Here is a 144,179-nt window from a genome sequence, read left to right as displayed (position 1 = left end):
CCTCTCCAACGTCACACCAAGGTTTTTGACATAAGACTTAAAACTAAGTGATTTGGATTCTAAATAGGCACAGAGTTTCTGTCTTCTTTCTTCTAAAGCATTTTTTCCATCTTGTCTTTATTCAGCTGCAAGAAGTTTTGTTGCATCCAGGGGCCTCATGTACTAAGAAGTGCGTGGATTTCCTACCAAGAAAGTGCGGATACGAAAATCTTGAAAGTCACTTACGGACAAAAAAATCCGGATGTATCAAAAAGTGCGTAACCAGGTTTTGCCACGCAATCTTGCGCACATGCACGAGCACACGCGGACCCAAGTCTCCGTCTTGCCTATTCCCTTAAATATTCTACATGAATATTCTAATTAGTATGAACAGACCCATTTGTGTGCATTCATTGGTTGAAAGAATGGGAAAGGGAATGTGGGAATGGGAACGCGGGAAATACATTTCATGATGCGAGGTGAAGGCGCTGTTTTGAAGGTAGCCAATTTAAAAAGAAAAATACTGTGCAGTAGCCTAATAAAAATACTTTGGCGTGTATAAAATCTGGCATTGGTAATACTTAATGTGAGGACTGCAGAAAAAAATCTGTCATGTTATAGCCTAGCCTACTGCAGTACAATGCAGGTTTTCCCCCACATGATATTTACAATTACATCAAATCACATTGCAAGGGCAGTCGCCAACGCCAAGGCTGCCGAGAAATAAACGTTTATGTCGGGTATAAATATGAAAGATGACACATGCACACATACGCCTCATGTATGAATATCCTGCAACCAATACTCAGAAATTCACCTGTTAATTGATGGACTGATTTTACAGTAGCCTTCATTAAAAGAAAAAGACAAGCACTGCGGTGCAAATGTGAGAAGGCAAATCGCAGATGTCGTAGTCCAGAACATATTCAATGTTTACTAGCTGCCAAATACTTGAAATAGGACTAATACTGCTGATGGGCATCTAATTTCGTTGTAAATCCAGGACAGTTTCATGAGTCCGTTTCATTTTAACCAGCTGCCACTGTGTCTCAACAATAGGCCTAAGGTTGAAGTGGCTTTCTTCTTCTTTTTGTTAAATCACGCGCCTCAACATTCAAATCTATGTTTAACTGACTGCATTTTTGCAATATTTCCGACAGCGTACAGCTTAGTGTGCTACTCAATTTGGTGCACTAAAGCCCCTTTGCTTTTTGTGCATTGTACTATCTGATCTAGTAGGCTTATCGACATACTGCATGTGAGTGGCCATGAATTCATACTCAAGGTAAAGTTTAATGTTGTATTTCACTTGGGGTTATCATTTTGTGGGATGTTGGGGCATTACTGTCGCCCCCAAGACATTTGTGCCCTCGCCGCACATGGCAAGGAATTTGGCATACAGTATGTGGGTGTCGGCTTCCAAGCCTCTCCTACAGCCTAGGGGTGTAAATAATATTCGTTTTGAATCGATGCATCGATCCTACAGCCCACGATTCAATTAATCAATTCCTCCACAAGAGAATCAATTAATTGTTATGAATCAATTTGTGTAATTATTGCACTCATTTTGTGAGGCATTTTATTATGGTCGTAATAGTAATAATAATACTGACCATAATAAAGATGCCCCTCAAATGAATTTTGTTGATTTATTTAACATTTCATACATAAGTCAAGCCTGTAAAAAATAAACCATTGATTTGAATTGAATCGAAATGAATCAAATCGTGGAGCATTCTTAAGTATTGAAAATAGTATCGCCATGAAGGGTGTGATTTACACCCCTAGTAACAGCCCAGTCACAAACAAGCCCGCCAAGAATTTGCCAATTCTGACAAAAATGAAGGCTAATGGGCCCCTATACTCTGGAGTCATGAGCCCAAGATTAATCTTTTTAGAACATATGGCATTAAAACTGTATGGTATTGGATATGAAGAATAGAAAGAATAATGCATGGTGGCTAAAATCAAACAGGGTAGGTAGGAATACAGGTCTTATGTGGGGCTGCATGGGTGCTGCTGGTGTATAAGATCTGTTTTCATTGATTGAATCATGAATACATACTGGACAAAATATCTGAGACACCTGGTTGGGTCATCTATAGAAATTCCGTGACCGTGGAGAGGAAAGGTTCGTTTCTCACTGGATGTGTCATCTATAAAGGTTTCGTTAAATAAAAAAATGAGCCGGGGTGCCCCTCACAAAAATGTGGGGAATTTTTAGTAGAGCCTTATATCAAAAATGGCTGCTTTTTAATGGTTTTGCCCACAGTGCTGAATAATACATGGTTTCTGAGACTATTTGGGTCAAGACATTCACAAATGATGTAGATGTGTTGATTTGACCTATTTTTGACCTTCAAATTCAAGATGGCTGCCACTTTTGGCTCTTTACATGTCAATTTTTCAAAATCGTCAGAGAGCCTTAATTAATATTAGGCTCAAATGAAAGGTCTGCTCATACTGAGTTCAGTTATGGACAGTACAATTACAAGTAGGCTATGCAGAAGTCATCTGAAAGGTAAAAAAGATCAAGGTTTGTGGTTGATGAGAATTAAACTGCTGATTAGTCGGGTCATGATGTGAGGTTCCGTGACCATCCTCTGGCAAGGATGTTTTGATGATTGATTTGTGTCCCCATTTCCCTCCCAGAAATCCTGGCATTTTTTGCTAGAGAGGCAAATTCAAAATGGCGTCCGTCGCCATCTCTAAGAAACTTTTAATCTGAATGACCTAGAACAGTGGTTCCCAACCTTTTTCTTCAGGGACCCATATTTTTATCATTGTAAGCTTTGTTGACCCAACCACGCGAGCACCCGCACGAGATGATACTCTGTTTCCTGTGAAAACTCATTAGTTATCATTTTATTTCTCAATTTATATAAATATAGAATAAATGTTTCATGTATCATTTACATTTTGTTGCTTCTATGTATTAGTTTAAATGCTTTGTCATTTATTCAACATGGGCTATAAGCTTATATGGTATTAAAATGAAACCATTTAAAATCAAGAGGGCTTCGCGACCCACTGTGCTGCCATGCACAGCAAAAAAGCAGTAACTTGCATTGTTGTTGAAAATGTGTTATTATGACTTTAATGATAATATATATCAAACTCTAATGCTAAATAAAATGATTGTTCTGCAAAAAAGGTGGTAATATAAAGTAACAAAACTGTCACATGTCAATAATCTCCCAAAAACCACTTATACTGGATTGCAGTATCATTTAAAAGTCAACTGACTCCGTTTTGAGCACTGCACAGTTACTGCCTTTTTGCTTTGTAGGGCAGTGTGGATCTTTGGCGACCCATAGCTTGGGTCCCGACCCATAGGTTGGGAACCACTGACCTAGAATCATGTAAGAAGACACTTTTTCATACAAGTCAACCATGAGGATTCCAAATCTCACATCATTTTGATAATACAATTTTGTTTTGACCATGAAATTCAATATGGCTGCCATCTAGAACAGTTGTTTTCAACCTTTTTTGGCCATGACCCCCCAAAACTGGACTGGGGACCCCTCAATTTGTGTAGCTCCATTGAGAATGTTGAGAAAATAGCTGATCTACATGCACACAATACCTCTCATTATGAGGCGTAGTGGGCTTGTAGGTAGGCAATTTTCACAATGTTTGGCTTTTTAAATATTATTTGACAATTTGGCCAATGTTTTAGCATTGTTTGTTAATAGCTTTAGATGCAGTGATGGTAGTTTACTTTGAGAGTCTTTACATTACCCCCCCCCCCCTTAAAAAAGGGTCTCGAAAACCACTGATATAGTGGAAAACTTGACCTCAAGGCAAGAGCTGCTGAAATGGAAAGAAGTTCTCTCAAAGCAGCCATTAACCTGGTTGAAGACAGTCAAACGTGTGAAGCTCTCAGAGCTGCTAGAAGACTGTGTTGTTGAGGAATGTGTGGCCTTATTCAACCCCAATGGCATATAGAGGAAGACGCAGAAGAGCAAGCTCATCCAGAAGATCTCCCTCCAACATATTGTGATTGAAGAACCCTATGTTTCTCTAATTGACATGGCCATGATCTGGAGGATGGCAACTCCATCAGCAGAAGATTGGCAGACACAGGACGCCACACCATACAATTGGTTGGACTATGTCCAAAAGGTGTCTCCAGCATCCTTGCCTGCCAGTGTGGAGTGGCGCACTAGGTATGCCAAGTAGTTGTCAAGAAGGCAGTGTTGGCATAAGTGTCACATTTGGGCGATTGGTGGGGCTGATTGATGTGGGGCGGGAGAGATGCTATTTCTATGCAGGGGATTCGTCACTGGGGAGCTTCCCCCACGGGCCAAGGGGTGACGTCAAAGTGCCGCGACCGTGACAGCTGATCGACCATAACAACAGGAGCAGCAGCAGCAGGAGAACCTCCAGCAGACCTGTCGGCTGGTGATTGTGATGGGCGCGATCATACACCAACTAAAGGAAAGTGGTCAACTCCTTCCTACCCTATCAGTGTGTGTGAGAGTCATGCTCTAGTCCTCCTCCGGTGCAAGTAGCTGTGTTTTGTTCCGAGGTGCCTGGGACGCGGAGCGTGCTGGATGGAGACCGGAACCGGGGTCGGAGCCAGGAGTGCATCGATGAGAGTGATACAACGCAAGCTAAACTACTGATCAAAGGGAAGTACAAGTGTCCTGCCTATTGGTGTGTGTATATGTGCAGTTGATCGGAGGGGCTGCATAGTTCTCAGTGCTGCTGTCTGTATTGCCAAGGATCCCCGCATCGGCCGTGTGGAAGAGGATCGTTCTGGACCGAGGCTGTCGAACCGGATTGCTATTGAGGATTCGTGGGTCGTCTTCCTGCCTGACAACCCGGGTGCCAGAGTGGTATCGGGAATGGTGCGCAGACTGAGACTCAGATAAGTTTTGTTATTTTGTTTTTTTTGGGTCAGCGTGGGAAACCGCCGACCCAACGTGGACTTTCACCGGTGTTGGACAGCAGCGCACCTGTTCGGTGCACAGCGGAGACTTCCTCCCGAACTCCTTAGTGGGGTATGCGTGTCATTGTGAATGACGTCAGTAACTGTGTGAGTAGAATAGTAGCCTAACCTGTGCATGTATTAGTGCTGTGCTTTGTTTGTCGCAACAATATTTCTATGCGCGTGTGCATCGGAGAATCACCCTTGGTGTGCGGTGACCAGTAGCATGTAGTGCGTGCATAAGTGTAGCCTAACTAGTCTTGTGGGTTACTTCCCATGTGTGCTGTGCCATTTGGTAGATTGCTGTGGTGTCCACTTTTGAGTGCATTATGTTATTGTATTTTCATTTTCTTTCTTTTTCCTTTTGGATTGTTGTTTTGCTTCCTTGAGGGCTATGTACTGTGATTGCCATGTCATTGACTATTGTTGACCATTGTGTGCTGTGAACCTTTTTGCTATTAATTGGTTGCTGTGGTTTTCTTACTGACCGACTAATTTGATGTGCCTTGTGGGGGTATTTTGTGGTGTTAATGTGCCACTCCTATGTCGGGTTGTGGGTGGGGCTCTGGGTGTACTACTGTGCGGCTGCTGTCCTGTAAAAAAATAAAACCCTTTAAATAAATTCCTCTTTGTGGTGTTTTGTGTCTTGGAGGGGATTGGATCTGTGTGGTTAAGTGGTCCGCCACGACATAAGCTGTTCGCATCTGAAGGGAGACGGATAAAAGACTCTCTTCATGGTCTTCCACTTGGAAGCACAGGCTTCAGCCATGGTGCTACTCTTCTTGTGTGCATAGATCACCTGTCTCGTGAACGCAACCCGCTCTTCTCAGATGACAATGCCATTGTGGGATGTATTAAAGATGGGCAGGAGGGGGAGTACAGGGGACTGGTGGAGAACTTTGTTAGATGGTGCGGGACCAACCAGTAGCAGTTGAACACCACCAAAACCAAGGAAATGGATGTTGATTTCTGCTGGTCCACCCCACCCCTTGTGCCTGTATCTTTTGAGGGGGAGACAGTGGAAACAGTCTGCACCTACAACCCCTGGCAAAAAGTATGGAATCACCTGACGTGGCAGCCTGATCTCCAAAAATTCCGTGCTCCTGGACACGGATGTTAAGGACACGAAATCCGTGTCCAGGAGCACGGATTTTGCCAAAATTCCGTGCTCCTGGACAAGGAATTGTTTTCCGTGCTCCTGGACACGGAATTGTTTTCCGTGCTCCTGGACATGGAAGTGCTTTCTATAGGCTATTACCACAGCACTGTGTTAACTCTATCATTAGAAAATACATACCAAATGCTAATCCTAAACAAAATAATGCTATAGCAATTTAAGTTGTGCCCTGACCAAAACATTCCCTAACCGTAACCTGTCATTAAAGACATATTTTTGAGAAATACCTTTTCCAGTTGGTTGCTAGGCTATCAAATTCATATAATGAATGAAAGAAAACTAGCTGTGCCCAGACCAAAACAATCCCTAACCCTAACCTGTCAGTAAGAAATGTTTTTTTTGAGAAAAATATTTGAAATGAGAAAAATCCTGAGAAAACACAAGACTGTGGAAACATAGAGCTGTGGGAGCATAGAGAGAGCACTTCTGTGTGCCCATCACGGAAAATAATTCCGTGTCCAGGAGCACGGAATTTTGGCAAAATCCGTGCTCCTGGACACAGATTTTGTGTCCTTAACATCCGTGTCCAGGAGCACAGAATTTTTGGAGATCATGTTGGACGTGGAGGATGTTCATTGAGTCGTTTTATTTTATAAAAAATAGAAGGATGAAAGATGCGACACAAATCTCAAGTCATTTCAAAGTGCAACTGTCTGGCTTTAAGAAGCACCAAAAGAAATCACAAAAAACATTTGTGTTAGTAAGTAATGGTAACTTTTTTAGATCATGCACAGAGAAAAAAATATGGAATCACTCAACTCTGAGGAAAAAAATATGGAATCATGAAAAACAAACAAACAAAAAAGCGCTTTTTTATACCACTTTTGGATTTTAGAACAACTTACAGTCTCTGAGGCATGGCATTTATGAGGAAAAAAACATTCCCTTCATCATTTTTGCTCCATTTTTTCTCTGATTACAGTGCCTGATCATCTTAACGGATTGGAGCCTTGCCATTGACCATTTTTCTCAAATTTACACCACAGATATTGTCTAGGATTTGAGTTCCAGGCTTTTGGTAGGCCATGACACTAACCTTATGTGTTTATCTTTAAAGAATGTATTCACAGGTTATGCCAGTGGACAGGTACCCTGTATATTACCATTTTGAGAAATGATTTAATCATTCTGAAGCATCCTTTCAACTGATTGGATCAGAAAATTGTCAAAATGTCAATATCAACTTGAGTAGTTATTGAAAAGACATTGGCAACCATCTCTAATCACCTAAAGCAAATGGGCTTTACATACAGAAACATTCACGGATATCTGAACTTACACATGCACCCAAATTGGAAAAACAAAAATGCAATGGCCCCAAAAAAAGCATTCAGACAGTTTGACTGGATGGAAGTCTAATTAATTGATTAATTGTGAATCCTCTTTGAACAATTTGATGCTGGAAGTGTTGCCTGGTGCACGTATTACATAGGATTGATGAAAAATGAAAATGAGGATGACTGACTAATGAAAACGTACAAATGTCCACGGTCATTGACAATAGCCTACGGGGCTGTGTGTCAGGTGAAGGCACTGGGGGGAACATGACTGCATTACATTTTCAATAAATGCACAAGTTAACGTTGTTGTTTTGGACACTTTTCTTATCCAATCAATTGAAGAGATGCTTGGAGATGATGAAATCTTTTCTTGGGATGTTAATTTTCTTGGGATGTGTCGTTCATTGAAGAAAAACATATCGTCAGCTTTCAAACAGTTTGGATCTCAACCAAATGAAAATCTGAAGTAGACGTTTAAGAAAATGGTCCATGACAACCTGTAAAGCCAATGTGGTAACTGCAATCAGAGAAAGAGTGAGTAAAATTGATGAAGGGTAGGCCTACTGTTTTTCATCCACTAATGCCATTCCACAGAGGCTGTGGGTTGTTTAGAAACCCAGAGGTGGTGCAAAAAAGTCTTGAAGTGTTCTTTTGTCTGTTTATTTTTCATGATTCCATATTTTTTTCCTCCGAGTTGAGTGATTCCATATTTTTTTCTCTATGCATGCTCTAAAAAATTGACAATTACTTACTAACGAAATTGTTTTTCTTGATTTCTTTTGGTGTTTCTTAAAGCCAGACAGTTCCCCTTTAAAAATGGCTTGAGGTTTGTGTCGTATCATTCATCCTTCTATATTTTATAAATTAAAACAACTCAATGAACATCCTCCACTACAGGTGATTCCATACTTTTTGCCAGGGGTTGTACATATACCTGGGGATACATCTGAAAAGTAAATTAGACTGGTCAGTAAATTCACACGCAGTCTAGAAGAAAGGGCAGAGTAGGCTCTATTTTCTGAGGAAGCTGAGATCATTTATGTCTGCAATGTACTCCTGCAGATTTTCTACCAGTCTGTCATGGCTAGTGTGCTTTCCTATGCTATGGCATGCTGGGGCGGGAGCATTAGGAAGAGAGATGCCGGACGCCTGGGCAAGCTGATGAGGAAAGTGGGATCTGTTGTTGGCACAGAACTGGAGGCTCTCAGTACCACAACTGAGAAAAGGACACTGAGCAGACTGGACTCTGTAGTGGACGATTACCATCACCCCTTGCACTCAGTCTTTGCTAACCAGAGAAGTCTGTTCAGCCACATATTCCATGCCATCTCCTACAAAAGATGCTCCCTGTATGCCCAGGTCTCGCTCATTATCTTCTGTTGAGTATGTTGTATCGCTGGGATCATTGACATTGATTACATGGTGAGAATGAGAATGGCGGGCAAGGATGATGGAGGGCACCTTTTTGACACAGCCCAACCACTTGTATGACGTGCCGTCCTGTGTACGATGGAGTTGCCATCCTCCAGATCATGCCCATGTCAATTAGAGCAACAAGGGGTTCTTTAATAGCAATAGGTTGGACGGAGATCCTCTGGATGAGCTTGCTCCCTCGCATCTTCCTGTATATGCCATTGTGGTTGAATAAGGTGAATAAGGCCACACATTCCTCAACAACATGGTGTTCTTGCAGCTCAGGGAGCTCAAGTTGACCGTCTTGAACCAGGCTCATCACTGCTTAGCACTACTGTCCATTTGAGCAGCTCTTGCTTTGAGTCCCTCAACAAGCTTCTTTATGCAAGAATGCTTGGAAAATGTCAACAGTTCTATGTACTAGATCAGTGGTTCTCAACCTGTGGGTCGAGATCCCCTTTTTGGGGAGTGGGGTGTCAATGTAAGGACTCTGGATTTAAAAGACCATCACTGCATCCAGAATAATCATCAAACAATGCTAAAACATTGGCCAAATTGTCAAATAATAGGCTATAAAAAAAGTCAAACATTGTGACAATAGCCCATCGACAAGCTCACTACGCCTCATAATGTGAGGCATTGTGGGCTTGTAGATCAGATATTTTCTCAATATCTATATATGAGAAATGGAGTAGGCCTAACTTGAATTGGGGGCTACCCAGTCCAAATATGACTGTTTTGGGGGGTCACGGCCTAAAAAGGTTGAAAATGACTGTTCTAGATGGGAGCCATCTTGAATCTCACGATCAAAACAAAGTTGTATTATCAAAATGATGTCAGATTTGGAATCCTTATGGTTGACTTGTATGAAAAAGTGTCTTCATACATGATTGTATGTCATTCAGATCAAAAGTTATTTTTTAGAGATGGTGCTGGATGCCATTTTGAATTTGCCCCTCTAGCAAAAAATGCCGGGATTTTTGGGAGGGACATGGGGGCTAAATCTTTTCTAAAGGGTCAGAGAATGGTCACAGAACCTCACATCATGACCCGACTAATCAGCAGTTTAATTCTCATCAACCACAAACCTTGATCTTTTTTTACCTTTCAGATGACTTCTGCATAGCCTACTTGTAATTTTACTGTCCATAACTGAACTCAGTATGAGCAGACCTTTCATTTGAGCCTAATATTAAGGCTCTCTGACGATTTTGAAAAATTGACATTTAAAGAGCCAAAAGTGGCAGCCATCTTGAATTTGAAGGTCAAAAATGGGTCAAATCAATACATCTACATCATTTGTGAATTCCTTGACCCAAATAGTCTCAGAAACCATGTATTATGCTAGCCTGGTTCACACCAGACGGTGTATGTGTAGCTTCGGCGCCCCCTGGCGGAGCAGAGCTACACACACTACCGTCTGGTACACAGCCATAGAGCACGCTCCGTCTCCAACCAGAAAATAGGCTGAGAATTTATTGCTTCGACACGGCCTCCTCACCAACAAATTCCTTCAAAAACCTTCCTGTTAATCTTTAAAGAGTCAATATAGTCTCTAATCTGTCTTGTGACTCCTCAATGTGAGTTACCGTTGATTTTGAAGCAATACATTCTCAGCCCATTTTCTGGTTGGAGACGGAGCGTGCTCAATGGCTGTGTACCAGACGGTAGTGTGTGTAGCTCTGCGCCGCCAGGGGGCGCCGAAGCTACACACACAACGTCTGGTGTGAACCAGGCTAGTATTATGCAGCACTGTGGGCAAAACCATTAAAAAAAGTAAATTTCCAGCTTGGCTGGCAGCAGCCATTTTGGATATGGGGCTCTACAAAAAATTCCCCACATTTTTGTGAGGGGTAGCCCGGCTCATTTTTTAATTAACCTTCATAGATGACAAATCCAGTGAGAAACGAACCTTTCCTCTCCATGGTCAAGGAACTTCTATAGATGACCCAACTAACCTGTCATTTTAGTGTGGGAAGTTTCATGGCTCAAGTGGACCAGCCTGTTGGCCAATCTTCATTAATTCCACATTGCACCAGTACAAGTGAAGTGTGAAGGTTCAATTAGCAGGGTAAGAGCACAGTTTTGCTCAAAATTTTGCACTGCACACAACATTATGGATGATGTATCAGAGCTCAAAAATGAGAAATTCTTGGTGTGCGTGTAACTGTTGCATCTTTGACCAAGACAGCAAATCTTTGTGATGTATCAAGAGCCACGATATCCAAGGTAATGTCTGCATACCACCAAGAAGGATGAACCACATCCAAGGGGCTTAACTGTGGACGCAAGAGGAAGCTGTCTGAAAGGGATGTTTGAGTGACCGGTCGTTTATGGCTGGTGAGGCACTGACTTTTCCAATATCAGATTTTCAAATATATAATACTACAGCTACAGTATAAAGTACATTTTAGTAAATTTGCCAAATAGGCCTAGCCTACCGATAAGTTTCATATGTCATAGCTTTCTTAACATAAGGTAGGCCAACATATTAAAACATGCTGCATTTCCGTAGAGAAAATGCTATTAGATTTCTCTCTCACACTCACACACACGCACACACAGGATTCAAACAGTGGTCTCACATAAACCACACAGCACCAAGGTGGACAAACAGGAGCATCACGGCGGATGCTCAATGACACACACACACACACACACACACACACACACACACACACACACACACACACACACACACACACACACACACACACACACACACACAAGATTCAAAACATGGTCTCACATAGACGCTGAGCACCACGGCGAACAAACCGGTATGATAGCTTTTGTGATATGCACCGGATTCTCGTGCAAATGTACATCTACTTGTACGAGGCTACGGCAAGCGATGTGGGACAAAGGTGTGGCAGGAAGTGAACATCAACATAAACAGAGATTACACAAGCTTCGATATGGTCACCAAATATTTTGGGACTGTCATTTATGTTATGCCCTACACTTTGGAATTAGATCAGAGTCTTGTTGTTACACAGGTATATTTGATTTACCTCAATGGTACCCTACCCTGTACTCAACTTTAATCGGTCTACCCAGCAGTTACAGGGCACATGAGAATCCGGTGCATATCACAAAAGCTACCACACCGGATAGAATCACGGCGGATTCTCTCTCTCCCCACGGATCTCACAAACACAGGCATGACACACATAGGAAACACTGGTCTTACCTTTACTCGTACATCAGGTCCATGCGCCGCTCTTTCTGGATGAAAACATCCGTGACTGTCATAGCCTAGAAATCCTTGTCTTGTCTTAGCCTCAGAAGCCAGTCCTTCTCAATGCCAACGCCTGTTGCAACATGCAGAATGGCGGCCGCAATCATCAGCGCAACATAATTCCCACAATTCGAAGAGTGTGTACTCTCATCACCACAGCGAAACGCCAACCCCTCCTGAAGCAGGTTGCCTGAATGAGACGTTTTAAGAGCTCACGGTTCTCCTTCACTTTGGCGTTGTGCATGCTAACGTTACTTTAGCCGGTGCTGTTCATCCAAGCCACATCTATTCGAGACGCCCCAAACATCTCCAAAGCAATTTGGCATTGAATATGAGTAGCCGAGGATTTGTGTTTCGTGAGGCTCCTTGGTCAATTGTTAAAGGGACACTGTGTGAGATTTTTAGTTGTTTGTTTCCAGAATTCATGCTGCCCATTCACTAATGTTACCTTTTTCATGAATACTTACCACCAGCATCAAATTCTAAGTATTCATTATGACTGGAAAAATTTCACTTTTCATACATGGTCCGCCATTTTCAATTTCCAGAAATAGCCATTTTTAGCTGCAAAAATGACTGTGCTTGGACCATACTAGAAAATATTTGTTTATTACTTAGTAAACTTTCATGTAAACATCAAATTTGGCAATAGGCAGCCCAGTTTCAATGAGCACCATAGTTGCAGTACCTTTTTTGACCATTTCCTGCACAGTGTCCCTTTAAGTCACAAAATCCCATGCTAATGGTCTTCCACACATTCTCGCCGGTTGCAAACAAGACACAGGGGAAACAAAAAATCTTTTCTGTTGTAGACTACCACTCACTTTGAAATGATCAGGTCGTTCTAATCTTCTGACCGGTCACCTGCAGTAGCAAACCCTTCAGCTCTGTCTGTCCTCCATTCTTTATCACATCTTTTTTCCCTTTGGAAATCCAACTTTGAGAATGCTCTTAGTTTCGTTATGAAATCCACTTCCATGGTAGCAGTCAAAGTGAACAAGCTAGCCAACACTAATGACACCGATTGACTGTATTGTGAACTTCAGATTCGCTATGACGTAACTGGCCAGCAAGACTCTCAACGCCAGAACGAGGCTGCGGCCAGGCTGCTGCTAGCCGCACCACTGTATCTTTCAGTGGGCGTTATGCCAAAGCGTTCAGAGTAAAGAAATAATAATCACACATAGAAAATAGTAAAAAATTATAAGGAAAATGAGGGCACACCATACATACTTCTATTTAGTGTATAAAAACGTTTAATACAATATTACCAGGGTGCATACACAGAACGAGCAAAATGGTGCATGCGTTCAAGCTTGTTAACGAGGCATTGCGCAATCCGGGGTGAGGCAAGCTCGGAGCTGCCCCAAATTCAAACACAGGCATGACACACATAGGAAACACTGGTCTTACCTTTACTCGTACATCAGGTCCATGCGCCGCTCTTTCTGGATGAAAACATTGGATACTGTGGCTCTTGATACATCACAAAGACTTGCTGTCTCGGTCAAAGATGCCACAGTTACACGCGCACCAAGAATTTCTCATTTTTGAGCTCTGAAACGTCACCCATAATGTTGTGTGCATTGCAAAATGTTGTGCAAAACTGTGCTCTTACCCTGCTAATTGAACCTTCACACTTCACTTTACTGGTGCAATGTGCGATTAATGAAGATTGACCAACAGGATGGTCCACTTGAGCCTTGAAACTTCCCACACTAAAATGACAGGTGTCGCAGATATTTTGTCCACCCCCTGTAGATGTATTTCTCTACAAACAGTGAATATGTCATTGTGGTCATTGTGTTCTTTTCCAACTTGACAATGACCCTAAACACACACCTATGGCCAAGGCTGATTTTCTGAAGAGGTGAGAGTGATTCAATGAATAAGTATGACAATGGATCTGAACTCGTTCAAACATAAATGAGCTTTGAAGCAAGGCAAACTGAGCATCAGTCTCACAAAAATGGAAAAATATGTAATTTCTGTGGTAAGCTTCACAGAAGGTGTATTAAACCTGCTCTATGGACATTTTTAGATATAACTTGAGTGTTAATTGAAACATTGTTCAAATTGTTACAAAAGGGGTGTACTCATTAAAGGATAACTTCAGTCAATTTAAACAGTTGTAATGCTCACACTACCCTGGACTTGTTAGTACCTAAGGTTTTTTTTTTTTCTTCTTCAGCCTTTTCCAAGATCCTGGTCATTGTAATGGGGGCAGCGTTTTGTTTACATTTCAAAAAAACATTTTTATTTATTCCCAAAAACATCAAAAAGGTTATACAACATCAGCAGACAACTAGCAAACAGCGGTACCTTTTGGGAATATATTTGGAGAAGGCCTATGTAAAAAAAAGAAAAAAATGTAAACTAACGCTGCCCCCATTAGAATAGCTCATATCTCGGAAAGGGCTGAACCGAAAAATGTGGCAACACCGGGTACTGAAAAGTCAAGGGTAGCGTGAGCAATGTAACAGCATATTGAAATTGACTGAAGTGGTCCTTTAATGGTGTACACTGCATGCCAACCAAGCCTAACAGGCCTGCCTCTTACCACAGTGGAGTTCATCTGTGCAGTCGTCACAGTCGCAGAAAAAGTCACACTTCTGTTCCGGATTCACCTCACATGTTCCCCCTCTTGTAATTTTTGCTGGAAAAGGGTCAAAGGTCAAAGAGGAGACATGACCAAACCAAAGAGAGTAAAGTAGAGTAAGATGATTCAAGCCTGTGTATTTCCTGGATCCATGTGATGTCATGTGAACGCCATGTGAATGTTAAGACGACTTGCAGTTAGGAGACGTGAGGCTTTAGGTTGAGAATAAATCCCTTGGCACTGTAGATGGTGGTAGCGCACATCTTATGCAAACCGTCACTAAATCCCACAGAAAGAGAAGATGGAGGGGACAGCGCCCCCTTAGTTGACCGAACTTGAGCACACTCCTTTGCTTTGGGTGGGCGGAGTTTGAATCATCTTTCCCTACTAAGCGAATTGTTGACCGAACATCTTCTAGTAGAGTAAGATACCCCAAACCACGCCTAACCAATGCAAGGAGTGTGTTCAAGTTTGGTCTTCTACTGTAAGGGAGATTTGTCCCATCCCCCTTCTTCTCTTTCTGTGGCGTTTGGTGACGGCTTGCATAAGAGTCAAGTCAAGTCAAGTCAAGTCAAGTAAGATGTGTGCTACTGCCATCAACCTAAAGTCTCCAAAGGTCTCCTAACCGAAGGTCTCCTAAAGTGGCGTTCACCTGACGTCACATGGATCCAGGAAAAGTACAGGGTTGATTTATCTTACCCTAGAAGATGTTTGACATGACTGACATGATTCAGAGGAAACGACTTGTTTAGAAATGACTTCCCCAGAGGTTGCCAGTTCGACTCCTGACCTAGAAGGTTGGTGGGGGTAGTAATTAACCAGTGCTCTCTTCCATCCTCCTCCCTGGTACCGTCCCACCGCACTGCTCCCTTGAGGCTGCCCCCTTGCACGGATGAGGCATAAATGCAATTTTGTTGTGTGCAGTGTTCACTTGTGTACTGTGGAGTGCTGTGTCACAATGACAATGGAGGTTGGAGTTTCCCAGTTTCCCATAAACGACCACACCATCATCTCTAGTTATGGACCATCTATGGAAGGAGGATCAATCATACAGGGTCCATATCTAGAGATGAGGGTATGTTTGTTTATGGGAAACAGTCAGGAAAACACTGGTTAATTATTCCCCCCACCAACTTGGCGGCTTGGGAGTCGAACCGGCAATCTTTGGGCAACAAGTCTAACACCCTTACCACTTACCCATGACTGCCCAGTTGATGAATGGCATTTTGAGTCATCTCCACCTCCATCCCCCTTCCCGTTTGTTACTTCCTGCTTCTGCCTTTAGGTCAATCGACTTCCATAAGAAATATCTACTCCCGTAAGAAATATTGTTCATGTAAGGTGTTGTTTGAGTTTGCATTTGTGTTTCCTGAAATGTAAGTTGTCTCAGAGCCAACATGGCGGGTCAGGAGTCGAACCGGCAATCTTTGGGCAACAAGTCTAACACCCTTACCACTTACCCATGACTGCCCAGTCAATAGGTGGCGTTGAGTCATGTCCACCTTGTTGTAAGGTGTTTTTTGAGTTTGCATTTGTGTTTCCTGAAATGTAAATGTGTCTCAGAGTTTGCATTTGTGTTTTATGAAATGGTAATTTGCTTCTTTTTTGTAAGCATGTATTCTAAAATGTATTCATTGTTTTATTAATTAAAATTGTTCATGTGTTTTATATAAATTGTGTTATGTCAGATCTTTTTTATATATATATACATTTTTAGGGACTTTTATGCCTTTATTTGATAGGACAGTCTGAGATGGTGACAGGAAGCGGGTGGGACAGAGAGATGGGGTGGGATCGGGAAATGACCCCAGCCGGACTTGAACCGGGGGCATGCAAGCCCAAATGTGGGGGGCTTAGCGCGCTGCGCCACAGCGCCCCCTTTGTCAGATCATTTGAAAAAATGTATTGTGTATTGTAGATATGTGTTGTTTTTTTACATTTGGTAATGTGTGTTATGAAATAGGAATTTATTTTTTTAAGATGTAAGTGTGTAATGAAAATGCAATTTTTTTTTCAAACTTGTTAATGTGCATTATAATATGTAAAAACTGCTTGCACTTCCAGGCTTTCGTAGTTTTGTGCCATTTCAGATAGGCTACATTTTTTTTTGGATGAAACTTTGTTGAGTTGTTGGAGATAACAAAAAGATTACATTTTGGTGGATTTTTTGAAAAATTCTTCACCATTGCGGGATAGGGTGAATTTTGACATTCCAGTTTCTAACTCCACAAAAACAAGGCAGAAAGACTTGAAAAAAATAGGGTATAACAGTGTATCAAACAGCTTCCTTGGCGGAGGTCGGCACTCTCTGATTGGATGGATTTCTAGTTAATCATGTTTCATGTTAATCAAGTTCATCAAAACGTATAAGTTGATTTTTTCTCTAGTTCAATAAAATGTTGTTCTAGTATGTTTCAGATACATAACATAACATATCATTCTGCTCGTCCTTCCGAATAACAGTATAGTGATGAAGTAATAAATAATAACTTAGCATTTAACATTGGTGAGTGACAGTGATGAACCAGTGGTAACCAGTAACAATAAAGTGATAGAGTAATAAATAACAATTTAACCATACAACTGTACGTAGACAAATGCTGAAAATCGGCCCACAGCGATTTATAGTTCCCCAGCCCCAACCCTCTAGCGCCACCAGCAGGCCAAAGTTGCAGGTACATTTCTGATTGTAACTTTTGAACCGTTTTGGTCTGATGTTCAAATACTTGGTATCCCTGGAATCTTTGGGTTGAGACGAATCCAACGCAGCATATGACATCATTTTCCGCTTCCTCTTTCTGCTTCAATAAGCTCCAAGTTTGTTTGATTTTTCGTAAGTCGGTAGGCCCTACACATAATCTTTGGACCAAGCTGAACAAAAGTTATTTGTTGCATTTTGCGCTAACCTTTTCGTTTGGCCGTGACAGCCAATCAAAAACATCCTTAAAGTAGCCAAACAGTCGCTAAACATCGTCTACCTGGTCAGCTCTTTCTGTTGCCGTGGCGACGAAGTGGGTTTGCTGCTTGGCCCCGAATTGCAGCTATATTTATTAGTTAGTAGTAGTAGTAGTAGTAATAATAATAATAATAATAATAATACATTTTATTTTTTGAGCGCCTTTCAAAATACCCAAGGACACTTATTAGTAGTAGTAGTAATAGTATTTACTGTAATCCAAAACTTTAGCAGAGGCCCTGTGTGCAGGCCTAGAGACTATTTATTTATTTGATTGAAATATACACTCAGTCAAGATAACTTAAACTCCTTCCAAACAGGTATTTAGATAGAACAACTAAAGAATATAAGTGGTCAAAGGCAGCATTGGGTAGACTAGAGATCAGGTGAAGGTGCAATCATTTATGTGCAAAGATCTCAGAATAATGGGTATTTATGTTATGCTTAGGCTAAGGCTGTCATTATCTAGTAGGCTCCCAGGCTATGCTTTGCTACTACAAAAATAGTAAATAATTATAAAGTGCCTCTGCTCGCAGAATACAATCTAGGCCTACTTGGTTTTACTCTTAATTGCCTTCCCAAGCTTAAATGAATCTTCAAATCTTCTCCTATAACACACACACACACACACACACACACACACACACACACACACACACACACACACACACACACACACACACACACACACACACAACCTATGGAACTGCTCCATGTGACTGCACCTACCTGCCAGTGTTGTGCATGAACACGCTCCTTTTTTCGTGAACGTTGAACCGAACGCAACACATTTTTTAATAAAGAACTTGAACGTGAATTAGTTCACATTATGTGTCATGAACGACAGACATCACTATAAATTAACGTTGAAATTGAATTTCCATAGAAAGCTGAATGACATCTGTTTTCTCTTTTGAAATGAGAGAAAGTTCTCCCCTTCTGTAGGCTACTCTCGCTGGTGCCGCTTATATCATCAGTCGGAATTTCTTTCGACAAAGTGTGCAATGCATTGCAGGCAACATAGTGTCCGGCTGAGAATAGTTGAACAGGGCCTAATACAGGGCTAGTTATTGCTGCTTACGCACAACGTTACCAGTGATGAATTGCGACGGAGAAAGAGAGGGAGGGATAGGGAAGGCGAGAGACAGACTGACATGACAAGCGCTGCGTTTTTAAAAAAAAATGCTCGTGGAAGTGATGGCACGGAGACAGACACAGATTCTCCTTATGAACATTTAAACCACCTGCGCCGCAAAAAGTAAGGACATTCACAACGTCCTTTTTAAAAATTTGAAACGGCACATTCAGTTAAAACAAACATCCGGTGTGAATGCATGCACGCCCTTGAGGCCGAGGGTCATAAGTGAGGAAAGGGGGAGAAGACCCCTGCCAAGCCCAAACGTAAATGACACTGCAGGTAGATAAAGTGATTATCGACTATTACATTGTGGAAGATGTACAACCAACAAGTGTACATAACATAGGCCTAGCCTACACAGTTTCCTTCAAAATATATAGGCCTATATATTTGTGCATTTGACTTTTGCCTTCATTAGACCTACCTTCATTCAAGAGGTTATATATTATTTATTTGTTTATTTATTGATTTGTTCTTTTTTTTAAATGCTAGTAGATTACATTGCACTAGGCTAGAACTGGTCTACCTTGTCTGTACTGCATGCTGCAAGTTTCATCACCAGGTAAGAAACCCACAATTGCAGTGTCATGAACAAATGTCTAGTCAGTTCCAAAGAATGTATGATTTCTAGCTTGTGGTGTGAAAAAAGTATTTGTTTGAATATCTCACGAAAAAAAGTGAAAATGAACTGAACTTTGAACTAGTTCAGAATTAAAATTGTGAACTTTGAACGTGAACTGTTCACTTTGAGCATTTATGAACTGAACTTGAACTAGTTCAGAAAAGCTGTGAACTGGCACATCACTGCTACCTGCACTCTCAGACCTCCACTACCAAGAACTGCTTGCACTATGTGACTTTGCACCTTCCTGCACTACCTATAAAGCACACTATACTGCTAAAAAGCTGCTACTTGCTGGACTACAATGGACTACGTCAAGTTCAAGAAGTTTATTGCCATGTCGACATATAGTCGATAGGAATTTCAGGAACATCAAATACATACAAATGACAAGCACACAACAGCAAGGTACATACAGTAAATATAAATATGGGTAGACATAACAGTAGACAGAATGGGTCCCAGCAGTCATTGGACAGCAGTTAAATTACAGATAACCCTGAGTGTTAAGGTGCATTAGAGGTAAAGTGCATAGGGAGTGGAAGTTATAGCAGGTTATGATGTCTGATAGTCAGTGGGTATGTGCTGTTCTTAAATATGGATGTGGATGATGTAAAGCGTCTGTATCTTTTACCTCATGGGAGGAGGTTAATAAGGTGATGTGCTGAGTGTCAGGGATCGGCCATGATTTTCCTTGCCTTTCTGATAACCCGTGATGAGAAAATGGAGAGGGAGGGGAGGTTGGCACTTGTGATTTTAGATGCTCTGCGCACAACCCTTTCCAACCTTGTCTTGTCCCGTGTTGTGGTGTTATCATACCAGACAATGATGGAGAATGTAAGGATGCTTTCAATTGCACTGTGTGTAGTACAGCATAGCCTTGACTTATTTTGGCATTTTACTTTTTTTTTTAAATGTTATCGTCTTCTTTTCTTTTACCCCCTATATGTCAATTGCTCAATGTTAAATTGTTATTTATTACTCTATCACTTTATTGCTACTGGTTACCACTGGTTCATCACTGTCACTCACCAATGTTAAATGCTAAGTTATTATTTATTACTTCATCACTATACTGTTATTGACCCATCACTGTTACTTGTCCCGTCTTGCACTTTGATGTCAGTCTGTAAATGTCAGTCCTGTGTATGTCTGTCCTTTCATGTTATAGAGAGAGAACCTTAATTTCAATTTTATTGTATGACCTGTGCATATGAAGAAACTGACAATAAAAGCTGACTTGACTTGACTCAACATTGGGCAGTGTTTACTGTGACATTACAAAAATGGAGATAAGTCTCAAAATGGTAGGGAGAAAGTAGCCACCAAATATCATCCCAAATTACAGGGTACACACTTCAAACACATTACAACTACATTTCTGCTACAGACCAAAACATGTTGAAGTGATCTGTGATGGCTTGCAATCTTGAGTCTAATTACACAACACTGTAGGCTACAAACCTTCATTCAAGGTGTGGAGATTAGTATTTACAATACTGCTGCTAGCATGGAGACATCTGCTGAAAAACAGCTTTGACAGTTAGAAAACACATCAGTAACTCACTCATTTCTCCTCCCAGTATACAAAGTAGAAGCCACGTCCCTCCGGGGAATGCCATTATTTCCAATCTCACCTCGGCTCAGCACCTCAGATTTTTTGGTTGTATGCGTACGGGCCACTCTCATTAGGGCATGGCAGACAGAGTTAACTCTCCTGCTCTCGTCTCTGAATGGGTTCCTTCTGAGCAAGTATCTGCTCTATGATACTGTTTCATTCCTCAGAGATAACAGCTGGACTTTATTCCAACACAGACACAGACACACACACACACGGTCAAGGTTAGGAGTCATAAACCAATGACGTAACAATTTTCGCAACACCCCCTTCTTGTCCACCGCCATTACCAATACCATTAACTGATGCTTTTAGCCAAAGCGAAGCTTACAGTGTATTTGGTTACAGACCCTGGAGAAATGTGGAGTTTAGTGCCTTGCTCAAGGGCACTTCAGCCATGGATGGAGGTATAGGGAGAGGTAAGGATGGGATTCAAACCCGCAACCATCTGATTCTAAGTTCACCTCCCTAACCAGTAAGCCATGGCTGCCCTACACCAGCCAGGGTTTTTTTTTTTTTTTTTAGTAGTAGTAGTTGTGGTGGTGGTGGTAGCACATTTTTAAAGTTTCTCTCCAGATTTAATGCTGCCCATTCACAACTGTTACCTTTTTCATGAATACTTACAAATAGCCTACCAAGTATTAATTCTGACTAGGAAAACTGCACATACAAGAAAAGGTGGATCTTCTCCAGTACCAGTAAATATTAGTTTATAACTCTGTAATATTCATGACAAGCTCAAATCTGACAATAGGCAGAACAGTTTGAATGAGCAGCATATTGGTAATACTGAGGTCACAGTCCTACACAGTGCACCTTTAAGAAAAGAGTTATGCAGTTTTAGATGAAGTTTTGTGGTAAAAACCTTCAGGGGACTTGAAGGTGAGATCTGTTGTAAAGGTGGCTGCCTTCAATATACAGTGGCTTCAAAAAGTCTACGCACTCCTCTTCAAATGTCAGGCTTTTGTGATGTAAAAAAAGAGATAAATACAAATAAATGAACAGCTTTTTCCACCTTCAATCTAAACTATTAACCTGTAAAATGCAATTGTGAAACAAGCATAAAGCTTTAAATGGAAACAATAGAAAATAAATAATTTCAATTTACATGGTTGCATAATATACACATCCTTAAATTAATACTTATTAATACTTAATACACACTTTTGGCTTTCATTACAGCACACAGACTTTTGTGGGTAAGAGACTATCAGCATGGCACACTTTAATATGGCAATATTCGTTCACCCCTTTTTGCAAAAGCCCTCCAAATAAGACAGTTGCGAACATGCATCTCCCAAACACAGTCCTCCTCAGATCACCCAATTGATGTTCAATGGGATAGGTCTAAACTCTTGTCTGGGCTATTCCAAAACCTCAATCGTATTCTGGTGAAGCCATTCTTTTGTAGATTTAGTAATGTGCTTAGAGAAATTGTCATTCTGAAAGATTAGTTCCTCTGCATCTTCAACTTTCGACCAGGGGGCTGAAGATTTTGTGCCATACCACTACCACGGCCCCTGCGGAAATGTTCATAATCCCCTCCTCTCTAATGAAGGCCCCAGTTAGGCCTACATCTGAAGAAAAACATCACAAAAGAACAATGCTGCTACCACCATACTTCACATAAGGTATGGTGTTATTGAGGTGATGTTTTTTACGTCAAACATACCCTTTTGAATTATGACCAACTAGAAATGCACCCAGAGTGTGCAGACCTCCGCCAAGGAAGTTCATTTTGTTTTTAGACACATAAGATATTTGTGTCATGATTTGGTGTAATTTATGCAGGTTTATAGGCTACATTAGTGTGTTCAGAGAATTAAACAGCCTAGTTGGAACCAAATTATATCTGTCTCTTTTACAGTTACAACCACACGGTTAGTCTAGGCCTATTTGTTTGCCTACGAGGATATAGGTGCTTAACTCGAATCTTTGAGGCGTCCGGATTGATTGGATCATTCCGAGGAGGGTACCCGGATTAGAAGGATCACTCGAATCACTTGAGTCACTTAATAAAAAATAATAGGCCTAACAATAATAATAATATATTTTTAAAAACGTTTCTGCCGTTAAGTGGGTATGCACCTCGCCTTTTATGTCCCATTTATCAATTCACTTTGATAAATCAAAGAGTAAGCCAGTTTGATGAACAAAACTGACTTTATGAATCGTAAATTGAAACTCGTGCTGCGATCCGACCCACCTCGATATAGGCATCCTTATGGGCCACTGGTTGGTCTTGGCGATGTTGGCTGAAGCGACATTTCCTTCCCCGCATTCCTCATTGAAAATCACTATTCGCCGTTGTTAATCTGCACGGGCATCATGCTGTCGGGCTGTCTGGTCCATGTCCATCTCGGAAACAGCTGGGGTTAAGTTAAAATGTAGCGAAGGGGGTGTAATGAATTTAACCAGCATTGTGAACTTACAGTCACAAATTTATAGGCCTACATATTTTTTTGGCAACGGTAGGCCTAATTAATTCGACAGCATTGTCAACCTAAACAATCTGCGGGGGTTACCCTCCTGCCCATCTCGCAAAAGCATTTTGAACCATAACACTTAACACTTTCAGGGCAGCGGTAATTTGACAGGATTGTTTGTTAACTTCAACAACAAGGGTGTAGCCTATTGGCTGCCTGTTGGTGAGCAACTTTTTAGGTGAAATGCAATTGAATGTTGGAGCTGGCGGCAGAGGAGAGAGTCCCATGGCGCAGGGAGTCCCTCCCTGTTCCTTAAGATGGGCTTACACTGTGCGAATTTTGCCCCGATTTTGCCCCGATTTGGCACTCGCACGACTTCTTGAGAGTCGGGCCGATTTCTTGCTCAATCGTGAGACTTGCATTGTGCAGTGTACATGGGGTAACGACAAGCGATTTTGCCTCACGATCGTGCAATCGCAAGGTCGCAAGAACATCAAAACTGTTTGAAATTCTGGTCATGGCTTGTGCGTAAATCGCACAATTAAAGCAGTGCTACGACCCGATTTGATACTTCACATGCACAAATGAAAAGGGCCGTGCGATTCGCTGTTGAGTGCGACCTCATCTCCACCTCAGGTGCGCATGTTCCCTCCTCTGCAGACCGGAGAAACATGCCTGTCGCGTCGTACGGTGGAAGCATTTTGCTCGCATCCGACTGTCGGCTCGTGTAGTGTGAGGACGTGAGTCGTGAGTTGTGATCTTTTAAACAGTGAAATTCCATCGTGCAGTGTGAGCAGAAGCTTAAGACCCACAAGTGAAAATATCGCACAGTGTATGCCTGGCTTTACTGAGAATGGCACAGGCACAGTGTGGAATATTCGCCGGTGCTCGGGCAGTAGATTAGGTAGGCCTAATGGCCATGCTGTCGGGCTGTGTGGTCCCTGTCCATCTTGCAAATGTAAGATGTAGCGAAAGGGGTGTGATGAAGTTGACCAGCATTGTGAATTTACAGTTAAAATTCCACATTTTTTTGGCTACGGTAGAAATTCGGCAGCATTGCGAACCTAAACGATCTGCGGGGTCACTGTCCATCTTGCAACAACATTGTGAACTTAAACCCTATATTCCATATTTTTGGCAACGGTAATTAACTCGACAGCATTAGGCGTATCAATAAACTATCTGTGGGCGGTGGTCACTGTCCATCTCGCTGCAGAATTAAGAACTTATACACAATCTCAAATTCCACATTTTTAGCAGTAATTAATTTGACAGGATTGTATGAAATGCCTGCTGATGTGCAACTTTTTAGGTGAGATGCACTTGCAGGCACACCCGAATATTCGCTAGTGCTCAGTGCTCACCGCGGGCCACAGGCACACTGGTGTGGAATATTCGCTGGTGCTCAGTGCTCTCCGCAGGCCACCTCGTGGCAGGCTATGAAATAGCATGCGAACACACAAGGTCCAGGGGACGAACACACACAGCACACAAACCCAGGCGATCACATAACCTCCTTGGCGGAGGTAAAAAGTTAAATCTTAATGGAGTAAATTTTGCAAAAATACTTCTGTAATCACCCAAATGCATGTGGGAAGATGTGTTATGGTCAGGTGAAACTGAGATATGTTTGGCACAAAAACAACACTACATTGCCAAGGTAACACCATGCGTAAAGTGAAGCATGGTGGTGGCAGCAGCATGCTATGTGACTGTTCTTCAGCTGTAACTGGGGCTTAAGTCAGGGAGGCGGGAATTAAGAACAGTTCCACAGGGGGCATTGTAGTGGCACAAAACCTTCTGCCCCCTGTGATGATGCAGATTAACTTTATCATTCAGAACGACAATTACCATAGGCATATGCCAAAAATCAACAAAAAATGGCTTAGAATAAGATTGAGGTTTTGGAAAGACCCAGACAGAGTTCAGACCTGTATGACACGGCACAGCTGTTGGTTGAGCGATCTGAGGAGGACTGGGCAGATGAGATACATTTCGCAATCTGTCAGATTTGGACATCAACTCTGTACCAGCCACTCTCCATCCAAGGGCAGACAGTAGAGCAAGTGGAAGTTTTTTAATGTACCTGGGCACGGAAATGGACACCTCCCTGTCTTTCTCACAGCACGTGGACTCGATGTATAAAAAAGCACAACAACGCCTTCACCTACTCAGGAAACTCAGGACATTTCAAGAAAGCAAGGACATTATCATTCTAGTATACCGTTCCCTCATAGAATCAGTCCTCACCTTCAACATATCCTCCTGGTACAATTTAACTGTCACGCATAGTGAACCAGGCTATACAAATTACTGACTCACCTCAATCCTCCCTATCTGAGCTGTACAGTAGTGCAGTGATCAGGAAAGCTGACCAGATCATAGAGGACCCCTCTCACCCCCTCCATCACTCCTTCCAACTGCTGCCATCGGGTCGACGGTTCAATGTTCCACTGGCGCACAAGAACAGATTCAAGAAATCTTTCATCCCCTCAGCTGTGGCCATACTGAACAAAAGATGAGCTGTCCAGTCTCAGCATGCATGTATTGTCTTGTCTTGTTTTTGCCCTGTTTTGTCAAGTCTTGTCTAATGTCTGTGAGAATCACTGAAGCCACGCTCAAAGACAATTTCCTGTTTCATGTGTAACAGACAATAAAGTTTTATCTAATCTAATCTAATCTAATCTAATTTTGCAAAGATAAGTGGACAAATATTGTCAAATCTATGTTTGCCATGCTGATAGACTCTTACTCAAAAAAGACTGAGTGCTGTAATAGAAGCCAAAGGTGCTGCAACAAGGTATTAGTTTAAGGGTGTGCAAATTTATGCAACCATGTTAATTGAAGTTTTTTATTTTCTATTCTTTCCCTTTAAATCTTTCAGTTTGTTTTTCAATTGCATTGTGCTGGATAATAGTTTAGATTTAAGTGGGAAAAGTTGTGAAATTATTTGTCTTTCTGTCATTTTTAAAAAATGTATAACAAAAACCTGGAATTTGAACAGGGGTGTGTAGACTTTTGGGAGGCACTGTAGGCCTAAAGTGCAGGGGGAAATCCTGGTGTGTAGTGCCAGAGCACATGTTGTCCATTCATAAATTTAAATTGTATGGTCTTGTCTATAAATGGGACAACATGAAATGTGTGTTTCCTCACTAATGATTGAATCTAAAGAGACAAGCAGTAGGCTACTAGTCCATTTGGCCAAAGAGGTTAAAATTATCGTTGCTGTTGGAGCAATACAGTACACTGGAATAGATTGGAGCACGTAGGCTAAGAGCTGCGCAGGGTAATGAAATGAGGCAGAAAATCTTATGTTAGAGTGATGCGTTGTATCAATAAATAATGCAGCACAAAACTTCTTATTATCTAAAGCATTTAAAATGCAATTTGAGACTGTGGTGACGGTGCTTTGACCTTGTCGAAAGTCAGACTGCATTGGATCTAAAATGGAGTTCTCAGTTTAAAAAAGTTTAAGTTGCTCATTTATAAGAGCATTTTTAAGACCTGGGCAAAAACAATTTTAGACCTAGGATGAAAATCTGGCTGTTTTGCAGACTTTCCAATGCCTAAAATGACAGTTTCTGAATTCTAGACTTTTAAAGACTTGTTTAGACCATAGAACATTGGAACAGGGCACCTGACACTCCACATCCAACTTTCCTCATCTTTAGTCCTGGAGGGGCAAGTTGTTGAACACGTTTGAGAAGTTCAAATGCCTTGGAACACAGATTGACCAATGCCTGTCCTTTACCCAACATACAGATGGGGTTTACAAGAATGCACAACAGCGAATGTGTTTCCTGAGGAAACTGAAAACTTTTGATGTCAGTAGAGACATTCTGTCAATATCCTGTCAGTAATATAATAATCATTATCAGTCTCTAGTGGAATTTATAATTACCTTTCGTTTTAACGCCCTGGTTCAGCTTTCCATCGAGTGGATCTAAAGACGAACTGAACAGGATTATCACAGAAACATCTCAAGGAACTGTATATGCAAATAGTGGCTGTGCCTCAAATCACGCACTTGTGCACTTCGGGCACTGTGTTTCAGTGCCTAGGGCGCTCATGCTGAAAATTTCAGTTGAGCCAGTGCACTGAAAGTGCCAGGATGATCCGCTAACAATGGCGGAAAAATGCAGTGCTTGAATGATGGCCACTGCCAACTGAGGAAATGTGGCATTCAGTTCAATAGAAGAGTTTGGTCAATAGTCCCCTAATTCTGTAAGTAATGTTGATGGGACACCAACATTTTCATGCCAACCAAAGTATTGTATGTGTGATTGTTGTCCTTTGGGGTGAAGGAAATGTAAATACAAGCACCAGACGCTGGGCATTGTAAACAGTAGCCAACTGATATTTTGGCGAGCTAATGCCATGCTCAGCCGTCACTTCCAGCTAGGGCACAGTGCATAGTGCTCAAATTTTTCCACGACACTATGCACTAAAGACACAAGTGCGTGATTTGAGACACAGACAGTGAAAAGGAAGACCAACTCCTGGATCCCTCCCACCCACTCCATCCCTGTTTTGAACGCCTTCCTTCAGGCAGAAGATTTAGAGAGCTTCTGGCAAAAAGCCATTTATGGGAAATGCATCATCTCTAATACCAGCCTGATCTCCAAAATTCTGTGCTCCTGGACACGGATGTGAAGGACACGAAATCCGTGTCCAGGAGCACGGATTTCGCCAAAATTCCCACAGCGCTGTGTTAACTCTATCATTAGAAAATACATACCAAATGTTAATCCTAAACAAAATAATGCTATGGTAACTTAAGTTGTGCCCTGACCAAAACATTCCCTAACCTTAACCTGTCATTAAAGACATATTTTTGAGAAATACCTCTTCCAGTTGGTTGATGGGCTATCAAATTCATATAATGAATGAAAGAATACTAGCTGTGCCCAGCAGACCAAAACAATCCCTAACCCTAACCGGTCAGTAAGAAATGTTTTTTTGAGAAGAAATATTTGAAATTAGAAAAATCCTGAGAAAACACAAGACTGTGGAAACATAGAGCTGTGGGAGTATAGAGAGAGCACTTCTGTGTTTCCATCACGGAAAACAATTCCGTGTCAAGGAGCACAGAATTTTGGCAAAATCCGTGCTCCTGGACACAGAGTTTGTGTCCTTAACATCCGTGTCCAGGAGCACAGAATTCTGGAGATCATATTGCAGCCATAATTCAGACAGGGAACCTTTGTTTTTCAAACTCTTCCTCTCTCGCACACACACCCTTCAATCATAGAAAATTGTGCAACATATGAGACAATAAAGCTTTAGAATCTTGAATCTTGAATGTGCAAGTGAAACTTTCACATTTACAAGTTTCAAATTTGCTTTCCTGTTCATGGTGGCAAAGTAGATTTACAAACTATGTGCTTTTGACCATTTTTATTGACACTGGCAAAAGAAGGACAACAATAACATTAATTCAAATGATTTGTTTTAAGACTTTTGTTCAAACCACTTTGCCCTAAATGTATCCAAATTGGCTCACTTACAGTGGTGAATAACATTCCTTAAAATCAGCCTACAGTACAAGTAAGCTTTGTCCAGAGATGACCTTTATCTTCTAAACCTTCAAGAATACATTTCAAAAATAATTTAAACCTGACAAAAGTCTTCCTCCCTTTGGAATCTGTACCAAGTCAAATTTCATAGTTCTTATCCCGTTTTAGTGTCCCAATACTGACCACTAGCCCTTTGAGGAGTAAGGAGTTTTCCCCAGTTCTTCAAGAATTTTACTTGAACATTCTACAACTCCACAAAACTGTGTTAAAAATCCAGCAACGTCCTTATGACATGCTAATGGGAACTTGAAATTGAGCCAAAATTCTTATCATATATATGTGATGGTACTCCTTAAAGAAAAGAATGAAAGTCTTGAGAGTTGAACAGTCATAGTATGTATGACCATCAATAGCCCTCATCTGCCCAGGTCACCTCGTAGTCCGGGTACAGAGCCTTCAGCTTTTCTGTAGAGATGGAGTGCTTCGCTTTGCCAAATCCCTGTTAAAAAATAAAAGAGTAAAGTAGAGCCATTAATGATATAAGCACAACACTGGTACATGACATCAGAATTCAGTAGTTACACCAGTAATTTGACTGTACCAAATGAGGGTTCTTATTTTTATTTTCCTTTTAGCGGACTTCTTAATTCTACCAATAGGCCTAGAACTCTGCTAGAATGGTATGATTAGACAGCCAGTTGATGTGATCACAGTGATGGAGTATATAGAAGTATTATAGAATACAGTTTGTTAAACAAAAGTTGCCACCGAAAAAAGGTCTCTCACACACACACCATTTGTTGTTCGACCTCCTGACCATATTAAGCCAATATTGTGCCCCCTTTATAAAAATATTTGTTACGTTTGTATCTTGTGGTGCCGCCTCACTGGTCAAAAATGGTTGGTACCCTTGGGCACAGTACCACTGGCACTTATGGAAAATCTGGCTCTGCTTTGATTAATAATAATAATAACCATATATGTTTTATTACATTAGTAATATGACATTATTTTGGTATTAGAATATTATTTTATGAGTTATGCCACACATTTGCTGTTGTATTGTTTCAATAAACTTCTGCAATGCTTGGATTTTATTTCCTTTTAGTGGTGCTTCCACGCAGTTCAAGAACCCTTGGGTCTTGAACTCGCCACCTCCTTTGACTTTATTGCACATCTTCAATTCTTATATAAAAAATAAATGTAGTCGGGTCATAATGTGAGGTTCCGTGACCATCGGCAAGAATATTTTGATGATTGATTTGACCTCTATGGACTCTTTAGAAAAGATTTAGCCCCCATGTCCCTCCCAAAAATCCCGGCATTTTTTGCTAGAGAGGCAAATTCAAAATGGCGTCCGGCGCCATCTCTAAGAAATAACTTTTATTCTGAATGACCTACAATCATGCATGAAGACCCTTTCAACCATGAGGATTCCAAATCTGACATTATTTTGATAATACATCTTTGTTTTGACCATGAAATTCAAGATGGCTGCCATCTAGAAAAGTTGTTTTTATCCTTTTTTTTGGCCATGACCCCTCAAAACTCATGGGTTTACTTGTAGGGTGAACTAAGGTAATTTGGGACATCAGCCAAATTGGGACAAATAAGGTTTTGGGTTGTTTTCTTTCTAAATATTAGCAGCCAATCACAAAATGGGATGTAATATTGTTACTGCAACTGTCATGTATAAGGAACAATAATTTTATTTGGTGTTAAGTATCATAAAAGAAATGAGCAAAGGTTTGAAGTGACAGTGGATCCAACACTTGTCAGTTTAGCTAGCTGACATGTCGATTGCGCTATCAGATCATAAGGATATTATGGCTGAATTAGTGATTATATGGTACAAAATATGATTGAAATATATGTTGTTTTACTAAAGGTTTAACTCAATATCAAAACATTTACACATTTGTCTTTACTTTATTAAGGAGACATACTTTTAGTAAGCATAGTGGAGTGAGCTAATTTGGGACAATATTTTAAGCTAAAATGGGACAGTTTTCTCATAGCAAAAGAATGGGCTTCTGTTAGCTGTTAGCATAACATATTAGCACGCCATAGGCCTGTATTGTAATATGCATCCCACATGCTAATGGCCATGGCCACAGTCACACATGCCATACTCCTTCAATATTCTCTTGAAATGGAAATGTTTGCAGGGATGTTATATCATTTTTTAAATAGTTAAGATCCTAGTCTACTGTTAACAAGAGAAAAACGATATTATTCTTCAGTTTGTGCAAAAATAATGATAATCAAACAGACTGTCCCATTTTACATTAAAGGGTGTCCCAAATTGCCATAGCATTTTCTCACAACGAAGTTGGTGTCTCACTGTCTTTAAATGTTAATATATTATAAAATATCATACTTCAAAAACGAATTCCTACATGGAAATGTACCCAAGACCCATATGAAGACATACAATTACTAAATGTTGGTGTATTTTAAACTTAAAGTGGGTTTTTTTTGCGATCTACCAAAAGTGTCCCAATTTACCATAGTTCACCCTATAAAAAGTGTCTTCATGACTTTCCACGGCAAACCTTTTGAGTGTTTATGTGTTTTTTTTTTTTTGCTAGGCTGTGTATAGCCTTTAGGCCTAATTCAATTATAGTGTATTATAATTTCAAACAATCGTCTAGCTCGATTTATCTTACCATTGAGTATCCATACACGTGGATCTTTTTGGCCGCACTATCATGTTTGATCCTGCCTCCTCCCATACACTCGCAGTCCACGCCACCTGCTCGTTCAAGGTCCCCCGATACTTTGTCATAGATGTCCGCTAAGAGAAAACATCGGTGTATCGGCGTGAATCAACTGTATGGACAGGGGGGCACATACCGGTATTACCCAATTCCTACACGTTTGTTTCAACAATGCACTGACCCGTACAACATATTGAGATAAGCCTATGTGAATGCCAGAATTTACAAAGCTGGAAACGCAACATGCTAATCAAATCAATTACTTGTGTGTGCAGAATTGTCAGCTACTGGGAACTCTTTCAAAAAGCTGCAGCAGCTGCCTACATGTGGACTACTTGAATGACATTCCGTACCGTGGTATTCGGCCCAGGCATAGCCTCGAACAATATCTTTACTTATCGAATCGTCGTCTGTACTGTGTACTCGAATGAGCACGTACTTAAACACTCCGTTTGGATCAATATCTGCATCGGGAATATTGGCAAGCTTCGCTGAAGCCATGTTGAGAAACGCAGAAAACCAGAGAAATCAGAGCGAAAACCATATGAAAATAGGCAGCGTGAACATAGCAATTTTCAAACCGGATACAGAAAGACTGTTGGGAAGAGCGACTACTTTTCGGAGGTTTCAAAATAAAAGTTTCCCCGAGATCTAGGCAAAACATTCCACGCTGTCTTCAATTTTATACCCTCCATTTTTACCCTTTTTAATGGCATATAATCATTGGGACGGGGCCTATCAGTAATAGCCCATAATAAGGTGCCCAAGCCCTGATGAATTTGGATGGAGAATTCTTTGATTTAGGCCTATTGATTTATAGTCTAGGCAGGATTTCTAAAAAGGTGCTTATTTAAGGTCCTGAAGGCAAATCATGTTAATTTTCGGCATAGGCCTACAACTGATTTAGGGGTATTCGAGGGTGCTGAATACAAATGCCAAATGCAAAAATGTACCGAAATGCCTCATACGGGCAAAATCCAATATGGCCGCCACCACCATGTTAAAATCATGCAATCCCTTTTCTTTTGGACTAAACAAGGTATAAATTAGAAAAAAAAACCTCATTTTTATGTATTATCAGATTTAAGAGCAGATTGGAAGAAAATACTTATGTCATTGGCTGGCTGCCATTTTAAAAGCAGAGAGCCTCATATTGTCAGCGATTTTTAACAGTTTTACTCATCTTTCAAGATCCACAGAAAATAATGCTCTATGTCTCTGTGAATACAAATACTAAAGAAAACTGCTCTGAACTGTCTACTTTCACCTAAAAAAAAGGAAGTTTGTGTCTACCTTTTCACATTCTTTAGTTATGGGCAGTAGAACATAGGATGATGCCACCAAAAAGCACTGATTTTTGACGGCCAAATAGGCTACTACACTACTCTCTGCCCATATTTTTGCTTTAAGACAAGCATGAAAACGGGTCAGGGGTGAAAAAGGTGAGAAAGGTACGGCGTGGCACGGAGCGGCGCGTGTAGGGTGACCAGACGTCCCGGTTTGACCGGGACAGTCCCGGTTTGGAGTTGTCTGTCCCAGGTCCCGAGCGAACCCTCTCGGGACACAAATATGTCCCGGTTTTGGCCACCCACTACATTGCGCCATGTCTATCAGGGTAAATATATGGAAAAGTTTACATGTTTGCCTGCCACAATTAATGGCAGCCAGCGCTTGTATAGAAAGTCTGAAGGAGTCAGTTGCGATTTGTCATTCCTCCCTCTAAAATTGATTAGAATGCAGGAAATTGCATCTGAAAAATACAAATTTTCCTGGGGGAGGACCCCCAGACCCGCCCGCCAAATATTGTCCTTCAGTCACGCACGAAGTGTCCCGGTTTCAGACTACAAAAATCTGGTCACCCTAGGCGCGTGTGCTGCAGCGGTGCGCGCGAATGTGTGGTGTGCAGTGGCGTTTTTGGGGGATTGTGTTGTATAAGAGTCATTCTAGGGGGGTCTGGGGGCATGGTCTCCCATGAGAGAAAATTTAGCTAAACCCATCTTACACGAATTTTGAGCATACTGTAGCAGCCCAGGGACAGTGGACATAAGAACTGCCAACCACTTTACCTACTTCATGATTGTCATGCTGTCATGTCTGATGAGGGGGACAGATAGATAGATAGATAGATAGATAGATAGATAGATAGATAGATAGATAGATAGATAGATAGATAGATAGATAGATAGATAGATATGTAGTATCCTGAGTAATTTAATATGTAGTACTACCCCCACGCCACAAGAGGGATAACCTACCCATTGTCACCTATAGAATATATATAGACCGGAACATAATGTAACTGATTAGTCATGGATTAGACATTAGACAGACAAGACACATGTTGTATAGTTGTGCTAGTGTGTACAATAAAGAAGCATAAAAGGACATGCTTTGGATGGACATTATGATTTATAATTATTAGTACACGTTATCACATATTGGCGACGAGGATATCTGGAAGAAAATGACAAGCGCTTGACAGAGGATGACGGTGGATTGAACGAGTGGCGAAGGAAAGTCGAAAGGTGCTAACAAAAGGGTGGACACAGGACCGGAGCACGTGAAACGAAGATGAATGTGACGGTAGGGAATCTGTCAGCATTTGACTCGAAGGAGCAGACTTGGGAAGAGTACTGCGAGATTCTGGATCAGTTTTTCGAAGCTATTGGCATTGATGATGGAGATAAGCAAAGAGCTGTCCTCATTAGCGTTGTGGGACCAGCCACATACAAGCTCATACGGAACTTGGTGAGTCCAGATAAGCCCAGCACGAAAACGTATGCCCAGATAGTAACCCTAATGAAAGACCACTTTGATCCCAAGCCAAGCGAGATTGTACAGAGATACAAATTTGACTCTCGTGTCCGTCAGCCTAGTGAAATTGTGAGTGCTTACGTAGCCGAGCTGAGACGACTTGCTCATGATTGTAACTTTGGCACTACACTGCAGCAAATGTTACGAGATCGCCTCGTTTGCGGCATCAAGGATGATCGGATTCAAAGGCGTTTATTGTCCGAACCAGATTTAACGTTCGAGAAGGCATTCGAAATGGCCGTAGCCTCCGAGACCGCCAGTAAAAATGTGCAAGACCTTCACGCCAAAGCACCGTTGGCTTGCAACAGCGTGAAAACGGAGGGAAAGGAGAGAAAGGGTGATTGGAAAAAGAAAGAGTGCTACAGATGCCACGGAAAGCAACACAGTGCTGCCGAGTGTAAATTTAAAGAAGCAAAGTGTCACGCTTGTGGAAAAGTAGGGCACATCGCCAAAGCTTGTCGAAATAAAAATAAAGGGAGCTCGCGCACAGATGAAAAGAAACCAATCAGAGAAGAGCGGCGTGCACGCCCACAGAAAGCACACAAGGTGCGTGAGAGGGAAAAGGATGATAGTTCATCAGAGCAAGAAGAAACATACTTGTTAGCTTGCATTAAAACAGAAACCTCAATCAGGAGAGTTAAGCCATTTGAAGTTAAAATGGAAGTGAACAGGAAGAAAGTAAACTTTGAGATTGACACTGGATGTAATGTGAGTGTAATGAATGAAACAAAATTCAATGAAATGTGGGAAGAGAACAAGCGCCCACAACTGAAAGAAACCAAGCTTACACTGAAATCTTACACTGGAGAGAAAATTAAAGTTGTAGGAGTAGCAGATGTGGAAGTGATCTATGGCCAGCAAGTGAAAACATTGCCCCTAGTGGTAGTGAAGGGTACTGGACCTAGTTTGCTAGGAAGAGCATGGCTGGAAACACTGAAGCTGAAGTGGGATGAAATCAAACGTGTGAGAACAGAGACACAAGGGCTACAGCAAGTACTTTCAAAGCATGAAGATGTTTTTAAAGAAGAGCTAGGCATGTTAAAAGGCATGAAAGCAACAATTCGAGTGTCAGCTGAAGCTAGTCCCAAGTTCTACAGACCCCGCTCAGTTCCGTATGCCATGAGAGCAAAAGTTGAAGAGGAGCTCGTGAGACTGCAGAGAGAGGGCATCATAACACCAGTAAAGTATGCTGAGTGGGCTGCACCCATCGTACCTGTCCTGAAGCCGGATGGCTCTGTCAGGATCTGCGGCGATTATAAATTAACAGTCAACAATGCCTCATCTCTAGAGCAATACCCCATTCCCCGAGTGGAAGATTTGTTTAATACACTAGCAGGAGGGAAACAGTATTCCAAGCTAGATTTAAGTCATGCTTATCAGCAGATTGTGATGGATGAAGAGTCCAAGAAATACTTAACAGTTAACACACATTGTGGCCTGTTCACCTACAATAGGCTTGCCTTTGGAGTGTCATCTGCTCCAGCAATTTTCCAGAGAACCATGGAAAGCTTGCTACAGGGCTTGCCTAGAGTATCGGTGTATTTAGATGACATCCTTTTGACTGGGAAAGATGAAGCTGAGCATCTAAGCACGCTGGACGAGGTACTGAGGAGATTGAAGGAAGCCGGATTGCGACTTCACAGACGCAAGTGTGCATTCCTAAGGAACGAGGTGGAGTACTTAGGTCACATTATCAATGCGGAAGGCCCGCACCCAGTGCAAAGCAAGGTGAGAGCGATTGAAGAGGCTCCACAGCCAACCACAGTGACTGAATTGAAAGCCTACCTTGGTCTACTGAATTACTATAACAAGTTTCTCCCTAACCTAGCCACACGCTTAGCTCCGCTCCACCAGTTACTGAGAAAAGAGTCCCAGTGGACCTGGAACAAAGAGCAGGAGGATGCTTTTCGATTGTCAAAGCAGATGCTGAAATCAGCCAAAGTCCTGAGTCACTACTCAGCAGACAGAGAGTTGGTACTGGCATGCGACGCCTCACCATACGGAGTAGGTGCCGTATTGTCCCACATCATGGAAGATGGCAGTGAGAAACCCCTAGGTTTTATGTCACGCACGCTGACACCAGCCGAGAAGCGATACTCGCAACTGGATAAAGAGGGCTTAGCCATCATGTTCGGAATAAAAAGATTCCACAAATACATCTACGGACGAATGTTCACAATCAGCACTGACCACAAACCGCTGATACTTTTCCATGAGAAGAAGCCAGTTCCTCAAATGTGTTCGCCGAGAGTGCAACGTTGGGCAACCCTGCTACGAGCGTATGAATACAAAATCCTTTACAAACCAGGAAAAGACCATGGAAACGCAGATGGACTGAGCAGGTTGCCTCTGCCACACACAGAGGAAGAGGATGACAACGAACAAGTCCTTATGTTGGATGTGATGGAAGATCCGCCTATCACCACAGCTCAGGTGAAACAGTGGACAGCCAAAGACCAGACACTGTCACAAGTGTTACTCTGGTGCCTGAAAGGATGGCCAAAGGTGGTGGATACAGAATTCAGACCCTACAGTAAGAGAAAGCTAGAACTGAGTGTGAAAGATGGATGTGTTCTATGGGGGTCGAGAGTTGTGATTCCGAAGAAAGGAAGGAAAATCATACTGAAACAACTGCATTCCACACACCCAGGCATGTCCAGGATGAAAGGCTTAGCACGCTCATACGTGTGGTGGCCAGGAATGGATTCTGAAGTTGAGGGGGAAGTTCAGTCCTGCCTCACCTGCGGAGAAAACATGAAGTGTCCTGCAGGGGCGCCGCTTCATCCTTGGGAGTGGCCTGAAACGCCCTGGAGCAGACTGCATATCGATTATGCAGGTCCCTTCCTTGGAAAGATGTTCCTGATCATTGTCGATGCACATTCCAAATGGATTGATGTATACCAAACAAACAGTGCAAAAAGCTGAGACAGTGCTTTAGCATACATGGTCTACCCCAGACTTTAGTATCTGACAACGGAACATGCTTTACAAGCCAAGAGTTTGAGACATTCCTGAAACAGAATGGAATACAGCACAAAACATCCGCACCCTTCCACCCCGCCTCCAACGGTCTCGCGGAAAGAGCTGTTCAGACATTCAAACAGGGAATCAAGAAAATTAAAGGAGATACACTGGAAACAAAAATAGCCAGATTTCTGTTCAACTACAGAATTACACCACAAAGTACAACTGGCTTGTCTCCCGCTGAAATGCTCATGCAGAGAAGACTTTGTTCCACACTTGATCTTCTGCTGCCTGATGTGAAGTCAAAGATTCGTAAGAAACAACTCAAACAAAAAGAACATCATGACGCACACAGCAAGTGGAGAAGTTTCGCATCTGGAGATGATGTATACGTGCGTAACTACAGCCATGGTCCCAAGTGGATACCAGCAGTAGTCGATGAGAACACTGGACCTGTATCCTATACAGTACAGACAGGAGATGGACGCGTGATGAGACGTCACGTCGACCAGATTCGCCAGCGTCACGCATCATCAACTGACATGTCCAGTCCTGAGGAGAGAGGAGAGCCTGACAGCATGCAGTTGCCAGCGCCAGCAGTGGAGTTCGTGCCTGCAGACCCGGTCGTTCCAACTTCAGTAGGAGGGGAAGTGACTGAGCAGCCTGCTGAGTCAGCCCAGGTTCCTCCTCCAGCTGAACATTTGCCAGAGACAGGAGTTAAACAGACACCTGTGCTGCGTAGATCTGCGCGCACCAGACAGGCTCCTGCTCATCTGAGAGACTTTACAAGTTAGAAGTGTAATCCCTCAAGAAAGAGTCAGAATACGCTCTGGGATATACACTGGAAGGCTTGGCAGTCTACCCAACCTTCCTAGTTAGAAAAGAAAAAAAAAGACATTGTAAACAAACATTGCCTTAAGAGTTATTTGAGTTGATTTATCATTTTACTGTAAAAGAAGTAAAGTAACAGAGTTTAGTTATTTTAAGAAATTCTAAGTTGTTATTGAGATTGAGTATATATGTAATTTCACTGTTATAGCCAAAGTAAGGTTAATGTGAAGGTGACATAGTAATAGTGTTATAGTTTAATTTCACTGAAGTGCTTTAAACTTAAGAGGGGAGGGATGTAGTATCCTGAGTAATTTAATATGTAGTACTACCCCCACGCCACAAGAGGGATAACCTACCCATTGTCACCTATAGAATATATATAGACCGGAACATAAGGTAACTGATTAGTCATGGATTAGACATTAGACAGACAAGACACATGTTGTATAGTTGTGCTAGTGTGTACAATAAAGAAGCATAAAAGGACATGCTTTGGATGGACATTATGATTTATAATTATTAGTACACGTTATCACAGATAGATAGATAGATAGATAGATAGATAGATAGATAGATAGATAGATAGATAGATAGATAGATAGATAGATAGATAGATAGATAGATAGATAGATAGATAGATAGATAGATAGATAGATAGATAAAATGGGTTTTGGTTCTCAGCCTTTTAAAAAAATAAATTCCCCCTTGACCTCATCAAAACCCTGCCAATGCCCCCCTTAAAAATAAACTAGACTAATGCCCCCCAATGGCAACTAAGCCACCTTCTCTCAACACTATCCAATGTCCCCTCAACGCTTGCCTGGTTGTGATCTCGTTTGAACAGTTAATCATCATATTTCAGACAACTTGTAATACAAAAAATCTTTGTCACAGTTTGGATGAACTACTGAAATTTTAGTCCATTCACCTAGGGCCTTATTTATAACGGGTGCGTACGCACAAAAGACTGCGCACGCCAAGTTCACCGCAAGGTTTGCTATTTATAGAAAAAGAACTTGGCGGTAAACATGCATAGCTCCACGCAAAGTTTGACCCATGCGTAGGCACTAAACAAAAGACCAAACGCGGAAAGCGCGACCTCGGGAGGTAGCTGGAAGAACGACCCGAAATTGGTTGAAGAAAAAAATCGAAGGTCACGTGTCACGATAGCCACTTTAACAATAGCCCCGTACGACTTTGTTGCTGTCGACCAACGTTGACGGAAGCACGTGAGCGAGAACTTGTTGTCACGATATGGGTGTTATTAAATACAGCGCATTTGCAGTCGGCCACAAATATGAACGAGACGATGAGCTCGCACCGGTTTGCTCTACTAACACACCACGTGTGAGGAGTGGGGGGCAGAAGGACAGGACAGGCAGTGAGGAGGAGCTGAAGTGGGGACCTGCGCAAACTTGTGTAGAGGTGTGAGACAGGACCCATATACACACCTGAGTGAGTTGTTGACCAACCAGTTCATTGGCGCGTGACCTCGGAGGCAGTCCGCCGACGAGCGTTGAAGGGGATAAGCAACTGCAGAGGTTGCAAGATCTGACTGCAGCCGCATTCATCCCGCGATAGTTTTACACCATGTGACATGTCACCTCGTCAACGCAACGTCGACGAAATTTCGAAGTTTGACAGGAAATCTAACCGTCATGCAGCATTTTCATCCAGGATGCATTGCTGTCTGCATGCGCATGTCTGCGTTGATGTCATGTCGAATGTAGGCCTACTTATTAGGTGCGATCGAGTTCACGTCAACGCATACATGCGCATCTAGACAGCAATGCACCCTGGATGAAAATGCTGCATGATTTCCTGTCAAACTTCGAAATTTCGTTGACGTTGCGTTGACGAGGTGACATGTCACATGGTGTCAAACTATCGGGATGAATGCGGCTGCAGTCAGATCTTGCAACCTCTGCAGTTGCTTATCCCCTTCAACGCTCTCTTTCGACTCTGAGAGTCCTTCCATGTTTCTCTCGCAGCTTGGCCATCAGCAAGCTGGTGTCCGCTGTGGTGTCGTTCGCTAGAGGGGGGCAACCACCATCCTTCCCAAGCACAAACAAAAAACTAAAACTATGAGCTCTACCTAAGCAACAGCTGTGTCCAGCAGGTCATCCATATCCGACTATGTCAAATGTAACTGAGTTGAGGTACACTGATGAACAGTATTACTACACAGATCAAAAAAGGTGACTGCACCAGTCTCATTGTAGAGTGAGACAACCCTGGAGTCATGTTCACAAACAATTTCCCCAACAGAATTCAGAATTCAGAATGACCTTGAGGACACAGCTGTTTCAACACATTCTTCTTTATTTTCTCTTTTCTTGATCAATACTTAGTTTAGTTTATTTAGTTTAGTTCAGCAGGGACCATGCACAATAGGCATTGTTTACAGAAGTAAAAAGATGGCTTGTGCCCGATTATAGCTATACCTAATTTCCATCCGCAGTCCCTGGACAGGTAAAAAAAAATAATTAAAATACAGTACATGAACAAATAAGCACATCCATAGGCCATGGGTTCATAGCCCCAAACAACACATACTATACATACACATACACATACACCTACACACACACACCCACACACACATTAAAATGGCATACAGTTATGAGTCATATGTTGATTAAAAAAACATATGATTAGTGTTGACAAGACTGGTTGGTTAATATCCATTTGTTCACACCCCTTGAGAAGGCCTGATAATCAGTAATACTTTTTAGGTCACTGGGTAGGCTATTCCATGTTTTGGTTGCCCTGAAAGAGAAGGCTGATTGAGCAAAAGCAGTTCGTCGGACTGGGAGACTACAATCACCCCTAATGGTGGATGTTGACGTTCTGCTCATCTGTTCAGAGCAGGGCTGAACAAATGTTCTTAGAGGTGGGGTGCTGCATTGTGAATGATTTTATGAATTAGCCGCAGATCAGATAATTGTATGATGTTTTCAAAGCTGAGCATGTTATACTTGCCCAGTATGGGACAATGGTGGTACTGAAAAGATCTTCTATCTAAGACCTGCAGGGCCTGCTTGTACAGTGAATCAATGGACTTTAAGACAGTCTTGTTGGCCTGGGACCAGCTTGATAAACAATAATGCAAGTGGGACATAATCATAGCATTGACATAAGTCACAGCAGCATCGATACTCAGTGAAATACAAATATGTTTAAAATTGGATATGCTATAAGCTTACTTTACAGTATATACAGCATATGCTATACTTTATAGTATTACCCAGCATTACCCACCCTTAAAAGGCATATCAGAGGACGGGCAAGATAGTAACTCAGTTTCACAAGTGTTACTGACACAGCTATGGCTTACATAGAGAGCCATTCACAATTCCATACCCAGAGTGTAATTCCATACACAGAGCCATTCACAATTCCAATACCATCATTAAGTTTGCTGACGACACTACGGTAATTGGCTGCATCACAAATGGAGATGAGTCAGCCTACAGGGCTGAGGTGGCGGCATTGTCAACCTGGTGTGTGGATAACAATCTACTCCTGAATGTCAGCAAAACAAAGGAGTTGATCGTGGATTTCCGGAGGACACAACACCAGCCACACCAGCCAATTTACATTGCTGATACTGCAGTGGAGAGGGTTAAGAGCTATAAATTCCTAGGAGTCAACATCAAAGAGGATCTCAGCTGGTCTCATCACATCAATTGCATCTCTAAGACGGCTAGACAGCGACTGTTTTTTCTGAGACGGCTGCACAGATATGGAATGGAGAGTAGGATACTGGCCAACTTCTATCGCTGTACAATAGAAAGCATATTAACTGGTAATTTCACAGCCTGGTATGGTAACACCACTGCCCAAGACAGGAGAGACCTCCAGCGAGTCATCAAATCTGCTCAACGGACAATCAAAGCAGATCTACCCAACATCCAGGATCTCTACAATCAGCGGTGTCTGAGGAGGGCGAAAACGAATTATAGCTGATCCGCACCACCCCAGCTACACACACTTCACCCTTCTACCATCTGCCCGGAGATACAGGTGCTTACGTGCTCACACCAGCCGACTCAGGGGCAGCTTCTTCCCTCAGTGTATCAGACTGTTGAATTCAAAAACACAGACATAGGAAGGAATTCACTCATCACATCTCCCCTTTCTCCAACCTGACAATTTTTTATTTATTTTTTGCAGCTTTCAACTTTTTCAACTTTTTAAATATATATATTTTTCCTACTTTTTTGCCTTTTTAAAATTCTTTTTTACCTTTTTTGGGACTACCAGAGCAGGGAAGCTTTTCATTGTATATATATGTTTCATATATATACACATGACAATAAAATATCTTGTATCTTGTATCTTGTACATCACAGACTGAACTAGTACAGACCGTGTCAGGCAGGGGAGCGTACCTATGTTCCCCAGGTCCTATGTTCCACGGGTCCTATGTTCCCGTGTCTTTGTATGGGACCGGGGAACTTAGGATTCTTTTTCTAAAAAAGGGTTCTATTTAAGGATAGACCGATATATATATCGGTATCGGTATCGGTATCGGTATCGGGCTGATATTTGCATTTTTTAAGTGTATCCATATCGGCCGATATGCTTGTGGTTTTGGCCGATACGCAATATTTATTATTTTATGTCATTCTGGGTTTTTTTTTAAAGCACCAAGACACTTTATTTTTTTATTATTTGATTGTTAGACATTACTTGATTGTTAGAGTGGGCGTTTAAATGTTACAAGTTCTACCTCAATTTGATAATGTTAAAGGAATGTTTATTTTTAACTTGAGACCTGGAATATTTGTCATTTCTTAACCTTTTTTTAAACCCATATCGGCTCCAAATATCGGGTATCGGAAATCGGGTATCGGCCAAGGGTGATGAAAAAAAAAATCGGTATCACATCGGCCATTAAAAAACCTGTATCGGTCGACCCCTAGTTCTATGTTCCTCGCATTGTATGTTTCCGAGTTTTCAAATTGTGCCCTTCCCAAAACCATCTCTAAACCTAACCTGTCAGTAATGCAATGTTTCTGACTTGTAAATTTGTGCCCTGACCAAAACTATCCCTAAACCTAACCTGTCAGAGGTGCAACAACAACCTGCACTTTGCCATGTGGCAGCAGTCTAAGCAGCGGGGAACATAGAACCCATTTTTGAAAAAAGAATCCTAAGTTCCCCGGTTGCGGGGAACATAGGACCCGGGGAACATAGGGATGACCCCAGCCAATCAGGCCACTGTTACACCAGGGAAGTTACCATGCCAGCCTCAATAGAACAACCATGCTACAGGCCTACACCGTTCACTACTCGAGGCACCAGTCACCCACTCCTTGTTGCCAATGAGTGACTGAGTGGAACCAGGAGTGAGTCAATACAAGGCAACTACAGTGCAACCCGCCTCACTAAAGAGCTTGTATGGTCAACACAATAAAAGAAACAAAGCCCTGCATGGGAAAGACGGTGGTGTCCTGTCCCCCACCACCCCCAATGGAATGTCCCACTCAACACACTGTTGAACGTGTCTCCGACCTGAGGGTGCAACAGAGCGGGCTAGGAATTCAGGCACGTCTCCCCGTTGTAGCCAGATCCAATGGGATGCTTCACTCAGGCCTACAGATCAGGCACACTACAAAGGACCGCAACGGCCAGGGGGTCCTCACATCACCCCACAGCAGCAACACCAAACCGGCCAGATAACACCAGCAAGCCCAGGTGAGTCCAGACCTGGCGTCTCGCTTTCACAACTATTTACTGAAATGTACATGAATACTCTGCACTGTCCCTGCCAACCCACAGGCAAGTCATGCCAATCGGAGAAGAATGTGTAAAGTCAGATTCACAGTACAATTGTTCTGGTGAAATCAACTAATTTTTATCCCTAAGTTCAAATTTCATATCAAATTTCAAATACTATTTGGAGACTCCAAATTGACACATTTGGAGACGTATAGGTATGTTAGTGGAAAAATTGCAATAACTTTTAAATGCAACAACACTCATGGATCAGCAAGAGCTCTTTGGAATGGCCACACTTTGGGAGGTTAGATTGCACTGTTAGAATACTCTCAAAACACTGATGTTCTGAAAAACCTGAATGAAAAGGCAAAAAAGGAAAAAAATGCTCGCAAACTCAATTTACGTACTTTAGATATACACATTTCTGTCATTATTGTAAGCGACTTTTAAGTGTATATACTGTGTATAGTCCATGACAAGGGACATTTGAGTGCATGGAAAGTCTCAAGTTTGAGAAGAACAGTGTAAGCTTAATGAGTGACCTGAATAGATATCTTTCAGACAGTCACTCCCCTTTGACTCAAGGCTAACCAGATACATATGTATTCTGCTACTTGTGAGAGCAACAACAGAGACATCTGTGTTCAAAAGGAAGGCACTCTGGGTAATAAGATTACATAGTTAATGTATCCTACAAAAAACTTGATGTAGGCCTATTGAAAACAACTGATTATAAAAAGCATGCAAACTCATATAGTTGTCCTGCCACTGGTTACAACAATCTCTCACTGGCTTGATTTGGTGAAAACAACTGATTAACCATATATTTACCTCCGCCAAGAACGTTATGTTTTCGGTCGCCTTCGTTTGTCTGTCTGTCTGTCTGTCTGTTTGTGAAAGCCCAAGGGAAACTCCAATTCCCGTTGTCATTGTGACACAGCACACAAGTGAACACTGCACACGACAAAATTGCATTTATGCCTCACCGTGCAAGGGGGCAGCCCTCAGTGGCGCCCCAAGGGAGCAGTGCGGCGGGACGGTACCATGCTCAGGGTACGCCCTAACCGCTTACCCATGACATACGTAATGTCAGCAGGATAACTCAAAAAGTCATGAATGGATTTGCATGAAATTTTGTGGTGTTGTTGGAAACAACAAGGATTTTTAAAAGACTCTTCACCATTGTGGGATAGGGTGAATTTTGACATGTGAGTCCACAAAAAGAAGGCAGAAAGACTTGAAAAAATAGGGCGTAAGTTACATAGTAACTATGATCAAACAGCTTCCTTGGCAGAGGTTGTAATGCAATTATGGTGTAAGGTTGTTTTTTAGCAGTTGGGCTTTACCCCTTAGTTCCAGTGAAGGAACTTTGAGTAGCCTACTTCAAGATACCAAAACATTTTGGACAGTTCCATGCTCCCAACCTCATGGGAACATGACTGTGCACCAGTGCACAAAGCAAGGTCCATGAAGAAATGACAGAGTCTGGTATAGGCATGATGGGTCTGGATGAACTTGAATGGCCTGCACAGAGTCAAGGGTGGATTGTCCCTAAGGGCCAGCGGCACAATGTCCAACCATTTTAGAGTAGTGAGGGGGCACCACAAGCTTAACAAATATTGTTCATAAAGGGGACACCAGAGAGTGCCTGAGGACACCACATCCTCCTGTGGACCCATGGAAGATCTTTGGGATGAATTAGAGCGGTGGCCGAGAGCCACCAATTCAATTTTGGAAAAATGGTCACAAATTCCTATAACACATACTTGTGGACAGCCTTCAGATGAGCTGAAGCTGTAGCTGCAAAAGAGACAATCATAAACCCTGTGGGTTGAATGGGATGGAACTCAGACTATGTGAGTCAAGGCAGGTGAGCGGATAGGCCTACCTTTGATAATATAGTGCAGGGGTCCCCAAACAAAGGCCCGGGGGCCGGATGCAGCCCGCCAGGCCCCTTTGGGGCCCTCCACCTCTGCATCTCACCATTTGAACTGGCCCAAAGACGCAATCCTCACAGAAAAAAATATCAAATATATATTTTAAATATTTTATTTTGTTTATCAACAGGCCTTCCTACAGTTTAATTTTCACTAACTTAATGTGAATCACCAGAAGTTTCTTGTCTTGATGTACTCACTCAATTCTTTTGCAAATCACTATGAGCTATTTTGTGCTAGAAATTATGAATGAAGGAAGCGAAGGACAGCACTCTTCAGATTGCTCTCTGTTTATTCGACTACGAACGTTTCAGGCAGAGCCCTTCTTCAGCGTGTAATGGCGATTGCCATGCTAGAAATTATGGCTATAATAGGCATTGGCCTAGTATACAGCCCAAATGATTGATCCCGGCCCCTGATCACAGTCAGGAACGATGATGTGGCCCCCAGAGAAAAAAGTTTGGGGACCCCTGATATAGTGTATGCAATGGCTATTTCCCTGTTACTGGGTTTTCCTCTGTGAGTATGATCATGGGCGCCTGTGAGGAAAACCTGAGAAGTGCCCACCCTGATTTCCGACGTGGGGAATTATTTTCTAGAAGTAAAATTTCAGGAAATGCTGGAGGAGGCTCAAAGCAGGGGCGTGGTTTAAAAAAAAAACACACACACACACAACTGACACAGGGATGCTGAAAACTAACCTGCTCCACTCAGTTTCACACGCTGGTTAGCAGAACGCTGTCACTGTGTGGGCTACAGTAACCCACACGCCGCAGCGCAGCTGCGCGTCCAACCACCGGCCAACGACTGTCGACGCCATAGATGTGTATGGTCGACGCAACCAGGAAGGTCATTCGTTTAGAACGTAAGGTTGATTTTATAGTGCTAATTAATGAGCATGCGCCTCTTTATGTACTTTATGTACTAGAGCTGTAGCCTATGGAACAGCTGGCAAACATACGCAATGGGAACTTCACTGCGTAGGCTATATTTTCTAAAATAGGCCAAAATGGCCAAACATACTTCACTGAAAATATGGATATCTCTTCCATGTTAGTAGGAATGGGCATAGCCAAAATGTGGATCAAAGACAAAGGTTTTGCCTACCACAACATAATCATTCTATTCATCCAGTAGGCTAGAGTTCCTTCAGATACAAGTTCTTGAGAGGCTAAAATACCACCATATACCCACTCAAATGGTGTAAAACTAAATCCTATAACGTAGGCTAGCGGTGGAATATGTTGTTTTGGAAGTTATGTGTCTGTGCTTTTTAGGCGTGCTGCTGGCGACATCCTACCATTGCGGAAGGTCGTCGGCTATATCCTACGGCAGCCCCCCAGCAAAGAAATAGAAAACCATGGAGAATCACGGTGGTGGCACCATGCTCGGAAAAGTAGCAGTGGTTTCGGTTATCAGCATCACGGCCACTTTGGTGATGCATGTTCGGGACCCATCCGACACGGTCCTTGGAGTCGGCTACCCTGAACTGTGGAGGAGAACGGGGCTCGCTGGCGCCCCAGCGAGAGCCGCATCCTGCATCTTGGCAGGAGTGTTGCTGCTCACGCTTGGATGGCTGTACCGGCTGCTTTTCGCTCCTCTGGAGCTACTACGCTCGGCCGACGAGGTGGGCTACATCGCCGAAGACGGACGCTCTCGCGCTCAAGCCGCAAATGAAGTGAGGCGCCGGCGGAAGACGGGAGAGCTGCCGCCCGTTTATCCAAACGGATGGTATCGCGTGCTGGACTCGCACATGCTAGACAGAGGAGATGTCAAAAACGTGGCAGTGCTTGGTAAGTTTTTACATACAACTCTATTACTAACACATTTGTCGTCGATTGATATAGGCTACATGTTTCAGTGTCTGTCCAAACTGTGCACTTGACTGGCAGGCCTAGGTCCTATAAGATCACTGGGGAATAAAAATATGTTTTGCAACGAGGTCAGGCTGTTCTGCTGACTCGCAAATCCAGTCAGCATTCTTCTTCATCAAGGCACTAGGCCTACTTGTCATAAAAATGAAACGGAGTAAAAGAATGTATTTTTATTTCTTACTTAAGTAAAGTAGAAATAGGCTACAAAAAACCTGCTACAGTAACGAAGTGAAAATACTTAGTTAGGCTATGCCCACCAATGCGCCTAGGCCTACACAGTTACAGAATAAATGGTAATATCATGGCCTAACAAGCAAATTAACACAAATGCTTTAGGCCTATTACAATCCTTTATTTTATTTTTTATCTCTAGGCTACTCAGATAGCATTATCACATGAAGTAAAAAAATATGTTTTTTTTGTTTGCTTTTAACTTTGCAGTAGGCCTACATTCAGTTAGGACTAGGCTACTTACAGTAGGCCTACATTCAAGCATGCCTACATAATGAATAGGCCTAAATGAATGAATAAATAAGTAAGTACGTTTGTGACACTCATATACCTGAGACACAATACTTGGAAATAACAGTGAAAAAAAATCACCATTTAAAAATTCCCCATTGAAACCCTGCCATCAAAACCTCACAATCTTTTTTTGCAAAAACAAGGCAAACCATTCACGACTACACATAGAACTTGTGTTTATTATGGTTCCTGCTGTCTATATGGGTCTGATCTGTTCACAGGATACCATGATCCCAAGCAAGTCTTATCACTCAAGAATCTTGCTAGTGTTTAATCTTGCTAGTGTCAATCCTATGTGACATGATGATTATGTGACATGATGATGACAGTTGTACAATTTAATAGCTTAATGGATTCTTTTAATTAGGTCACTTGAATAATCATTGGTTCAAAAAGAATTATGCCTAATCTCATCTACAATACATAGGCCCACACATACACATGCACACGCACACACACACACACACACACACACACACACACACACACACACACACACACACACACACACACACACACACACACACACACACACACACACACACACACACACACACTTACAAACACAAATAATACTTGCATTACACTACACACATAATGCAGTCTATACGTGATCAGGGTAAACCTCATCTTGTCTATCCATATTCTTCTCTGAGTCATTTTGTTACTGGACTGTAAGGTTTCAAAACTAGGCACAGAATATTTGTTCTGAGCCTGTTGGTGAATAATGGCAAAACCATAATTGACTGCTCTACTGAACAAGCTTCTATAACTGTGAATCCAAGCTTTCCCATTCTATTGTATTGCTTCAGCGTGCCTGTCTGTGGTCTTGCCCAAGTTGCCACAAACAATGTACGTGGATCTCTGTGCAAATCAAGTCATGTCACAAGAGAAGAACCAAACACAGCAATTGTTTGTTCACCCTAGGGAAACTGGAATCATGGTTGCTTGGAAACTATTCTTTTAGTATCCAGGACTCTAACTCATTAGATAGAAGTTTATGTTAGTGAACAATACAAATTTAGACTGTCATGGTAACAAGTAGGCTTATTGGGTTTCTTAATTGCTTGTGGTCAGAGAGAAAAGGACAAAAGTTAAAATGTGAATAATAATACATTGTCAGTAATAAGTATGTGGTTACTAGTGATTGTTTAAAAATGTGATGGCAGAGTGCATATGTTATTAGTCAAACACACACTTTAAGTTATCAAGGCCAACTCTGCCAACGGGGGGTGGATCTTGAGTCAATTTCTTTACTAATCAGTATGCAAGCACTAGATGCCTGGCACGCCGTTCAGCATTCACAAACCACCCACGGCTTTTCCCATATTTCACACCCTTCTGAGATTCGCCTGTGTCTGTTACAGGACCATGCTCAGTGCAGATCCCACACCTTACCACTGCTGTGATTGTGGCAATGGAAATGAGCTAAGCCTGTACTGCCATACAAAGACAAAGTGCAGTAACTTCTCCAACATTGAAACTGAAAAAAGGGCCATCAAAGTATTGGTGTTAGGTAGCCAGGCCATGCCCTCCTGGTGATGCAACGCCTTCTGCGTTGCTTCTAGTCAGGCCAATTATGTAAATATTGTTTCTGATCTCCCGAAAAATTGGGAACTCCACCCACTGTCGGACTCCAGTCAATCAGTAGCAAACCCAGGGAGGCGGGTTAACCATGCTGTTTGGGAAACGTTACTGTAATTGTTATGCCCTTGGTCAGACCAAGTCTCTAAGAGATTTGAAAGTTGATGATAATTAGGCTAGGTGTTAGGTTGGCTATTGCAGTGACAGTACCCAATTCTGGCGACTTGACAGAATTATTGAATTCTTAATAATTAATTTGGAATTCAAAATATCATGTAAAAATGGCCAATGTGATTCATGATGTTTTCTGTAGATCCTGAAGTTAGTGTCACAGATTCATTGTATTTCATTAAAAAAAACACAAGTTGGATTTCTGATTAATGTTATTACTGCAACACCTCAGTGCGCCTATCATCAAATTAGATTTCACAGAATGTTTTGAGGTTTTCTTCGTGTGTGTGTTGCCACTGTAGCGTGTGATTTGTTCATGTTTATTGGAGCTTTGTGTTCATGCAGCAATTACAGCCAGATATTTACGCCTCTGCGTGTCTTTATATCCCCCCTCCCCCACCCATGCTCCCTCCTTTTGCATGGTTCATTGCCTGGTGTAAATGGCTGCCCCAGATTTGTCTGATCCAAAACTAAATTGAGCCCAAGGGACTCTACTATGCCTGAAGATGCCAAACAAACCCTTAGTGGAGATTCACTGATCGTCATTGTTTTCAAGTTCAAGTTCAAGTTCAAGAGTTTATTTGCCATTTCAACAAAGTTGATAGGGATTTTTTGTAGCATATCCCCCAACATCAAAACAAAACAAATACAAACAATGGAAAAGACACACAGTTGCAGTTCAAGTCAGTTCAAGTCTCTCTTTCAGTGTACCCAGCTCAAGCCTCATTCAGTGCGCAGATGACCATTACTTTCTTTCGTGGTTCCTGGAACATGGTGTGAAAAATGTACATAGTTTGAACCGTGTAAATTGGAACTGTATAGGCCATATAAATTGGAACTATATAATGGGCCATATGTCACTGTGGATGACAGCCGCTTGAGCTTGGGCAATTATAGATTAGCTTACAATAAGCATGATGATTGCGAACAGAGAAACAGAGAATCAATTTAAAATACTTTTTTAATGTAACTATTAATGTTAGTGAACTTATTAATAATACTTCACAGTAACTGTATCAATTATCAAAATACTGTGTTTTGCATTTTCAAAGTACACAAGATACAACAGAAACTAATGGAGTGACTAGAGTTGTGTGTATGTTCTGACCATCATGCAGCCTGGCTCTTTGGTGTAGTGGTTGGAGTCCCAGTTTTGAATGCCAGGGGATCCAGGTTTGCGTCCCAGCTGGGAAATGCTATTTCCCTTTGCTGAAAAAAAATGGCTTGTAAGACATGAACAACAATAACAGTTAGACAGCTATTAAATGTATGCCTACTCTAAAGTCTAAACCACACAAACTCCTGTAACCATGACATCCATTCAATTCTGAACAGACAATAATGTTCAGTTCTTGTAATTATGGAGAAGGTTGTATAAACAATGGGCTACTTGGCACAACTAACTTTAAAGAAAATAATGACACAGGTATGTCAAGGTCTGTATGTGAGTTCAATAAACAAAGTGTAACCTATCTTGTAAATCTCGTCCATGTATCTTGCAAAGCTTCACTAATGCACCATGTGTGGTCTTAGAGTGCCATCTTGTGATGCATGGTGCAGCATTAGTAATGACCTCGGTTGCACCTGTGGTGCTTAGCATGGTAATTTCAATTATTGGTGATATTTTATCAAGAGTGGTGTTTTTCTGTCCTACATCGTATATTCAATCATACAGATTTGAGGCTGTTTATTAGGTATTAACTTGTAGTTAGGTAGTCACATTTACCCCCCACCTGCCAATGTTACTTGGAAATTGAACCGTCAACCTTTGGATTACCAGCCTGAGTCCTTCACCCCTTTCCCAGACAGCAATGACCCCAGACAAACACCTGTACATTCCAACATAGTTAGCTCCACTTACATACTATTTGATCTGTAGCACCATCTAGTGTTCCTATTATGTAACTGCATTGTTCAGGAGAAAGTATTTTGTGTTTTTTTATAAAGAATACAGAGGGGGAAAGTATTTTAATACAATATTCAAATACAAAAAACCCATGAATTTTAATAGATTATTGGATACGGCACCATGTTCTTACATTTCCATCATGAAAAATGCCGCATTTTGTAATAAATTCTGCATTCTGTAACCATTTATTACAAGATGAGAAAATGGTGTCACCAAATGCGTTCAAGAAATTTATTACGAAATGCGTAAATTATTACAAAATGCTTAGATTGTCACCACATTGTGTAATATGTGCGGTGTTACTACGTTATGCGTTGTTACACCCTGTCAAAACCTTTGGAGCAACGAAAACAAAATGGCACATCTATGTGTTCTGCTTTGCATCATTCGAAACGTTTACTCAAATTTAGTCTTAGGAATATGCACAAACATGTACCATTGTCTGGTGTGTCCTGGAAACGGCTTTGCATCAAGCAGACAAGCATGGGCAATGCCCACGCAACAAACAATGCATCAGTGCACACACCCTTTCTTTTGGAAAAAAGGTTATATAAACAACACAGACTTACTTACTTACTTACGCCTACCGCCCAACTTTGGGCATAGGCCACGAACAAGTGCTCTCCAGCCATTTCGATCCTGGGCCATCTTTTCCAATTGTCCCCATGTATAGCCAGACCTCTTCACATCTGCATCTAAGGCGCGACGCCAGCTGTTTCTTGCCCTTCCCCTCTTCCTTCTTCCTTGTGGATTCCAGAAGAGGGCCTGTCTTGTGGTCTTTGTTACAGCAAACAAACACAGAGGGAGAGATTAAATAAAATTATAATACCGTGAAAAAGTTAATTTATTTCCGTAATTCCATCAATAATGTCAAGCTTTCATAGATTATACGTAGATTCATGGCCCACATTTTAAACTACTCCAATAATTTGTTTGTTTATTCTTACATATGTTGGGCTTCCTGCTCCAAAAAACAATTAGAATATTGTGCTAAATTCACCATTTTCTTCAGAAAAAAAGAAAGAAATTTGGGTCACATCAAATCAGTTGAAATGTACTTTCTAAATAACATGTTGATGTTTAATATTTGGATAGAAATGTCTTTGCCTTTATCACTGCCATGATGCGTTTAACATTGAAATCAATGGCAGGGGCATTGCATGGGAGTTATGGAAGCCAAGATATCCTTGGTGCTTTGCTCTCAGCTGTTTGTTGTTTGTTTATCTGGTGACCCACACTTCTCTCTTGATTATAAGCCATAGATTTCCATACCATGTTTTGGTGCTTTGATGTTACATGTATGAGCATTCTAACTGTGTTTTCAGAACCATGGCACGTCACCACATTTCTGTTGTCTATTTGTTTGGGACAAGTTCTCGCCTTCTTAGCTTGAATACCTTCATGTTGAATCAAGTACGGTTAGTGCAAAGAGTAAATAAATGGTGAGGGGGATAGTCTAAAACATTGCAGACAGCTCAGAAGAGGGGCTTAATTTTCAAAATAGTGCACTTGTCCTGTAGCAGATGGGGTCGCCGGCGGGCCTATTCACTATTTGTTGAAAATACTCAACTACATCATAACAACATTGCTATGACATTACAGAGAGCCTTAACTAACATATTAAGACAAAGCCATTACAATTCTGGTGACAATGAGATTATAACATAGGTTCTGTGCAAAGGGGTTAATGAATGAAAAGGCTGATTTTGCTGTTCCTACCCTCTGTGTCAGGAGAGCAGGTTGCTGTGTTTCGGGGTCTGGATGGGAAAGCCTACGTGGTGGACGCCTACTGCCCCCACTTGGGTGCCAACTTGGCAGTGGGCGGCAGAGTGGTGGGCGGATGCATCGAGTGCCCCTTCCACGGGTGGCAGTTTCGGGGAGAGGATGGCAAGTGCGTTCGGATCCCTTACGCTGAGAAAGGTGGGCAATAACTAGTGGGTGTTTGTCACATCCTCAAGATGTACTGTTGCACCCTCTTATTACTCCAGGATGTCCTCAACTTCATAGTCAGAGTCACAGTGTGTGGTTTGAAGAGTGATCCACACTTCTTTGCGCAGATGGTCCAGACGGTGGGCCCTTTCACCCATTGCGGACGGAACCCAACTGCATCATAGCAACATTGCTATGACATTACCAAGATGCATATTATTAATACATATTAAGACATGGTCATTAACATATGCTCTGTGGAAAGGGGTTAATACGTACACATTGAGTTCAAGTCATTAGGCTCATTATTTGGTGTCATTATTGGGCTCATGGTGGTGCATGATGTACAGATCTACGCAGTGCACGTGCGCACTGCGACATCATGAGGTCTTCTAGTTAGTCCATGACGCTGTTGATGGGAGGTGTTTTTTGCCTCACAGTTATGTCACATGGTGTCAAGTCATCGCAGGAACAGCTCTCACCTCGCTGTGCTAGCATGGGACCTCCTCCATGACGTCAATAACCTACCATTATTCGCACTCATCTATCTGACGTGAATTGCGTGTGCAGTTCACATCTTGGCGAGGGAGTATACAGTATATCCAACGTGGAAATCACAAGACCAAGCAGATCTCGCCATGGGAATATCTTAGTGGTTGCAAACGAGCCTATTATCTAACCTCACGTCTTCTCCCTTTGCTTGTGGCCACGTGCTTAGCTGATGCCCCGCCTCTTTGGAGAAAACAATAAAGTTTCCCCTCTGTCGACCTAGCCACGACAGCTTTTTGGAGGCTTTTCCCCATTCAACATCCCAATTGCAAATGAGAAAATGACCTTTGCATTATGCTTTTGCAAGATATTGAATAGATCTTCCCTGGAATCACGAGGCCACAAGTAAGAGGAGAGGACATGAGGTCAGGTAATTGGAAGCCTATTGTGGAGCCTGGCATTTGGAGCCCATATACCTAATCACTGTAGATTTCTTACTGTTGCCATTATTACCTCCGCCAAGGAGGTTATGTTTTCGTCCCGTTGGTTTTTCTGTCCGTCTGTCAGCAGGATAACTCAAACAGTTATGGATTTTAATTACATTTTGTGGAGTTGTTGGACATGACAAAAGGAACAAGTGACTACATTTTGGTGGTGATCCGGATCACAATCCGGATCCAGGATTAAAAAAAAAAGATTCTTCACCATTGCAGGATTGGGTGAATTTTGACATTACAGTTTCTAACTCCACAAAAGAAGGCAGACATTCTGTTTTAGTTCTTTTTAGTGACATAGAATTACTTTTCATTATTATTATTACATTTCTTTTCAGTGGCGGAATGTAATTGTACTCTATGATGAGTAGAGTTAGTTGTGTTATGCTGGGAAGATTTCTTGGAAGAGATGAGTTCATAAGATACTTGAAGGTTGAGAGGGATGACCCTGCTTTTGGTCTTGCTATTATTCTTGTCTATAATGCCCTGCCACTAATATGTGTTGTGCACTCAACAGTGCCAGAGTTTGCCAAGGTGCGCTGTTGGCCCAGCAGTGAGATCAACGGTCAGATCCTGGTGTGGTTCCACTGTGACGGGGAGGCGCCCAGCTGGACGGTGCCCGAGCAGAGGGAGATCAAGCGAGGGGAGTGGGTCTACCGTGGACGTACTGAGCACTTCATCAACGCACACATAGAGGTGTGCATGTACTGTACGGTTAGTGTTTGTGTGCATGTGTGTGTGTGTGTGTGTGTGCGTGTGTGTGTGCGTGTGCGTGTGCGTGTGTGTGCGCGCATGTGAGTGTGTGTGTGTGTGAATGGCTACATGTGTGCGTGTGTGTGTGTGTGTGTGTGTGTGTGTGTGTGTGTGTGTGTGTGTGTGTGTGTGTGTGTGTGTGTGTGTGTGTGTGTGTGTGTGTGTGTGAATACGGATGGCAACATGGAATTCTACAAAAATTTACTGTATTTTAAAAAGTAGAACCGCTCCAGTCTTTGTAAAGACTATTTGTGATGTATAATGTAATGTATAATGGGACTTGCTGGGCCAAACCCACTTAATACTTTATAATAATTAAAAAGTATTGCGTAAAATTTCAATCCGCCAATGAAAAGCATAATAATAACTAGAAATGCACTCTGAGAGTGCAGACCTCCGCCAAGGAAGCTGTTAGATAGAACATTTGACTACCGGTATGTTACACCCTATTTTTTATAGGTTTTTATGTATTTCTTTAAGTCTTTTTGCCTTCTTTTTGTGGAGTTAGAAATTGGAATGTCAAGATTCACCCTGTCCACAATTCAATTTACGGTCACTTGGGGTGATTTATAGGCCAGCAATGGAGAAGCGCAAAAGTCCTGGTTCCGGTTTGTGATCTGGATCACCACCAGAATTTAATCACTTGTTTAATGACTTGTTCCTTGGGTCATTACCAACAATTCCACAATGTCCAACTTCGTTGATTAGTTTTTGAGTTATCCTGCTGATAGACAGACAGACAGACAGACAAACAAACAAAACGACAGACAGACAGACAAACCAACGCGACCGAAAACATACCTTGGTGGAGGTAACTAGAAATAAACTCAGCGGAGGTAACTAGAAATGCACTCAGACAGTGCAGACCTCTGCCAAGGAGGTATTCCAGGGTTACCTAGTTTGCGAAAATTTGAGCAGTGGTTCAAAAATTACAAGCAGAAATGTACCTGCAACTTTGACCTGCTGGTGGCGCTAGAGCATTGGGGCTGGGTACGTATAAATCGCTGGAGGTAATGCTGAGACTGGCCTAAATATGTGTGCCGATTTACAGCATTTTCCTACATACGGTTCTATGGGCTGCCATAGACTTGCTAAGGAGAGGAAAGATGTCTACATAGTAATAATAATAACGCCAGCTTCGCTGCTTGGACCCTAATAATAATAATAATAATAAGAAGAAGAAGAAGAAGAAGAAGAAAGTGTCATTCCCTTGTCGTCTTCCCTGTAGGAGATCCCAGAGAATGCAGCAGACATCGCCCACCTGGCTCACTTGCACACCCCGGGCATTGTCAGCGGAGTGGACCTGCGCTACACCAACAGCAAAACATGGGAGTTTGTGCGCCATGATTGGAAGGTTAGAGGAGTGTGGTGGGTTTGGAAAAATGTATTTATCTCACTAGTTGCCAATGACACTTCAGCACGTAATTTCGGATCGTAACGTGCTATATCAATGATGTCTAAGCACGCCAATTCATTATTTTATAGTGTGGTGTTGACATGTAGTATGTCACAGAAGTGAGCACACCCCTCACATTCTTGCAGATTTGTAAGTATATCTTTTCATGGACAACATTAAAGAAATGTTGCTTCGAAACAATGATTAGTGACCTGTTAACATATATAACCGCTGAAATTTGTTGTTCACTCACAAAAAAGCAAAATACTGCTATTAACGTTTTACAACATTTAACAAAAGTGAGTACAGCGCAGGTTAAAATCCTGTAGAGAGTGTCTGAGGAAGGAATGTGTTGGCCCTAAACGTCTCGAAATGAAAAGGGATTAAAAGGGTGGTCATTGGTGTGCGTTTCAACCTTTCTTTACATTGAACTTTTACATTTTGAGTCTGCACCTGGCTAAAATAGATGGGTGTGAGATTTGAATGAAATCCTTTGGAGAGCATCATGATCTGCTTCAGTAGTCACAGTGCATGTTGACATGCATGTTTCTTTAGGTGTAATTCAGATTTCCAATGTTGACGGCATTCATGCATCCCCAAACCATGTCAGTCCCACTACCATGCTTGACTAACCAGATGATACACTTATTTTTGTAAAACTCACTTGTTTACCACCTCACATGCTTACCATGTACAGCAAATTTGTTTATCTTGGTCTCATCAGACCACACGACATGGTTCCAATGATCCATATCCTTGGTCTGTTCATCTCTCTTGAGACTTTCCCTATGTCTCATTCCACGCACTTGTGTCAGTGCACTGACGGTGAGTGCATAGTGCTCACAGTGCACTGAGGTTTTCAGTGCATAGTGTCGTGGAAAAGTTTGAGCAATATGCACTGTGCCCTCGCTGGAAGTGACGGCTCGGCATAGCATCAGCTCGCCAAAATATCGGTTGGCTACTGTTTACATTGCACAGCGTCTCGTGCTTGTATTTACATTTCCTTCACCCCAAATGGCAACTATCTTGCATACAATACTTGGCTTGGCATGAAAAGGTTGGTGTCTCAGCAACATTACTTACAGAATTAGGAGACTGTTGGACACACTACTGAATTGAACGCTGGCGATTCTTCCCTTTCACTGTCAACATGGCGTCTGTTTAGTGCGTGCAGTGTCCATCGTTCAAGCACTGCATTTTACGCCATTGTTAGGGGATCATCCGGGCGCTTTCAGTGCACTGACTCAACTGAAATTTCAGCGTGAGCGCCCTATGCACTGAAGCACAGTGCGTAAAATGGTATATTAAAGCAAATTGTATGATTCGAAAATGGCGTGCATCCAAATAGTTAGGTATGAAATCTGCTTTAAAGGTGTAAGAATAGTTTTAGTAAGTATCCGTCATGACTGGAAAAATTGTACTTTCCATTCATGAAAAGGTGGATCTTCTCCATGTCGGCCATTTTGAATTCCCACAAAGAGACATTATTAGCTTCAAAACTTCCTGTACTTTGGTCATACGAGTATGTATTAATTTATTATTTAGCAAACATTCTTGAAAGGATTAAATTTGGCAATAGGCAGAACAGTTTCAATGAGCAGCATAGTTGCAATACCTACTAGACACCACTAGGGTGACCATCTGTCTGGACTTCGGCCGGACAACCCTGCCCCCTAAATATCTAACCTACCATCCTCGCGCAGTAGCTGGCTTCAACTCGCTGACTCTCCGTCTTTGTGTAACTCCCCGACTTTGTGTCATTCGAAACAGTAGGCGGAAATCAGGAAGCTGCGCTGCCATCTTACCTCGACTAACTCAGCTGCCAAAAACAGTTTTAGTTGTAAAACAAGATGTTTTGGGAAGGATTTTTGCATGTCATTACACCTACCTCCTCACTCCGATAAAGGAGTCATCAGTACCACTAATTTAACGTATCAGAGACGATAGAGGTGATAGACAATCCTGCCGTTGTAGTCTGTATTTATTTCATCAATAGGACTATTTTTTTACATGTAGGCTATAATTGGGAAGTCATGCATGCATGTGTATAATAGCCTACAATTTATTTGATGTACTTTACTCAAAGTAAGGTCAGGAGTGTGTTTATCAGCTGTGTTTTAAAATGAGAGGCGGCTGTTTCTGTCAGCATTTTTCCCCCTGACAGACGCTAGGACAAACTTGCTTGCACTATGCGTTGCCAGTACAGCAATACAGTTAATTAAAATCTTGGTAACATGGCAGCCGAAGATATCTGAAACACGTGCACAGTCTAGTTTGTGTCAATGACGTTGCCTCGCATCTCAATGCCATAAGCACAAGGAGAGGAATAGAGGAAAGACAAAGAGAGGGACACACGGACGTCGTAAACAGGTCGTAAAAACGGACCGATGGCCACCCTAGACACCACCCTACACAGTGCCCTCTTAAAGTTGATGCACTAACATGTTCCCTAACCAGAGGATGGCAGTAGAGCGCAGCGCCGTGCTGTGCCATGCTATAGAGAGGCTTTTCCTCTGAGTCCCTCAGGCAGGGTGGAAGCGAGCTTGTATGTTGTATGTAACCCTTTCATTTTTATGCCTGAGCTCTTATTTCATCTGCTGTGTTTGTATACTTCTGTTTCTGTGAAGCTGCCTCAGTGTATGAAATGCACTGTTCAAATAAATCTTGCCTTGCCATGTGCAGCGATGAGCAACCTGGATTTACCAGTTATACAATCCAGTGCCGCATATTTGATATGACCTGGTTTTATCTTACCAGTTCAACCAGGTGATCGTTCAACCAGGCAATTCACCTGTAAAACCAGGTCATTTGGAATATGTGGCTGTGAACTGATCAATCCAGGTTGCCCATCACTGGCCATGTGTACCCCTTAGGTGGAGTGGAGTCCAGAGTCTGAGCCCAACAAGCACTGCTCTCAGATGCTGGTCAAACACGCCCTCACCGTCTTTGGACGACGGTGGCCACTGCTGGACTTGGATGTGGTGGCGAGACAGGTAAGACAACTTACTTACTTACTTACTTACTTTACTTAAGTTTCTTTTATTTTTCAGGACATTGCACATTAATGAACCTAATACATACATACAGTTTAAGTAAATGTGCGAAATTATAACACAAAGGCGAATTTTCATTTGGTGTCCAAAATTGTCAGGCTAGATGTTTACAGGCAAAGAAATGAAAATCACAGACATACAATTTATACAAAAAGACTGTTAGTAACGAGAAGAAACGATACAAATACAAAGGCAAAAAAGCATGTTAATAAAAAGAAAAAGGCCCCTAAATGCACGTGTGTGCTTGTGTACGGGTTCAAACTAGTGGTGTGTATATGATTGTTGAGCTCAAAGCCACATTTTAATCTGGCTCTTGAAGGTGGCTAAAGAGGGACATTCCCTTATGTGCAATGGTATTGAGTTCTATAATGCACTGCCTAATAGATGGATTAGTGCATTATGGCTAAAAAAGGTTTTCCTAAAAGGAACCTCTACAGTACATCTTTGTTAAGTAAGTGCTCGAGTAACCCGTGTCTGACGATATTTTTTTAAATCCTGTAAACAGGGTGACACCAGGTCCTGCAGAGTTTTATAGAATAAGCAGCTGTAGTGTAATTTCTGCAATTTACAGAAATTGTCAAAAGTCAGTAGATTGCATTTATTTAAAAATAAAATGTTACAATGGTGGTAGGAAAGCACCTACACACCTACACCTGACAAAGACCATAGTGGTTGTAACGTTGTGCATAATAAACAGGGAGTAGCAACAATATGCTGCTCCTTCTTCTGTCTTTATTTGAGCACATTTATTCCAGCATTATTACACTACATTACATTACATTGCGCTTAGCTGACGCTTTCATTTTTATTCAAAGCGACTTACAGTTATTATTTTTCAGGGTATTGGTTACAGGCCCTGAAGTAATGTGGGGTTAGGTGCCTTGCTCAAGGGCACTTCGGCCATGGATGGAGATGTAGGGAGAGGTCAGGGGATTCGAACCTGCAACCTCCAGATTGAAAGACCAACTCTCTAACCACTAGGCCACGGCTGCTCCCGCCCTAGCACCTGTTAATTTGAAAGTGTGCACACTCCAAACGCTACCTGAAGACAAAGAACCCAACATGTACGGCAGAACAGACACATTTTTCGTTTCATAGTTTGTTTTTGAGCTGCTGTGGTGGTTTGGGAGTGGTTTTCTAATAATTATTTTCCCCTGAAGGTGATGGAGAAGCGCTTGCATCAAAAATGATTTCAATAAAAAATAAAACACCTTTGGAACATACCCGGTGTGCAGGCCACTTATATCCATAATCACCTCCCTGCACTTTGCTTTTGTACAGTTAACTCCTCTTCACTGCACATGACAAGTCAAATGTTTGGGGTCATCACACTTTCCCCACAATGCTTTCACCCCCTAATAATATATCTTATTTCCTTTTAATTTCAGTTCTGGTTTAAAATTAGTTTATTGTGTCGTTCTCTGTAATGAATGCATGCAACACATAAGCATTTTGATACTGGAAAAAGTCACTGGAATACATTTATAGACAATACATTAGTATTTATTCAGTGCTATGCACAGAATAGATCAAAATATATCCTTAACTTTTTTCAACAAAGCATCAATAATAGCCAGTTGCGGTTCTACACTGATTCACCCCCTGGGCAAGATGCTGTCCGGAATCTCCCACCATCCGCAATGAGCCGTATGAGCCCCATGCATGCAAAAGTAGATGTCTGATTCTGTCAATCCATGCATTACTAGATGTTATACAATGCAAATTCATTTGCCTCCTTACTTATTTCTTACACTGTATTGCATTGCTATCACTCTCAAGTCAACACAATAACTTGTGTTAATTACCTACATAATTTGTTAAGGGAGAAAAGCTATCTGAACCTACATGATCCGATGTGAGAAAGTAATTGGCCACTAAACTAATAACTTGTTGAACCAACCACCCCAGCAGCAACAGTCAAGTGTTTCCGAAAGCTGCAAAATCGATTGGAGGAATTTTGGCCAAATCTTCCTTGTAATCGTAATTGTTTTCAAATCAGCTACAGTGGAAGGTTCCTTCCCACACACGAACACAAATGAATGGTAACAAACTGGGCCTCGTTTCCGGATAACGATGGTTCGTAGCCTTAAGTGTGACGTTAACCAGTGATTTTACGAATGTTCTTAGATTTTCTACGCCTGTTTCCCAAAGACACTCGTACATGAACGCACATGCACAGCCTCTAAGATCATTCGTAGCGATCGCTGTCCATTTATGTGGTGCTGAAGTGTCCTCAGAGTGAACTCATCTGCTGCTAAACCATTTACAAAAAGTAAGGTGTGTGTAAGTGTCAAAAGTTGCTCTCTATAAGAGGTGGACTACATTTGTAGCAGTTTGCAACTATTGACAGGAGTTATTGTTGGCAAATGAAATAAAATGCACACAAACAATGAAATCATGCAAAACTCCCAACTGACTGTAATAACCATGAGCTACGCTGTTAAGACTCAGATAAAGCGCGTGTAGTTGGCTACTGCAGCTTAATATTTAAGAAGACAAGTTAGTCCTGGACCATCCATGTAGACCCGTTCGCAATTTTGAGTTGGGGGAGTTTCTCACTGGAATTGAGTTAGTGGGTTCCTAGACATTAAAAATCACGGAGGTGCTCGTCCACCATAGTGCCAGATTTTTCACAATATGGCCGCCATCGCCTATGACAAAAACCTGTGTTTTTTTACTTTTAAACTGTTTATACACATGCCATACATCAATTCTGACCAATTTTTGGAGAGGAAATAATTTCTGACAATTTCATGAGGAGATGAGGTGATTGTGACCTTAAAAGGTCATTGCCAAGGTCAAATTTGCTATTATGAAGAATGTCAATAGACTTTCATTGTAAAAATGAGAAACAAATTCTCAATTATGGTATGAGGAGTTATTTGCTGATATTGCCATGATTATTTTGTGTCAGTATAGTGTCAGTATAGTCCTTAAAAGGTCAAGGTCAAGGTCATGTTCCAGGTCTTTTCCCTATTCTGAATAACTCGGCCATGTGCTTGCCTATTAGGTCATTGTTAAGAATAAGGAACAGTCACTATAAATGTAAACCTAACATTTCCACACAGTCAGAGGACAGGACAGCACATGCATTGCAACAGTCAACACAGAGAGGAGCCCCCACTAGAAGAGGAGAAGTGTGTCAGAGATCACAAGAGTACACAACTTCACTGCCTCTTTCAAATGCTTGTGCATAAGATTCAACGCGGAATAAGGCGAACACCATTGCATATGATGCTTCCCACACAGCAAAAGCCTTCACATCAAGAACCTTCTCGCAACTTCACAGGATTGGTTCATGTTCAAGCTACCAGACATTACTGCATGTTGCTACTGCAAAAGGTTTATCAGGAAAACATGAATTCTTGATCAGCCTGATTCGCTTTGGCGTGCCAGGAGGAGACCTTTTGATGCAGGCTGCTGTACACACACTTGTCTCATCTGCTGTTGTGCCAATGATGCGTGCTGGCTTCCTTCCTATAATACCAAGACCCATTACTGAGTGTGCCACTGTCAGACACTGCCTATCCAACTTCCAGTGTTCGCAGGCAGATGATCCAGGCATCAATGGCAATTTGGTGTGATGAAACCTGCATGAGACGGAGCACTTCAAGGATCTCTTCCACTGTATTGGCCCTTTCCATTGGACGCATGTTATTCTCAGATATCAGGGAAAATTGCCTCGAGGTTCTGGCCTAGATAATGCATTGATGCATGTCTCTCCAGTGGGAGGTATTCTGGACTCACAAGGACAAGGCAGACTGTCCAGTGCTTGCACAGGTACAGGCATTGCACACTTCACTGGCTTCAAATTAACGTTGCCCAGAATTTGAGTTTGAGGCCTTGACTGAGCAAGTGGAGAGCTTGAATCAAGACAAGTCAGAGCTCTGCCAATTCTTTGAAGTTTGGCGGCCATCATTAAAAATGCAGTTGTCTCTGATAGAGAAGGAAAATAAATCAATATGAGGCTACCATAACGTCCTATGCCAATCTTTGCAGAACGTAACTGCAGTAGCCTCTTACTGCTGTGCGAGGTGACATAAAGGTTGAGCAGCATTCAGAGAGTATGCAAGGGTCATGGAGGACAGTTTGTAGTAGGAGCCACACGCAATGTTAATGTTGCAGCAAAATTTGAGTTCTTTCCATCAGATTAGAATGATCACTGATGTCCTCAACTTTCTCACCAACAACACCACTTTGAAGCGGACAGAATACCACCTCCAACATGCACTGAGCACCGCTCCGTGCCTTACATTCAACCGAAATGTGTAATTGTTGCTAGACTTTGTGGTGGATCCGCAGAATCCATACTCATTGACCGTTAATGCGCCCGTTCCACTGCACAATCTGCTCAGCAACCAGGTTGTTAACAGGAGTGTTGCACCTCGCCTGCGCAACCGTATCCAAAGCTTGTTTTCAGCTTATACTGGCAGGATAGGTTAGTTCTCAAGAACATAAGATAAGTGGAACTGTTTCAAAAAGGAATCTTTTGCAGTACAAAGATCAGACATAGAAGACACTGGCAATCATTGTAAAGGAGCAGAAGTTGGTCTCATCTAAAGACATAGCTGAGGCACATAGGAGGATGGACATTGCTGAGGAACGGGGCATGAGTATTCAGCAGATCTCATGATGTCCTTTCAGCATCACCCCTGTTAGATGGTGACCTTCTGTTGGTTGTTAACAAGTCAAAGCTTGTCAGTGAAATTGAGCCTCACCTTAATCTCACCCAATGAAGCTCTGAGTCTACTTATTGCCCTCATGTTCAGGTAGACTTCATGTCAAAGATCCGTCATATGCCTCTGGCAGAATTTAGGTGCTGTCATCATTGCCATCATCAACTCAGCAGTATCCCTCTGCTGACATCCAGAGCTCATCCATCTTGTGACTCCTACATTGAGATGTCATTGAAGGAAGGTGAACGCATGCTGTGTACCAACTCAACAACAGCCGTTGACATCACCAACAACACCCATTCCTCACCAACTTGATAAGTTCCGGGCCTCTGTGGAGAACAAGTGAAATCTCCAATTGTTAGTTCCAGACATGATTTATCATCAAACCAGAGGCAATACTACAGCCCTGTTGTTCTTGATGATGAGGTGCTACCAGCAAAGTCAGCTGATGGTGAAGAGATTCCAGAACTCTTGAACTGTGTTGATGAGGCTTAGGCCAGGTTGCTGGTGCATGTTGAGTGGGCTGTTCGTGTGAAGCAGTGCAGAAAAGTTGTTATAGACTCAAATGATACAGACACATTTGCATTGCTTCTCCACTACAGCCCATATTTCCAGGAACTTGGTATGCAGGAGATTTGCCAGCAGCATGGCACTGGCTAGATGCGGAGAATGCTTCCCCTCCATCAATTAGTCTCTCATCTTGGACCATCACTGACAAAAACTGTGATCAAAGAACATATCCTGTAAGGAGATGATTGCATGAGTAGGGGGGTTGCATGAGGTTGGGACTAAACATGCAGCCATGGTTTCTGATCCAGTCCAGTACTTGCTATCTTTGGAGAGGCCAAAATATTGACCGAGCAAGATGCAACATTGGCTGGGAAGTACTTGGTGCGTGTCTGGGCTGGGGCCAGATCAACCACAACAGCTGTAATATTTGATGATCACAGAGTATAAATGTACAGCATTGGTGATGGAATCAATGCACTTCCTCCCATCAATAGTGCTATAAGAGGGCACATTCACAGAGGGGCATTTCTAGTTCATAGAGTCTGCAACATACTTACTTCTCCTCTAGTGGGGGCTCCTCTCTGTGTTGATTGTTGCAGTGCATGTGCTGTCCTGTCCTCTGACTGTGTGGAAATGTTAGGTTTACATTTATAGTGGCTGTTCCTTATTCTTAGTAATGACCTAATATGCAAGCACATGGCCGAGTTCTTCAGAATAGGGAAAAGACCTGGAACATGACCTTGACCATGTCATTTTAAGGACTATACTGACACTATACTGACACAAAATAATCATGGCAATATCAGCAAATAACTCCTCATACCATAATTGAGAATTTGTTTCTCATTTTTACAATGAAAGTCTATTGACATTCTTCAGAATAGCAAATTTGACCTTGACAATGACCTTTTAAGGTCACAATCACACATTCTCCTCATGAAATTGTCAGAAATGATTTCCTCTCCAAAAATCAGTCAGAATTGATGTATGGCATGTGTATAAACAGTTTAAAAGTAAAAAACACGGGTTTTTGTCATAGGCGATGGCGGCCATATTCGGCGGCCATATTGTGAAAAATCTGGCACTATGGTGGACGAGCACCTCCGTGATTTTTAATGTCTACGAACCCAGTAACTAAATTCCAGTGAGAAACGCCCCCAACTCAAAATTGCGAACGGGTCTACATGGCTGGTCCAGGACTAAGTAGGACTAGTTGGAGTTCCAAATTGGGATGCGCAAAGTTACAACCTCAAGGCGTTCAAGGCTTGACAACTGTTGGGAGCACATCAGCCTGCTGAAAAACAATGTCCATCAAAATTGACACATTCCCTCGCTGCTTTTTTGTTATTGCTTAGCCTACTAGAATCGGAATAGGGAGAGCAGAGGTTGGCACATATGGGGAGCGGCGCGCAAAGTTCCGCGCGCTCAAGGCTTTAACAACTGTGAGGAAATTTTTGCACGGCAGTCTGCTGTTATTAAAACAAAAAATCTGCACGAATCCCGGTGAATTTGCTTTGGTCGCTTTCTTTGCCACCCTCCATAGAGAAATTATGACTTCAGTCACTCTGGTAGTGTAGGTCTATTTTGGTGTACACGGCACGCAGGATAAGAAAACAGGATATGGTTGGAAGAGAGACAGGCTAGGTTTGGAAATGACCCAGGCTGGATTTGAACCAGGGTCCCCATGGGCAACTTGCCCATACATGGTGGTATAGCAGTGTGCCACAGCTGTAGCATTAATATGTCTCTTGCTAATTCTTCCTCATGGCAGCCACTTTTGTCAAGGCTCAAATCTACGGGAGCATCCGAAAGTCCCTACTACTCCATTCCTATGTAGAAGGCAAAAAATAAGGAAGCGCCTTTGTAGTACATCCGAATACCCTAGTAAGCTTTGAACCAGGAGGTGATGGTACCCGGATGACTTTCTTTATCCGGTCATTTTTGTAGTAGGCAAACAATGGTTACCTCCCAGAAGTCCGTGGGAGTTCGACAACTGTATGGCCTTTGGTCATTAGTGCCAATGACCGATCCGTTTCATAGGTTACTGTATGTAAATGACGGTGCTGTAGTACGTCCTATTTGTGTTTATTATTGGCTGGCTTTCTGTATAGAAGCTACTAGTCAGGGCACCGAGTAATAGCTACTGGTAAGGAGGCAGTGCCTACATGCCACATGTTTCGGATGCAACCCACCACTACTGCCCGGTACGCCAACTATTCTTTTCAGTCTTGTCTGTCGGACAGCCCTGTATATTCAAGTCGATGGGTGTTTTCAGCACTGTTATATATTGTTCTCTCGGTAGCTTTCCCACTATTATGTGGAGACGTTGCAGCTAGGAGATGGTCCAGCAGTGATAGTCTCTCCCTCTCCATGACAACGGCAGCTTCTCCCTCTGGTATTCCAAGGAGGCTCGAACCGAGTGCCTGGGCACTGACAACTTACATTGGAGGATTGGAGACCTCAGAGCTGAGGAGTCGTACTCACAGACCATGGTTTCTTTTTGTTACAGTTGAATTATCTGACCAGAACTGGTTTTATTTCAATGTTAAAATATCTCCAAACCCTGTTCCTTACATAATTATCTCTATGTTTTGGTTTGGTGTGTGTGTGTGTGTGTGTGTGTGTGTGTGTGTGTGTGTGTGTGTGTGTGTGTGTGTGTGTGTGTGTGTGTGTGTGTGTGTGTGTGTGTGTGTGTGTGTGTGTGCATTAAGGTGGGCCCAGGCATTGTGTTCCTGGTCTTTGACCACAGTTTCCTGGGGCGTGGGGTCATCCTGCACTGTGTCACCCCCGTGGAGCCTCTGCTGCAGTGTGTCTCCCACACCATCTTCTACCAGAGCTGCATCCCTCCCCTGGTCCCCAAGTTCATACTACGGGCTGAGTGTATTCAGGTAATACATGAACAGTTCAGATGCACAACCCTCTAACTGTATTTTGATAAATGTAGTTAACTTCAAAAATCGGTTCATCTAATTTTGTTTTGGCTTGACTTGCTGTACTTGAACATTTATTTGCCTGTGATTACTTAGTGATATTGCTATTAAGAAAGGACATTTTTACAGATTGTTGTAATGGCTTTTAGAGGGTTTTGCATCTGAACTTTTCACATATTCACAATGTGCACATGTAACCGTCACAACACCAGTAACTGAGGTCCTCTTGTTCCGCCTGCCTCTCGGGGCTGACCATATCCAGCCCAAACGATGTGCAAAAACCGTGTAGAGGCACTAAATCCTGCTCAATTCAAACCAAATTGTTTTGATTTCTATGACCAATTTTTTAACCTTTTTTAGCCGCAGACAGCCACCCAAAGCAGCCCAATTGGGCGGGTAACCGCCCATTCTGGTAAAATTGCTTCCTGCTCAGTCTGCCTCTCGGGGCTGGAGTGGAACTCTGCTAACAGCTCGTTGGCGTCTGTTACACATACACACCACAACACATACCGTACATGCAATATGCACAGTTCACAACATCTACAACATGCATTACTAGGTAATGTATATCAGAGACTTAAACATGCATACAATACAATATTGTATTGCACTTTTCCTTGAGTAGGTAATTTATACATGCATACAAAACATATCTGAGACAAACATTTTGTGTACTGTAAGCTGCTTTGGGTATAACAATAGTGAAGGGTTTAAGTGAAGATTTTATTTTCATTGGAAACCATAACCATGCGTAACCCACTAAAATTAAGATCGGAAGCTAAGAATGGCTGAAGGTGTTGCTCCTCTGACTGAAGATAGTACTGCCTTTTGTAAACAGAGACCATGTCATTTGAATGCAATTGGAGAAAACATAATTTGACATTCATCCTCTGTTCTGTTTTCTGGCAGTTTGAGCGTGACGTAATGATCTGGAACAACAAGAAGTATATCTCCAAACCACTGCTGGTGAAAGAGGACTCCGCTATACAGAAACATCGCCGGTGGTTCAGTCAGTTTTACAGTGAGAACAGCCCCAGATTACGATACCAGCATGACACCCTGGACTTCTGACTAAACGCACTCTGGAGGTACATGTTTGTTTACCTCTATTTTACCTAGGTAATCCTAAAAGATGTCTTAGGCCTTCAGAGTCTCCTCTACTGGTTGTGCCTAAGGTAAAATCCACAGGGTGAAATGGTGTTTAGCCATTATGCTGTCAAATGCTGGAATCAGCTTCGTGTTCAAATTATAACTGCCCCAACAGTATCATGTTTGAAAAATAAATTAAAAACAGCGTTATTTTCATCTTCCTTTGGTCAAAGTTAATTATCTACTCTCTATAATACTGTCTACTTTTTATATTATTTTTTATTTTCTATTCTCTTTCTTTTCTCTCATTGAATGACAGTTATGTATGATAATGTACTATACAAATCCTATCTCTATTTCTATTTTGTTCTCCAAATAAATTGTGCTTAGCACTGCGCTTAGTCAGCTATATTGTATACGGGCAGTTGCCCATGGGCACACAGGTTCGGCCTATGTCATACCCCAACCATACCCCAACTCTCTCTCCAACTCTTTCCTGTCCCAGTCTTTTCCCTCCTCCTGTCATAATAAAAGCAAAAAATGCACACAAATACTTACACTTACACTTACTGTAGTACATAATTTATCTTTTGGCTTAGTGATAGATTTTAATTGCATCAAAGTTACATACAAACCAAAGACACCAAATGCAAAACAAAACATACTGGCCCCCATTTATCAAAGCAGTGTACGACGAGAATCATACGTACGTCGTGCGTATGTTCTTTTTCTACGACCAGTTGGCATTTATCAAATCTCATCGTAAGCGCAGGAAAGATGAAATCCTACGACTGCTCTCAGACGGTGTACGCCGTTTTCAAGTTGGACTTGAGATGACTATGATCACCAACTTGAGCGGCAGTTGTAGCTCATTATCATAAATATGTGGCCTGTTTGAATTGATGCACCCTTCCTGGGAGCGATGCGGTAATTTGGCATAGAAACAACTGCGAGACTTCTAATTTGTGATTTGAGGTGGTGTGTGAATATTTGTGCAATATACAGCCGCGTATTGGAATGTGCCTTCAGTTGTGGGATCAATGACCGACGTCCCTTCTTTTTAACAGCTGGGAGTTCATGCGCACATCAATCAAAAGCCTACAGACAGTAGCCTAATAATCTCCCGGTTGAGTTTCGACGTTTGATCGCTCACAACTACTATCCGAATATAGGCTACACCTGACACGTGTGTGTCCGATAACACTTTATAGTCGTCCATAGGTGGTAAAAGGGCTATCCGGTCGAAGGACTGGAGCGCAGGAGAGAAGCAGGGCGCACATGAGCGCGAGAAGGACAGCGCACTGGACATGTAAAACTCTCCTTCCCCAACCAATTGTTTGGGCACTGTTTGTTGGCCAGTTTCACGTAGGACCCTTTTCTTGACCTCGTTTACAAAATATCATCATATATTTAATTTTCATATATTTAAATATTTCAATAATATTCATAAAAATATCTTCATTATGTCTACTGTAGTCAATCAAACATTTCATTGTAGGCCAACCATCATTATTTGGAAATCAATCTCTACCCCTTCCATATTGAGAACCGAAACACTGTTGACTTCTGCTGTTGATTATTTCCACGTGTTATTTTGTTGTCTACCTCGCGTAAAGCCTAATTTCAAGCTGTCAATCAACCAGAAACATGAATGTTTTGGCCGGTTTGCGTCTCTCCATGTCGCAAACTCAGGGGTGCGGTCTCCTTCCCGTCGGTTTAGAGAAGGTGTGATTATTCTAATTACGATGGTTTTCAGACGCTGGATTTATCAACAGCCGCTCGCTCTTACGATGAGATTGGAGAGGTACACATGTTTAGTAAATCTCACGTGAGCCTCGTCGTACGACCAGATCTACGCTCATTTCTGCAATGGTTTCTACGCAAGTTTGATAAATGAGGGCCACTGTATTGTCACTTTAGGTTTGTAACTTGTCAATGCAAAGTTTGTGTGTGTGTGGGTGCATGTGTGTGCATGTGTGTAACAAAATTTGGAGTGCTTGCCAAACATTGCTGCCTTTGTAATCTCCCCGCTTTGGGTGGATGCAGAAGGCTGGTGGATCGGGTGGCAGCAGGGACAGGTATTTCTCCAAAGAGACAACAGGGCACTGGGGATCAGCAGGTTGCTCGTACATGAAACCCCTTAACCTCTGCTTATTTCGTTTGCCGTGGTCCTTGTAGTTCTCCTTGTCCTTCTCACGGCACGTGGACTCAATTTTTTAAAAAGCGCAGCAACACCTTCACCTACTTAGGAAACTCAGGACATTCCAAGTCAGCAAGGACATTCTGACCCTAGTTTTCTCATAGAATCAGTCCTTACCTTTCCTCCTGGAACAACTTAATTGGCATTAGACAAAAGAATAAACTTTCACGAATAGTGAACCAAGCCATCAAAATTACTGGCTCACCTCAAACCTCCCTATCTGAGCTGTACATTGGTGCAGTGATCAGGAAAGCTGAAATGATCACAGAGGACCCCTCTCACCCCCTCCATCACTCCTTCCAACTGCTTCTATTAGGTTGTCGTCCACGCATATTTTGAACGACTCTGGTTTCAGTACCTATTACCCTCGTTAGCCCTCCATCCCATGTGAAGCTGCACATCAAACCAGACCTTATTCAAGTCCGGCTGGAGTCTTTGGGTCCAGTGCTTCAGATGTTTTGATGGCTAAGAAGTCTGCCTCCTTCAGACTGGTGGATGGTGGATGCTTTTCTCTAGTCCTTGGCGACGCAGCTTCTTAATGACGCCCAAGAAAACATGATTACTTGTTGTAAATTCTTTGTCTTTGATTAAACACCATAATTTGGAAAGAGGCTGGCTGTTGATACTGTATATCTATTCATGGATGACCTTAAGCCGACATACAGGTAGCTGCTCAAACCGTACATAAAACTGCCTAAGGGCAGCATTAAAATCCGCCTTTCCTATCGTATCCAAATCTACTTGGACGGCCTTTTCGGAGCACTACGACCATTCATTAATGGTCAGCCCACCCACCCAACACATCAAAATTACAAACGAGGCCCTGCTGTGACCAATCGGGAGGGCACTCGCCTGCCATGCGGCTGACCTGGTTTTGAATCCCGGGTCCTTTGTTGACCCTTCCCCGTCTCTCTGCCAATTCGCTTCCTGTCCACATCTCACACTGTCCTATCAAATAAAGTCGAAAAAGACCCAAATAAAATAAAATAAAATATTACAAACGAATTTGCCAACATCTGACATACTTGACATGTCCTACATGTACCTATTGTTTGTTTTTACAATATAACGTTTCTTGACATTCCATTCCTGCGCCCGAATGACCAACTTAGATGCACCTCGTCTAACTTGGAGGCGCATATAATCTTCTTTTGGAAGGGTGTGTGTTTATGCCCGATTTACAACGGCTATCAGCCAATCAAAATTGAGAACCAGACAGCACAGTGTTAGATACTTAAGTGAAAGACATGAATGTATTGCAAATGGTCTTACACAGCAAATCATTACGTCGTCATTTCAGTTCAGTTTCACTTCCGTTTTCATTTACATGATTTTGCCTTCTCTTCTGTAAATGTGTGCCACTCTCCCAGTACTTAAGTTTGATATAAAGTGCAGAAGTCAACACTGAAATTAAAATTCTGAAACAGCAATCACTATTTCAGCAGACAAAAAACCCCATGTTACTGTTTCCGGGGAAATGAAAGCTTTTGCTGTTCCCAATGGATTGCTCAAAAGTTAACAAGTAACATTTTGCTGCTAGATGAGCAACTACAAAGGTAACTGTTGACATTACAACTAAGGAAACAAAATCCTCTTTTTTTGCAACAGTCTGCATAAGCTATACGGGCTCATTACATTACAATTGCCATTGCATTGGTACCAAGTACCAACCAGATTATTTGCGTTATTAGCAACATTCGTTAGGCTACAAAAAAACAAAGCAGTGGTGCATTTCTCAGCAGCGTTGTTGTTATCTAAGTAAGCAAGTTACAGTTGTAGGATAATGTTTTTACACCCTTTGAAATGTACATGTTTACATATTTTTATTGTCATAAGAGTAAGAATATGCACATCCCACCTCTCTGAGGCCAGGTGCAGGACAAAGCCACATCTGATAGTGGATGATGAAGACTAATGAATACCCTGTTGGGTCGAAACGTTGTATGACCTAAATAATCTTCAAAGCAGAGCTACGGTGTGCGGACTTCTACTTTTTCCATTATCATATTTTTCTTGACCATAAGATGTAAACATTCTCAAGAGAGGGAGGCATAAGTAAACGGCTAAACACTCCTCCAAAGCAAATAAAGAAGTTCAGACAAGCGAGACTTTTATACAAACACAAACAGGTAATTGGAGTGCTTCTGGGTCTTCACCTTTTTCCTTTAGTGCTCATCAGTGTAGGGGCTCTCAAACTTGGTCCAGGTAGACAAATGCTGAGGCACTCAAGGTTACAATTTTTACTTTTTTGTAGCCAAATAAAAAAAGTTTAAAAAAAATTACATTGAGTGCCTCAGCATTTGTCTGTCTACCTGGACCAAGACTATTGCACAGTTTGAGGGATTTCAAAGTCAATTGCTCAGGTGTTGCATAAAGCTGCCCTGTCCAGTGGAAAATGTGCACCAGTTAAGAATTAAGACTTGAAAAGGCATTGTCTGATGTTAGGGGGAAGACACAATGTCATGTTTGGAGGAAAATTGGATAACCACACCTTGACCAAAACCCCATGTCCACTGTCAAGTATGGTGGCAGGAGCATCATTGTATGGGACTACCTTGGTGCTTCAGGCCCTGGTCAGTTTGCTATCATCAGTGGAAAAATTAACTTGTGAGTATATTTTATAGGTATTTTACAGAAAAAAACATGAGATAGTCTGTCACACAATTGAAGCCCACAAGAGGATGGGTGCTGAAACAGGACAACAACCCACATTTATAAGCAAATCGACTTTAGGATGGCTTCATAACAATAAAACACACATTCTGGAATAGTCCAGTCAATGCCCTGAAACAACTGGCCTGACCTCAAGAAAGCTATTCACTCCAGGCATCCAAGAAACCTTGTTGAAGACATTTGTGAAGAAGAGGGAGGCAAGATTCATCCTGATTATTTTACCCATCTTGATCTGCATCTTCAGGAGACATCTGGTTAAGGTTAGCTAAGGATGGTCAACATCTGTTTAAGGTTAACTAAAGGAGGGTCAACACCTATTGAATGCAAGGATGTACTTATGCCTTGCTGTCCTGTGAATGTTAACATCTTATAGCTACTAAACATATGATAACATTCAGTTGTTTGGGTGGTATTAGATAAAGCAGACACCCTTTGTTCATTCATGCGATTCCGGTGAAGATCAGACCATACAATGTGAGAAATTCTAAAGTTTCTTTAGTTCTTTAGTTGGTTGAAATGCAGTTTCCCATTGGCAACCTACATAATTGCTTACTGCTTAGCAACGACAATTTCAAGAAACAGGATCCTGGTTAGCACAATGCTACACTGGGGGCCATGCCTGTCCTGAGGTTTGGATTTGCTGATTTTGTTATCTCTTTCATTTAGCCTACCCTTCAGTCGCCATTGCAATAGGCGTGTGGGACAGCACGTGCATTAGAATCAAGAATAATGAACACCGTTCTTCCTTACAAAACATTGACACTCCACTTTACTTACTTTACTTTACTTTACTTTACAACAGGATCATACACGTGACATAACAGTGTCAGTCAAGGACGAGATGATGTCAGTGTCATAAACGTTTTATGGTCATGAAAAGTTTGGGCTGTCTTTTAGTGGTGTGCATTGACACTGCCCTCACGATTCGATTCGATTACGATGCGGGAGGTAGCGATTCCATTCGATTTCATTCGATTAAATTAAATTCTATGATGCATTACAATACATTACAGTGTTTCCCACAGAAATTTTGGAAACTATGGGGGCACTCTGGATTTTTTTTTTTGTCGGGGGGGGGGGGGGGGGGGGGCTTTTCACGCGGGCCATTTTTTTTGGGGGGGGGGACGACATAGAAATTTACGCGGCATAAACGCAAAACGGCGAAACAATGAGTAAAGTATGACATTGGCGCATGGAGAAACTATAGGCCTACATTCCATCCATGTATGATTTGAGAATAAGATTTTACCCATGACATGTATAGTAGTACATTGTCATTTATATAAAAACTGCAGTACAGTGAATCATTTCTGTTTGCAACACACACTTTTCATTCGTCCCTCATGCAGGGGTCTATGCAATGAAAAAAAACAATATCAAAATAGGAGCCGAGATAAGAACTTAGGAGCACTGTGGAATTATTAACGCACATACAAAAAGGGTCTAAGAGAGTAGGCTATGCCTCACACACGCCTGCATTCTACATGAGGGGTGCTGGTCACAGGGCCAGTTTTTCAAAATTCCTCCCAGTAAAAGGGCTGAACAACATATTTATTTCTATATTCACATCAATTGCACATTCATTTCTATATGCAGCCCGATGTCTCCTCTGTTGTGTCAATGAAGGCCTGTCGCCTAACTCATTATCATACAACTGTAGAACCTGTAAACCTGTAAAACTGTAAAGCCTGGGGAGTGTCACTAAACTCATCCCAACTGTCCCTTTCTATTGCTCCCAAACCCAAGTTAACTACAACAACTTGACTAGGCGTTTGATCCCTTTGTCTTTCATGCACTCATGGTTTTCTCTATGTATTTACTCCAGGAGGAAAATGCGAAGGAAATCGTTTTTCAAATCGTTTTTTTAAAAAACGGAAATCTTAAAAAAAAAAAAAAAGTGTAAAAAAATATATATATATTTTTTTTCATTTTCAGAAACTATGGCGGCCAAATTTAAACTATGGCGGTGCGCCATAGTTTCCTCAATGTATGGGAAACACTGCATTACATTTCTACTGAAAGCAAAGCAAATGTTTCATCAGTCATGATAAGGCAATACAAGTAGTCAGATACTGAGCAACATTTTATTGGCTGTTTTCTGTATCAGTCTTGCAGTTTTCAATGCTTTGAAGTGCTTTTATTTAATTTAACACTCCTTTGCTCCTGAAATATCCACGGAAGTAATCGTAGCTAATTGTAGTAATTGAAGCTTAAAAAAATTGCCGCATCGATTCTGGAACTTGCCGCATTGAATTGAATTGTCTATGCCCCACATTGCATTGCATCACCGAATCGATTATCGTTGACACCACTTCTGCCTAACCATAACCGAATGTCACTGAATGACAACAGTCAGAAAATGTTTATGACATTGACATCATGTTTATGACACGTGCATAACTGCTTTACGTCACTGTTATTGTTATGACACTGTTATGTCATATGTATGATGCTGGCGTCAAGTAAAGTGTTACCCGCTATTCCAAACACTAGCTTCACCACAGAGTTGAGTCTGTAGCCTCATGTGTAGAATGTTTTTCCTCCAGCCGAAGACTTCACTAGTAATACACTATTGCAACGCTACACACAGACTTTCATAATACATGAAGACTTGGCCATTGACATTCTTTTAGCAGCTAATTTATAGCAGGGGCTATACCTTAACAGATTAAAATTAAGTTAATATGTCTTCCTTTACCTCCGTAGGTGTGGAACCTAGCAGTCTGAGGGATAAACAGCACATTGGATGTGCTCAGATCCATTTTTTCGGACATTCTGTGGAAAGCTGAATAGAACCGAAGACAATCAATCTCATTTCCATGAACATCACCCCGAGACCAGGAGATGTTTACTTATAGAATCACAATGGTATGCTAATGACAATGTGGTGTAGTAAGTCCAAAATACGTTATGCTATTTTGGTCATTATTTATCTCTTATTTACTTTACAGATTACACACCAGAAAAAAAAAACATTACTTTGATTCCTAACCCTGCATTGATTTGGCATCAGATTGTTTTTCCACAATGATGTAGCTTGTGATTATACACGTTATTCTGCAAAGCCATTGCTAGCATCAATCATCTATTATGCCCCAGCTTCCCCTTGGACAGTGCATAGCGCTGGAGAAGATGGCTGGTGGTTGTTTTGAGTACAGTGGGGTCCTTGCTGAAGTGCGTGTGACAAACAGACTTGCTTTAAATACTGTTTGACATATACTGTTTGACAAAAGTTGGACAGCTTTAGAAGCAATAGAAGACATCTGAATGTCTAGATCCAGCTCTAAATGTCTAGAATACCTCAACCTTTTTGCCAGCCTTAAGAACATGGGCACATGTGTTGACTGACTTTGCACACAACGGTTATTTTCTGAGCTCTTGCAGCAGAAACTGAACAGCAGCAGGGAATGGTTTTGTGATTTGTAATTTTTGTGTGTGTGTTTTACTTTTTAATTACGGTATGTAGGCCTACTATTATTGCTATTGTTATATTTTGTTAATTTTATTAATTTTATTGTATTTTTTACTTTTTCTACTTACTGTAAAGTGATTTTGTCCTAGTTAGTCCAAATTGTTTCAATGATCCATGCTAGTTTTGGAGCTACAAGTACTCTAATATTTACTCAGAGAACAGCTGGATGAACAGGAGAAAGTCAAAGTAAATTGTTAGGTGAACTGTGTAATAATTTTGAGCAGTTTATTTCCAGAGATCATGCTACCTATTCACAAATGTATTTGTTCATATACTGAGCAACACCATCAAATTCTAAGTATTCATTATGACTGGGAAAATTGCACTTTTCATACATTAAACAGTGGATATTCTGCATAGATATTCGTAGCCGCAAAACTTACTATACTTTGGTCATACTAGTAAATATGAGTTAATTATTTAGTACATATTCATGAAAATATTAAATTTAGCAGGCAAATAGGCAGCATAGTTTCAATGAGCACCATAGTTGCTGAACCTCTGGCCATCATCCCACACAGGGCACCTTTAAGGAGGGGTGGAATATGAGGATATTTCCACAAATGGTGGAGTGTTGCTTTAAACAGCATTATCTGATGTCTGGCCTATATCCAGTAGCCTTTTGTTCCCATTCCCAGAGCTAAGTCAGCCAGCCAGCCTGCTTGCTGTAACCTCACTACGTGTGTTTGTCCTTCCCGAGCTAGTCACATGTTCTGTTTGTTTTCCAGCCACTGGAGAGTGTGTGCATTGCACTTATCTGGAGTTTGTGATGTGGTTGATAAAAGCAGATTCCATTAACTGTAGTGCAGTTTCCTGACAGTGCTACTGTAAAGGCAGTACTTTAATTGAATTCCAGGTTACATATTAGCAAAGTCTATGAGGAATTGGACCAAATACCTCTTGGAGGAAAGGTTTGCAAAATCTCAAAAAGGCTAACTAACAATCAGAATATAATTACATAATGGTAATTGTTTGACAATTGGGAAATTATTATTTTGATTGTTTCTGTTTTCTTGCTATATCCTAAAATATGTTCCAAATATGTTCCAAAATAGGAAATCCAAAACAAAAATTAAACAACCAAACTTTGTGACTTTGGTCTTTGTTTGAAATGCCCTGCTTTTGAAGACCTAGGTCACTTATCATTTGTCTTGAGCCTGCAACTCATCTACATCCAAATCCGGCGACACCAAGAAGATCTATACAGATCTTACAGAGTGATTCATATAAGGATACACAGTCCATTTCTCATTTTCCTCATATACTGTACTACATGCAGGAAGTAGGGCACACATGCACATTCCATGAACTTCACCATATAGGCATGGGATGTGCATGTTGCTTACTCACATACTATAAATGAGGTTCTTATTTTTTCCATACATAAGATTTGTATTGCATCGTAGGTTTTTATATATCCTTTTCCTATGGGTATCCTGTTGCATTCAAACGAGAGTAGGCCGCTAAAATATCTGACTTCGTAGCACATGCTCTGTGCTGTGCAGTGCGTTCTCCTGGGTTGTTGGTGGTGGGAGTTGGTATGGAAATAATTTATTCCATCCAAAAGTTATTGACACCTCCATGCTTTGATACATTAGTACGGTTGGGATTATTAGAAATATATTTACTGTCCAGATTGTTATACTCATGTCACTTCTCAGTTCTAAGATGCAACCTCCGTCCTGTGAAGCACTGCTTTTTAAGTGGCAAAGTCCGATGTTGGTTAATGATTTTCCAGCAAGCCAGGTCAGCCCAACAACAAAAGCCTAAATATAGGAGAAAGCCATGGAGTGAAAAGACAAAAATGAAACCTTTGTTGACACTTCTTCAAGATGTTTTATTTATCATAATGTTTGATCTACATTGTCATAAGATGGTCATGATTTTGTTTCAAAAGTAAGTTGTGTGTATCTATGTATTTTCCTATTGAATGATGATGGTGAATTCATGTGTCATGAATGATGCATATGCTATGAAATGTTGTACGTCTTGTTTGATTCTCATAGAAGTTATTGTGAAAGGATTGCAAGGGGTGTGTAAGATGTAAAAAAAAACATATGCAGCTATACATTCTCTCTGAAATAAGTGCATTATGCTGTAATCCATATGCCTGTTTGCAGCTGTCAGATCACTCGGGCCAGGGATGTCAAACTCATTCATTTCCTTCGGCCTGCAAGATCATTTCAAATGTTTATTACAGTTGAACCACATACACCATTAATGCAGAGCATAACAAGACTTGAACATGACATTTTGAAACAATGAAACTGCTCCCACTCATATGCAACACAATATGTGCAAGCACATTTGAACTACCATATGATGGGAAAGAGTGTGTGATCTTTCTGTAAGCTGAGTATTAAGGGCATGCACATACGATTTTAGTCAGTTTTTAAAAATAAAATTGAGTTCGACCTGCGACTTTGTTACAGATTTTGATTTTGGCCCTCAGTCAATTTGAGTTCGACACCCCTGACTTATGGCTCATTCTTTTGAAACTTGGTTGTTGGTAAACCCGAGTTCTTTCTCTGGACATCCATTGTGAATGTGTTCTGTTGCAACAGTTGGGGACAACACAAATGTCAGAAAACACTCATGTTTAATGAACTCGGAGTATGCTGAACTGCTCCGAGTTTGTTCAAGTACCATTTTATTGCACTTTTCCGAGGCGAAGGCCGGTGTTTGCCACTACCAAGTTTTAAAAAATTGAGCCATTAGGCCTACGGCATACTTTGTTCAGATTTTCTCCAGCAACATGCATGACGATGTACTGTAAGCTTAATAGCACTTGATTGGACTGTTGAAAGGGCTTGTTTATTTTAAGACATCATATGTGCTGCTCTCATAAAGCATTTCTCATTGAACCAGAAACCATACAGATGACAAATCAATATTGTTATCACTATGATAATTGCCTCGTAATTATTCTGTACATATGGTCAAGTCTGTGTTATATTTTAAGAATAAAATATCCCATCCCATACCAAAAATGTGCCGTGAACTACCTGCCCACAGTATGTAACAGTATGGTTGAAATATTGTGAAAAACAAGCTGCCAACCTTTTAGCCATATGAAACAGAACCAAGGGCTTATCACATCTTATCTCTGTGAGAACCAGGGAGTGTGTGCGTGTGTGAGAGTGGGTGCCAGTTGGAGGTTTTTAATGAGTGAGGCCCCTCCTTCTGGCAGATAAGTGGAGGCTGTCTGCCTTTCCATCGCACCCCCACCAGTTCGTCTGCTTCATTACATTTGAGACGTGTTTTAATTAAAAGCGCATTGCTTTGCCCAAGCACGAGTGCAAAAGTGTCCAGACTATCACAAACACAGGAGGTGCCTGTGGTTGTGCGGAAGTCTCCTGGTTAGGTGAGATTTATTTTTTTCCCTGCAGGAGCAGAGCTTTATTTGTTCGACACGAGAAATTAGTGTTTGTAGGAGTGACCTTGACGCAAGTGGACGAGAGATGGACGATCCAAGCGGAGGAGGGGCGGCTGCCACTGTGGGGCCTTCTGGTTCTGAGGCCCTTTTCACTGCCAAATGCCCGACAGACTGCTGCAATGCCCCGCCATTGTCCTTCAGAGGAAGTCAACCTGACCTGAATAGCAGGCCCAAAAGGGGCACCCAGGAATGTGGACGCATGTGGCAAGAAGTTGTATCTGGCCTGGACCCGGAGTGTCCTCTTTTGACAGCAAAACTGGGACATGTGGACGACGGAAGCTCACAGTTAGTACATCGCTTAGTCAGGGGCGAGTCTAGGCTGTAAAAATACCAGCTGCCTCAGAATTCCAAGTTTTGTAAGTTGTGTGAAGCATTGAATTGAAGCATTGTGTTGCTTCAATTCAAAGCTTCCCATAACTTATAATAAAGATTTAAACTACCTGTAATTTTGAATTCTGAGGCAGCTGGTTAACTGATTTAAAGTTAAACCATGATGTTTTTTTTTACAGTTTTATAGCAGAATTACTTAACTATATCATGACTTATCACTGATATAATTTTTTCACAGTGTACTTTTGGGGCCACTCGTCTCCACAGAGCATGCCATGTCAGTGGAGTCAGCGATTAACCTGGCAGATGGACCGCAGCAGTGCCCTGCGTATCTCACCCCTCACACGTGCGAGAGTCCAGTGGGCAGCTGTGATGACTATAATGCGGAGACAGATGAGTGTCCAGTGTGTAGTGAGTTGTACGGGCGTTTGGGCACGCCCCGTGCTGCTCTGCTCAACTGCGACCACATGCTCTGTGAAGGCTGCCTTTCCAAGATGCTGGGCCGATCCAATGACCCCAGTCGCATCCAGTGCCCTCTCTGTCGTCAAAGGACCCCGCTACTCCACTGGGAGATCCGCCAAATGCAAGAGGAGGCCCTGTCCAATCAAGGGCTTGTTGTGACTATGAGCACAAATCCCTCGAACCCTGGTTTACAATGTAATTCCTCGGACCCCGTTTGTGATTCACTGTCTCCCTTGATGGCCTTGCGGCAGCAGGCACCCGGCCCTCCGGGTTGCTGTGAGTGTGCACCTCTTGAGCAGCAGTTGCACGAGCTGGCCGAGTCCGAGGTGGTGTGCGGTTGCTGCCATCGCCCCCGCTGGCTGTCACAGGTCTTGAGGCAGTCGCGCCATTGCCGCTGCTGCTATGTGACACTGCTGCTGACACTTGGCATGGCGGAGGTCGGCCTCCTCTTGCTAGTCTTCATCCCGGTTGTCATGCTCGTGCTACTCTTCACACTCATCGGTAGATAGGACAGTCATGGGTAAACGGTTAGGGCGTCAGACTTGTTGCCCAAAGGTTGCCGGTTCGACTCCTGACTTGCCAGATTGGTGGGGAGAGTAATTAACCACTGCTCTACCCCGTCTTCCTCCATGATTGAGGTACCCTGAGCATGGTACCATCCTGCCGCACTGCTCCCTTTCGGGCACCATTGGGGGCTTCCCCCTTGCACGAGTGATGCGCATACATGCAATTTTGTTGTGTGCAGTATGCAGTTTTCACTTGTGTGCTGTGGAGTGCACATGGGAGTTTCCCAGTTGGGCTTTCACTTCACTTTCAGATAGAATGTAACAACCGTGTTCTTATGACGAGTTTTCAGCTTTTTTTAGAGTTCAAGGAAAGTGTTATTTTTTTCAGTGGTTCAATTCTAGAATGTATGCTTCCCGTTCACAAAAGCAATCTTTTTTTTTTTTTTAACCAATTTCTGAGGTTTTTTTTCATATTTTTAAAAAACTTTTCATACATGTAAATATGCAAATGTAAATATGCCCTTTTACATGACAAGGTCCATTAAAACATCGGAACAGTCTTTTCAGTCGTCATTTTGCTGCAATCATTGCAGTCTCCTTCTCATGCTGCATTGTGTGTAGAGTATGTCTTCAGATGCATGGATGCTTTTGGCCTAGTTTGAAGCAGGGTTGTTGCAGCTTTAAAAATATCCAGAGCAACCTTAAGAAATTATCCAGCTATTTCTGTTTGGATGACGCAGCCTTGAGCTCGACAAAAAGGGGAAAAAATAGAGCAACTGTCCTTTGAATCAGTTTGCCTTTGCTTGAGCATTTAGCTGTTAATTTTCCACTTCCGTTTGAGTTGGCTACAAAACAACAACATACTCATGCCCCCAGTGCAATCTCAGATTTGTTTTTTTTAAATGTATATCATTGTTTTCCTTTCTCTCAATAATGTAAAATAAGAAGGTTATCAGCTGGACCACACTGTGTGATGGCATGGGAATCTTGGCTGTGTTTGTGGTGATGATGCTGAAGATAGTGATGGCATGGCTGGAGCAGAGCATCAATAATGTATGCTCACTTCATACTCTAAAACATGAAAGACAGGCAGCAGCAGCCCACACACACACACAGATAGAGAGAGAGAGCCCTGGCAAATGCTCTCAACCGTGCTTTTATTCCCTATGTTACAGAAATATTTCCCTTCCCCCTCAGTCAGACACACAGTATTGTCTGACACGACTGTACTTCTAGGGGGCGTCTAAAGTAGCAGATGTAGGATGAGCTGTGCATTCTGCATGCCTGCAAGGTGACTTACTTAAACCTCAACATCTCCATCCACATTTAAAATCACCTCCAATAGGGTACTTTATTTCATTTTATTCTAGCAAGCCAACACTGTTGTTGTACACTGAGCTGCAGTGTACGTCAATAATCATTGCCCTTAGGCATATTTTGTGTGTATCTGTGACCTGCTTGTATATCTGTGTGTGTGTGTGTGTGTGTGTGTGTGTGTGTGTGTGTGTGTGTGTGTGTGTGTGTGTGTGTGTGTGTGTGTGTGTGTGTGTGTGTGTGTGTGTGTGTGTGTGTGTGTGTGTGTGTGTGTGCGCGCGTGTGAGAGAGAGCTTTATTTAAAGTGAGCATTTGAGAGTGCTCTTCCGGTGAATGGCTACACATTTCCTTAGTGCTCATTGATATGACTTGATTCTTAACTCTTTGTTTTATAGTGATAGAAAGTTCTGGGCTGGGAGGATGTTATGTAATGCCTGCATTGATATAGCATGTTTTAGGCTGTGTGCTGTTTGCATTATTATTTGCTTGCTTTGACACAGAAGCAATTCCTTTAGAGTCTAAATTTTTCAAACGTGCCATTCTTACCAGTGACACTGAAGATACAAACAATGCATTTTGTGTTGAAGAGGTGGCTGTCCAAACACCTGTGCTATACACATCACGAAGCAGTGTGAACACTTCCAGTCAGCCATTAAACTATACTCTCTCTACTCTAAAGAGTGGATGGCAAAGTACAAAATACAGCACGCATTATGACCCCACTCACCATTGCTTGACAGTGCTGATTCCATAACTTTCATTCAATGCCCCCTTTTTTTTTGCTTCAGCAGTGTCAAAAAGGCATTCTTTTGAAGAATTTGATAGAGATTTAGAATGCTTTGTTATGATTTTGTTTTTATTTATTTTTGGTTCCTTGGTTCCAATTTTGGTTGATAACTGAGCTACTGTAAATATCGCAGAAAATGTGCATAAACCAAAATGATTTGAATTAAGACAATGAAGTATGAAATGAAACCATCTAGAGAGAAAGAATATGCCATGCTGGGAACATAGCGAGGGTTTGGAGCCAGAGGGGCGTAAGTGGCATTTGACCAACTTTACAGGAGAGCCAAAACAAAATTTTGACCACTATTTAATCAACTATATTTATTTACCTTTAACCACAACATCATAGTCACATACTTAAATGAGGCAGTCATTAATTAAAAATATGATGTCATATTGACATACTGAACATATTATAAAATCTTGAAAATTGCTAAAAATACTGAAAAATGCATGATTTGCCTTTTGGGCACCAAACATTTTGAATGTGAAGAGAGGGAAAAGGACGTATCTGCTCATTCTTGGTTAAAAACAATGTGATGAATAAGTCATGATTTCTTCCTTTTATTTCAAATACTGTATACAACAAAGACATTCTGATGTGTCAGTACCTCCACTTCTCAATTTAGTGTAAATGCAATGTACCCTGGCCATTTCCATCCTATACAAGTACACAATTCAATGCTCACCCCTGTTTTCGCATCCATTTAGTGTTCCAATCTCATTTATTACTTCATATTCATGTTTTTTAATTTCAAACACTTGAACAGTGTAACATTTACTCTACTTACAAGCAGTTCAATTTCAATTATATAGTTTGTATGCACTTTACAGTAGCATAGGCCTTCTGAGCCTATCTAAGCCATTGGAGTGAATGGAGATACGCCCTTTTGCCTCCAACACCGATGGCCACTTCTGTGTTAGGTCTTTGTTGTTTTGTTGTTTTATTCAATATAGGTTGAGTTCTGATATGTATTTCACAGTTAGATAGAGCTCATCAAGACCTTTAATTTGATATATAGAACTCATTTTTGTCAAAAATGCCACTTACGTCCCTCTGGCTCTAAGTGGTGTCGTTTACATGGTGTCAGGTTTTTCAGGGTTGGAGCCCAAGTGCAGCACTATAAAACACAAAATGCAGACACGCTGCAATCTACAAACAAAAATACCCACGAGGGGGAAAACTGAACACAGAAAGCTGAAGACACTTACGGGTTTACACTCAGCAGAACACAGGGTTACACTTAGATCGACAATGACGCAGCAAGGAGCACGAGAAACAGTAGGACTTAAATACACAGGGAACAATTAACAAAACACAGGGAACTAATCAAAACTCTAACCAGAACTAATTACATAGGACACAGGCACAGGTGACGATGATACAAGACACAAGAGAACAAGACCAAGGAACGACACACAGGTGAAATCAATGACTGAGAACGAGGGGAGAGCAGAGACACGAGTGGGTACAATAATCACAAACTAGAAACGGAAAGGAATAACGAGCTACAGCTAAACTACCAGACAATACAACATGGGGAAACAATAATCAGGAGACTAGAGACAGGTGAAAACACTGGAGACTAGAGACTAGAAACCTAAACAGGGAACACAATGAACTCAATGACTAGGAACAGGTGGAGCAAACGAGGGGCGGGTCAGACACATGACAGGAAAACCAGGAAGCAAACAAAAGCACATGGACTTAGCAAAACAAGGAGTGAGACAGGAAGTAAACAAAGGCACAGAGAACATTAGGCAAACACCAGCAACAGGACACTAGGAACTAAAAGCACAGGAAACATAACAGAAAAGTCCAACACAGAAGACACAAATAGTCCAAAACCCTAACACATGGGATGTTTAATTCCGAATTAACTCAATTTACTTTCGAATAAAAATTAATTCCACTTTGAAATCATTATGTAAACACTTCCCAATTCGTAATTCAACTTCAACTCTGAAAAAAGTGAAAAAATTACATTTAACTTCATTCAATGACCATGTTAATTCCATTTTAATAACAATTCCGGTTGTTCCACGCATGTTGCTACACAATGGCGCAAAAAGCAACGATGGAGACAGTGTGTGCATCCTCAGAAGAACTTGAAGAACTTTTGTTTTTAAACTGTGTAACTGCTGAGTCACTGACTAGTCGCTAAGCCTGCCAAGTCTTGCTAGTGTGTTAACTTACCTTTATAGCTAGCCTGCATGCAGCTGAGCCGCATAATAGCCGCATACGCCAAAGGCTGGTACGACGAGGTCGACAAGGGGGCACCAGATGTACAGAATAAAGGGCTCTCGGCTTGTCGGACCTCTCCAAGCTTTTCCCGCTCGACGACGCCCCACAGCAAGGTGACAGACCTCCCGCCAGCCGCCACTGCTTACTTGGTTTCCGAGCTAGAGGAAGAGGAGAGCACCGTGGCTAGCGACAGGGGTCCCTCGCCTCTTGAGACTCGTCCGGCACCTGAGTCATTCACCATGCACGAGGATCCGGTTCCACGGACCGGTTCTATGAGATCTGCGAGAGGGCAGCTGTGAGGCTGGATGTACCCTAGCCAGAACCGACACCGATTCGACCCAGGGCATGGCTCGACGGGAGGCCTCTTCCCTGTCGACCCACCAACCGAAAACCGCTCCCGCTATTCCAAGAGGTGGTAGGTCACGTGTCCAAGACATGGGACCGCCCCTACTCGGCGCACTCACCCACTCCAGGGTTCGTCATGTTGGACACCCTGAACATGGATGAAGGATGGGACAAGATGCCTGACATGGACCTCATCCATTACCTGGCCCCCCAACCCAGCAGTCTGGGTCTGCCCTCCGTTGCACCGAGGCTCCCAGAGAAAGCAGATCGACGCACACTCTCACTGTGGGAGAAGTTGTACCGATCAGCCGCCCAAATGTGCAGGCCGGTGAATGCATCAGCTCTACTGTCCACCTCGCCTACCTGTCAGCCCTTCAAGACGACATGGCTGAACGTATGGCTAGAGGTGAACCAGAAGAGGAAGAATGGGAGGAAATCCGTGAAGCCACCAATTGAAGTCCTTGGCCTGGCGGTCATCGGAGCAAGAGCCCTGTGGCTGAACCTTACCGCCCTCTATGAGCACGAGAAAACAACGATTATGGACTTGCCACTGTCCCTCACAGGATTATTCGCAGCTATAAGGAGCCAATACAAGGAAGAGGCGCTCCTGCCTTCAAGGCTGCAGCAGCCCCGAGAGCCCCCCGACCCAAGCTGCCGTATCCCAGCCTCAGCCCACCGAGCTGAGGGTTCGTCAGTTTCACCTGGACCCCGACCCTAGCTGAGCTCCAGCCACGGCTTGGGAGAGCCATCATTGAGTCACCGGCTGGTCCCGTCCTCCGTAATGGGCAACGCAAGGAGAGAATCCTCAGTGTGGGTGGAGGCCGTCAAGAAGTCTCGTCACTGCGAGCAACCGACTGCACATGCTTGCTTTAAAAGCAGTTGACCAACACGGGAATTATTGGTGGTGTCATCCAGAGGACAGAGAGAGCAGCATTGCGATTCGGAAATTGGGAACACAGACTGTAAGGACAACAAAACAAAAAGAATGACTCCCCATTCCTACCTTTCCGGGAGGACCGCAGTGCTGTTATTCACTGTGGGCCACTACTTATCCCGTGGGCACATTTGTCCCAATTTGACCTTGAGCCTGCAGACTGTTGTGGCTCAGATTTTACTATTTGTGAGCGTGAGATATCTCATTCAATTCACCTACTTGACTTGACTTGACTTGATGCCGTTAAGGTGCACCATGACGGTTCTCCCGGCATTTCAGTATTGCTCCTCGTACCTTACACTACGAATGCTCCTAACAACTTGAGTTTAGAGTGCTCAACCAGTTCCCTCTCAGTCATTGTTATCCACCACAGCCGACTGCTGGCAACGTGTTTCCATATTGGAGACCCCCTCGGGGGAGTCTATTTTACAGCTAAGAAGCATCACTTCCCCACTGCGTGAGGGGGAGCACCACTTCCCCAGCAAGCCAGGTGCTCTCGCAACCTTACCGCAGGTCTCTGCTCTTGGCACGGAAACACACTTTTTCTCCAGACGCTGAGTGCTTGGAGTCTCCGACTGTTCCGCGTAATGCGCCAAGGGCGCGCGTGGAGTCTCCAAATGTACCGTACAATGCGCCTAGGACACTTTCGCCGGTTCTGCCCTGTTCTCCTCTCTCACGACGGGATGACGTTGTTCTTCCTTAGGAAATGGGGGGGGGTTGCCCCTCCAGCCCTGGGACCCCATGCTTCCATGGGCTTTGCAAGGGAACTCACGAACCAGAATGCTACCGGACCTCCGGATAATGTCATCAGGGCAATCCAGGGAGCTAGAGCTGATTCCACCAGGTCTCTGTATGACCTGAAATGGGCTGTCTTCAAACGCTGGTGTGACCAACACAGCGAGGTAGCTTTCCAGTGCTCAGTGCCCTCAGTATTGTTTTTTCTACAAGAGCAGTTGGAGACAGGCAAGGCCTTTTCTACCATCAAAGTTTACTTTGCCGCGATTTCGGCGTGCCATGTGGGTTTTGGTTCTAAGACTCTGGGAAGTCACCCACTAGTGTGGCGGTTTATGAAAGGCGCTAGACGCCTATCACGACAGACGATACCCCTGTGTGATATCTCATTGGCTGTGTACCAATCCTCCTTCAAGAGGTGGATTTACGCATCCTCTCCATTAAGACTGCCCTTATCCTCGACGATGAAACGCGTGAGTGAACTACATGCCTTATCGGTCAATCCTGCCCGAGTTCAGTTTGCGGAGGGCAATACGCGTGTTACTCTGAAGGTGAACCCGGCGTTCATCTCTAAAATTTAGAATGGTTTTAGTTGTGAGCCTGTAGAGCTTCAGGCTTTCTGCACTCCTCCTTTCACTTCCGTGGAGCAGAGGCGCCAGCACACCTTGTGCCCTGTGCACGCTTTACATATTTACATGGACACGACTCACTCTTTTAGAAAGACTGATTGTTTGTGTGCTTTGCCAATCCCTCCAAAGGGCTTGCGTTGTCGAAACAGAGGCTGTCTAAATTACTGGTTCAAGCCATTGCGCTAGTATATGAGTCCAAGGGGTTTCATCCCCCTGCTCAGATCAGGGCGCACTACAAGAGCTGTTTATACATCCTGGGCTCTCTTTAGAGGTGCCGCGTTTTTAGATGTGTGCAGGGCGGCTGGCTGGGCCAGCCCCTCCTCCTTTGTCCAGTTCTACTGGCTATATGTAACCGAGCTGTCTCTAGAACACAGAGTTCTGGGCACGTCCACTGACTGTCACTAGAGTGATGGGAGCACCGTCCATACAGGGGGCCTTATGGAAAGTCCTGCCTAATGGGATTGGTCAAGTGCGATCGGGAATGATTGTAGCGCTCCCATAGAGATGTACAGTATATGACATGTATATGTCCCCGGTTCTCTGAATGAGATGAGGGAGCTATCTCTCTAGGACACCCTTCTTCCGCTATCCAAAGAGAGCGTGACTTGAAATGTGAGATTCGCGCATAAAAAAGATGGTCTTGACAAAGTGGGCGGCCCACCCCCAATGCAGCTCGCTCAGTCAGGAGTGAGACAGTCTTCGTCAGGTTGAACAGCCAATGTGCTTTCTCCCATAGAGATGGCTCCCTCATCTCATTCAGATAACCGGGGACATATACATGTCCTATTGTTTTGCCCTGTCCCGCAATTGTAGGGGCGTCTAGATTTATAGGCCAGCAATGATGAAGAATCTCTGAAAAGGTCCTAGTTCCGGTTCGTGATCTGGATCACTACCAGAATTGAATCACTTGTTCCTTGGCCCATTACCATCAACTCCACAGAGTTTCATCCAAATCAGTTCATAACTGTTATCCTGCTGACAGACAAACACACAAACAGACAGACAGATAATCCTTGGCAGAGGTAATAATCTACCTTGATATATTTATATAGATAGAGCTTTTTGCTTGAGGGTCAGATTATGTCATTTTGTGCCCCAGGCTTGATTATCTGTGATGATTATCTATGATGCTGGATGATCTATGATCTATGATACAAAACCTTGGTAGCCTACATTTTCAAATGATTAAATTGAAATTATTTCCATTATTTATTTATTATGTGATCTGCTGTGGTCTTAGAGTGTGCATAAGCAGTAAATAGGTTGTGTGTGTGTGTGTGTGTGTGTGTGTGTGTGTGTGTGTGTGTGTGTGTGTGTGTGTGTGTGTGTGTGTGTGTGTGTGTGTGTGTGTGTGTGTGTGTGTGTGCGTGCGTGTGTGTGTGTGTGTGTGAATTGGTTAGTTGTTTGGCACATTCTCACTCTGAACCATGGTTTTGCTGCTTAGATAGGTAGCTCAATTATCAAGCGAGCTGATGTGCACTACATTTTGCACCTATCAACAGAAATGTTGAATTCACTTGTTAATATTCCTTCTGGCTGGTAGCCACCAGCCTGATCTCCAAAAATTCCGTCCTCTTGGACACGGATGTTAAGGACACGAAATGTTGCAGCCAGCCAGCCAGCCACAGACTCCGTATTATAGGGCCTATACAGTATGAGGAATATGCTTGTAGCATAACCTCATTTTTGTCATTGTCACCGATTTACCAATTTATTAATATGTCCTATATGTTAAACCTTGAGTTTTTGTGTATATAAGTTGATGGGAAAAACTACTGGCTGCACGATTCTATATTTAGTTAACCAACAAGGGAGCAACGCTGCTGTCAAATTATTCAAGCGTTTTCAGCACTCCTCCATGTAAGTTTTTTGTCAGTCTGTAGAGAAGGTGTTCAAGGGAGTAAGGGGCTTTCAGATCGTGCTTGATTGAGAATGTTTAAATATGGATGACGTGGGTGCATGATTGAGAAGGTTTAAAATATGGATGACGTGGGTGCATAATTGATCTGCCGTATGAGGATGAAGAGACATTTCGCCCCAGTGGCGGTAACAGCGGACTGAGAGTATTTAGAGAGTGTGCGTGAGTGAGCGCGAACGCGCGCGCGCACGCGCGTGTAGAGGGGGAGGGGGTGCACACGCGCACGCCTGTGTGTGCGTGGGTGTGCGTAAATGTGCACCAATGTGGAATGCTGGAGCTAAAAGACTCATAGAATCTTCATGTCTCTTACATGCCATACGTCTTGATAGCATGTTGTCATTTTTGGGACTGCATTGCTGCAATTCGTCTTTGTTAGTGTTAAGGATTTAATTATTTTGGCTGAGTGATTTTTCGTGTTAAGTGTTTTAAAGCAGTGGTATTATCAGTTCTGCACACTTAGATATTCTCGACTTCTCGCTGCTGGTTTCGATGGTGAAATTGGCATCTGAATTGGAATGCGTTCGTTGCTTTTCAATGATATGGTTCATTTGAGGAGTATAATAAGCAGCTGCACGCCAACGCTAAACAGAGAGCGAGAAGTGCAGGGTTGGCTGGATACGCGGATACGCGCATTTGTCAGCGAGCGCGGGCACAGCTGTCAGCACCAAGGACAGCAGCTGAGCCCGCAACGCCGCATTAGTTAATGCGATCGCCTCTCTCACCGCAGAAGACGCCAGAGCCCACGGAACGAGAAGCCGGCTATACACATCGCTGACCAGATGCGCAACCCATGCGAGAAGACGGAGCTGTAAAATAACATGTATCGAGCAACCGCAGTGAAGATATGAGGGAGGAAAATGAACAACAGACATTTGGAATGTCTACGGGGAGCGGAAAATGCAGCAGCTTCTGCAAAGGCAGACAGTGGTTTGAAATGTAGAACCATGGATATTCCATTGCAAACGGAATAGTCTTTTATTTTGCACAACTGTATTGGCGTTTTTGTACGTTCGTTTTATTTTGTATCATATTTTCCGTCGCATTTTATGTGAGGGGAGTAGACGGCTTGCAGTTACGGTTTACCCAAGATAAACCGTGCCTTCAAAAGGCTCACTCCACATACCCACCGACAGTAGTGGGCGAAGCAACCGGGGTGCTCTCTGCGCGCTGCTCGCTCACACAATGCGTCTGTTTCTGCTCGCCGTTTTCTTCTCGTGCTCCTGCGTGCGGGGCGGCTGCGAACCAAAGATTGTGAACATTGGGGCCGTGCTCAGTCAAAAAAGATATGAGCAAGTGTTCAAGGATGCTGTCACGCAAGCCAACCAGATTTACGGCAGGGAAAAATTCAAGCTGACAGCAATTTCTGTCACCCATAAGCCCAACGCTATTCAAATGGCGCTTTCCGTCTGCGAGGACCTCATATCAAGCCAGGTGAGCATACCATATTGATGGAATGATTATGAAAAATGCAACTATGTCCGACAACGCGAAGAGACGTATATGAGTTGGTGTGATATGGTCAATCTGGTATCCTAGTTACTGCCCCAAAAGCTTGTGAACAATGCGCTCACTCATGCGCTGCGTGAAATGGGGAGGCCAATTTGGGGTTAAACAACTACGACATAGAGGTGAGATTTATCCTATTTGTGTCGTGTTGAATGCTACTGAGGGAGAAAGAAGGGCAACTGAGGTCGGTGACTTTCCAGAGGTGCTGGGGGCGGGGGGGGGGGGGGGGGATAGCATTCCTTTTGAATTTCACAAGACTATGTCGTAGTTTCTGGGAATGGCATAAGCATGATGCACTGTTTCCAGACATAGATAAGGTTATGTATTACTTATGAAGAATCACGTAGTATGTCAATGGTATGTTCAACGGAATGTGTTTGTGACTAAGATTATGGTGTTTTGGAAATGGATTTGCGCATCCAACAGTGCCCCGAGATCGCCATCAACGGTTCTGTTCAGTTCAGAGCATTGGAACAAACCAAACAAAAAACATAATACATATAGTCCCATACTGTGCAGAGCGCTCGCGGCAGGTTGCCACATGGTCGGCAAGATTTCTTCCCTAACATCTGTACACTTGATGGCGCGCGAGGCTAATTACTGTGATTCGGTATGGGACCTTAATGCTGCGCCAGTCCTCCACATCGCAGCGGCAAAAACAGGGCAACATGGCTGCATTTGCAGTGTTGTGACTTTTAAAGAGGAATGCGAGTGACTAAAAGTCAAGTGAAATACTAGTGACTGTAGGCCTATCCCAGCGTGGTGCGATTCTTCACATCAATTAGCATGTCAATGACGCAGCAGAGAATCGATTTTTTTCATGGACCAGATTTTGCCCAGATACTATCCTCAATTACCTAGTTATTATGAGTGGATGTTTATGGTTCTACCTACTCACGTACAGTAGTAGGCTAATATGCTGTGGAATATGCAGCTCCTGCTTAAGGCATTCAAATAAAAAAACGTTTTCATTAAAAGCCATGCTCCACCAAATAAATTTAAGTGCTGTGGCCTGTATGTGGTGATGAGCAAGGATCTCATTTAAAAAAAATAAAAATAAAAAAACCTGAGTGGAGCAGTGAATTGCACTGAACCCCCACCCGTGTCCTGTCCTCCCATTCATTCACTCACCACCTATCATCATTCAGATGGCTAAGCAGACCATGAGCAGTGCATGGTACTTCCCAGTCATGTTGTGGCCATACTGTATCTATAGTGTTGTGTGTGAAAGAGACGGTGGTGTTGAGATTGAAAAGTGGTGGTGGATGTGTGTGGTGCTATCTTTTGGCTGAGCAGTGAGTTTGCCATGGTGTGTGTGTGTGTGTGTGTGTGTGTGTGTGTGTGTGTGTGTGTGTGTGTGTGTGTGTGTGTGTGTGTGTGTGTGTGTGTGTGTGTGTGTGTGTGTGTGTGTGTGCGCGCGCGCATGTGTGTGTATGTTGGGATGGCTCCTCCATGGCAGATGGTGGATGCCCGTAAGCTCTCCCTGAATGAGGGGCAGTGTTTGAAACCCAACCAAATGGCCCAGATTGCCATCATTGGTTTGTACCATGCCAGTGAATTCCACCCTCACTCAAACCTTTGGTGTTTGACTTTCAATTTCATTCTGTGATTGAAATGGATTCTCACTCCAAGCTGTTGGAATGGTGTTCTTCTGTAAGATTGCCCTTTGGAATTATTTGATCTGATGTAAGGACTTTTTTAGAAGTGTTTTCTTCCAGATTGTAGGTCTAAGGTGTAAATTGGTCATTGGTACTGTGGCCACCATCATACACAGCAAACCTTCAAAGGATAAACCTGTTTTCTTTGACATTGGGCCCTTAATTTCACATTATAACATCATATTCTACTCACCCTTGTAACGTGTGTGCCATTTGGAGCCCTGCCGAAGATATTCGGTTTGGTTATATGATATCCATGACACGATTTCTTATGGGCCATTTTTTGAAGGCACAACCTATGTTGTTTTTATATTTATTCATTATGGTATGCTATACCCCTCATAACGTGTAGGTGGATTGCTTGAATGGAAATGTTGCGATTTCGCGGGTAAGGCAATTTTTGAAAGACTTGTAAAGGTGGATGTGACGTCACGTCACAAACATCCGCCTTTACTAGTCTTTCAAAAAATTAATTAACCGCGGAACCACAAAGTTTCCAAGCAAGCAAGCCACCTACGCGTTATGAGTGGTAGCGTGCGATAATGAATAAATTTAAAACAGCATGGTTCGTGCCTGCAAAAAATTTCCCATAAGAAGACGTTTAATGGCCGAATATCTTTGGGAGAGTTCCAAATGAAAGGCAACATCCAGGGGTGAGTAGAACATCAGGCTATAACATGAAATCAAGGGTCCAATGTAAAAAAACGGTTTCCCCTTTAAGGGGGTGGTCCTCATCGGTCCACATCTTCAGTAATAAGAGTGGCCTTGGCATTTCTGCTGACACGGTGGCTGGGCAAAGGGTTGTGTCAGGGAGTGTTCATCCATCTGTCTGCCTGATGTTCACAGGTCTATGCCATCCTGGTGAGTCACCCTCCGCAGTCCAACGATCACCTCACGCCGACCCCAGTGTCCTACACGGCCGGCTTCTACCGCATCCCCGTGGTGGGCCTCACCACACGCATGTCCATCTACTCTGACAAGGTGACATACGCACGCACACACACCCACACACACGCGCATATTTATCTACTCTTACAAGTTCACACACACACACACACACACACACACACACACACACACACACACACACACACACACACACACACACACACACACACACACACACACACACACACACACACACACACACACATGTCAATTTACTCAAAGATGGTCAAATGAAAAGTTCATTATTTTGTCACCTCACGACTGGACTACTGCAATGCCCAACCAAGAGACTAAGCATTCCGCAGTATGCCCAAAATTCAACTGCAAGAGTGTCCCTGGGAACATACAGTGTTACGTCAGAAGTTGCTATTGGCTCATTAAAAGGTTGCTAGAAGTCACTAGATGACATCATGGCGTTGCACTGGCTCCCTGTCCATTATCACATCCAATACAGAATTATCCTAGACTGGGCAATCCCAGGCTGCTATGCCCAATCGTTACGATCTGAAAGACACAAAGCACTAGCCTGAGGTTGGGAGCCTCTCCGAGATCGGGGAGGGGTGGAAAGATGATGAAACTTAGTGCACGACAAATGGAAGCTTGCAATTTGTTTGAAAACAACTGACACGATTGGCTAAAAAACACACATCCTGTAAGTACACCATTCGGAAATTGCACTATCCGCTCTGCACATGTGCACCACACAGGGCTGTGTTATCCGCTCTGCACATGTGCGAATGTATTTCGCCAAGAGCCGGTCTGTAAGATTTGTTTTATTCAAGTAATTTCCATTTTATGACGGTTTATTAATACACATAATAATATAAATGCAATAGGCCCCTATATGGGAAATAGGCTACTCGCTACTCGTCGGGTCATGATGTGAGGTTCCGTGACCATCCTCTGGCAAGGATGTTTTGATGATTGATTTGACCCTTTAGAAAAGATTTACCCCCCGTGTCCCTCCCAAAAATCCTGGCATTTTTTGCTAGAGAGGCAGATTCAAAATGGCATCCTAAATGGCACCTCTAAAAAATTACTTTTGATCTGAATGACATAGAATAATGTATGAAGACACTTTTTCATACAAGTCAACCATGAGGTTACATTCATAACAAGCTCTGGTGCATATACAGTAGTCATATAGTCCATATAGTCCCTTCAGTCCATATAATCCTTTGAGACCATCATTTCAGTCCAAGGGTCTGCAAGGGTATTTACACGGAAAAAAAGACAAAAAGAAATTAAAAGCAAGAGGAACAAATCTGACATCATTTTGATAATACAACTTTGTGTTGATCGTGAGATTCAAGATGGCTGCCATCTAGAACAGTCGTTTTCAACCTTTTTAGGCCGTGACCCCCCAAAACCCCCCAATTTGTGTAGCTCCATTTCTCATATATAGATATTGAGAAAATATCTGATCTACAAGCCCACAATGCCTCACATTATGAGGCGTAGTGGGCTTGTAGATGGGCTATTGTCACAATGTTTGACTTTTTTGATTGCCTATTATTTGACAATTTGGTCAATGTTTTAGTATTGTTTGATGATTATTCTGGATACAGTGATGGTCTTTTAAATTCAAAGTCCTTACATTGACACCCCACTCCCCAAAAAGGGGATCTCAACCCACAGGTTGAGAACCACTGATCTAGTACATAGAACTGTTGACATTTTCCGAGCATTCTTGCATAAAGAAACTTGTTGAGGGACTCAAAGCAAGAGCTGCTCAAATGGACAGAAGTGCTCTCAAAAGTAGTGATAAGCCTGGTTCAAGACAGTCAACTTGAGCTCCCTGAGCTGCAAGAACACCATGTTGTTGAGGAATGTGGGCCTTATTCACCTTATTCAACCCCAATGGCATATACATGAAGATGCGAGGGAGCAAGCTCACCCGGAAGATCTCCGCCCAGCCTATTGCGATTAAAGAACCCCTTGTTGCTCTAATTGACATGGGCATGATCTGGAGGATGGCAGCTCCATTGGACACAGGACGGCACAGGACGGCACGTCATTCAAGTGGTTGGGATGTTTCAAAAAGGTGTCATCCATCATCCTTGCCCGCCATTCTCATTCTCACCATGTAATCAATGTCAATGATCCTAGCGATACAACATACTCAACAGAAGATAATGAGCGAGACCTGGGCATACAGGGAGTATCTTTTGCAGGAGATGGCACGGAATATGTGGCTGAACGGACTTCTCTGGTTAACAAAGACTGAGTGCAAGGGGTGATGGTAATTGTCCACTGCAGAGTCCAGTCTGCTCAGTGTCCTGTGGTACCGAGAGCCTCCAGTTCTGTGCCAACAACAGATCCCACTTTCCTCATCAGCTTGTCCAGGCATCCAGCATCTCTCTTCCTAATGCTCCCGCCCCAGCATGCCATATCATAGGAAAGCACACTAGCCATGACAGACTGGTAGAAAATCTGCAGGAATACGTTGCAGACATAAATGATCGCGGCTTCCTCAGAAAATAGAGCCTACTCTGCCCTTTCTTCTAGACTGCGTGTGAATTTACTGACCAGTCTAATTTACTTTTCAGATGTACCCCCAGGTATTTGTAGATGCAGACTGTTTCCACTGTCTCCCCCTCAAAAGATACAGGCACAAGGGGTGGGGTGGACCAGCAGAAATCAACATCCATTTCCTTGGTTTTGGTGGTGTTCAACTGCAACTGGTTGGTCCCGCACCATCTAACAAAGTTCTCCACCAGTCCCCTGTACTCCCCCTCCTGCCCATCTTTAATACATCCCACAATGGCAGTGTCATCTGAGAAGAGCGGTTTGCGTTCACAAGACAGGTGATCTATGCACACAAGAAGAGTAGCACCATGGCTGAAGCCTGTGCTTCCAAGTGGAAGACCATGAAGAGAGTCTTTTATCCGTCTCCCTTCAGATGCAAACAGCTTACGCCAACACTGCCTTCTTGACAACTACTTGGCGTACCTAGCACGCCACTCCACACTGGCAGGCAAGGATGCTGGAGACACCTTTTGGACATAGTCCAACCAATTGTATGGTGTGGCGTCCTGTGTCTGCCAATCTTCTACTGATGGAGTTGCCATCCTCCAGATCATGCCCATGTCAATTAGAGAAACATAGGGTTCTTCAATCACAATATGTTGGACGGAGATCTTCTGGATGAGCTTGCTCTTCTGCGTCTTCCTGTATATGCCATTGGGGTTGAATAAGGCCACACATTCCTCAACAACACAGTCTTCTAGCAGCTCTGAGAGCTTCACACGTTTGACTGTCTTCAACCAGGTTGATGGCTGCTTTGAGAGAACTTTTTTCCATTTCAGCAGCTCTTCCCTTGACTTCAAGTTTTCCACTATATCAGAAGCTTTCGAGACCCTTTTTTGGGGGGGTGGGGGGGATAATGTAAGGACTCTCAAAGTAAACTTCCATCACTGCATCTAAAGCTATCAACAAACAATGCTAAAACATTGGCCAAATTGTCAAATAATATTTAAAAAGCCAAACATTGTGAAAATTGCCTATCTACAAGCCCACTACGCCTCATAATGTGAGGTATTGTGTGCTTGTAGATCAGCTATTTTCTCAATATCTATGTATGAGGAATGGAGCTACACAAATTGGGGGGTTTTGGGGGGTCATGGCCAAAAAAGATTGAAAACGACTGTTCTAGGTGGCAGCCATCTTGAATTTCATGGTCAAAACAAAGTTGTATTATCAAAATGATGTCAGATTTGGAATCATCATGGTTGACTTGTATGAAAAAGTGTCTTCATACATGATTGTAGGTCATTCAGATTAAAAGTTTCTTAGAGATGGTGCCGGACGCCATTTTTAATTTGCCTCTCTAGCAAAAAATGCCGGGATTTCTGGGAGGGACATGGGGGCTAAATCTTTTCTAAAGGGCCAAATCAATCATCAAAACATTCTTGCTAGAGGATGGTCACGGAATCTCATATCATGACCCGACTAATCAGCAGTTTAATTTCTCATCAACCACACACCTTGATCTTTTTTACCTTTCAGATGACTTCTTCATAGCCTACTTGTAATTTTACTGTCCATAACTGAACTCAGCATGAGCAGACCTTTCATTTGAGCCTAATATTAAGGCTCTGTAACGATTTTGAAAAATTGACATTTAAAGAGCCAAAAGTGGCAGCCATCTTGAATTTGAAGGTCAAAAATAGGTCAAATCAATACATCTACATCATTTGTGAATTTCTTGACCCAAATAGTATCAGAAACCATGTATTATGCAGCACTGTGGGCAAAACCATTAAAAAGTAAATTTCCAGCTTGGCTGGCAGCAGCCATTTTGGATATAGGGCTCTACAAAAAATTCCCCACATTTTTGTGAGGGTCACCGCGGCTCATTTTTTTATTTAACCTTTATAGATGACAAATCCAGTGAGAAACGAACCTTTCCTCTCCACAGTCACGGGACTTCTATAGATGACCCAACTATACTTACACACCTCCTACGAGACATTCAGTAGGCAGTCTCCAGATCATATCTCACTTGTGATATAGTCTGGTGTGAATCAGACAAGAATTATCCTGCTTTTTAATACATTTCTTTACAACCTGGCCCCTCCTTAACTAACCAACTTCCCAACTCCATACCAGCCTGTACAAAGGATCCACTAAAAAAAACCTAAAAACACAAAAATGTATAGAGCACAGTACAGTGAGGGACAGTTAGAGTAAAGTAGAGATTGATACTCTACTCTAGTGTTTCTCAACAGGGGCGGTACATCCCCCCAGGGGACGTTGGGGAGGTCTAGGGGGCGTTGGGATGGGTACAGCTGAGAGGGGGCGGGGCTTAGTTGCTATAGGGGTGCATTAATCCATGTTATTATATGGTTGTGACGTCATCTGTCGAATGCTCCATTCATTTCAACGGGGCTCCCCAACGTTCGGACGTCTGTTATTTTTCGATAACGGACGGGTTGGTCTATAACAGACCGCTGTCGATGGCAACAAGACTTTTCACTGCTAAAGCGACTTTTCAACAAGACAATCAGCTGCTGTGATAGACAGCACCCGTTGTCCTGGCTACCGCTGTCAATGGCAACAAGACGTTCACTGCTAAAGCCACTGGCTTGTATACAAGTCAGTGGCTAAAGCGAATGTTTCATATCAATATCACTCCGCAGGGGGTCCGGTCTTTTGTCACTCTAATCAGCTGCTGTGATAGACAACACCTGTTGTCCTGGCTACCTAGCTGTTGCCTAGCGGTGTTCAACAACGGCACTGTTTTGTTTTGCGCAGCAACAATCTTAACATTAAATAGGTCTAAAGAAATGTCCCCGCCATGTGTGAATAATTTAAGTATATCCATATAATAAGCGGGTTAACTTTCGGCGAGTCGGTCGCTTTGTGGAATAGCAGCACTTCAGAGAGAACAAGACCCCTCCGCTCCGCGTCGGGGTCTAAAGATTCTCTCTGTCGTGCTGCTATTCCACGGTAGCGACCTTCTCGCCGAACGTTAACCCTTACTTATTTCTTAATACTAGCAGGGGCGTTGGCAGGCTTATGATGAGGTCAAGGGGGCGTTGAGACGCTTATGATGAGGTGCAGAGGGCGTTTATTCAAAAAAGGTTGACAACCACTGTTCTACTCTCTACTCCTCTCTAGCTGTCCCTCACTGTACTGTGCTCTATACACACTGTACAACTTAGGGCAATTTTGTTTGGAATTCACTTTCAAATTTTCAACACTATCTCCACATAGCACATGATTCACTTTTTAGGAAACACTCATTACAACATGAACGATATTCATCTGAGCAATGAAAGTGAAGCTATGCAATATTATCATGAAGAAGCTGATCTGACGTTGAATTCCTCTAATGGCAGTGTGTATCGTTTTTCATCAGGGTGACATTTTTGTAAAACATGGTTTGGCTTTGACAACAGAGTTTCAATGTGGTATATAATACTGTACACTTTTATTCCCTATCTATGTTGAGTTTTGACATCAGCCAGTAGACATGGATGAACAGTGTTTAACTCCTAAGCGCAGAGCTATTACTGCCCCTGGTACTATCATAGCAATGCTGTTATGATGTAGTTGAGTATCTTCAGCAAATAGTGAATAGGCCCGCCGACGACCCCATCTGCAGTAAGAGGCAGGCATAACGATGTAACCTATTTTTCGTTATTTGCTTCAAGCACATGTCTGTTGTTCAAAGGGTTGTTTTCAGGCTTCTAGTATGTGTAGATGTCATCTCAGTCTCTCTCTCTCTCTCTCTCTCTCTCTACCTCTCTCTCTTTCTCTCTCTCTCTACCTCTCTCTCTCTGTCTGTCTGTCTCTCTCTCTCTCTCCATCTCTATTGTTCGTTCTTTATGTCGTCATCAGAGCATCCACTTGTCGTTCTTGCGCACTGTACCCCCCTACTCCCACCAAGCTCACGTGTGGTTCGACATGATGCGTGAGTTCCACTGGAACCACATCATCCTGATCGTCAGTGATGACCATGAGGGCCGAGCCGCCCAGAAGAGACTGGAGACACTCCTGGAAGAACGGGAGACCAAGGTGAGACATGGTCTACCAACAGGCTTATCATGTACGTAAATGTGTGTGTGTGTGTGTGTGTGTGTATGTGTGTGTGTGTGTGTGTGTGTGTGTGTGTGTACGTGCGTGCGTTAATGTAACTATCTCTAAGGTCTTCTCTGTTATGTAGTTACTTTCTTTTCTGTTTTGTGGCCATATCGTCCTATTCTCTCTCTCACATCATTTCTGTAAACTGTTGGCTAACCCTCTAATGCTAGAGGCATCAACAGCGTCTAATGTGGTCCTAAATCTGACAAGTCTATACATTTTTACCCATTTCACATTGCTTTCTGCCATAGTCAAATTCTCCTGTGTCTTTTCCACTACGGGAGCAGAATAAAAGAAAAGAGATGCTTAACCTGGGGCTCTGCAAACCATCAATGACTCCCAAAACCCTGCGCTACTCTCTTACACATTTCTCTACATTGCATTCAGGCCCTGTCATTAATAAGCAATATGTTTTCCCAATGTGACAGGCCTTTCTTTACAGTAAAGTACTAATACTGATAATAGTTTGTCATGTAGTATTAATATAGTTAGTTTATGCATGCATGGAGTAGCTGTTTTGAGCATTGTATTTATGAGTGTGTGTGTGTGTGTGTGTGTGTGTGTGTGTGTGTGTATGTGTGTGTGTGTGTGTGTGTGTGTGTGTGTGTGTGTGTGTGTGTGTGTGTGTGTGTGTGTGTGTGTGTGTGTGTGTGTGTGTGTGTGTATGTGTGTGCGTGTGTGTGTGTGTGCGTGCATGCGTGCATGTGTGCATGCGCACATGCGTGCTTGTGTGTGTGTGCGTTTGTGTTTGTTTATGTTTAGATTAGATAACTTTTATTTATACCCCAAGGTGTGTGTGTGAGAGAGACAGTGAGAGAGAGAGAGAGAGAGAGAGAGAGAGAGAGAGAGAGAGAGAGAGAGAGAGAGAGAGAGAGAGAGAGAGAGAGAGAGAGAGAGAGCGAGAGAGAGAGCGCGAGAGAGAGATGACAGTCATGACTTGAGGTTATCTGACATCATGTCTGCGCTCAGCTTCTCCCTGATGAGTTATAACGAATGCCATTAGGACACATGAGTAAGGGCCACGGTTAATTACTGTGTGTGTGTGTGTGTGTGTGTGTGTGTGTGTGTGTGTGTGTGTGTGTGTGTGTGTGTGTGTGTGTGTGTGTGTGTGTGTGTGTGTGTGTGTGTGTGTGTTTTAATTACTGTGTGTCAACCCATTACCGCCCCACGCCCCACGCCCCACGCCTCTATTTCTGTCATTACTAGGATGGTACGTTGGGTAAAGTGGCAGCGGCTCCCCTTCCTTCGGGATGTTGATGTCAGATGGAACATTGCCTGGTCGTTATGGTCGCATAGAGTAGTGGTTTTCAAAGTGGGGGCTAGGCATCCCTGGGGGGGCGCAAGGAGGTGCTAGGGGGGCCGCGGCAGGCTGGCAGGAAAAGTATAGCACAACAAAAAATAAATAATTGAATAAACTGAATTGCATACAACATACTTAAACAAAAATAAGCTGAACAATATTCATATTCCTATTCGTATTGATTATATTTGGTATCCTATTGGGACGCTGCTTCACAGATATAGACTAAGATTGTGTGAAAGGGGGTGCACAGAAAAAAATATGTGGCATGACCCCTGTAAGGGGGGCCTTGGCTGGAATCTACCCAACCCTGGAGGCCCTTGTCATGATGAAGTTTGGGAACCCCTAGCATAGAGGCATCTCATGAAAGCCATCTCATGAAATATGAAGGGTATCTTGTCTTTTCCGAGCAGCACTCTCTGACTACAGTAGGTGCAGAGAGTTGCTCAGACCTTGAGTGCAAGGGGAGACATATGTGCTACTTTTTTTCTGCTTTGTTTCTGGGGAGTCTTGTTTTCATATGTTACGTAAAAATAGGAAAGAACATGTGTTTTAATTTTAACAACAGACAGTAAAAACAAATCCTGCAATCTCAGGAATACAAACATGGAATAATATGATGAATGCCTGCAGCTATGCCGGTCTGTCAGGGGACGGCAAATAAAATGGGTAAATAGAGAAGGGATTATGTAAATGCAGAAGAACAACCCAAATCAGTTTTGACAGAATAAACTCAAGTGTGAGAGGTTTTCTGCCATCTCACTCCAATGACTCACTGTCAGTCAAGAAAAGTTTGCCTTGGGGCCCCCTCCACCTACCCATGCTACACATGGACAGCCAGAGCAAATAAGCACATGTTGTGCAATGTGGGGGTGGAATCATGGCATGTCCGTGTTTAACAGTGGGCCTTTTCATTCTTACGAACCTGTGTTCTACTCAAATACAGAGCATACACTGATGTATGGAGGTTAGGTGAGGTGTGAAAAAGCATGTACATTTTGAGATTGGGTTTGAAACAGCTTTAGTATACATTTTCCAACAGTTTCTTGTTTTGCTTGCAACTAATTGCTGTTACACAAACACTGTCATGCCCCCCAAGTTGTCTCCTGTGATGATTTAGTAACTCGCACAGGAGAGACAGTCCACTGGCTGGCTGGCAATCTAGCATTTTTCATTCAGTTCTTTGTGCGCGTTTGTGGATCCATTTGGTGTTGAAACATCCATAAACAAAAGCACTGCTGTGGATGATGATTTATTTAAGGGCTGTTTGTATGCCAACACCCCTTTCCCCTGCGACTCTTGTTATCTCTTTATAGTATTTTTTTAATTATTATTCTTGTCTGCTGGTTGCACACTTTGCATCACAAAAATACACCTCTTAACCTGACAGCCAGCGGAGTCTATTTGCTTCATGCAGAGATTACTGCATGGGCAGAGCTGTAGGTGGGGCAAACAGGGCATTCGCCCCCCAGTCCAGGGCCCTCCCGTATTGGTGCTGGGGGCCTTGTTATGACCTTGGCAGGCTGTATGGGGGCTATCAGTGTTTTGCCATGGGGCCCTGTATGCAATTGTTCCGCCACTGGATCACTGTTTACGTGAAACCAAGCAGAGTTAAGCGGAGGACCTTAAGGAATTCCAGGATATTGCAGGAGTGCACCATGACACCAACGAGGGGGGCGCATTCTTCATGTAAACAGCTGGGCTGAATTAGAAAAGAACTGTGGACATTAGATCATTTAGATGTGTTAAGACATGTCCCCTGGTATAAAGTCGCTATTGCCAGAATGGCAATGACCAAGCCGTAATGTATTTGAAAGTATCTGTGTAATGCTGTTGTGTTGTTGCACTACTATAGAACAGTTGTATCATGGTAGTTAAGTCTTCTCAATGATTATTACAGCATTGCCCAAGCGGAACCGTGCATATTATGAGGCTACTGTATGAAGATTTGAGTGTCAGATTAGCGTAACAAAGCCATCTGCAGCAACATCCATCTGTCTGAGATTGCCTTCCATATGCATTTGCATTGTCAGTGCACTAGGTGAGCCTCATTACACGGATTACAAGGATTACAAGTATTTTATGTGCCCGTGTGTGTGTGTGTGTGTGTGTGAGAGAGAAAGAGAGAGAGAGAGAGAGAGAGAGAGAGAGAGAGAGAGAGAGAGAGAGAGAGAGAGAGAGAGAGAGAGAGAGAGAGAGAGGGAGAGCAGAGGTCACTCAGGAATGAAGAAGTAGGGGCAGCCGGATGATTTTTTAAATTTGGGCATTTAGTGCCTTCATTTTTATAGAGCAAGTGAAGAGGAGATAGGAAAAGAAAGAGGACGAGCCGAGAGAGATGGGGTGGTGTTGGGAAGTGTCCCAGGTCGGATTTGAACCTGGGTCCCCCTGGGCAATGGTATTCAATTAAATGTCAACGAGGGCCTGTTTTTCTAATTCCTCCCAGTAAAGGGGCCGAATTATACATATGTATTATCGTGGCCGACTGTCAATGAAAGAAATACGGGACACTTCATTGAGGTGGGGGGTTTGGGGGTCCTCCCCCAGAAAGTTTAGCATTTCTTAGATGCAATTTCCTGTCTCCCGTTTCAGCTCGATATGGAACGCATAGTTTTATGTCTAAATTCCTAAACACGATTCCATATTTCAAGGGGCTTGTGGGGGCCATCTGGTCCCAGGGCCGCCATTTGAATAGCCCTGCTGTATGGTATGGGTCTTAGCACAGTTTACCACAGCACAGCCCCCTACCCCCACCCAGGTGGTCAGATGATATATCCCCCCAACCGAGTGATCTCTTTGTGGATCGAGATTTCCCAGTGCCCATAATTTAACGTCATAGCTCCTTCAGCCCCAGTTCCCTCAGGGACGATAGCACTGCATGAGCATCACGGATGCCCATCCCCCTCTCCCAACACACACACCTACTCTCTCTCTCTCTCTCTCTCTCTCTCTCTCTCTCTCTCTCTCTCTCTCTGTCTCCCTCTCTCTCTCTGTATCTCTCTCTGTCTCTCTCTCTCTCACTCACACACACACACACACACACACACACACACACACACACACAGACTCGCACGCACGCACGCACGCATGCACGCACACACACACACACACACAGGTTGTACTTTGATTGTGCGTGCGTGCGTGCGTGCGTGCGTGCGTGCGTGCGTGCGTGCGTGCGTGCGTGCGTGCGTGCGTGCGTGTGTGTGTGTGTGTGTGTTCAGACCCTGAACATGTGCTTGCTATGTTGCTGAAGATGTGACTGAACCCAAGGCCTCTTTAATGCATTTCCCTTTGAAATGTCATTACTGTCATCACAGTTGAGAAATGCTCCTTTTCAAGTGTCTTTTGACCTTGAGCTACAGTACTTTTCACTTTCATTATCCAGCACACAGTGCCTCTTTGCAGGGGACATTGTTGCATTGCAGTTTTTCAGATATCCCAAGGCTTGGCAGATGAGCACTTAACCGAATCGATACAGTAATAAGGTTCAGTTGGAAGAACAGTGCAACTCCGAAGTTAAAATCAAATCGGGAGAAGTATGGCTGTCAGCAGTCCTGTGACGGTCTTTGATGTCTTTGCAAGCCCCAGTGTTAGTGATTCTGAAATTGGCACAGAACAAAGTGGGAGATTTTGTTGGATGCTTTGCTGCTCTTTCATTTCAACTGTTTATAATACTCTTCTGTGTCTGCATATTTTCTCTGTGCACATTACTCATCAGAATAAAAAAAGGAACTATGAAAACCTCGACCAACTGTCCTATGACAACAAGCGAGGACCTAAGGTATATTTGCATGGTCAATGCACGCCGCCCACCAACTTTGTAAAAGTAGCAACTAGAATCCAGCCCAAACCAGTCACTTGGCCAAACCCCACAATTGCCACTCCCCCTTATCACTGCCCTAATCTTGGTAGCACGATTTTTTTTTCCTTTTGTTCAGACATTTTTTCTCCAACCCATATGATTTCAATGAAGAATGGATTTGTTTTGAACAATGTTTATGATTTTGGAAAAGGAAGCTTCTACACTCGCTTTGGTCATTGTCATTTTTTTGTTCCTTAAATGAAGGAATGCATGTCCTCCAGTTCACTCCAGAAAAGAAAAAAAAGCCTTGCAAGCCATGGAGATTTGGTAGTGCTAGGTTCCAGTATTTTCCCAGATACTACCGCCTTTCCCTGTTTTTTTGTAGCACTTTCTGAACTTTTTTAGTTTGGGGAAATGCAGTCCCCTCACTTCCTCCTTCCTCTCTCACCTACCCTTCACCCCTTTTTTACTTTTCGATTGCATCGGTCTTACTTTGACTCCCAGCCTCTAACATGCACGTCCTTCTCTGGAGCCTTGACAACCTTCAGTTTGCATGCAAACAAAAAATAAAAAAATAAAATAAACTGCAGATTTTTACCCCCCTCTTCCCCACCTTCCAGATTTTTTCCTTTTTTTTTGGTTGTCCGTTGAACCGATTCCCTTGGAACTCTGTCCCTTTTTCTCTCCCGTTTTTCAACACCAAAACAAGCAAAACCAAGCAAAAGTGGTTCAGAGGTCTCGGTTCTAAGGTGGTGGGTAAGTAGAATTGTTTGACTGATTCTGTGCCCTAAATCCCAGGCAGAGAAAGTGCTCCAATTCAACCAGGAGACTAACTTAACTGCCCTGCTGCTGGAGGCCAAGGAGCTGGAAGCACGCGTCATCATCTTGTCAGCCAGGTGAGGAGACACACATGCACACACTAACGCATGCACGTGCATGTACACACACACACGTCAAGAGAGCACCACACATAAATTACACCCACTGTACATGTCACAATCTTTGTGACAACAAAAATCCAATGTGTAACTTAACTGAGAAATACATTTACAAGGCACTTCCCATATGATTTTTCTGCTTGTAAACTGCGTGTCTTGTTTGCCTTCAGCGAAGAGGATGCTGCATCAGTTTACAAGGCCGCGCGCTTTCTGAACATGACAGGCTCTGGCTACGTGTGGCTGGTGGGCGAACGAGAGATGTCCGGTAAAGCGTTAAGCGAGGCGCCAGACGGTACGTATGGCCAGACCATCCTTCTGAAACAGCCTTCAGCGACTGCAGCTGGCATCCGAAAAATCAGCTGAGAGAGAGAGCGAGAGAGAGAGAGAGAGAGAGAGAGAGAGAGAGAGAGAGAGAGAGAGAGAGAGAGAGAGAGAGAGAGAGAAAGAGAGAGAGAGAGCGAGAGAGAGTGAAAGATGGAAACCTGAATGCTGTTTTTTTCCAAGATGTCACATCATTGCTAACCTCACACTGATATACCTCATCCCAGAGAGCATTAGTCCACAAGGTTTGTGTGTGTCATGCGTTTAAACTTTTAAACATTGTATATGTTTAAAGGTTTTAAACGAGCCACTGTTAAGTCACTATTGAAGCTCTGATAGAAAGATGTACATGTATGTGATTAGGACTGTGTGTGTGTGTGTATGTGTGAATGTTTTAATGTACTGCTTTTCTAAACTCAACATCATTCTTGGCGAACACAAGCTTGCATATGTTTCAAATTTAGCGATTTCAAGCATATGCATGGGGGAATGCGTCAGTCTGCAGTACATTACTGTGTGTGTATGACGTATTAATTGGCTCGCTCTCATGAATTTGTCAGTCCCCTTCTTTGCAGTTGTGCGGTAAGCTCTAAACTGTCCTTTCTCTGTCCCTGTGGATACACACGTCCATCTCAAGTCTTCACTCTTGTGATCACCGTCCTTCCCCCCTGCACCTCGCCGCTCAAATCCCCTCATTATGACTTTGCTGTCCTTGTCTGAATTTAAAAACCTTTCACCGTACAGATGTTACGACTTTGAAATTGTTTGTGTGTACATGCTGAAAACACTAATGGGACCATTTGCAATAAAAAACTCAGCTGAAGTTGGATTTAGATATGAAGTATATATCAGTTAACATATATTTCATAGAGAAGTGTGCTTTTGTGTTTCACAGATTCACAGTAAAGTAACCCTCTAGTTTGAGTGCTGTGATTTCAGTAAATCCAACCTCAAGGGTCTCAGGAAAGCCATTTAGGACAATCAAAAATTAGACATTCAAAGGTTTACCATGTGGTTGTTTTTTTTTGTATTACCTGTAAAGGAAAATATGAGAAAAACAACCAATAATAATAAAAGAAAACCCTTACAAAGGAATGGGAGCAATACGTACCTTTGCACTGTACAGTAGGTACACGGCTACTTGATGAGACCCTATGAGTTTTTTCTCCCACTATTTGCTGTTATTGCAAAGGGGTGCCTACTAGTCAAACAGCATGAATGTGCGGCTAATTTGTCTCCTTCTCTGGTGTGGGGGGCATCCTGTGGCAGGTCTCATTGGCCTCCAGCTCATCAACGGGAAAAATGAGTCTGCGCACATTAACGATGCGGTGGCCGTGGTGGCCCAGTCCATCCAGGAGCTGTTTGAGAAGGAAAACATCACTGAGCCGCCGCGAGGCTGCGTGGGCAACACCAACATCTGGAAGACAGGGCCTCTCTTCAAAAGGTCAGCCTACGAGTGAGCAAAAAATGGGTGTTTCTCGAAAGCGTAGTTGTTATCCAGTTAACAACTTGGGTAGTTGTTAATGGAGAATTGCATTGGAAACAACAAAGTAGCTAACATAGTTAGCAACTATGGTTTTGAGAAATGCACCAAATGTCAACCAAGAAAGAATGGGGGTGCTTTCTAACATGCAGACTCCCGTCCTCCCTTGCTCCCTCGCATGCCTGTGTCCTCTTGATTATGTCACCGACGACAGAAGCGTATTTCAATATCTTGCAAAATTGCAATTCCAATGTAATTTGCTCATTTGCAATCAGAATAATGAGTGAAGAACAGTCGAAAAGTTGTTGTGGCAAGTCTGACAGCGGGGAAACATCATCATTTTCTCAATGGAGGCGGGCCGTCAGCAAAACACAAGGCCACAAGCACAGGCCAAGGACGGTACTCCATATATTGGAAAGCACTGAGGGTTTCTATAAATGACAAGGTCAAAGGTCATGTCAAGGTTATTTTGTTCCATAACTGTGATAATTTACTGGATCTTAATCTGCATTTTCTGAAAAGAAAGGCAATGTCTCCTACATGACTCCATTAACTTTTGGGGTAAATATGTTCAAGGTCATAAATGTTTTTTTTTGGTTGTTTGTGTAACGGCGGCCAACTAGCAGAGTGTGGCGTGGAATGTTAGTAAACCTCCCTCCCGAACCCTCAATACAGTGCGGTAGCGTTGGTCTATCGGACCGGCTCTTTAGCCCAGCGGTCTCATACTGTGCCTCCCATTTCCAAACCGATGTAGTTGACGAGGTGGCAGGTGACGAACCTTGAGGGAATACCTCCGTCCCATTTGTTTATAAAAATGTTCATATTCACTTCAGATCATACCAATGATGTAGTGGTTGGAGACCCAGTTTGATACCAACAGAAGGGTTGAGTCCTAGTGAGGCAACTCTACTTCATCTTGGCTTACTGTTCTTTTTCCTGATGCAAAATAGGCTGGATGAATGATGAAGAACTACACCGCAGCTAGATGTTAATGTAGCTCTATTGTATGCCATGCTACTGTTGTTACATTGCTGCCAAGGTACCACTCTTTTAAGAAGATCTCTGAAGTTGCCAAAATGGAGGAGGAAACATACAGGATTACAGCGGTGAGCCAGCAACAGCAAGGCAGATGGACTACTTGGGAGGCTGTGTTAAATAGAACCATCTCCCCAGGCAAGACTGAGTTTCCGGATTAGGGCCACATACGACACCTTACAGAGCCCGTGAAACCCTCTTACCTGGTTTGGCACAGAGGAACTCTGCCATCTCTGTAGTTCCCCAAGTCCAACACTAAAGCACATCCTCTCCGGATGCAAGACAGCGCTGTCACAGGGACGATACCAGTGGCGGCATGACAAGGTCCTACGCAAGCTCGCAGAGATCCTGGAGGCCCGCAGACAGCAGGTCAACCGGACAGCAAACCTACCCACATCCCCAAGGTGGATCCAGTTTACCAGGCCGGGGACAACAGCACAGCGCACCACGGGGACAGAGCGGTCGCTCCTGTCACTGGGAGGTGAGTGGCAGATGGCAGCTGACCTCAGCCGCCAACTGAAATTCCCCTCAGAAATAACTGTAACATCCTTGCGCCCAGACATTGTGCTCTGGTCAGCACCTGCCAAAGCCGTCATCATGGTGGAGCTGACAGTCCCATGGGAGGAGCACATGGAGTCCGCGTACGAACGGAAGAAGGACAAGTACGCGGAGCTGGCAGCAACATGCGCACAAGCTGGGTGGAGACCATTCACCTTCCCAGTGGAGGTTGGATGCAGGGGTTGCATCCGCACAGAGGCTACTAAGAACTCTGGGTGTCACAGGCGCTACACAGGAAGCGAGCTCTTCGTGACCTTGCAGAGGAGGCAGAGGAAGGGAGCTTCTGGCTATGGCTCAGAAGGAAGGATGGCACATGGGGGAAAGAAGGCTCTTGAGGGAGACCTTGGTATGCGGTCAGGTCTGTGCCTGACTCAGGGAGACGTACCTGCCATGCAGTCCCCTGCGACTTGTTTCACACACAACGACAATAACACTGGGGTCAGAGAGTGGGGCGAACACAGATCCTTCAGCAGGCTGCAGGGGGCGGCAGGGAGACGTCCCTGTCACTGCTCCACCTCCCTGAGATGTTCTGGGGGATAATGCAGCTAAACATCAGTTTTGGGTGGCCCCCCAGCTGACGACCCTGCAGCCTGCACAATGGCACCGTCGGAGGTGTGTCAGGCAGAAATGCCAGGCAGGTGCGACCACCTGTGCTTACATCCTCCAGATGCAAAGTAGGCTGGATGAATGATGAAGAACTACACAGCAGCTAGATGTTAATGTAGCTCTATTGTATGCCATGCTACTGTTGTTACATTGCTGCCAATTTACCACTCTTTTAAGAAGGAACTTAGCACAGGCACAATCATCCACTTATGAGTCCCAGACCTATACTGCCTTACAAAGCCTTATGGTTCAAATACTCCCGTTTTTGAAATATTGGCTGGTTAAATTTGCGTTATCTACAATATCGCTGCGTTCGTGTGTTATGCACCCTCCCCATCGACATCCGATCAGCCAGCTCCATCGACTCCTTCAAGAAGCAGCTGAAGACCCACCTTTTCACCCTTGCCTACTCCAGGCTGCCCAGGAGTCACAGCGTCCCAGGCGTCACAGCGTCCTTAATCTGTTCCTAACTAGCCCTGGCAGGGGGCTCCTCTAGGTGGCCGCTGGTCTCTGCCTGAGGATTCTTCCTGACTATATGGGTTTTTTCTCAGACCTCATTGAGCTTTCCCCCCTTATAAACCATGAATCAAGTGAAAAGGGAGTTTTTCCTCACCCCTGTTGCTACCAGGGGCCACATCTGAGCACCCCATTCACTGTGACTATTTATCACTTATCCTGGGCCCAACCCTTGTGGACCTTATGCCTCCATAATCTCTACTTATGTCCTCTTTAAACGTATTTCATTTTCTCTACATTTACTTATTTACCTATCTAGTTATTTTCTCTATTCCATCTAGTTTCTTCTTATGTCTTCTTGCTATTCTTTCTTGTTTCTGTCTCTCATTTCTACTTCACTTTTTATTTTCATCTTTAACATTGATGTTTATCCATTTTTTAAGCACTTTGAGTTGCATGCCTTGTATGATATTGTGCTATACAAATACAGTTGTTATTATTATTATCATTATTATTATTATTATTATTATTATTATTATTATTATTATTATTATTATTATTATATCCAACCTAATACCAAGGCTTTGAAGGCATTTTTCTCAGTTTCAATGTTGGCGTAGTTACTACACATTGCCTTTGTATGGCAGTATAATAATTAGCATTTTTCATTATTGGTTCTGTCTGACCTTTGTTATACTGATGGTTCCGCTGAACCTGGGCTCTTGTTTTCTGTCAGGGTACTGATGTCATCAAAATACCCAGAGGGCCTCACAGGACGGGTAGAGTTTAATGACGACGGTGACAGGAAGTATGCTCATTACAGCATCCTGAACTACCAGAAGGCAAGACTTATTCAAGTTGGCATCTACAACGGGACTCAGGTAAAGTCAGCCATGGCTCTTGATTAGAGGGTTGCAGGTTCAAAGCCCACCCTTACCAGCAGCTTAATCCACGGCTGAAGTGCACCTAAACCTCTATGGCATGTAACCAATACCCTGAACCAAAATAAGTGTAAGTCGCTTTGGATACAAGCGTCAGCTAAGTGTTATGTAATGTTATAAAAGGCTCAAATCAGAATTGGCGTTTTAAATACGCTCTACTGTGCATTGCGTTTCAATTATCTCTCACTGTCTCAGAGTGCAGACAGTTGTGTGTCTCGAAACATCAAGCTATATTCTCTAAACTCCCATGAACTAAGGAAAAATAAAATGCTGCTCTTGAATTTTCAGGTGGTTTTGAACAAGCAAAGGAAGATCATATGGCCTGGAGGACAAACAGAGACACCAAGGGGTTTTCAAATGTCAACTCGACTAAAGGTACGTGTCGGGGTGTAAACTACAGCCTCCGTGATGATACGATTCGATATTAATATTTCAAGGCAGCGATTCAATTATTTTCAATACCTAAAGTGATGATTTGGAGTAGATTCACCCTAGGGTCATTTGAACAGTGACATTCAGTCAAGTAGCCTACCCGGAGTTTTTTCTACCTTGCCCGAACGTGAGTTAGCGAGTTTTCCCGAATAGCTTAATACGAGCGCTAATGGAACTTGGCAGTATCTCCAAACTTACCACACTACAATCACATGCCATGACACCCAACTTCTACCGTAGTGCACATAGTATGTACTCTCTGTACTGTCTGTGTACTGTCTGTACTCACAAAATGATGCATTTGGAAGTTTGCACATAGTCCAGGAGTTTATTATTATCAACACAAGCCTATAGCTTCTCTGCTGCTAAAGCTGCGTCGACGTTACTGTAATCTGGGATAAGCGCGTAACAGTCCTCAACAAAGTTCAAGATGACAAGAAAAGCTTATATTTTCAAGGCAACACTTAAAATATATTTTAATGTTACCTACTATCAATTAGACAAGGATTTTAGTTATCAATACTGAAGCTGAATTCACTCTCCGTTGTGCATATTATGAGTTTCGATAAGGACTTTTACGGGCTCGTCCCAGATGACGGAAGTAACGTCGACGCAGCTTTAGTATCAAGCTATTAGCGAAGCCCTTTTAAAACAGCCTTGGCACTCATTAAGGCCCATTATAGCGGATTTTTTGGCAGCAGTTCCACCAGAATTCCACTAGGGGCATCGGCGGAGACCAAAATGAATGTGGCCCAATGGTGCTAGATGCTAAAAATGGCCAATTTCACCCAAGTCTCCTCAAGTACTCAGATTTGAATGTCGTTCTGGAGACTTCAACAAGGGTTTTAAATCAAAAGTTTAATTAAAAAGTACATTTGTACGTTTGATTTTGTACAGAATTTTTGTTGCCCACAATGCACTAGAGTTCTGCTATGTGTGATCACTTTTTAAGCATGACATTTAAGCGTGACTCCAAAAATCTGAAACTCAGAAATGAAATATTGAGATATGGTAAATTGAGATATAGGCACCATGAGGGGTATTGCTCCATAGGACTTCATTCATTCTGGTCTCCAAAAATTGAGTGCCCCACCGGCCCCCACGTGGAAAGAGAGTGGAACTGCAGCTAAAATCGCCTTGTTCGGAAACGCACCGTGAAACCAATGAGTGCAATATTCCAAATGCATCATTTTGTGAGGACAGACCATATTTGTACAACTGTAGAATATTTTACATTTAAGTACATTGGTGAGAAGAGGATGTGCTCCACGACTAACTAGTGACAAAAGGATTTCGTATTGAAAAAGGATGATTATATTCACTAGTTTTTGCCAATCATTTTGAACTTTATCTCAATACAATGTTACCATAATGTATTGTAACTCAAAACACATCTGAGCGCATCTGTTAACATTTTCTGCTAAATACGGCTAATCGCTGAAGTAACGACCATAAAAATTAGTTGTTGTTACCATAGCGCTACACTATCACTCAGAAAGATTACAATGGCACTCAAAGTGTTATGGAAACAACTCGAGTGTGTGTGTGTGTGTGCATGTGCGTGCTTGAGCACGTGTGTGTGCCTGAGAGAGAGAGAGAGAGAGAGAGAGAGAGAGAGAGAGAGAGAGAGAGAGAGAGAGAGAGAGAGAGAGAGAGAGAGAGCGTGTGTGTGTGTGTGTGTGGTCCTGTACCTATACCTCGCTCACACACTTTGCTTTCTCTGTGCAGATAGTGACTATACACCAGGAGCCTTTTGTGTATGTGAAACCGACGTCCATGGAGGACGGAACATGCACAGAGGAGTTTACACCTAACGGAGTCTTAATCAAAAAGGTGATCTGCACTGGGCCGAATGAGACCATCCCAGGTAACATCACAGGGACGTTTACACCATCACATCGTGCTTTTACTACGCCCGCCATTTCAACCGGAGATGCATACATATATATGCAGTACGGTATCTATATATGTATGCATGAAGCAGAGTGTGCATATGTGCGTGTGTGTGTGTGTGTATGTGTGTGTATGTGTGTGTGTGTGTGTGTGTGTCTGTCTGTCTGTGTGTGTGTGTCCTTGTATGCACACGTGTGTGTGTGTGTGTGTGTGTGTGTGTGTGTGTGTGTGTGTGTGTGTGTGTGTGTGTGTGTGTGTGTGTGTGTGTGTGTGTGTGTGTGTGTGTGTGTGTGTGTGTGTGTGTGTGTGTAAGGGAGTGTGAGTGTGTGTGTGTATGTGTATGTGTATGTGTATGTGAGTGTGCATGTGCAGTGTATGTGCATGTTATGTGTACATGGGTGCATCAGCGAATATTTCATCGGGGGAGGAGGGGCTGTGGCCTTCTGGGCCACCCTCTCCGCTCTGCTCATACGCTTTGCTGTGTTTGCCATCCATCATGGGTCTGTGGAGGTATGTGCGTTCGTGTGTGTGTGTGTGTGCAGCGTAGCTGTGTGAATATGTACTTAAAATCATGTTTAAGTATAGAATGAATTTATATGTGTATGTGTGTGCGTGTGTGCAACTTTGTTTCTCAATTTGCCTTCGAAGGCAGAATGTGAATTGGAGAAAACAGCTGCCTCTATCTTTTGAAAATGTACAGTATGATTGCTTAAAGTTACCATACAGGTAACCATGGCTGAGTGCTGAGGTGTGTGTGTGTGTGTGTGTGTGTGTGTGTGTGTGTGTGTGTGTGTGTGTGTGTGTGTGTGTGTGTGTGTGTGTGTGTGTGTGTGTGTGTGTGTGTGTGTGTGAGAGAGAGAGAGAGAGAGAGAGAGAGAGAGAGAGAGAGAGAGAGAGAGAGAGAGAGAGGGAGAGAGCAAGAGAGAGAGCAAGAGAGAGCGCATCTGCATGTGTTGTAAACTGCTATCGTTTTTCTGGTCTGATTATAGGACGCCCAATTGTTCCTCAGTGTTGCTATGGCTTCTGCATTGACCTTCTGATTAAGCTGGCAATGACCATGAACTTTACCTATGAGGTGCACCTGGTAGCAGATGGTAAATTTGGAACACAGGAAAGGGTGAGTCTAGCCAGACTGTTGCCCTCTACAGGGGGTGGACAATGAAACGAAAACACCTGTCATTTTAGTGTGGGATGGATAAATTGGACCACACTAGTGGCCAGTGTTCATTAATTGCCAACAATATTACACCAGTAGTGTGATGGTTCAATTAACAGGGTAAGAGCACAGCTTTGCTCAAAATATTGCAATGCACAAAAAATTATATCAGACTTCAAATACCCCTTTCAGACAGCTTCCTCTTGCATCCACAGTTAATCCTGTTAGATGTGGTTCATCCCTCTTGGTGGTATGCAGACATGACTTTGGATACCGTGGCTCTTGACACATCACAAAGACTTGCTGTCTTGGTCAAAGATGCACCAGCAACACGCACATCAAGAATTTTTCCTTTTTTTAACTCTGATATGTCATCCATAATGTTGTGTGCATTGCAAACATTTTAGCAAAACTTTGCTCTTACCGTGTTAATTGAGCCTTCACACTCTGATCTTACAGGTGCAATGTGCAATTAATGAATACTGGTCACCAGGGTGGTCAACCACCGAAATGTTAGTCGGGTGTTTGCACATAATAAATACACTTAAAAACTAAGAGGCAGTGTGCTCCAGCCTATACTTGCGTGCTTGTCCAACTGTGATGCCCCTACAAGCTGAGGGTTGGTGCGTAGAGTTCCATTTGAACTGACAAGAATAAACGTCTGATGCTTCAAGCTGGGGTGATGGATTTACAGTCACACACACACACACACACACACACACACACACACACACACACACACACACACACACACACACACACACACACACAACCGCACACACACACACGCACACACACACACACAGGCACGCACACACGCACGCACGCACACACACACGCACACACACACACACACATTTCCGAACCTTAAACTATTTTCTCAAAGCTCTGAACACAAGTTCCAAATGTCCAGATGAATTTCCCAAAATTCCCCACACCATTGTTGCAAAAACAATTGCAGGTGGTGCATTTGGAACAAAGGAGAGGGTGAGTGACCAAGTTTGAATACAAGATTGAATACAAATGGAGTTAAATCTGTCAGTCATGGATTGAAGTCAGTCTGACTACTATGGATCTTCTTTCATGGGGCCAGTGTTACAATGTGCAAGTGCAGGTACATGTGTAAGGGAAGGATTTGCTAATACTCAAGAGGATTTCAGGTTTTCAAGTCTTTAAAGGTCCAATGGGTAATTCTAGTAGTTAACCATATTTCACAATTTTTTTTCATGAATATTTACTTTTTCATACATATTTTGCTGGTCCTACCAGAGCAGATGTACAGTTTGTAATTCCGGTAAGATGTCATGTCAGACTGGAAATTCCAAATGGCAGGTTTGCATAGAGAGGAGCCACCTATTTATGTCTGAAAAGTGTACATTTTCAAGTCATAATGGATACTTACAAATCAGATTCAGGTTGATCTCTCAGAAATACAGTACATTTGAAGTTTTGAAGCTTGTCTCTATTTGAATCATAATGTTTAGTGTTGTTCCACTTTTTTGTGATAATTTTGGACCTACTGAAGATCTTTCAGCTTGTCTTCAATGGATATATCACTTCAGAAGGAACTCTAAACCAGTGGTTCCCAAACTTTTTCTGCCGAGACCTCCTTTTTAAAATAAGAAAAATTATTTGTTTTTTTCCCCCTTTTCTGTTGCTAGATGTTCCAGTTAGCTGCCAAACATTCACAGGAAAAGCAGATAATTCTATTAACTATACACGCAAGTGGTCCTGACCCCCAGTTTGGGAACCACTGCTCTAGACCAAGTGGGATGGCATGGGGGAGAAATGGGATGCAGTCTGAAGCTGCTGTTTGTGTTCAGGTGAACAACAGCAACAAGAAGGAGTGGAATGGGATGATGGGCGAACTGTTGGGTGGTCTGGCCGACATGATTGTCGCCCCGCTGACAATAAACAACGAACGAGCCCAGTACATAGAGTTCTCCAAGCCATTTAAGTACCAGGGCCTTACCATTCTCGTCAAAAAGGTATCAGACTTTCCAATATTTCATCATTCTTTTCAGGATTGTACTGTATGTACAGTATGGTGGATTGGATATATATGTATGGATATGGATACATGTAATATCGTTCACGCACATAAGACTTAACAGGCCTGATTGGCTAATTGACCCGTACACAATCAGAGACAGAGCAGACTGAAACTCATGTTAATAATTCTTAATTAGTTATGGGAAGTAAATGAAATGGAAGCCTGTGCTGCTAAGTCTACTGAACCCTCCCCCAAGTGATTGTCTCTGATTGTATTAAACTAACCAACTGAACCTTCTTCAGTGGATGTCTTGTGTGACGCCTCTGCACTGGCCATGTTCTGTCTTGTCTGTCTTTGTCTCTGACCCATAACAAAAAGGTCCTTATCAGATGTGCGTCTGATGAGGACCTTTTTGTTATGGGTCGGAGACAAAGTGTGTGAGTGATTCATCTATACAGTTCTTATATATCATATTCTATAAAAGTGGCCCATTAAAAGGCACACATTCAATGTACTCCAACATGTAAGCATATAGGCCTACATACAGTATATGGGTCAGTGACAAATAAGGGTTTTTACAGTGAGAAATACAGGAAGTAAGAGTTGGGCTAATCCCATTGACATCCGTGTTCCATTTTTAAACAAAAATGGCAGCTCATGGTATCAACATGGTAGCAACATAGATATCGCCATTGACATAGTTCCTATAGTTCCAGGAAGTGAGTATTGAACACAGAAAGTGCAGTAAATGTACATGTAATTTATTTATTTTTTACAATAGTGGTTCTGTGTTAGCTTCTAGCAAAAAGAAAGCCAATGCCTAGAATTATGTAAATCTGTGTGAATCATGTCAGCAACCGACTTCCTGTACCCTGGTTGTCACAACTCTGAATTCCACGGCTGTGGGACTGACTATGTGTCATGTGTGTTTCAGGAAATACCTCGCAGTACACTGGATTCGTTCATGCAGCCCTTTCAGAGCACACTGTGGCTGTTGGTGGGTCTATCGGTGCATGTGGTGGCGGTGATGCTTTACCTACTAGACCGGTTCAGGTACAAGGGGGAGAACAATATACTTGTGTGCATGTACTGTATGTACGTTTGTTCATCTGTGCTTCTCTGCGTGACTGTGTGTGTGTGTGTGTGTGTGTGTGTGTGTGTGTGTGTGTGTGTGTGTGTGTGTGTGTGTGTGTGTGTGTGTGTGTGTGTGTGAGAGAGAGAGAGAGAGAGAGAGAGAGAGAGAGAGAGAGAGAGAGAGAGAGAGAGAGAGAGAGAGAGAGAGAGAGAGAGAGAGGGAGGCTCTAAACACCTTCACATTGTCTGCTTTTATTAGCCTGAATGTGCTTGAATGTGTGATTCTCTGTGTGTGTGTGTGTGTGTGTGTGTGTGTGTGTGTGTGTGTGTGTGTGTGTGTGTGTGTGTGTGTGTGTGTGTGTGTGTGTGTGTGTGTGTGTGTGTGTGTGTGTGCGTGCGTATGTGCATGTGTGTGTGTGTGTGCGTGCGTGTGTGCATGTGTGTGTGTGTGTGTGTGTGTGTGTGTGTGTGTTATGTGTGCATGTGTGTGTGTGCGTGTGTGTGTGTGTGTGTGTGTGTGTGCGTGTGTGTGTGTGTGCGTGTGTGTGTGTTTGCGTGCGTACATGAGTGTGCATGTGTATGTGTGTCTGTCTGTTTGTCTGTCTGTCTGCCTGCCTGTCTGTTTGAGGGCGGGGGTGAAAAAACATTTTTGTTTTTGCTGAGCCTCAGGACCAGACCGGGCCATGCATCATTGTCACTGTCGACGTGGATATGGGGGTATTGGTTGGCTGCGTTCTGTGAGGCCATTCACTTTTTTCCTTCTTCTCCCAGCACTTATATCTGTCTCTCTTTTCTATGTCTTGAAATCTTTTCGATCTTTTTGTCCCGTCCCCTCTCTCTCTCTCTCTCTCTCTCTCTCTCTCTCTCTCTCTCTCTCTCTCTCTCTCTCTCTTAGTGTCTTGCTGTCTTGCCTTTTGCCTCATCGTCTGTTATTCTCTGCCTCCGCTTAAAGGGTCAAAGGTCATTGATGTTTGGAGTCTGAAAAACCTTTGCCTGGTTCTAAGTAACACATCTATCAAAATTTCTTTTCCTGGGTCATTTATTTTTTTCTATAAATAGTGCTCACATCCTTTTTTTTCTTTCCCTGTGTGTTTTTTTAACATCCCAATCTCCAACCAGTCCATTTGGGAGGTTTAAAGTAAACAGCGAAGAAGAGGAAGAAGATGCCCTCACGTTATCATCAGCCATGTGGTTCTCCTGGGGAGTACTACTGAACTCTGGGATTGGAGAAGGTATGGAGCTCACCAGAAAATTCCACTACATCAATTGCCTTGGGCGCCGACCAAATCTGTACTCCATAGGGGCCCCAACTGTCACACCAGTTGCAGTAAATACACACACAAAAATAGGCTGGATCTTAATTTATTTTCTTATGTAACGTAATCGAAGATAACAAAACACAGAAATAGCACCAAAACACAGACTTTTATGTCTATTCAATGACATTTGATTGCCCCATATTTATGCTTCGCCTACAGTAGTCCCCCAAAAGGGCTAGATCCATCCCTGCACTACATACAGTAGCATGGTCGTACTCTTTCAGTGTTGAGTAGTTAACACTGTAACATTTACTGTGCTCCTTCTACTGTACTCACGAGTGTTGCTTGAGGGTTTTTTTGGTCTAGGCATCCACACACGGTTGTCTGACTGTTTGACTATTCTCCGTGTACAACAGGCGCGCCCCGCAGTTTCTCCGCCCGAATCCTTGGCATGGTGTGGGCAGGCTTCGCCATGATCATTGTGGCATCATACACTGCCAACCTGGCTGCCTTCCTGGTGCTGGACCGGCCTGAGGAGCGCATCACCGGCATCAATGACCCAAGGGTGCGCATTCCCCACCTCCTACCTCGCCTGTCCCCCCTCCTGCATGGCTCATTATCGCCTTTGTCATCCGCTCTGCCAGACTCTCTGCCTGCACTTCTCATTATCACCGTCACGGCAATAACAAGCTGTGAACTTGAACAGCATGTGGAGCACTGGGTATACAGTAGATTCTTATCTCAGCGTAGCAGTAAAGACAAGGCTATCATCACTTTAGTTAGCTTTCAGGTGGCTGAGCTTGTAGTGGCTATTTATGGTTCATTTAGTAGGATACAGAGGGTATTTCTCAATGGGAAGTGTGCTAGCCTTGCTAGTGTGATTTCGCCAGTTTTTGCACATTTCACCAAGGAGTATCCAATAACTAATTACACTTAGAATTGGATACTCTTTCATGAAATCCGCAAAAAATGGGCGTTAGTCATCCTAGCAAGGCTACAACACTTCACTTTGAGAAATATCCAGAGAGTGCCTTCTCAATGCAAATGGCTGAAGCTTACAAAGCACCATCAATTCTTATCTGAATTAATTCACTGTGTAAACTATGTCGTGAATCCTAAATAATTGTTTATTGCTGTCTTTTTTCTTCCCTCTCATTCCTTCAAAAAAAAAAACCATAACACCATCCAAAAAACCCAAAACAAAACAAAACCAAAACCAAAAACAATTACCACAACAAAACAACAAAAAACACAGCTGAGGAACCCATCAGACAAGTTCATCTACGCCACGGTGAAACAGAGCTCTGTGGACATCTACTTTCGGCGGCAGGTGGAGCTTAGTACCATGTACCGCCACATGGAGAAGCACAACTATGAGAGCGCCGCCGAAGCCATCCAGGCTGTGCGGGACAAGTGAGTCACCGCTGGGTCGACAGTCGTGGCAGTCTGGCCGCACCGCTGCGCTGGCTGCGCTGCCCGCCGGCCGGGGCCGGTCAGTCGGTCAGTCGTCGAGTCGAGGGGTCCTGGGCCTTTTGCTTACTGTAATATACTGTAACGTGGGAACGCAGGGCTCAGTGACGCAGGCGCTTACTGCTCGCTAACCTACGCTCCAGGCTCAAGACTTCCTCCCCAGGAGAGGCCTACCTATGTCTCACTCATACTAACCCCAAATTTAGATGGAAAAAAATCAATGTAGTATATATCAGATGCTGGTCGATTACCCCATTTAATTAACAGGGGTTTTCGATTTCACAAACCAGCAAAACAGAAAAACATTCAATTGAAGTTGAAATAGTAATTGGACTGGATCCACTGCGGGATGGCACATGTACAGCAGGTTCGTGTGTGTCCAGCACTGGGTTTATCTCAAATTTCTTTTGCTTCAAAAAATTGAAAAATTCAGTTTAACAACAAAGAAAAATTCTATTGAGACGGTGGAGGCGGACCCCAATTTGGGATATGCACACATACACACAACCACAGACACACATGCACACATGCACATGCACACACAACAAGAACAACACTATCAGCGTGCCAACCCAAGGCGGCGGTGGTGACAGGGTGGGGGACCAGGGTGGGGTACGTAAGCCTGGAGGCCGTAAGTGCATCTTCTTTTTCTATATCCTTGTTACTCACTGTGCTGTTGCATCGTAACTCCCCCTCCTCCTCCTCCCTCCTCCTTCCCCTCCTCCTCCCTCCCCTCCCCTCCCCCCTGCCCCACAGCAAGCTGCATGCTTTCATCTGGGACTCTGCGGTGCTGGAGTTTGAAGCCTCGCAGAAGTGCGACCTGGTGACCACGGGAGAGCTGTTTTTCCGTTCGGGCTTTGGCATAGGCATGCGCAAGGACAGCCCTTGGAAACAGAATGTGTCCCTGGCAATCCTCAGGTCTGTCCCAGCCGAAGCTGCAAAAAAGTACACTCCGCTTAGACAAAAAAAAAACCATTTCATTCCTTTTTGTGTTTTGTTTCTTCCTCCACATTTCCCTCCCTCACATTTTAAATCTTGACGTTTTCATCAATCTCTCTTCTCTACGTCATCTTCTTCTCCCTAATTCTTTGTCCACCATTCCACTATGTCTGCCTCTGAATGTTTTTCATGCCTTGGTGTGTGTGCGTGTGTGTGCGTGTGCGTGTGCGTGTGCGTGTGCGTGTGCGTGTGCGTGTGCGTGTGTGTGTGTGTGTGTGTGTGTGTGTGTGTGTGTGTTGTGTGTGTGTGTGGCTTAATGTCTTTGTGCTTGAGTCTTTGGTGTTATGTTGTGTTCGTTTTGTGGCTTTAGGTGGGCGTGAAAGAGCATCACAATGTGTTGCTCTGCCAATGCCCTTTGAGCGTGTGATGGTAACTTCTGACTCTTCTCCCCTCACCCCCACCCCCTGCAGTTCCCATGAAAACGGCTTCATGGAAGACCTAGATAAAACCTGGGTGAGATACCAGGAGTGTGACTCTCGGAGCAATGCCCCAGCCACACTCACCTTTGAGAATATGGCAGGTATGGTCCTCCTCCTCTCGCGAGACTAAGACTAATCTAAAAGAGATTGGACAAAAACTGCAGTCGGTAAGGTACTGTAGCCATTTTTTGTCCAATTCCTTTTTGCTTTTTTAATTTATCTTTCATTTACTTTTTGTTTGGTATGTAACATTTCTCGTCATTTACTTTGAGTCGCATTTTTATGTGAGTAGGAAGATGTGCCAGGCATGCATGGCTTCGCAGCAGTCGTTGATTTTGGTTGTGAGTGACCCTGGCTAAAGACTACTTAATGCTCAGGTGGTGGTGCCAGCTGGTACTTGTTGTCTTTTGTGTTGGTTTTATGTGTCAAGCCCCATTGGTGTGTATTTATATTGTGTGATGTATACACAGTGCACAGTAATCTGACGCCGGCACTTTCCTCTGTTCCATCCAGGCATATTCATGTACAGTAATCTGACGATGCTATTGTTCTCTGTTCCATCCGTGCATATTTATGAACAGTAATCTGACAATGCCACTGTTCTCTGTTCCATCCAGGCGTATTCATGTTGGTGGCTGGTGGCATTGCGGCGGGGATCTTCCTCATCTTCATAGAGATCGCTTACAAGCGCCACAAAGACGCCCGCAAGAAGCAGATGCAGCTGGCCTTCGCGGCCGTCAATGTGTGGAGGAAGAACCTGCAGGTAGGGGGCTCTCCTTCTCGCTCTCTCTAGCTGTGTTGCCAAAAAAACAACAAAAGTTGCTATTGGCTCTCTGAAAAGTGGATTGAAGTTGCTAGATGATGTTTCGACGTTGCGTATGATGTCACAGCGTCACACACGACAAGCTGATCTCTAGAAAACGTGCCTACATGGCTCCCCTCATAATACAAAACAGAAGTGCTAGCGACTTTTTGTCAGTGCTAGCACAGTGCTAATCTGCAGCCCCGCTTAACTGTGGGAAACACTGTCACGGCAGCACAGGATTGCATTTATGTTGAAAGACAATGATTTGTCACTGAAAAGACGAGTCGCCACATTTACCAAAATGTTGCTGAAGTCGCTAGATGAGTTTTTTAGTCGCCAGAGATAGCCAAAAGTCACTAAATCTAGTGACAAAGTCGCCACATTGGCAACACTGCTCTCCAGCTGTTGTGAGGCCTGCGAGAAGAGGGCCTTTCTCAAAACCTAGTGCAGTGCACTTGTATCAGCCTAATTAGTCACTCCCAGTGATTGGATACTCTTTGGTGAACTCTACGGAATATCCAATCACTGGGTGTGACTAATAAAGAGTATCCAATCACTCGGTGTGACTAATTAGGCTGATACACTTGGAAGTGCACTGCACTAGGTTTTGAGAAAGGCCCACCGTCTCAACTGAACTCGTCAATTCCCGACTACCATTGACCAGGCGATAATTTTTGACGTCGAGGGCATACCTGCCATGTCACACGTTGACGAGGTCGCCTTAACCTAGACATTTCCCTAACCCTAAAAGTCAGTGAAGTTATGTTGCCACGGGGCGGCTTTGAGACGCACATCACTTTTTTGACACCAAGGGCATACCTTAGACATCAAAAATTGCTTTCTAGCCAAAGATAGTCAGAAATTGACAAGTTGGGATGATACGCTATAGACAAGTATGGTGCTAGTGCTGGTTCTTGCACAAGTTGCACTAGGAACCATGCACAGATGTAGAACACTTGATGGAGCGCTGATCCCCCATTCTATTGGAACAAATGGTTAAGTTTGATCGCTGTCATGTTTGTTGTAGGGTAATGATGCTTGAATGAGCATCAATTGGCGACAAGGTGATAAGCAAATTATCCTGTAAGTGGCAAAACAACATCTTTGCCGATAGTGTGAAAAAAACATAGGACCCAGTACCAAGAGGGCAATGCCTGAGGCTGGCCATGTCAAAAGGTCAAACGTGACACATAATGTTCTACAGTACATGGTAATCGCAGTGATTACCAAGGCACAACTCGCATTCATTTTACCGTGTGTGACTGGGATGAACCTGCTGACATCTATGTTGTTGTCATGGTTCACCTAAAAAAAGAAGTATTTTTTGATGCCTACATGAACCATTTATCCGGCATGAACATGCCGGTCCATTCAAAATAAGGTGCGGACGTGAGCATTAGCACCAGCACCATTTTGTGTCGGCCTGAACACTACTCTACCTGTGGCTCTCTGTCAAAGGGCACCTCCCTGCTTCCTTTTCTTCCCATTTTCAAGTAATAGGAAAGTCCTGAAACCTTTATTATTTGCTCCAACTTTGTTGGCTTGCCCACTCAGTGCGGTAAGCGTTGGCAGGGATTTTCTTGCTTGTTTATTTGTTTGTTTTAAACGCTTCCTCACTGAGCCATGACCAGTTTTGGAAATCTGGAGTTTCGTACTGTCCTGCTCTGGTGACAGACCAAACAGTAGCAAGACGCAAAGCCTACTGTGTGGCAAACATTGAATTTATTTGACCATTTGAGTCCAGATTTGTCCAGATTCTGCCCAGTTCCTACAGCAATGGAAATCTGGTCCCCCCTGTGTCTTGTCTGTCCCAACAGGACAATAAGGAACCTTCTGGAAGTCAAGTGGTGGGGGCAGCAGCAACACCATCTTTAGTACGTAAAAAACAACAATAAGCTAAGCTACTCTGTCGCAACATCATGCTAGTCTGCGCAGGCTTCGTAATCAGATAAACTAAGCCATACAGTAGAGTGCCAGCTCATCAACACAAAGTATCAAATTTGTATTGTCAACCCTTCATGGCTTTTTATTTAGTGTTTGTTATTGTTGCTCTGTAGGAACAAAATGTACTGTTGCAGTAAATGGCAGATGTTTTCCTCTATATACATAGCGGACAAATTTGCCATTTACTCGAAGACACTCTTTAAAAAAAAAAAATCCATAGCAGTTCCAGTTTTGATTCTGAGTGAAGAGAGTGAACAACTTAAGCCTCAATGTAATCGGTGCTTCAGATCTAGTCCCAGTGAGACCACACCAGACTGCCATCAGATATAAGTTAAAAATAGACAGTCAGAGCCAGCCAGTGTTTCAAACATGGTGGCAGAATTATGAAAGCCTCTTTTATATTTAAAATCCATTCATATTCCTTCTGGCTAATTAGCCATTTTAAAAGAAATGGCTGTGCTCTTTGCAATCTCCATCCTTTGCAATCTCCATCCTGCTATTTATGACCTCTCTGACTAGGAGAAAGGAAAGGGAAAGAAGGCATGTGTGTGTGTGTGTGTGTGTGTGTGTGTGTGTGTGTGTGTGTGTGTGTGTGTGTGTGTGTGTGTGTGTGTGTGTGTGTGTGTGTGTGTGTGTGTGTGTGTGTGTGTGTGTGTGTGTGTGTGTGTGTGCGTGCGTGAGTGCCTTGAGGGTGGCTGGGTGAGTGGGTAAATAGGGAAAGTCAACCAGCCACATGCTAGGTCTTTTGTGCATGTTTGACAAAAGGGCCAAAAGAGCCCGTGGCAGGTAAGCCGATCATAGTCTCTGGGTTGAGCGAGATCTCAGATAAAAATCATCTCTGTCTGCCGGTGTGTCTGTCTGTGCTGTCTCCTGTCCAGCACATGCTCTCTGTCTGTATGTGTGTGTGTATGTTGTGTATTACTATGTATAGATAGAAACTCCATATGACACATGACAAATGCACATGGCCCTCTTACTGTAGCTGAGAAACATACCTAAACTGCTGATCTGTGTGACACTGCCAGATTTTTTTAAAAACATAATTTTGTTGTCAGTATACTGGCTGTGGGTTCGCAGTATGGAGACATAAAGGGCATTCCCTTGTGTTGATTGGATGCAGTGGATCAATCAGCTCAGCAGTTGGCATGGTCCTTTGGTGTCTTTGGGAATTTCCCAGTTAGTCTGAAGCATCTCATTGACTGCTTGCCGCCTTAATGTCTACTTCCATGTACAGTACATGTATGTGTATTTACATGTATACACCTGTCATTGGTGCACTTGTACAGGACTCTGGGCTAATTTGCACTGGTGCACTTTGCATTAGCTACTTACTATAACTTTAGAGCCGGGAAACATGTACAGCCTGCTTCCGATCTGTCAGCAGCAGCACTGTCCAGGTCACGTCGGCTTCTCTTTCTTGTGGAGTGGTCTCAGGGCGGTCCTAGGGGTGGGCCAACCAGGCAGTCGCCCAGGGCGGCACCGACGAGGGGGTGGCATCATCACAAAACTCTGCCCTCTACGGCATCTTGAAAAATCGCCAATTTGTGGTATTAACATGCCATTACCAATCTATTGCACTACTAATATGGTATTAGTATTTTTTATAGCAGCTACAAGAGTTTTTTTTGCCAGGATGGGGCGTGGTTGGGGGAGGGGCTCTGGAAGGGGGTGTCACCCAGGGGCACCAGTCACCTGACCACCGTCACTGAGTGGTCTCAAAGAAGATGCTGTTTCATCCAGTGTTGTTATACCCTGTGTACAAATTATTTCTCCAAACGTGTGCCCCTCTCTCTCCTATCTTCACTCTCAACTTAGGTCAACTCAGTTTTTATATTTGACATTCATCTCACATTTAAAACACAAATTTAATCTATTTGGAAAAGAAATGAAGCCTTGTCGCAGGAGAAGAAATGTGTCTGTTTCAAAGTTGCTTTGACAAGTATCGTTTTCCAGATAGATCACATTTTAGATAGATTTATATTTTGACGGAAAGGGCTCTGCAAATGACCTCGGGCCGGAATCGAACCGGGGTCGCCGGTGTAGTACTCGAGTGCCCAGCCGATTGAGCCACGGCTGGGACAAATATGACATTGATTTTAACCAAGTCGACAATAAGGACTAAGGACAGAGGAAATGTCACCAGTTTGGAGAAACAAATTGCACTCCCTGTGTCAGTATTGTAGTAGCTGACATTAGTAACAGTTTAAAATGGGGTTGCCTTTAATGTTACAAACCCCAACTCCGGTGAAGTTGGGACGTTTGGTAAACATTGAATAAAATCAAAATGCTATCATTTTCAAAACATTCAATCTATTCATTAGATGGAGAATAGTGCAAAGACAACATATTAAGTGTTAAAACCGAGAGAAAATATTGTTTTGGGGGACATATGTACTCATTTCTAATTTGATAAATGCAACACGTCTCAAATAAGTTGGGACGGGGATCAGTGAAATTTAGTAAACATCCAAATAAGATAAAACAACAAAGAAGAACATTTCAAAATGAATTGTACTGACGGACAATATAGGTGTCCAGGTATAAGATCATCACAGAGAGGCTGAGTCACTCAGAATTAAAGATGCAAAGGGAATAATTACCATAGTTATTACATACATTCTTGAATTCCCTTTGATTTACCACGATTGAGTGTATATAAGACATATTTTTGTTATTAAAATCATTGTATAGGTTCATGACATCATGAAATATATATTGGCTGTAGTCTCACTCTAGCACTCCAGGAATTAGAGCTATTGAAAATTGACCATATTAAGAACGCTTAATGTGTGCAAATGATACAGGGGTGTAACATTCTCCTAAGCACCTGAGCTCACTTGAAATAGACCCAGAAGACATGGGAAACTGTCCTTTGATTACAGAAGTCAGCAGAAGTTGTAGAAGTCCATTCTTTTTGACAATAATAGAGCATTGCACATCCTGTGCTACAGTGAAAATGGACCATCCAACTTGTGTTAGTGCTAACTTCAAAAGTCAGCCTCCATGATGGCATGCGGGTGCAGTAGTGCATTGGTTAAGATGTTCTCACTCATCTGTAGAGTTAAATACAGTGCTGAATGGTATAAATGGTTTTTAAACAGCATGAAAAGCCACTCATGCATTATATTTTGAAGGGAGATTACTGCCATATAGTAAGGTCAAATTGCATTCTCTACTATGTTTTAACAGTTTGGCTCCATCACAAGGACCAGCAGGTGATAAAATGGTGGGCTTTTGGTCAAGACCTGTCACACTGTAAGCACTACAGAAAGGCAAACATTGCAACACATGACAAGGAATACACCCACCATTTAAGCTGGTGAAATCATGTCCAAGATAGGAATTAACACTGTTTTTTATATAAAATCATCTCATCGGTTAATGTATTTAACTGTTAAGTGTTGTCTTTTGTTTTGTTTTTAGTCTTCCTCGACATTTGCTGACTTTTATTGTCCCCGTCCCAACTTATTTGAGACGTGTTGCATTTATCAAATTAGAAATGAGTACATATGTCCCCCAAAACAATATTTTTTCTCGGTTTTAACACTTAATATGTTGTCTTTTCACTATTCCCCATCTAATGAATAGATTGAATGTTTTGAAAATGATAGCATTTTGATTTTATTCACTGTTTACCAAACGTCCCAACTTCACCGGAGTTGGGGTTTGTATATATCCTGTATGGATAAGTTGGCCCAGAGCCGTCTAATTAGAGAGTTATGACAAAAGGGTACCTGTTGGTTGGTGATGTGATTCATGAAGATTAAAATATCTAGACATCAGCTTTCTGTTTGCTGGAGAAACAGAACCATTACATAACAAACAAAGATTAAACGAAGTAGAAACGAATTACATTTACCTTTACCACACTTTATGTGTTCTACGGCCACCTCCTGGAACTAATGAACTTCTTCTTTTAACCATTGTCAATGGCGATTTACATGTAAAAGGCTCAATGAGCCGCCATTGCTGTGGAAAGAATAGGCCATGAAGGTCTATGAGAGTGACATAACTCTCTAATTAGACGGCTTTGAGTTGCCCTATAAGTATAAGACGTAAAGGACACATATTAAGCAAAATCAATTATTTATTAGGTGTGTATTCAGACAAGTCTTGTTCCTTGTCAATAAGTCTGTCATCATTAAAAGTGATATCCTGACTTTTTTGTCCTAAACACCACTTACACAGATGTGCAAATGTATTGTCTGAGAGGGCAGGAATAGGGAGACAGATTGTGGGATTAAGTAGAGGTGTCAAAAGTAAAAGTAATAAAAAGAAACCGTTTTCTACACAGGTAACTTATCTGAATAAGCAATAGACCTGTGTACAGAGTAAAACTGCAGCCAGTTAAACACAAAAAAGTAAGTCACTCTGCAGCAGGGCAGGGGATTTTACTTTTTTACGTTTAACTGGCTGCAATGCTTTACAGTGTAGTTGTCTTATGATCAGATGACTCTGCACTGATTGGATCAAGTGTGTGGTGAGTCCATGTTAGGTTTTTAGTGTCTTTCAGTAACAACACAGTCTATCCATCTCATTAGGTACAATGGAGTAAATGGTGTAACAACAGCTATGTAATATCATGTGTTGTACTTACACCATGAATTTACTTTTACTTTTACTTTTGACACCTCTGGGATTATGTAATGATATTTGTTAATTAAAAGTGGGCCCCAAGGAAGGATGACTTACCTTATCAGTGAATAGTCTCCATAGTGTTGCCTGATACATTTGTATACATGACAAACAGAGAAAATATGTGGAGCCTGCCTTTTGGGTTTGGGAATTTTTTAAAATTTCCTACAGTTAATTAGTCACCTTCCTAAGCTGGCTATACTGCAGTATATATTAGCTATATTAGCTGTCTGGGTCATGGTAAATGTAGACTGTGGTCACATTGTTATTTGGTTTGCATTTTTGCGCACAGCGTCCAGTTGGTTTACAATATGTTTGTGTCACTTCTGGACTGTGATGATGTCGCCATCGGGCCAGGTTACACATTCATTGCGTTAGTTTATGAGATCCTTTCATGAAATTTGACAGTAGATTGAAAAATTGAAAAAAGCACAGTGCACATTTATTTCTCTCTCTCTCTCTCTCTCTCTCTCTCTCTCTCTCTCTCTCTCTCTCTCTCTCTCTCTCTCTCTCTCTGGGTTTATAGCTACCACAGAACTGGGTGTTGTAACTCAGGATTCCCTTAGTTCTATAACCTTTTAACCATCTCTGGTGTAGCCTAATACTGTTACTAGTTTAAATGTAATTTGCAAGAGCATTGTGAATGTGCTTTACATTTACTTCGCCTCCTTGAGGCAAACCTTTAAGGCATTCTCTCCACGGAAAACAAATGATGAGGAAGATTACACGACTGAGTTGAGCATGTGACCTGGTCAAGTGCTGGCCTGCTCAAAGTTCATATCTGCTTTTTACTGTTGTCATCTTGTGTTGCATGAGCTCTTCAGAGATTCACACCACACTGCCGCTTGTTACAGTACGTGACATATTAGCTGTATCCTCATCCCCCTCAAGTATTACCCGCACTTGTGGTTAGTTCAGAGATAGTTTTCAGCTTTACCAATAAGCAGATTAGGCAGTTGGGCCAAATCCTAAATTAGGTTAGGCCCCACCTAATTTATAGGGGCCCCTCAACAGTCAGCCCCACTATGGTAAATACCAACAAAAGTAATTCAAAAGGGCCCCATGTCTATGTTTTGCCCAAGGCGGCATTGATTCATAACCGCATTTTGAGAATTTTCTTCCCTGCCTTTACCAAAATATCTTATAGTTTTCAGGAAGATTTGTTTGCTCAGGAAAAACCTCTGTTTTTATGTAAACGAAAGGCAGGGGAGAGTTTAAAAAAATAAATAAATAGCCCGGTCTGTATAAACAGTGCCCAAGGCCCCCACATGGGTAGAACCGCTGCTGGTTTAGTTCAGTATGTTACAAAATAACAGTTGGTGAACTTTGCACACATGCTCCAAGTTCAGTGTGAGGTGAATTTCTGTTACACGTGACTATTGCTAAGAATGGCTTTAAAGTACTGAATGGGTTTTAGAGTTCACATGTATGTGTTTGATATTTATATGTTTATTTGTCTTGCAGTTATTAATTCCTATTGCTTGTCATGCTATTTATATCTGCCAGAATGCTCTATTCTTGTCAAGTGCTTGGCTTTTGATGTTGATATTTCTGCAGTAGGTACCCCCATTTTTTTCCCATTATTTTTTTTATTTTTTAGATCTAGATCCTTCAGCTTCCGCTTGAATCTTAGAGTATATAACCGATCTTATAGTATTATATAAGATGATTATTCATTTATTTTTCTTTTTTCCCCCCCAATGCAGCCCTCCTCTTCCGTAGAGACTCAGGATGTAAGGATACCTTAATATGACCTTTACCTCACACAAGCACTCTCAGTCTGTTTCATGTGTAACATGGGGAGAGGTTGGAGAGGGCTGTAGCTACAGGCTACTTTAATTTTATGCTTGAAGGTAGAGAGAGGAGTCCGAATAGACAGAATATCTTGTAGCAGTAATTATTGTCTTTCGTGTTGTTAATCGCTGGTGTAATGTTTGTTAATAACTGCCTTAGCTGCAGATTAAGCTGGATTGCATCAGTAAAACGTTTTTTTCATTCCCCCACCAAGGTGTAGCATAGCCAATAATGGTTTCCTTGAGGTTGAACGATAATTCTGGAAGTGATCAAATGTTCATTAGCCGAACCCATCATGAGTCGATTGAACAAAAACACTTGCCTGGTAGAGATAGCCGTGACCAGCCCTCACTGGGAACATCTTAATGTACTGGAGGCTCATGTAGCGCCCAAGCTAAATTTGTGGTGATAAAGATATGAGTGTGAGCTTTAGAGCATTCCCTGCTGGAATGTGCCTCCCTGGGCTCAGTAAAAATTGTACCTTCATGGGCTCAGCAACAATTGTATGGTCGTTATCTGAAGACCACCTAGGAATTTTAGCAGTGAGTCTGTCAGTAGGCCTACTTTGGATGCATTAGTTCAATAGATGGGAATGGGATATGACTATCAATAGGGCTGCAATATTTTATTGGGGGTGGGTAATAGCCCTAGCAGCCGTGTCCTAATGGTTAACCCCTTAGCGCAGCACTATGGCTCCCTGTAATGTCATAGCAATGTTGTTTTGATGTAGTTACAGTAAGCATTTTCAGCAAGTGAATAGGGTCGCCGGCGACCCCAGCTGCAGAAAGAGGCTACGGATTTGCTGTTGAAGTGACAGCTTTGTAGGCTCAAATACCAACCTTACCAGTAGAAAAAAATGTGTGTCGTTGAGCAAGGCCCACCGTAAATTGTAACTGGGGAGTGTAAACCAATGCTCTGTAAAAAGTGTAAGATGCTTTGCATAAAACCGTCAGTTAAGTGAAATGTAATGTGATAAAATCTAACAATGAGGATGGAATGAAGTAGGGTGGAGTGAAATAGGGTGGGTCGAAGTTGGTTGACATGGGCTATAGCTTGGCATGGTGCTGATCAGAGCTGAGGGATGGAGATTGACACCATCCTTGCGGCACAGCCCAAGGACATCAATAATGTTTGTACGTATATTTATTTTAGGATAGAAAAAGTGGTAGAGCAGAGCCTGACCCCAAAAAGAAAGCCTCTTTTAGGTCCATCAGTACCTCCCTGGCTTCCAGCATCAAGCGACGTAGGGCCTCCAAAGATACGGTAAGGAGAAGACAAAACTACAACCTTCCCCGTTGATACTTCCACTATTCGGCCTCCTCTGTCTCTGTTTTCTCTCATCCCTCTTTTTAATCTCTTTTTTATCTCTTATCTCTCTCTATCTTTTCTTCTCTGACTCTTCCTGACTCCTGTCCACTGGGAAGTTGTCCTTCACGCATCACACATGGTGAATGTCACCATGGCCATGGTCGTGTCTGTCAATCAGCCATCATTTCTCCTTTCAGACAAACAAAAAGGTCATCCGTCTTGAGATCTGCAGATGTAAGGCAGGAAGGAAATTTAGGGAAATGGGATTTCAGGTGGGGGATTTGTAGATTCTTTGATGCTGACAAGTTTTGCAGTGTAGGACAGAGTGTGAGCACATGAAGTTATACATTCTTTTTAGGATTATTCACATCATATTTCTTCATGCTTCCCCTATTAAAAAAGACCACTACGACTTACTATTTACCCAAGCACTAATTAGTTTTGATTTCAGTATTTTTGTTTTGTTTTCTTTTCAGTTGTAATTTTAAGTCTGTTCTTTTACATCTGGCTTGATCCTGGTTGTAAATGAATTAGTTTTCATGTCACTTGAATCTTGCATTTAGTTGTGTGGTGCATTTTGTTGTCTGGTTATGCATGCTTCAATGTTGTGGCATTTCTTTCCTGATTTCAATGTACCTTCTCTAATATGAATCAAGATTGAAATGAGCATACCTGGAAAAACTAACCTCTTGTTTTAACAGGATACCATCACTTCCCGTCCTCCACTATCCAAAGTACTGCATTTTTAATCCTGTATGTTATAAAAATGGAAGGTGTAGGAATAATCTAGTTTAAGTAGCCAATATCTTAACTATTACTTTATCTTAATCTCTTCTTATAGATCATACAGTGAATTTCAGGCTCTCATTCTGTCAGGTACAAATCTGTTTTCAGTGGTGCACATGGACATTTGTGTAGAATAGATTGTTCAGATCTACTTTAAGTTCATTTCTTTTTTACTGCCAAGGAATGAGATGTCTCCACCTCTAATATGTGCAAACAGTATATGGTCATCAATGTAGACTGTAATAGCTAGTGTCACGGTTTTGTTAATGTAGCACAGATAGCCTTTGGTAGCCTTGATACTTTTGTAGCTGGGTTATTGATGTGACATGGCAATTTTCCCGTCACACAATTATGTCACAATCGCCACACAATTAATTTAATTCATGCTTTCAAAATTGATGTTTTAAATGGTTCAACTTTTCTCTATTTTGTGAAAAAGTCATATTGGATGAAACCATACTTTAAATAAGTATACTAAAGTTTAACATAATGTTACATTTGTCCTATGGTGTGACTGTCACAAGCCTGATTCTTCACGCAGACAAACTTTTTAAAATAAATAATCAATGCTCAGCCATTTGTCTTAACACCGCTGGTAATTTCATGGCCAATTTTCATGGTCTTTTTTAAACAAGTGGCAAGGCTCTTTCAGAGTTCTTCAATTAACCAATAATGTTTTGCCACCGGGAAATGTGTTAGTCCTTTGGTGTGACACCTTTACTATACATTTTTGATAAAAAGTCTATGTTTTAAACAACATAGTCAGAGGTAAATGCACCTTGCTAAATATGGATTTGTATTTTAGTTCAATGGCAGGGTTTTTCAATTGATTCAAAACCTCCTTTGGTGTGATGTATATCTCCAAAAACAGGTCACACCAAATGACTAGATCTTTGGGAAATAGCTTTCACCAGTATATACAAGTAAGCTTAGTCAAGTTCAGATGCAAAACCCCCTAACTCCATTTCTGAAGACCTGCACTTCTATATTTTTAGAGCCCCGTTGTTGGTTTGGTTTACATTTATGTACGTGATAATACATATAAATAGTTATATTACATAAATAACATTTTAAAAATATGCAATTTTGATAGCTTTGTATTAAATAAAAATGAATTAAGATTTTTTTCTGAAAAGGCACTTAGGGGGTTTCTGAAATCTTTGTATATAGATGCATGCATTCAGAAGAATAAACTATACTGTAGAGAGCAAATTCAGGCTATATTCACATGCTAATCACGACCCTAATGATGGTCTCGCTATTTCAAGAGTGAATTCACAAAGAAGGGAGGAAATCCTTGCAGAGTGATGCACAAAGTATAACAATGAAATATTCTCTTTCTATGCAGTATAAAACTATGTTTCATCCCTTTACAAAAGCTTGATAATGAGTCTTATGAGCTATACAGGTTATACTTAATGACCACATGGCTACCCGTCATTAAGTGTTAGGATAGGCTGATAATCTATGATTCGTGTAGGTTCATACTGACTATAACATTAGATATGATCAAAAGACAAAATAAGCATGTTCAAAAAATTTTTGGCTCAGTCTTGCATGTCTGTCCTTTAGTGTGACATGAATGTCCTACAGTGTGACATTATTACATTACATTACATTACATTACACTTAGCTGACACTTTTATCCAAAGCGACTTACAGTCCTTTGTAGTAGGCCTACAGGGTATTGGTTACAGACTCGGGAGCAGTGTGTGGTTAGGTGCCTTGCTCAAGGGCACTTCATTCAGCCATGGAGTGAAGTAGGGAGTGGAAGGGTGACATTCGAACCGACCCATGCCCGCCCTAGGTTTCATTTTTTAAACATAGGCCTACAAATATTTGTTTGAGCTTAACAATATGTTTGATAAACATATAAACGTATGATTGTAGTAGGGGACAGGAAATGATCATCCCTGAAATGTTTGCATAAATTCTAACAATTTTGTACAATTTACAAGAAAGATATCCATGCATTTTCTTGAAAGCTCCTAATAAGCTTGCCTCAAATGGTGAAAAAAAATCTCTTAACGTTTTTTTTTCACATGAAATGAAAACCCTAAAATAAAGCAATAAACATAAACAGTGTAACAATAGAGATAAAACTGCCTCAAGCCATTATTTAATACATATTTTAAACGTCACACCAAAGGACATATTTACAGCCCAGTGCATTATATAGTGTATATAAAATATTGAGGAATAGACCAAGATTGTGACAACTTTGTGAAAGATTAGTTGCCATACTACATATGCTTCATAAATGATGTTTTGTGAAAAATTGCTTCCTATCTGTCAACTACCCATTTCCTTTTGTAGCTCAGACCACTGAAGAGATGTATGTCAATTTACCAGTTGCAATCTAGAAAAACATTCTTAGCAGTTGGTTCAGGAGAACACACAGTCTTGTTTTTTTTGTTTCCATTACTCTTTAATTTTTTTTTCACTATCTTAAGTTCTGACACCAACAGGAGTCTCTTTGTTGGAAGTCCATGAATCCCTGTCCCTTGATTTCTGCCATTGATTAAGTTCTGTATAGATTTTCTTGTGTTGTTTTTTTCCCTGATGTGACCACAGGTGTGTCTGGCTCCTTCCGAGAGTGCAGGGGTCAGTTGTTTAAACATTTGCAGGGTGGGAGGGGAGGAGGTTGAGGGATACGAAATCCAAATCATGCTACGGGTGAGAGGCGTCCAAGCCAAGTGGCAAACAGCAGAAGACAACATCAACAAGCAACAAAAGCACTCCTTCTCCAACGCCACCAACTTCTATTGCATTCATTCCTTTTTGATATCAATGTTGTTGTTTTATTTCCTATATCAATGGATATCTATGGATTTGTTGAGTGTCACAATGTCTACTACCTCTCTTCCACTCACCTGCCACACAGCTCCTCCTCTCCTCCTCTTAAGCATGCAGACTTTGTTTTCTCTCTGTCCCTACAGTAGAAGTAGTTGATTGTGGTTGGGCATTAGCCATGATCACAGCGATGATTTGTGGCGGTGGTAGTAGTGGTTGTCAATGTTTTGTCTCTTCTCCTCCTGTGGGGCCTTGGCAGGCAGCACTGCAGACCCATAACTGGGGATGCAGTGAGTGTAAACGGTGATGAAATGATCACTTTTATTGACAGCGGTATCAAAAGTATTCAGATGATGGACATGATGATGATGATGATAATGATGATGATGATGATGGGGGTGATGATGATGCAACTTAAGGGGGATGAGAGTCGAGCCATTTGACACTTCTCTGTATTGCTGACGAGCGTCCCTGATGAGTCGTTTCTCAGCAATATGGCAATGAATAGAAGTTGCATCATATAAAGTGAATGTAGTGGAAGCTGCACACTGCCTCGGTCTGATGGACCAGTCAATCATCGATTCAATTACAACACTGTAAAAAACAGTGCACATGCACACACGTGCACACACACACGCACACACACACGCACACACATATGTATATGCATATACATACATATACATATGTACATAAATAATTTGCTTGTAAAGAAAGGCAATCACTTTTAGCCTGAAATGAACTTCATTAGGAAATTGCATTTTGGATTTTTGTGAAGAAATATTGTGATTTTAATGATCTGTAAAGAGATGGTTATAGTAGGATTTTTTCCTCATTGAGTTTTCTTGTATGCTAGTGACATTTGAGAAGTTTGAAACCCTACTGAAATAATAACAAATGTACAACATACGGCAGCGAGGTGATAGGAGAACCATTCTGTTAGCCTCGCGAGCTTAACCCCTACAGCTGCCTCTAGGGGCGTTGAGATTTCTAGGCTACCATTCTGTAGCCTATTATTTTATCTGCTTCACAAAAAACTGTTGTGATGAAGTGCTTATGGGTGTCATACATTTACAATTGTAGAGGAATTGGTCAAAGTTGTAAAACAATGTGTCGTACTGTGAAGGCATTGGCCTCACGATTGTAAGATGTGGTTACCCACCACCATAACTGGTGCACATTTTTTATATGGCTCAAAGTGACAGTTGCCTTTCTCACAGCATTTTAAGATAAGATATGGTAGCCTACCTACTCTGATTCTACAGTCAATCTCTACATTGTTCTGGGTGCGAAGATGGCCCAGCATTGTAGAGATTTTATAAAGTGAGACTTTATAATTTACTGGGTTGCTCCAGGAACAGAAGGATTGACTCCATTTGTAAAGCTTATAGTTTCCGACTTGAATGTGAATAACTACCATAGCAGTAGTATCATGCCATGTGCAATCTGTTCATTAATCTGTTCGTTACATGCAAATGAACATATCCATGGTAGTCATCAGCCTTAACAGTGTGAATATGCTATACACAATGGACCTCTGTATTCTCTTCCTGGATGTGATCTTGCTGTCTCCCTCAGGTAATGCCAAAAAATTCTCACCATATTTAATTTGGGGTTGAATGACCCCATGATCACTAGTCATCACAAGTGTAACACGAATGATTGAGCCTGGAATTTTTTCCACCATATGGCATTACCTCTGGTGGAATTTTAAAAGCCCCTCGATTGTGAAGTTCATCTAACTGTATGTTGTTTTGCATTGTATTGTATCGTTTGCCTCCCTAGCTAGTGAACTGACAGCGCTTTTCTCTTGTTGTTGTTTTTCCCCTCTCTCTTCTGTCTTCTGTCACCCCTTGTTCGCAGCAGTACCCACCCACAGACATCACCGGGCAGCTCAACCTTTCTGACCCGTCCGTGAGCACGGTGGTTTAAAGAGCGAGAGTGAAAGACAGAGAGAGAGAGAGAAAGAGAGAGAGAGCAACCAAGGAGGAAGAAGAGATATTCAATCCAGTCCAACAGAGAAAGAAAAAGAATGAAAGAATGAGAGAGAAAGAGAGAGATACATCAAAAGAGATGGAAAGCAGGAAGGGATGATCTGAAGGCCCATTCTAATCTCCATGTTATCGTCTGACGGATCAGTCCCAACCTGAAAACTGATGCCAACCTCAACTCTAAACCTGCAAGAACAACCCCCATGCACTCTAGAGAGTAGGCATAAGAATCCTCCCCCCACACACACACACACACTATGGAAGGAATGTCTCATCCGAACATTGAAGCTGTTAAAAAATACATTATTCACATTGCACTAGGCCTCTGAGTCCAAGTACATTAGAGTGTGGTGTGTGATCTAAGTAACACACACACGCACACACACACACACACACACACACACACACACACACACACACACACACACACACACACACACACACACACACACACACACACACACACACACACACACACACACACACACACACACACACACACACCTAATCATAACCGCAGTGCACTTTTAATCACAGTTTATTTAGTCTGTAGATATTTTCTCTTACTTTTTCACATATACTATCAATTTAGTCAAATAATTTCTGTTAATGTAGAATTAATACGTATGACTTAATACACTGTACATTTTGAACCTACATAATGGGTACTCAGATGTATGACTCATATCAAGACAAAATTTCTTATTTCTTCAAATTAGTATGTATTATCCTAGTGTAGTATTTGTGTGTCTGCAGACAAATTATCTATCATTTTATCCTTACACATTTACATTTATTTAGAGCTAGTTTCAATGCTATCACACTCTGAATTGCTATCTTACTATATAATCAGTTTAATAATGGGAAATAGGATTGCATGTGAACTCTTCCATGGTGCGAAATTGAGTTTTGTGGATCTTTTTTTGTCAACAATACCTGGACAGTTACTAGATAAAGCACCTAATAATATTCTTCTTAGTCTATTTTCAAGCCTATCAGAATGAACGTCACAACTCTTCCTGTGCAACAACCCTTCTCAGCTTATTGGAAGTTTTTTTTGCACTGCACAGACTTGCACAGAATGCATGGTTGCCCATTTACAGTGCGAGGAATGACTTTGACTCAAGGAAATCAGACTGAACCAGCTTGCAGCTCACAGGAGACACTGGAGCAGGAGGACCCTGCTGATGTATCACAGAATGTGCATGGCGACATAACTCCACGTTCAATTTCTCTTTTATGTTAACTGTCAGTTTAAAAGTTTCCAGTGCTTTGTGGTTACATCTACAGATTCTCTCTCTCGTGTGTACACAGCAAGTCACTGTGTGCTCACTCCGTGCTTTGGAAAAAATGACCCTCTCTCTCTGCCTGTGATCTTCTGCATAGTATTTCTCGGCCTCATTGCTCTTCCGGGGTGCATCAAAGGGCCAGGTTTTGCATCTAACCAGCTCTTGGTGGCTCATGCCAAACTCTCACCACCATGTGCCATCATATTACCATTTTGGTGATTTGGCCTTGGAACGTTGACTTTGTCATGAGCCCTCACCAAGTGTCTCCATGTTTTGGGAGTGATAATATTTCTGGGACTGTTGCTGTTTTAAAGTTGACTTTGCCGGTCCACTTTGGTTTGGTGTTGAAACAGGCCATTTCCCGAGGACTGAGGTTGAGAAAATTACACTACTGTGACAGAACACACAGATTCCAATGCGTTGATTCCCCACACAAGCACTTACATACATGGGAAGTTATTTTTCCCTTTTAGAATTCCCATCCCATGCAACTGAAAAAAAAAACCATTGTCTGTACATATAGACTTCTGTTTGCATATACAACACTACGCAATTAGTTGTTCAAAGTGCAATGTAGCCTCATATTAAATGAATGGTTAAAATATGGGGAAACACTAATCCGATCCAAAAAACATTATCCAAAAACGTAATGATTTTAGTTGCCGTTTTGTATTACTTTATTTTTTTATTTTTTATAATCAATTCTGTTGTATTGTAAACGGAACAACTGTTCCCCTCCATGAATTTCTGTTAACATTTATTTTATTTTTGGCCATGGTCTATGACAGGCCTATGCATGTGTGTGTGTATTGAGGAAGTTTTGTATAGCTTATGGATATACATTTACAGTATATATGATACTGACGCATGTGACAAATTATGCCGTGACGAACACTGCTGTTCAGACACATGTATGATGAATGGACTGTACATACTGTTTAACTTGGAAGCGCTATTGAGGCGATGTCAGAAACTGGGAGAATGTCAGAAAATACATACAGTGCAGTCATAAAAAGCCCACACATGCCATGCAATACATTTTACTGAAGGGGTTATTTATGACAAAATGCAAACAGCACATTTAACAAGAAAATCATTTTGTTTTTAGTCTGGATAAGATCATCTAAAGGAACTTATGTGGTTTCTAACAATACAACTGTAAATAAGACCAATTTATATGTGCCAAATTAAAAAGAAATTTACCTCACTTAATCCTTAGTAGTGCTTGTGTTTTGGTGAAAGTCAATCTCATTGTTCATTGGATCACAGAAAAAAACAACCTCTGCCTCAACCAATCACATGTGAGCAGGGGTCTACCTGGCCTGAAGATCAGTGTGCTATGTCACAGGGGTTGCCAAACTTAACCATGGCAAGGCCCCCATATACCGATATATTCCAGCAAAGGCACCCCATGGGTCATCCCATGCTATTTTTTCTGTGCACCCCCTTTCACAAGCCCATATGTGGCCCACGCTGTGCCACAGTGCCCCCTAACAATTAATTTTCCGCAGTTACAGTTGGTCACAGAACCATGTCTATTTTGTCTACATATTCTACCTTGCAAACGTCACAGTTGTCAATATTTGTTCCTTTAAATTAATGTCACCATTGTTTTTAGTCATAAGAACCAGCTCAGTATTTCTTTGAAACATCCATTGAGTTGGACAAAATCCCACCATCATTAGCCTTAAAGGTACACTGTGCAGGAAATGGTCAAAAAAGGTAATGCAACTATGCTGCTCATTGAAACTGGGTTGCCTATTGCCAAATTTGATCTTTTCATGAAAGTTTACTAAGTAATTAACTAATATTTTCTTGTATGGCCCAAGTACAGTCATTTTTGCAGCTAAAAATGGCTCTTTCTGGAAACTCAAAATGGCGGACCATGGAGAAGATCCCCCTTTTCATGTATGGAAAGTGCAATTTTTCCAGTCTTAATGAATATTTTGAATTTCATGGTGGTGGTAAGTATTCATGAAAAAGGTAACATTCGTGAATGGGTAGCATGGATTCTGGAAATAAACAACTAAAAATCTTGCACAGTGTAGCTTTAAGTTTATGGGGAAAATAAATGGGATTAAAATGACAAGATGCATTTTTTTTCCCTTTTCATCAATAGCTGTTTTGTGAAGTTACAAATTCACACCTTAGCTCATCTTGGAAAAGTCTGTAGTCCTTTCTCAACATGAACAACACCAGCCTATGAATTGAATTTCAGACCCATTTTGGTCCGTTTTTACTATCTGCATCGAGAATCAAATGTGTATGAATTACAGCACTTCTGTGCCATACATATATATTGATCTGGTTGACCGATATGACATAACAGCTACCTAATGTACACTTGTCCAGGAGATGGGCCAGGGGCCAGGGGCCAGGAGATGGCTAAGACCCCACTCCTGTGATGTAATAGCCTAGGGCTTGAAAGTCCCACCTCTTAGTTCTGCATTTCACAGGACTTAAGCTGACCATCTAACAACATGGTAGCGAGTAAATATCTTCTGATTTCAGTCATTATATGCGCTGGGCTACAAAAATATGCTGTTTAAGAGACTAGATATAGATTATAGGCCTATTTTGTTCCGAGGCCGTCTGCATGAAAAATGTGAAGAAACACTCCCTTCTAAATCGTTTGGTGTTTCGTACGAAAAACTATACAAAAATCAGAAGAACATATGTGGAGCTCGTGGCACAATTAAAAGAGGTTCGAAATATCATTTTAATACTGCCATTGGATTACATGC

General features: G+C 42.6%; 5 protein-coding genes and 1 pseudogene across 7 annotated transcripts in view; 4 read left to right on the top strand and 2 right to left on the bottom strand.

Annotated features, from left to right (window-relative positions):
* mamdc4 (MAM domain containing 4) overlaps positions 1–21,139 on the bottom strand; it is a 107,428-nt gene extending 86,289 nt beyond the window's left edge. The window contains exons 1-2 of the mRNA XM_063211045.1: positions 20,909–21,139; positions 14,587–14,682 (exon numbers count right to left, since the gene is read on the bottom strand). Of these exons, the coding sequence (XP_063067115.1) occupies positions 14,587–14,682; positions 20,909–20,963 (151 nt within the window). The 5' untranslated portion in view covers positions 20,964–21,139. The remainder of the gene's footprint in view (positions 1–14,586; positions 14,683–20,908) is intronic.
* A 7,628-nt stretch (positions 21,140–28,767) lies between these two features.
* Positions 28,768–32,278, bottom strand: phpt1 (phosphohistidine phosphatase 1). The gene is made up of 3 exons (XM_063211044.1): positions 31,975–32,278; positions 31,571–31,698; positions 28,768–29,400 (listed from the first exon to the last, which is right to left on the bottom strand). The coding sequence occupies exons 1-3, from the start codon at positions 32,120–32,122 to the stop codon at positions 29,308–29,310; spliced, it is 369 nt and encodes a 122-aa protein (XP_063067114.1). The 5' UTR covers positions 32,123–32,278; the 3' UTR covers positions 28,768–29,307.
* Positions 32,279–34,192: 1,914 nt separating this feature from the next.
* LOC134457809 (uncharacterized protein K02A2.6-like) lies at positions 34,193–38,193 on the top strand (annotated as a pseudogene).
* Positions 38,194–47,254: 9,061 nt separating this feature from the next.
* Positions 47,255–69,420, top strand: zgc:92275 (cholesterol 7-desaturase nvd). Its single transcript, XM_063209776.1, has 7 exons — positions 47,255–47,687; positions 53,689–53,877; positions 55,387–55,565; positions 56,851–56,976; positions 59,892–60,011; positions 67,969–68,145; positions 69,097–69,420. Exons 1-7 carry the CDS (start codon positions 47,255–47,257, stop codon positions 69,256–69,258), a joined length of 1,386 nt encoding a protein of 461 aa, XP_063065846.1. The 3' UTR covers positions 69,259–69,420.
* Positions 69,421–81,144: 11,724 nt separating this feature from the next.
* On the top strand, positions 81,145–82,795 carry LOC134459119 (RING finger protein 222-like). Its single transcript, XM_063211446.1, has 2 exons — positions 81,145–81,342; positions 81,626–82,795. The coding sequence occupies exons 1-2, from the start codon at positions 81,257–81,259 to the stop codon at positions 82,356–82,358; spliced, it is 819 nt and encodes a 272-aa protein (XP_063067516.1). The 5' UTR covers positions 81,145–81,256; the 3' UTR covers positions 82,359–82,795.
* Positions 82,796–92,440: 9,645 nt separating this feature from the next.
* On the top strand, positions 92,441–140,376 carry grin1a (glutamate receptor, ionotropic, N-methyl D-aspartate 1a). Of its 3 annotated transcripts, XM_063211445.1 has the most exons (23): positions 92,441–92,689; positions 95,269–95,403; positions 101,716–101,892; positions 106,974–107,036; positions 107,856–107,953; positions 108,166–108,287; positions 109,586–109,760; positions 113,191–113,335; positions 113,684–113,770; positions 115,556–115,694; positions 116,710–116,837; positions 118,700–118,864; positions 119,804–119,922; positions 121,063–121,175; positions 121,619–121,767; positions 122,458–122,615; positions 123,429–123,590; positions 124,082–124,191; positions 124,708–124,853; positions 126,713–126,769; positions 133,181–133,207; positions 134,421–134,531; positions 140,019–140,376. In XM_063211445.1, exons 1-23 carry the CDS (start codon positions 92,441–92,443, stop codon positions 140,085–140,087), a joined length of 2,904 nt encoding a protein of 967 aa, XP_063067515.1. In that variant the 3' UTR covers positions 140,088–140,376. The 3 variants fall into 3 exon arrangements, with proteins under 3 accessions (XP_063067515.1, XP_063067513.1, XP_063067514.1); XM_063211443.1 differs by lacking the exons at positions 126,713–126,769; positions 133,181–133,207; positions 134,421–134,531; XM_063211444.1 differs by lacking the exons at positions 106,974–107,036; positions 126,713–126,769; positions 133,181–133,207; positions 134,421–134,531.
* The last annotated feature ends 3,803 nt before the right edge of the window (positions 140,377–144,179 follow it).

This window comes from Engraulis encrasicolus, chromosome 11, assembly GCF_034702125.1.
Source record: "Engraulis encrasicolus isolate BLACKSEA-1 chromosome 11, IST_EnEncr_1.0, whole genome shotgun sequence".
Taxonomy (NCBI): Eukaryota; Metazoa; Chordata; class Actinopteri; order Clupeiformes; family Engraulidae; genus Engraulis; species Engraulis encrasicolus.
The sequence above is the reverse complement of the archived record's forward strand: the minus strand, read 5'-3'. Positions and strand labels throughout refer to the sequence as shown.

Bases quoted from the DNA above. Each gene is read 5' to 3' on its own strand.
- LOC134459119 (XM_063211446.1), top strand. From the start codon at position 81,257: ATGTGGCAAGAAGTTGTATCTGGCCTGGACCCGGAGTGTCCTCTTTTG. The intron at 81,343-81,625 runs GTTAGTACATCG...ATTTTTTCACAG, and splicing joins GTGGACGACGGAAGCTCACA to TGTACTTTTGGGGCCACTCG.
- zgc:92275 (XM_063209776.1), top strand. From the start codon at position 47,255: ATGGAGAATCACGGTGGTGGCACCATGCTCGGAAAAGTAGCAGTGGTT. The intron at 47,688-53,688 runs GTAAGTTTTTAC...CCTCTGTGTCAG, and splicing joins CAAAAACGTGGCAGTGCTTG to GAGAGCAGGTTGCTGTGTTT. The intron at 53,878-55,386 runs GTGGGCAATAAC...TGCACTCAACAG, and splicing joins GATCCCTTACGCTGAGAAAG to TGCCAGAGTTTGCCAAGGTG.
- grin1a (XM_063211445.1), top strand. From the start codon at position 92,441: ATGCGTCTGTTTCTGCTCGCCGTTTTCTTCTCGTGCTCCTGCGTGCGG. The intron at 92,690-95,268 runs GTGAGCATACCA...TGATGTTCACAG, and splicing joins AGGACCTCATATCAAGCCAG to GTCTATGCCATCCTGGTGAG. The intron at 95,404-101,715 runs GTGACATACGCA...TGTCGTCATCAG, and splicing joins TGTCCATCTACTCTGACAAG to AGCATCCACTTGTCGTTCTT.
- phpt1 (XM_063211044.1), bottom strand. From the start codon at position 32,122: ATGGCTTCAGCGAAGCTTGCCAATATTCCCGATGCAGATATTGATCCA. The intron at 31,699-31,974 runs GTACGGAATGTC...GTTTTCTCTTAG, and splicing joins TGCCTGGGCCGAATACCACG to CGGACATCTATGACAAAGTA. The intron at 29,401-31,570 runs GTAAGATAAATC...ATTTTTTAACAG, and splicing joins ACGTGTATGGATACTCAATG to GGATTTGGCAAAGCGAAGCA.